The 144,179-nt window shown below is 40.7% G+C and overlaps 1 protein-coding gene across 10 annotated transcripts; it reads left to right on the top strand.

Annotated features, from left to right (window-relative positions):
• The first annotated feature begins 52,197 nt into the window (after positions 1 to 52,197).
• Positions 52,198 to 134,608, top strand: LOC148024718 (phosphopantetheine adenylyltransferase-like). Of its 10 annotated transcripts, XM_087694372.1 has the most exons (10): positions 52,204 to 52,423; positions 70,575 to 70,711; positions 70,823 to 70,912; positions 101,043 to 101,330; positions 101,449 to 101,520; positions 117,817 to 117,876; positions 117,954 to 118,048; positions 118,206 to 118,275; positions 118,718 to 118,805; positions 131,185 to 131,600. In XM_087694372.1, the coding sequence occupies exons 4-10, from the start codon at positions 101,151 to 101,153 to the stop codon at positions 131,307 to 131,309; spliced, it is 690 nt and encodes a 229-aa protein (XP_087550498.1). In that variant the 5' UTR covers positions 52,204 to 52,423; positions 70,575 to 70,711; positions 70,823 to 70,912; positions 101,043 to 101,150; the 3' UTR covers positions 131,310 to 131,600. The 10 variants fall into 10 exon arrangements, with proteins under 10 accessions (XP_087550507.1, XP_087550498.1, XP_087550500.1 ...); XM_087694374.1 differs by lacking the exon at positions 70,575 to 70,711; XM_087694381.1 differs by lacking the exons at positions 101,043 to 101,330; positions 101,449 to 101,520 and having other exon boundaries at positions 52,198 to 52,423; positions 131,185 to 131,603.
• Positions 134,609 to 144,179: the final 9,571 nt, after the last annotated feature.

Below are 144,179 nucleotides of genomic sequence, written 5' to 3'. Positions count from 1 at the left end.
TGCATGCGTATCCATACAATCCTTCATTGCCTTCACAAATGAACTTTACAAATGATGTAAGCCCTTCAAATTATGGTGGCCTTTGAGTGACTGGATCGGGTCGATAAATGCACCCATCAACCCAAAGGTCCACGTTTTTTTTCCCTACATTTCTTTCTTTTTTCATCCTATATCTTATTGCATCATTCCTTTCTATAGTTATTTTGAACATTAGTGCATATTCATCCTCCAATTGAAAGTGAATATCTCTCTTTCTCTTGGTACATCCTGCACCTACATCCTGTAAAGAAAAATATATGCCAATTTTAACATTACACAATTACACCCCTTTTTACACAATTGCACCCCTTTGATTAATAGTAAGCTAAGGAGTCGATGCCAATTTTCTGATCAATAGCAAGAACGTCTAAATATCTGGGAGCAACACGTCATCATCAATCCAGCAGCATGTAGCTAATTCTGGATTGGCTCAAATCACACAATTATAACCCTTTGATTCACTATATCTGTGCTCTTTTTTACCCAATTGGATCTTGTCTCTTTCTCTTGATTTCAGTCATGATAGACCCTAATCAACCCCTAATCTGCATGTAATCTTAGCTTTTAATCTACCTCTAATCAGTATTCAATCTTATCTTCTGTTCTATCCAAAATATTCTCTCTCTCTCTCTCTCTCTCTCTCTCTCTCTCTCTCTCTCTCTCTCTCTCTCTCTCTCTCTCTCTCTCTCTCTCTCTCTGTGTGTGTGTGTGTGTGTGTGTGTGTGTGTGTGTGTGTGTGTGTGTGTGTGTGTGGAATTGACAATTAAGGATTAAACAACAACTATGAATATCTAAAAAATAAAGATACCTCCATAATCACTTGATTGCTTGTAGTATAGAATGTTGAAGAGAATAGGAAGATATCTTATAGCACAGTACTAAAGAGGGAGATTGCTTGTAGTAGGGTAGAGAGTGTTGTAGATAGAGATTATTTGATTTCAACAAATGCTATCAAAACCATTCCTAAGATTTCTTGTACCAAGGTAGAGAGTGTTGTAGATAGTACTAAGTATTGCTTCAGAAGAATTCGTATGCAAGAAACCATATTATGGAGGGAAGGAGAAGAGTATACAAAATTTCAAACAAAACTAGAGCTTTGAGAGGGAATGAAGAAATGCCCAGAAATGGGCACATACTTGTCCAAAAACAATAGAAATTTACAAGGAAACTCTTGAGTCAAAAAGGTGCCTCTGGGTAAAAAATAATCTCAAAATATGATGTGTATGTCATTTTATATCGTTTTTTAACTTCTGCCCTTTTAAGAAGTAAGAATGATAATGATTCTAATATATTTTCATGTTGAAAAGTCATGAGGGCATTAAAGAGTTGTATATTAATGATTGGCTCCGTTTTTACAAAAAATAAAGTTGTATTTTTTTAGTTATGAGGATTTTGAGAAAAAGTGACCTTATCCTACAGTTTGAGAATAAAATAATAGGTAAAATCTATTGAAAATACAAATACGAGATTTGCTTGATTGTAGAAGATCTCTTATTCTAGTATTATTTTGGAATCACTTTTTAGAGAGAAAGAGGTGAGAGAAACCCCTTAAGGGGCAAAAAAGAGAGTCCATATTTCTCCTAATGGTCGCTGCACCTTAGTGAGTAGAGTGTTTTGTTAAACTACTCCCAATTGTCATAGTCGCTACACCACTGGCCTTGCTCCATCTTTTAGATTAATGTGATGTTGTATTTTCGTCACACCTATGATGTGTTCATAGTCAAAAATAAAAAGTGCATATTATATTATCACCACTTCCATATAGATTGCCTTCTGCTCAGCTAATAGATCCTTAGCCAACATTTTTTCTAGCCCCTCCTTCTCGACCTTTGAAAGCTGCTGTGGAATTTCACTACTACAAGGCCCTTTCAATGTAATCCCCATCACTTCTAGAGAGCTTTCTTCCTCCTCATTAGAATACTCACCCTCTGTCGTAGATAGCCAACCCTCACTAGAACTCCATTCATCAGCAGTGGTCACTAACACAAGATCCTCCTGTCAACCCTCCTTTATGTTGTAGATAGTGCTCTTCCATTTTTTCTACAACCCCTTCTATGGCCTTAGCTCTAAAGCCCATGTCTCCCAATCTTGTATGGCTTTCATTCCCATTAGCCATGGTCACCCAAGAATGAGTGGATAATCGTCCCCCTTCACTGGCATCACATACATGTCAAGCTTCAATTGCACTCCATACACCTTACCTTGACTTTATTTATCATTTGTCTCACAATTTTATAAGCATTCATTCATATGCTTGGTACTCCCCTAGTAAGGTTTGGCAAAGATCTAGGAGTTGTCTCCATAGATCTTTAGGAGGCTCCATATCTTGGTACTCATGCAAGAATATGGTCTTGAGATCCTCCCAGTTACCCCTTGTAGCCTCCGAGAGAGCTTGATACCACAGTCGAGCATCACCTTTCAGAACTAAAGAGAAGGCATGTACTTTGGTTCCTTCATCATCCCGGCCTGTGACTAGGAATGCCATTTCTAAGTTGTCTAAAAAGTCTAGATCTTTCTCCCCTTTGTGCTCAAAAAAGCTTGGAAAAGCCATGATAGGAAGATGTTGATCTAGCACAATACAAAACAAAGATGAACACGTCTAGGCCCAAGTCATATCTTATTAAGGGTAGAATAAATGGATTCACAGATGCATTAATCTCAGCAAGACGACGAGGGCCCAATAATTCCCTTATGATATTTTAGAACCTGAGCTTTGTGGTAACTATTATATGCATGGTTTGCCTAGCAAGAGGACAGATAGGTCTGTACAAATCCCTATGGTTCATGGGATACACTTAGAGTAGAATGAATATGTGTACATTAAAGGAAATGCTATAATCCAAAATAGGGAATATTATGGGGTCAGTGGACAACAAGATCTCTCTCAACTCCAAAATAGAAAACCAACCTTTGTTGAAAATGTATCTTCCTATTAATGCACACATCCACCCTAATGTTTTGAACCAATTGAAAGTTGTAGAAAATAAGATTATTCATTTATGCATTAACTACAAACTTTCATAAAGCGTGTTGTTGAAGCTCTAGCCTCTTAGATCCCACCATTCGAGAGATACGAAGGATTTGCTCACTAGTGATTAGCCTAGCTTTGGTGTGACTATTATCAACCTTGTAAAGTTCATAGGCTTCGATAGCTACGTTCTCAATTACTTTGAGCATTATTGCTAGTAGTACTTGAAGAGCATCACCATATGTAGCCTCTCACCAATAGTGCACACTATTGACATGTAACTCCCCCTCCAAAAACTTGTTAATCCCCGAATTTGAAAGTGCCTTCACCACTTGAAGACAAGGCTCTTTAGGGAGTATCTTTACACTAGACTCAAAGCACTAATCACAATGCCTTGACCTAGAGACTTGATGAGAGCAAGATTTCTCTTGAAGTAAAGAAGGGTGTGTGTAATTAACTTACTTTTTCCGCATACATGCCGTTTGCCGATAAAGTTTCTTCTTCTCTTGAGCTTCTTTGAAAGACCATAGTGGTACTCTTGAGGAATGAATCCCTTGAATAGGGTTTGATGAATATTCCTCCTTAATGATCCCTTGACAAATACTCGTTGAAGAAGAGGATAACTCCTTAGATGTTTCTTCCTTCATAGAAATTGTAGAGTGTAGCTTGAGAAGTTCCTCAGCAGGGGCACCAAAATGAGAGCTGAAAAGATGAGTGGGTTTCCTCTTACCCACCCAACCTCCAATCCTCACTAAGAGAGCTAAAGAAAGGCACCACCTAGCCAAAAGGGAGGATGGGCTAGGACATCCCTTTCCTAAGTGAATGGAAAGAACTAAAACACAAGTTCACAAGAGAGAATTTGTAGCCCATCTTAAGGGAAATGAAGATGATGGAAGGTTAAGAGAGGTGATAGCTCCTAATTTCTCCCATAAACATATATTTAATATGAGGAAATAAGGATTCCCCACCAATAGAGTATATGAAAAGTCTTATTTAATAAGTTTAAGTATGAATGTAAAGCAAGAATTAGAAGAGAGTACATATGATCTAGACACCATATGATCTAAATGTCATATTAGAATATGAGAGGGAGGGAGAGAAATGAGAAGAGAAGGAGACAAGAAGAGGTAGAGGAAGCTTGCCATTATGTATTCATGGAATGTTATATAATAAAAAAAGAGACTCACTCGTAGCTTACCTCAAAGAGATGGACTAGCATGAGGGTGTTGCATAATGTGATATTAGTGGCTTCCCTTTGGGCTTGGTGATCTAGAGTGCTCTCATGTGCTTGTGATTGTGTCTCTCTTTACATCTCCATGGGCACCTTATATAACCTCCATGAGAGATTAGATTAAGATAAACTTTTTAATTAACATAATCCTAGATTATGTATGGCATCTTTGATAATATGGAGAATAGTGAATGGGACAAGTCCCCACCTTGGTCATCATGCAAGAAGCCAAGGGTGGTGGTAGGCAAGCTAGAGAAAGGGAGCTAGATTACAAGAGGTGGGTGTCCAAATCACATTATAATATATTTACAATAAGGATAACATGGGAAGTTGATGTGATAAGGGTGAAAGAGAGAAGAAAATTGCCTACAACCAGTAGTCTACGCCTTTGTAACTTCAAATCGGTGAAGAATCTAAAAAAAGTTTCTTCTGCAACTTTGTAGATCAGGTCCAAATCAGTTGGGTATAGTGAAAGTTTTCTTGAAATTCGATTTTCCTTAGGATTTATTAAAATTATTAAAATAAACTTCCAAAAGTTGCTTTGACTTTAATTCCTTATATACACATAAGCATGTGACAGAGGGGATCCATGCTTGTAAGCTTTTGTGTAAGATCCAAATGACACCATGATGTGGACATTGACTTGTGTACAAGGGTGAGGTGTCCTCTAACAATGGTGATAGATCCCAAATCTTGGTGATATAGGTGGGACTCAAGTGTAGTTGGAGGCTAGTCCTTTGAAAAAATCTATGCACTCACTCAACCCCTAAGTGTAATACATTTCCGTCTTCACTAAGATAACCCATCCCTTTTACCCTTTACATTGACATCCCTCCTAAGAACTTGTTTTCTAACTTGCTAGAGTTATCATAATCAAGAAGAAATGTAGCATACTTAGTGCTTGAAGAGTAAACCCAAAGTGATAAAATGTAGGGTTTAAGCTATGGGTAAGGCTCTTGATAGGGATTTCGGCCAAATTTTGTGGTAGAAATCCAGTTTGTAAAAAATGTGGATCAACATTTTCATGCATGTCCTTGCTAAACACACATATTTTAAAATTAAAATCAACCCGTCATTCAATTAGTATACGCTTCATATGCTACACAGACACATCTAAGTTTATTTAAAAATGAATTAGTCGTTACAAGTGCACGCACTAAATAAAAAGTGCTAAATACACACTTAATTTTTTATAAATAAATTTGCATTTAGAGACCGCAATCAAGGTCCGAATTTCAAGTTAAGATAAAAAGCATCGCTTCACACTTAATAATTTTTAACTAAAGGATAAGAAAGAACTGCGATTTTTTTTTAAAGATTTATAACCTAATCAAATTTCACCCATTATTAATAACTTTATTAAAATGAATCCTTCATTATATTTAATTTTCCTACACTGCACATTCCCTTTTTAATAAACATGATTCGTGTGGGAATGGGTCACAGTAGTGGAGTCTTGTCTAGTGTCTTTTGTTGTTGGTGGTGGTTAACAGTTTCAATGTCATGTCAACATGATTAGTTCCTTTGCAATTTTCTATTTTTTTCTTGGTCACATGGGCGAGTCGAGGATTAGCTATGTCTTTTTATTTTTCTTTTTTGCTTGATATGGGGATTCAGGGTGTTTGATTATATATTGCATTACATGAAGCTTTCAGTTGCACATGTGTAGAGGTCATGCCGGATTTTTTTTTCTAGGATGTGAACTGCTTGGGGTGGTTCCTTAGTCAATCGAGTCTGTGTTAATTTATTCGAATTGATATCTTATTCCTATCCTATTGTTTTGTAGACATTCACTGTGATTGTCATGTATGTGTGGTGTGTGTGTAATCTATCTAAATGGCGCCTCATACAACTCCTCCCCCAATTCAGTACGTTCCGTTGGTGTCTCATGACTACTCTTTATTACTGGATTCACATCTTATCAGCAAGGCGAGCTTAGCCAAGGTCATAACACTTTCATTGCAACTTATTCCAGAGGATACGGATATCTGTGATCACTTTCTAGCCTCTTATAGTAAGACATTTGGCCCTATAAGAGGAATAGTTATCCAATTGACGCCTAAAATCTTGGGCAAGGCTTTGTCTTTACCCTATTAAGGAGACTCTTTCCCTATTGCTCGACAATTGTTCTAAGTTGAAGCTAAAAGAATTACACATGTTTCTGTTTGATGCAAATGAGGCAAGAATGATTGCTGGATATCTTGGCAAAGGTGAAAGCCATAGGAGGCATAGTTGAGCTATGCTTGAAGCTCATTGTTTCAGTTTGCATATCAATATGAATGCTCATTAGTAAGCTTGTGGAAAACAGTAAGTACTCACCTCCTAGAAGTTTGCGTGGATGCTGAAAAACTGCGCCTGTTTCAGGTAACAAGAAATGGGCAATACTAAGCAGCACAACAAGCATTGATTTCTTCATGACAAATATCAAATTTGTAGCATTAGTACCCTGGTTGAGTAGCCCTACCAAGGCTTGGCATTTGGCAAGTGTTTTGATCATTGCAAGAGTTTTTTCAACACCGATTGTGCTCAGTTATAGTAGTAGATAACCAACAGCATTAAATCTGGAGCAGATCACTATGAGGTGGTACTTGTGTGGGTAACATCATTGCTAACAATTCAAGCTTCTTTTTGTTCTACATTGGGTAGATGGTTCACTTGTTGGCTTGGCATTGTGTATGCCTTCAGCCTCATGTATTTGGGCATGAACATGAGCCTAAATTTTTGGTATTAAAGTGCATTTATAGATTTGAAATGCTTTGCAAGCTGTCCTAAATATTGACAGACCATAGTTGATTGATGGCCTATATGGACATCATGGCAATAGATTTTGGCATCTTGGTTATACGTTTTGGAAAGGTTGGAAGCTATTGAGCTCCAGTGGTGGGTCTAGATACTATGTGACCTTTGTGGATGATTATACTAGGTAAACATGTATATACATCCTAAAGCATAAGGATGAGGTTTTGGATAACTTTATAGACTTTAAAGCTCATGCTGAAAAAGATCTTAACCGTTATATCTCATGCTTATAGTCTTATGGTAGTGGCAAATACATGTCAAAGGAGTATAATAGATGCTTAGCAAAGCATGGGACTAAGAGGCAGTTAGCTTGCAGCTACACTCCTCGGCAGAATGGAGTGGCCAAAAGGAAGAATAGGGTGATTATGGAGGCAACTAGGGCCATGTTGAATGAGAAGGACATACCTTTGTCTTATTGGGTTGATGTAGCACTCATGGATGTCTATGTTATGAATAGAACACCTACAATAGGAATACATGAAAAGACACCTTATGAGCAGTTGTACGGCTACAAGCCTAACATCCAACATCTAAAAGTATTTGGTAGTATTGCCTACATTCATGTTCCAAATGAAAAACCTAAGAAACTTGACCCTAAAGTAGTTAGGTGTGTTTTCCTTGGATACTCATAGGAAAGAAAGGCATACAAGTGCATTGTTTTGACTACTCAAGAGATATTGCTCAGCTATGATGTCGTGTTTGATGAGTTAGCTTGGTATGGTGCTAAGTAAGCTGCAATATATGATGACACTTCACAAGACACGTATGTTGAAAATGAACAGCAAGAACACTATGCCTACTAGTGGACCTACTCAGGATGCATCTCGTTGTGTAAGTCCTTAGACAGGTAGGCTACAGAGCCATGGGTCTCTATCCACACTAACATGGATATGTTAGTGAGGGGGAGAGATAAAGGAAAAGAGAAGGTTTTTAATGATGTTATAGGTCCATTGACTTCATGATAAGACTCTTCTGAGAGTCTGGATAGCGAGTTTGGCATACCTGCAATGGTTACACGTAGAGTTAAGTAGAGATACATATCGCATCATGAGAGAGTGGAATCCAGTTCCTCCATTGTGGAGATCGCATAGAGAAAAGAAGCCTATGGAGATAGTCTTACCTATAGTGATTACTGAGTGAAAAATTATGCATATACGACAAAAGTGTAAAAATACAAAGAGCCTATATCTTTTGCAGAAGTAGTTAAGGAAGAAAACTAGTGCAAGACTATGGATGCTCAATATGAGGTTTTACTGAAAAATAGAAAATGGGATTTGGTTGAGTTGCTTGAGAGCAAAATGCCTATTGGATTCAAGTGGCTCTACTGATGGCTCACTAGAGAGGTATAAAGCTAGATTGGTCTCATGAAAGGATATGCCCAACAGTATGGGTTGGATTATGAGAAAAACTTTAGTTCGGTTGCTAAGATGTCAACTATACGGACTGCTATTGCATTGGTTGCATCCAAAGGCTAGAATCTTTATCAAATGGATGTTAAAAATGCTTTCCTAAATGGCAATTTGGTAGAAGAGGTTTATATGGATCAGCCACAGGTCTATGTGCATCCTGAATATCCATCCTGTGTATTTAGATTGAAGAAAGTATTATATGGCTTAAAGTAAGCTCCACATGCATGGAATGCTAGGATTACTTCCTACTTTCAAACACTTGGATTTTAGCTAGGCAAAGTTTATCATCACATCCTATTTACTAGGAAAATAGAGATAGGATATGTGATTTTGGTGCTCTATGTAGATGATTTGGTGATCATAGGTGATGACATATAGGGCATCGATGACATAAAAGCCATGTCGCAAAAAGAATTTCAGATTACAAACTTGGAAGAGCTGAATTTTTTCTTAGAGATTGAAGCTATGCGTACACCTCATGGAATTTGAATGCTTCAAAAATAATATGCACATAATATGTTGGAGAAGTATGGCATGTTGGGGTGCAAACCCATGGACACACAATTGGAGCAGAATGTAAAGCTAATTGTTGATACAAGAAATGTGATAGAGAGTGTGACTATGTATAGACAGATTATTGGCAGTCTAATCTATTTGACTATCACTAGTAGACCAAACTTGAGTTATGGAGTTGGTTTGATCAACTAGTTTGTGTAGCAGCCAAGGAAACCTCACCTAGGTGTTGTGAGATGGATCTTGAGATATGTGAAGCGTACATTGTCTTAGGGGCTATTCTATGAGCATGGTAAGCCTATTGAGCTTACAGGTTATAGTGACGCAGATTAGGTTGGTTGTATGTATGATAGAAGATCAACTAGTGGATATGCATTTGGTCTTGGAAGTAGCATGGTCAGCTATAGTAAAAAAAAACCTATTCTGGCTCTCTCAAGTACACAAGCATAATATAGGGGTGCAACGTTGGCTACATGTGAGGCTGGTTGGCTAGTTAAGTTAATGAATGACTTGGGGATTCATGTGGATAAGCTAGTCAAGTTGTATTGTGATAACATGAGTAGTGTGCTCCTAGCAAGCAATCCAATCTATCATGCTAGGTCAAAGCACATAGAGGTCCATTACCATTTCGTCAAGGAAATGGTGCTTGGAGGTAGGATAGACCTCATACATGTGAAGATTGAAGGACAAATGGCAGACATATTTATCAAATCACTTGGTAAAGATAAGTTCACTCATTTTAGATCATTACTTGGGATACAAGAAGTGACTTGAGCTTGAGGGGAAGTGTTGAGATATGCAAGCTTAGTCTACCTACTACCTACCAACATGATAGCTATGTGTGTATAGCTATCAATCATATGTGTATCTTTAATAAGTTGATAGGTGACTTAACTAGAGTTGGACAATGGTTAGTCACTAATCACTTAGACCTAAGTTAGATGTACCTTGGTTTCTTGGCATGTGATAAATAATAATGATGAATCTCATAGAGAGTTGTCTGCTCTCTGTTGCCCATATTCTCTCTCATCTTTCTACACTAATAGTCAAAAAAGCCACTCAAAAGGAGGTCTCCACTATATTCATTAACATGATAAAGGAAAGCAATTCAAGTTTACAAAGAGACACACTAGCTAGGGTTTTTGAAGAAGCAATTAGTGTCGCCAACCTACTAAAGGAGAGAAACATCAAAACTATACATCATGTTGTCAGCCTAACGATCCATAGTGAGAGAGCCACAATTTGCAATAAGCAACCTCTCATAGACATCCAAGATAAAGGAAAGAGTATAGATATCTCACTGAAGTGGTAGGACTTAAGTTGGAGCTATCAAAGCTTCAGAATGCATTGTGATGATCCATAAGTTGGCATATCCAATGTGTCCACAATGGCTACAATTGTCTTTTATTAGAATATTTGGATCCTCAACCACATAACTATACAAATTGCAGGAGAATGGGCCATGAGGCCATGTATCGCTGACTACTAAGAAGGCTTCCATGTCCTTAGTCTTACCCATAGCCTTACTATCCAATGAATAGGTAGTTTAATTATGGAAGAGAACCTTGCTTTCTCTCTCTGCACATCTAATAACCAATGACCCATAGCTCTTAGGGATGACATCAACTCGATAAGAACCCCTAGATAATTGGACCTATAGTCACACATCCACCAAGTGATCCTCCGATACACTTCGCGGAAGAACCGATCGAAGAGAAACTGTATGTAAATCAATATGTCACTTATAACAAAGAAGGACATCAAATCCTAATGGATTTTTGGCGATGTTAACCCCAACACGAAGAAAGCAAAAAGAAGTGGAAAAGATGCAGGGCAAAGGCGAAAAAAAGGTAGCCCGACTGAAGAAAGAAAGGGAGAAAAGGCCAAAAGCGCAAGGGCAACCTTAAAAGTCCAAGGCAAAGGCAAAAGGGGAAAGGCGCATTTTAAAATAAAAAGACGCACCCTTAAATCTTGTAAAAGAGCGCCGGGCTCTCACCCGTGCAAATTGTAAATGTAGACAGGCGGTGGAAAGGAAGCTAGGAAGATAGAAGGACAATGGGAAAAAGGGCCTAGGCTATGGCCGGCCATGTAAAAAGGGGAAAAAGGGGATGACCGCCCAAAAGGGATTTAGGGTTTTGTATATAAAGTTGAAAAGTGAATGAGAAGCTCATTCTTGTGTGTGGCCAAAAGTAGCTCTCTTCTTCTTCTTCTTCTTCTTCTTCTTCTTGCTTGCTTGAGCTTGTGCTTGAGAGAGGGAGTGTGAGAGTGTGAGGGAGTGAGTCTGTGAGGGTGAGGGACCGAGGAGGAGAAGCTCTCCATCTTCTCCTCTCTTCTTCTCTTCTCTTCTCTTCTCTTCTCTTGCTCGCGGCGATGGAGCTTGGAGCGTGGAGCTTGAGGATGGAGCTTGCTTGAAGCTTGCACTTGGATCGTGGAGCTACCGGAGTGTGCGGGAGAGGAGGTAACTCGAACGGCATCAAGGTAAGCTCACTACACCCGTAGATATGGATGGCGCATCGGCTATGTGAGAGGTAGCCATTAGTGCTCGGCTTGGAACACTTGAATCAATAAGCGGTCCGTGGGTCTTGGCGGTTGAGCGAAAGCCCCCACATTTTGGTTCCGTTGCCGGGACCAACGGATTCAAGCCTTGAGCGCTGGCGCGCTTCGAATCGAGCATTGGAGTAGGGTTTTCCCCGAACCGGTGCTTGAGGTAGATAGGTAGGAAGCGAGGGGGTTGAAGATTGTATTCGATCTCCTTGGCAAGTAGGTGTTTTGCTTTTTTGAGATTTATGTTATGAGATGGAGTAGTGTAGGTATTTACTTTGTGATTTGGATGTATTTAGAATAGGAAAAAACAAAGAAAAAGAAACAAACAGTAGGGTTCTCTGTTGCTGTATAACAGGCTACAACAGGGAAATAGGGGCACAGATCCTTGGAGTGCCATTCGATTCGAGCACCATAGTGGTTCCAGGCATGTCTGGCATCCCCTTGTAGTGTCTTGCACCTATCTGGAAGGCGCTGGACGATTCGGTGTAGTAGACGTCAGTCTAGAGGCATCGCGTGCAGCTCGCGGGCCATCGTCCGCGTAGTCGGCAGACCAAGTTGTCCAAGTCCCAAAATCGGACGGGTCCATAGTCGAACCCTCGGACTCAAACCACTCGGACCAACGCGTCCGATTTTGGAAATCGGACCACTCGGACTCGGACCAACCTGTCCGATCGGACACCTCGTCCGATCGAGGAAATCGGACTCATCCAGAATCGGACCAGTCAGAATTGGACGTCCGATTTTGATAATCGGACTCCTGAAAATCGGACATCTGAGAATCGGACAAAAAAGTGTCAAAATCGGACAGGCATCTAGAACACATATTTTGACACATCTAAACCCCGCGATTGACCCCTAAGGCTACGTAGAGCTGAAGGCACATCACAGATCCATAAATGGGCTAAAATTTAGAGCACGTAGTTCAAAATTTGGCTATAAAAGGTCCTCCAAATTGCATATGGCGTATACCGTAATGGCCCTGCGGGCCGGGGGGACTGCCCCCCCCCCGGACCCCCGCAGAGGGGGCTCTGCCCCCTCCGCACCTCCCCCGAGTAGGGTGGAGAGAAAACGCGCACCGTGACAGGCCTTCCAAATTGGACCCGAGTGAAGTAATGGCTCTATACCAGCATGGATGCTCACTTGCAAAAGAGCAGCCAAAAGCCCATACCCGAACAGAGACAAACAGAGACCCTAGAACATCAACGGGCCAATCTAGCCATCAAGGGCAAAAAGGCCACACGATGAGAACACAAAGACATTGTGTTCACACCGTGTCTAGACAGAGCGGAATGCAACATCAGCAAACTACAAAGGCCAAGATGACTAGACAGGACACTCTTGACGAGAGATGTACCTTGGATAGCACTGCACTGACGATCCAAGACAGCAGTGGAGAATCCACATCTGGTCGTGCAGTCGAGAACTCAAGGGCATCTGTCAGAAGGCTTAAATTTACAAGCCAGGACCCGGAAGATGAAGACATAGTACCACCTGCTTATCTTAGGGTCAAACTCACCGCGAAAAGAGAGCATACTATCGATGCTCTGATTGATGAAGGAGCAGATTTTAACATCTTGACCTATGAATCATGGACCCTACTAGGCCAACCAGAGCTCACACCGACTAGTGCAACTCTTAGCCCTTATGGGGGACACCCACAAGCACTTATGGGGAAGTGCAAAATCCTTGCGACAATTGAAACGGAAAGCTTTCCTATCCTATTTTATGTTCCCCCAAAAAGTGCTAGCTACAGGAAAGAAACCCTCCTAGGAAGACCCTTCAAAAGGGCGACCAAGTGTGAGGCTGACTATGTAGCACAGAGGATACACCTGACACTACCGGGTGTGAGGATAGTCACAACCTTTAGCAAGGGTGACCTCATCAAACCTCGAGGGAAAGGCAAGGAAGGTGCTGACGTAACAGTCAAGCCTACTAACGAGGGCAAGGACTTGTTGGAAGAGTTGATACAAGCACAGGTCGAACAACGAGAACCAGTCAGTGAGGCCATGCCGGAAACAAGAAGGTCAAGAGACAAGGCCAAGGACAGGGTTTGGACTCACAAGTATCGTAGAAGACCACGAAAGAAGCCCAAGCCTTATAGACGGAGGCGTCGATGGAGAGTCTGGACAACACCGCGATGGATATCCAAAGCGTTGCTACGTGCTCAAGGATACTACGCAGGTAACCAATGGATTTGGGTGCCCAAACTCCCTGCTAGGCCACCTCTATCAGAAGCCCAAACTATGTCCAAAGCAAAGAGGCGTAGGAGGAAAACTAAACGAACGGCCAAGTTTCAAACCAAAAATATTGGAGTGATTGAGCCCATCACTACTGAAATCAAGAAACCAAACATGGCCTATCAAAAAGTAGATCCTCAGCCTAGTGTGCTTGACAAGCGAATATCAGACGCAGCCACTGAGCGTGCACAAAAATCATTAGTGCCCAAGGAGCCTTTGATTTCCCAAGGGGAGAACAAACATCATAGGCACAACATTGCTCATGGCAAGGCTATTCGCTCAACAAAGCAAAAGGCACAATCATCTAATAGCCTTGAGAAAATCATTTAGCTAGTGCCACATCCACCTAGGAGTCCTAGATCTCCTAGGCCCTCTTCTCCCAAACAGACACAGGAAGCACTACAGCAGTTGTCAAGGGCGACTACTCAATTCCAATCTCTATCTCCATCTAAGCTTCCAAACTTCAAAGAGACGGGGCATGATGCCACCTGTAGCTCTCGACTCAAGGATATGCATGAGCAACCTAATGTGACTAAATCAACTCATGTTCGATCTACACAAATGAGTGCTCAAAGGCCAACGAAAGACACAGCCACTTCTCATCGCCCTAGGGACTTGACACCGCAATCCACCAAGGGTAGCCAGCCCACTGAACTAGTTGCTACTACTTCCAATCAGGGATCACAGCAGTCACAGCCCTTGGCCGTGACAATGCCCCTTGTGGAACGTGTCCTTAGTAGTTTACCTATGGAGGAGGTGTCGCAACCAAATCCCTTGATAGCTCCAGCACTTTCAAAGTGCCTAAAGCCTAGGACGGAGAAGTTAAACACAAGGGAGTTGGTTGAAAAGCTAGACTCTCCGAAAAGAGCGACAGTTGTGCCCTCACAACCGGGCAAGGCTATTCAGCAAACCACGGCTATGTCCCGTAAGGACACACTAGAGAAGGGAAATGCTGAGGCCCGACCAAGCACATCAACGGTCGATATAGCCCAGGGTCCTGAGTCATTGAGAGAGGCACCTTCATTGACCAAGAAAAAGAGGAGAAAGCAGAGAAAACAGCAACAGATGCAGGTGGTTGTGAACCCCAAGAACATTGAGACGAAGGGCGCTGGAGAGCAGATGAATAAAGCATCGAGTCCACCCACCAATGAACCCATTGATGCCTCTCCTAATAGCGGCGAAACCTCAGACACACCTGTGCCCCTTGTGGAACGTGTCCTTAGTAGTTTACCTATGGAGGAGGTGTCGCAACCAAATCCCTTGATAGCTCCAGCACTTTCAAAGTGCCTAAAGCCTAGGACGGAGAAGTTAAACACAAGGGAGTTGGTTGAAAAGCTAGACTCTCCGAAAAGAGCGACAGTTGTGCCCTCACAACCGGGCAAGGCTATTCAGCAAACCACGGCTATGTCCCGTAAGGACACACTAGAGAAGGGAAATGCTGAGGCCCGACCAAGCACATCAACGGTCGATATAGCCCAGGGTCCTGAGTCATTGAGAGAGGCACCTTCATTGACCAAGAAAAAGAGGAGAAAGCAGAGAAAACAGCAACAGATGCAGGTGGTTGTGAACCCCAAGAACATTGAGACGAAGGGCGCTGGAGAGCAGATGAATAAAGCATCGAGTCCACCCACCAATGAACCCATTGATGCCTCTCCTAATAGCGGTGAAACCTCAGACACACCTGTGTGCTCTGACAAACCAAAGCAACAGTTGCCATCAACAGTTGCTTGCAACACTCTATCCACTGACAATAGAACTCACATTGATCAATCAACAGTGGATAGAACGCTGTCACAACAGGGTGACAAATCTATACCAGTCACATCCGAGAAAAACCATGACAAAATGGTAGCAAAACCTCAGGAGAAACGTGAGAACCCCAAGAGCATAAGAAATCCTAGCGTTGACCAATCTTGCTCATCTAGGCCTGAGCCCCCAGCCATGCTAAAGCCTAAGGAAACTCTTAGAACTTTGCATGAGATAGCAACCGAGCAAGCCCTCGTTGAACATAGAAATGTCGCAGAATGCTTAACTAAGTTGGAGGCTAAGCTCAAAGTGGTCGTACGTGTCTACGTCCTTGCGGACGTGGGCACGATCCCCAAGGAGCAGCTTGGAGAGTACTTGAGCTTTCCTCTATCATGGGAAGAACAAGAACATCTTAACGGGCACTACGACAGGCTCCTGCATGAACAGATGCGACTCATCCCTGACGAGGAGGCTGATGAACTATGCTTAACCGTCACGTTCAATGAAGTGCTCTGTCGACCGAATCTCGTAGACATAGAGCTACTAAAGCGACTGTCAGCAGGCCAGAGTCAATTTGAGCGGCGTTGGTGCGAAAGCCGCATCGTAATGGCCAAACTAGGGGCTCAGATCATGACGATCTCAGAAGAGCGATTGGCCAAATGGCGGTCCTTCGAGTGCTCACTGACATTCGGCGTGCGGACTTGGCTGGGACTAGGCTACAGGGCCCTTTGATTGATAAGGTTCTCACCAAAGGGGAGTTACATATTGCCAGTAGACTCGGTCAAGGTTCTATGCTACTCGACGTGGCAAAATATCTATCAGTATTAAGTCACCTGCCACGAATACTAGATGTGTGTGCCATGCTCCGGTACAACCCCGAGTTCTACACTTGGTTCTTATCCTCGTGAAGTGACATGGATTCATAGATATGTATATAAATAAACACTGATTTTTGTGTCACCTTGTATAAACAATATCAACACACACAAGTAATGATAGTCAAGCGCAGGGAGAAGAGTTGGTTCTAACAGGCTAACCTCCTCAAGCTCTCTTCTCATCACACACTTAAAAGCCGTGTGACTGCCCCCACCTCCAAGTGAAGGGCATGCATCCCATGTTACCGCCATAGGAAGCCTTGACCAACAACACTGATGGTGTAGACAGGGTGCAGCCCCTCTCTATACACCTTCTTCCCTTTTTGGTCTATCCTTCCAAGGATGTGCCCTATCCCACTCCATGACAACCAGTCCACACAACTTAGCATAAGCCAATATTGGCTAATGGCTGGAGGCAAAACGAACATCATCATGGGGGCCATTCCGTTACGACAAAACACTGCATGCCTCACCCCTCCCCTTCTTGTCACATGTGCTTGATAAACCACATTAAAATCCCTTCCATGCAAACAGTTGTATCCTATATCCAGGTCTGACCCTTGGATGGCATCTGGCAGGCTTCCCTCTTTTGGCGGAACGCATGGAGAGTCATGTAGAGTTGGCTTGCAAAGACGCTCTTCGCAGAAGGCGGGAGCATGTGGCATGCACCCCTCCACCAGAGCGCTATGTGCCCACCATCAAGAGGTATGCCAAGAAGCGGGGCCCTAAGCGACATTGCCCAGGGCGAAGGCCGAAGAACCCTCGAGTCAAGAAAGACGAGACTCGAAACCCGCAACATGCCGCAGCACTAGTCGTACGCACTCCCAACTCTTGCTCGGGCCCCAGACGCTCAAAGGCAGAAAGGGCAGCTCGGGAAAAAGAAGAATTTAATGAATTATTTAAAGAAATTCTGGAGACGGTAGCGAGCCGGGATTACACCATTCATATCCCGGCCGACATGTTTCCTGCTCACCCCCATGGGAGTCCCACACCAGCACATCCCCAATCACCCGGCCATCCAGACTCGCCCCGCCTCGTACAAATCGAGTAGCCCATAATGCATAAGAAGCTTATCAAATGATAACTGGCCAGGACTTTTTGTTTTAAATGGTTGAGTGTTCCCGACTTGTTAAGTGTTGACATGTTCCTAACTTGTATGAACTTAGCATATCTGCGTTTAATATATGCTATGCCTTGAGCAAAAGAAAAAGCTTATCAAGCGCAGGTGAGAAATGTCTAGTCAACACCATAGAATTCAAATAAGTGTTGTCTCCTTGCATTGCACTGGTTTATTATAGTTGCGGCATACACAATGCATATGCTCTCATGAAGCGACAAGTGGATGCAGGATAATACAGGTCCTTGTGCGAAAATGTTCAATGCCCAATCACCGCAACACCCACAACCCCACAACGAGCCGCGGCAAAGTTACGCTGCCGAAAGCACCCTTGCCAATCACCCACAGTGCATGGCCCACAAAACATCCCTGGGCCACGCCTCCTTTCTGGGTCAAGCTCTATAGTTGGCTCACGGCAATCGTCACCTCAATTGTACCCACATCGCATGCGCCACAAGGAGGGTTGCAATATCTCAAGTGTATCTCCCCCTTTCGCCAACTGCTTCTCTAACAACGAGGCTAGGGCACAATGATCATTGTACTATCCATTTTCTGAGCCTTCGAAGCTTGACATTTTCCAACCCATTGAAAGGCTGATAGCCTCAACATATTGTAATGGTTGTACTCAGGCAAATCAAAAAAAAAAAAAAACGAAAAGAAAGGAAAAGAAATGAATGGAAAAAAATAATAAGCACCCACGATCACAGCACAGCACCTAGGGGTCCTCAAATTAGGTACGTCTGGTGACCTTGGTCGACCGACTTCGTCCCTAGTCCCCTAGCCCCCTACAATCACCCACAATTGTTCAGGGCACATCAAGGGCAAGACATACCTGGGGAGCTTGTCTCGCCTAGGGTTAGACCTGTCACCCTGACCCACTTGCACAATTTTCTTTTGCACTCTGCCTTAGTACCATTGCAATCAGTGGTGATAAGCACCGCACGATTGGCCATGAAAAGTACACCGTACTCACCAACCACGTCCAATAGTTTCCAGCTACTGAAAGTGCGGTGTCCATTTATTCAATTATGCTCAGTCATGCAGTCACAATGCAAAGGATGTCTCATATACCTTCACGTGTACTTCTTCTCAACACGGACAACTTTGCCTCATCCACGCATTGTTATGAGAAACTAGCCTGCGGTCTTCTAACTATGTAATATCTAAGTATGTACGAGCACTCACATAATATTTGCACCGAAGTATATCCACCGTTTGGGTCCTCAAGTGCAGGACAATACTCTCAGCTTGCTTAGAGTTCAACCTGTCTCCCAAACTAATCAAATATATCTTGTGCACGATAAGAAGACTAGCACTACCCCTTAGGGAGAGACCACACGAGAGGTTTTCAAATTGCACGTGTTGAAGACTCCACAGAACGTGTCATTCGATCTTCATCAACACCCAACTCTAAATGCTTATCTCTTACCATCCGACAAGCCCACAAAGAATCGAGATGTGCAGAATCCCCAACAAACCAACACTTGTGCTGACCATCAATGCAATCCCCAACACACCATGGCCCTACCACCAACTCCAACAACCTTCCACCAGCCACCTTGGCCACCAACAGGCCCCCAGGACCTTCTGCCACACCACCATCAACACTCCTCCATGGAAACAACAGGCGTCCTTGTCACCCACGTCTTCGGTGCATGCTACAGCCTGCTACCTACGACGGTGAGTGCCATGGGACTGGCACTCGTCTAGGAGGGGGTAATGTTAACCCCAACACGAAGAAAGCAAAAAGAAGTGGAAAAGACGCAAAGCAAAGGCGGAAAAAAGGTAGCCCAACTGAAGAAAGAAAGGGAGAAAAGGCCAAAAGCGCAAGGGCAACCTTAAAAGTCCAAGGCAAAGGCAAAAGGGGAAAGGCTCATTTTAAAATAAAAAGACGCACCCTGAAATCTTGTAAAAGAGCGCCGGGCTCTCACCCGTGCAAATTGTAAATGTAGACAGGCGGTGGAAAGGAAGCTAGGAAGATAGAAGGACAATGGGAAAAAGGGCCTAGGCTATGGCCGGCCATGTAAAAAGGGGAAAAAGGGAATGACCGCCCAAAAGGGATTTAGGGTTTTGTATATAAAGTTGAAAAGTGAATGAGAAGCTCATTCTTGTGTGTGGCCAAAAGTAGCTCTCCTCTTCTTCTTCTTCTTCTTCTTCTTCTTCTTCTTCTTCTTGCTTGCTTGAGCTTGTGCTTGAGAGAGGGAGTGTGAGAGTGTGAGGGAGTGAGTCTGTGAGGGTGAGGGACCGAGGAGGAGAAGCTCTCCATCTTCTCCTCTCTTCTTCTCTTCTCTTCTCTTCTCTTCTCTTGCTCGCGGCGATGGAGCTTGGAGCGTGGAGCTTGAGGATGGAGCTTGCTTGAAGCTTGCACTTGGATCGTGGAGCTACCGGAGTGTGCGGGAGAGGAGGTAACTCGAACGGCATCAAGGTAAGCTCACTACACCCGTAGATATGGATGGCACGTCGGCTATGTGAGAGGTAGCCATTAGTGCTCGGCTTGGAACGCTTGAATCAATAAGCAGTCCGTGGGTCTTGGCGGTTGAGCGGAAGCCCCCACATTTTGGTTCCGTTGCCGGGACCAACGGATTCAAGCCTTGAGCACTTGCGCGCTTCGAATCGAGCATTGGAGTAGGGTTTTCCCCGAACCGGTGCTTGAGGTAGATAGATAGGAAGCGAGGGGGTTGAAGATTGTATTCGATCTCCTTGGCAAGTAGGTGTTTTGCTTTTTTGAGATTTATGTTATGAGATGGAGTAGTGTAGGTATTTACTTTGTGATTTGGATGTATTTAGAATAGGAAAAAACAAAGAAAAAGAAACAAACAGTAGGGTTCTCTGTTGCTGTATAACAGGCTACAACAGGGAAATAGGGGCACAGATCCTTAGAGTGCCATTCGATTCGAGCACCATAGTGGTTCCAGGCATGTCTGGCATCCCCTTGTAGTGTCTTGCACCTATCTGGAAGGCGTTGGACGATTCGGTGTAGTAGACGTCAGTCTAGAGGCATCGCGTGCAACTCGCGGGCCTTCATCCGCGTAGTCGGCGGACCAGGCTGTCCGAGTCCCAAAATCGGACGGGTCCATAGTCGAACACTCGGACTCGGACCACTCAGACCAACGCATCCGATTTTGGAAATCGGACCACTCGGACTCGGACCAACCTGTCCGATCGGACACCTCGTCCGATTGAGGAAATCGGACCCATCCAGAATCGGACCAGTCAGAATTGGACGTCCGATTTTGATAATCGGACTCCTGAAAATCGGACATCTGAGAATCGGACAAAAAAGTGTCAAAATCGGACAGGCATCTAGAACACAAATTTTGACACGTCTAAACCCCGCGATTGACCCCTAAGGCTACGTAGAGCTGAAGGCACATCACAGATCCATAAATGGGCTAAAATTTAGAGCACGTAGTTCAAAATTTGGCTATAAAAGGTCCTCCAAATTGCATATGGCGTCTACCGTAATGGCTCTGCGGGCCGGGGGGACTACCCCCCCCCCCCCCCGGACCCCCGCAGAGGGGGCTCTGGCCCCTCCGCACCTCCCCCAAGTAGGGTGGAGAGAAAACGCACGCCGTGACAGGCCTTCCAAATTGGACCCGAGTGAAGTAATGGCTCTACACCAGCATGGATGCTCACTTGCAAAAGAGCAGCCAAAAGCCCATACCCGAACAGAGACAAACAGAGACCCTAGAACCTCAACGGGCCAATCTAGCCATCAAGGGCAAAAAGGCCACACGACGAGAACACAAAGACATTGTGTTCACACCGTGTCTAGTCAGAGCGAAATGCAACATCAGCAAACTACAAAGGCCAAGATGACTAGACAGGACACTCTTGACGAGAGATGTACCTTGGATAGCACTGCACTGACGATCCAAGACAGCAGTGGAGAATCCACATCTGGTCGTGCAGTCGAGAACTCAAGGGCATCTGTCAGAAGGCTTAAATTTACAAGCCAGGACCCGGAAGATGAAGACATAGTACCACCTGCTTATCTTAGGGTCAAACTCACCGCGAAAAGAGAGCATACTATCGATGCTCTGATTGATGAAGGAGCAGATTTTAACATCTTGACCTATGAATCATGGACCCTACTAGGCCAACCAGAGCTCACACCGACTAGTGCAACTCTTAGCCCTTATGGGGGACACCCACAAGCACTTATGGGGAAGTGCAAAATCCTTGCGACAATTGAAACGGAAAGCTTTCCTATCCTATTTTATGTTCCCCCAAAAAGTGCTAGCTACAGGAAAGAAACCCTCCTAGGAAGACCCTTCAAAAGGGCGACCAAGTGTGAGGCTGACTATGTAGCACAGAGGATACACCTGACACTACCGGGTGTGAGGATAGTCACAACCTTTAGCAAGGGTGACCTCATCAAACCTCGAGGGAAAGGCAAGGAAGGTGCTGACGTAACAGTCAAGCCTACTAACGAGGGCAAGGACTTGTTGGAAGAGTTGATACAAGCACAGGTCGAACAACGAGAACCAGTCAGTGAGGCCATGCCGGAAACAAGAAGGTCAAGAGACAAGGCCAAGGACAGGGTTTGGACTCACAAGTATCGTAGAAGACCACGAAAGAAGCCCAAGCCTTATAGACGGAGGCGTCGATGGAGAGTCAGGACAACACCGCGATGGATATCCAAAGCGTTGCTACGTGCTCAAGGATACTACGCAGGTAACCAATGGATTTGGGTGCCCAAACTCCCTGCTAGGCCACCTCTATCAGAAGCCCAAACTATGTCCAAAGCAAAGAGGCGTAGGAGGAAAACTAAACGAACGGCCAAGTTTCAAACCAAAAATATTGGAGTGATTGAGCCCATCACTACTGAAATCAAGAAACCAAACATGGCCTATCAAAAAGTAGATCCTCAACCTAGTGTGCTTGACAAGCGAACATCAGACGCAGCCACTGAGCGTGCACAAAAATCATTAGTGCCCAAGGAGCCTTTGATTTCCCAAGGGGAGAACAAACATCATAGGCACAACATTGCTCATGGCAAGGCTATTCGCTCAACAAAGCAAAAGGCACAATCATCTAATAGCCTTGAGAAAATCATTTAGCTAGTGCCACATCCACCTAGGAGTCCTAGATCTCCTACGCCCTCTTCTCCCAAACAGACACAGGAAGCACTACAGCAGTTGTCAAGGGTGACTACTCAATTCCAATCTCTATCTCCATCTAAGCTTCCAAACTTCAAAGAGACGGGGCATGATGCCACCTGTAGCTCTCGACTCAAGGATATGCATGAGCAACCTAATGTGACTAAATCAACTCATGTTCGATCTACACAAATGAGTGCTCAAAGGCCAACGAAAGACACAGCCACTTCTCATCGCCCTAGGGACTAGACACCGCAATCCACCAAGGGTAGCCAACCCACTGAACTAGTTGCTACTACTTCCAATCAGGGATCACAGCAGTCACAGCCCTTGGCCGTGACAATGCCCCTTGTGGAACGTGTCCTTAGTAGTTTACCTATGGAGGAGGTGTCGCAACCAAATCCCTTGATAGCTCCAGCACTTTCAAAGTGCCTAAAGCCTAGGACGGAGAAGTTAAACACAAGGGAGTTGGTTGAAAAGCTAGACTCTCCGAAAAGAGCGACAGTTGTGCCCTCACAACCGGGCAAGGCTATTCAGCAAACCACGGCTATGTCCCGTAAGGACACACTAGAGAAGGGAAATGCTGAGGCCCGACCAAGCACATCAACGGTCGATATAGCCCAGGGTCCTGAGTCATTGAGAGAGGCACCTTCATTGACCAAGAAAAAGAGGAGAAAGCAGAGAAAACAGCAACAGATGCAGGTGGTTGTGAACCCCAAGAACATTGAGACGAAGGGCGCTGGAGAGCAGATGAATAAAGCATCGAGTCCACCCACCAATGAACCCATTGATGCCTCTCCTAATAGCGGTGAAACCTCAGACACACCTGTGTGCTCTGACAAACCAAAGCAACAGTTGCCATCAACAGTTGCTTGCAACACTCTATCCACTGACAATAGAACTCACATTGATCAATCAACAGTGGATAGAACGCTGTCACAACAGGGTGACAAATCTATACCAGTCACATCCGAGAAAAACCATGACAAAATGGTAGCAAAACCTCAGGAGAAACGTGAGAACCCCAAGAGCATAAGAAATCCTAGCGTTGACCAATCTTGCTCATCTAGGCCTGAGCCCCCAGCCATGCTAAAGCCTAAGGAAACTCTTAGAACTTTGCATGAGATAGCAACCGAGCAAGCCCTCGTTGAACATAGAAATGTCGCAGAATGCTTAATTGAGTTGGAGGCTAAGCTCAAATTGGTCGCACGTGTCTACGTCCTTGCGGACGTGGGCACGATCCCCAAGGAGCAGCTTGGAGAGTACTTGAGCTTTCCTCTATCATGGGAAGAACAAGAACATCTTAACGGGCACTACGACAGGCTCCTGCATGAACAGATGCGACTCATCCCTGACGAGGAGGCTGACGAACTATGCTTAACCGTCACGTTCAATGAAGTGCTCTGTCGACCGAATCTCGTAGACATAGAGCTACTAAAGCGACTGTCAGCAGGCCAGAGTCAATTTGAGCAACGTTGGTGTGAAAGCCGCGTCGTAATGGCCGAACTAGGGGCTCAGATCATGACGATCTCAGAAGAGCGATTGGCCAAATGGCGGTCCTTCGAGTGCTCACTGACATTCGGCGTGCGGACTTGGCTGGGACTAGGCTACAGGGCCCTTTGATTGATAAGGTTCTCACCAAAGGGGAGTTACATATTGCCAGTAGACTCGGTCAAGGTTCTATGCTACTCGACGTGGCAAAATATCTATCAGTATTAAGTCACCTGCCACGAATACTAGATGTGTGTGCCATGCTCCGGTACAACCCCGAGTTCTACACTTGGTTCTTATCCTCGTGAAGTGACATGGATTCATAGATATGTATATAAATAAACACTGATTTTTGTGTCACCTTGTATAAACAATATCAACACACACAAGTAATGATAGTCAAGCGCAGGGAGAAGAGTTGGTTCTAACAGGCTAACCTCCTCAAGTCCTCTTCTCATCACACATTTAAAAGCCGTGTGACCGCCCCCACCTCCAAGTGAAGGGCATGCATCCCATGTTACCGCCATAGGAAGCCTTGACCAACAACACTGATGGTGTAGACAGGGTGCAGCCCCTCTCTATACACCTTCTTCCCTTTTTGGTCTATCCTTCCAAGGATGTGCCCTATCCCACTCCATGACAACCAGTCCACACAACTTAGCATAAGCCAATATTGGCTAATGGCTGGAGGCAAAACGAACATCATCATGGAGGCCATTCCATTACGACAAAACACTGCATGCCTCACCCCTCCCCTTCTTGTCACATGTGCTTGATAAACCACATTAAAATCCCTTCCATGCAAACAGTTGTATCCTATATCCAGGTCTGACCCTTGGATGGCATCTGGCAGGCTTCCCTCTTTTGGCGGAACGCATGGAGAGTCATGGAGAGTTGGCTTGCAAAGACGCTCTTCGCAAAAGGCGGGAGCATGTGGCATGCGCCCCTCCACCAGAGCGCTATGTGCCCACCATCAAGAGGTATGCCAAGAAGCGAGGCCCTAAGCGACATTGCCCAGGGCGAAGGCCGAAGAACCCTCGAGTCAAGAAAGTCGAGACTCGAAACCCGCAACAGGCCGCAACACTAGTCGTACGCACTCCCAGCTCCTGCTCGGGCCCCAGACGCTCAAAGGCAGAAAGGGCAGCTCGGGAAAAAGAAGAATTTAATGAATTATTTAAAGAAATTCTGGAGACGGTAGCGAGCCGGGATTACACCATTCATATCCCGGTCGACATGTTTCCTGCTCACCCCCATGGGAGTCCCACACCAGCAGAGCCCCAATCACCCGGCCATCCAGACTCGCCCCGCCTCGTACAAATCGAGTAGCCCATAATGCATAAGAAGCTTATCAAATGATAACTTGCCAGGACTTTTTGTTTTAAATGGTTGAGTGTTCCCGACTTGTTAAGTGTTGACATGTTCCTGACTTGTATGAACTTAGCATATCTGCGATTAATATATGCTATGCCTTGAGCAAAAGAAAAAGCTAATCAAGTGCAGGTGAGAAATGTCTAGTCAACACCATAGAATTCAAATAAGTGTTGTCTCCTTGCATTGCACTGGTTTATTATAGTTGCGGCATACACGATGCATATGCTCTCATGAAGCGACAAGTGGATGCAGGATAATATAGGTCCTTGTGCGAAAATGTTCAATGCCCAATCACCACAACACCCACAACCCCACAACGAGCCGCGGCAAAGTTACGCTGCCGAAAGCACCCTTGCCAATCACCCACAGTGCATGGCCCACAAAACATCCCTGGGCCACGCCTCCTTTCTGGGTCAAGCTCTATAGTTGGCTCACGGCAATCGTCACCTCAATTGTACCCACATCGCATGCGCCGCAAGGAGGATTGCAATATCTCAAGTGTATCTCCCCCTTTCGCCAACTGCTTCTCTAACAACGAGGCTAGGGCACAATGATCATTGTACTATCCATTTTCTGAGCCTTCGAAGCTTGACATTTTCCAACCCATTGAAAGGCTGATAGCCTCAACATATTGTAATGGTTGTACTCAGGTAACTCAAAAAAAAAAAAACGAAAAGAAAGGAAAAAGAAAAGGAAAAGAAATGAATGGAAAAAAATAATAAGCACCCACGATCATAGCACAGCACCTAGGGGTCCTCAAATTAGGTACGTCTGGTGACCTTGGTCGACCGGCTTCGTCCCTAGTCCCCTAGCCCCCTACAATCACCCACAATTGTTCAGGGCACATCAAGGGCAAGACATACCTGGGGAGCTTGTCTCACCTAGGGTTAGACCTGTCACCCTGACCCACTTGCACAATTTTCTTTTGCACTCTGCCTTATTACCATTGCAATCAGTGGTGATAAGCACCGCACGATTGGCCATGAAAAGTACACCGTACTCACCAACCACGTCCAATAGTTTCCAGCTACTGAAAGTGCGGTGTCCCTGTATTCAATTATGCTCAGTCATGCAGTCACAATGCAAAGGATGTCTCATATACCTTCACGTGTACTTCTTCTCAACACGGACAACTTTGCCTCATCCACGCATTGTTATGAGAAACTAGCCCGCGGTCTTCTAACTATGTAATATCTAAGTATGCACGAGCACTCACATAATATTTGCACCGAAGTATATCCACCGTTTGGGTCCTCAAGTGCAGGACAATACTCTCAGCTTGCTTAGAGTTCGACCTGTCTCCCAAACTAATCAAATATGTCTTGTGCACGATAAGAAGACTAGCACTACCCCTTAGGGAGAGACCACACGAGAGGTTTTCAAATTGCAGGTGTTGAAGACTCCACAGAACGTGTCATTCGATCTTCATCAACACCCAACTCTAAATGCTTATCTCTTACCATCCGACAAGCCCACAAAGAATCGAGATGTGCAGAATCCCCAACAAACCAACACTTGTGCTGACCATCAATGCAATCCCCAACACACCATGGCCCTACCACCAACTCCAACAACCTTCCACCAGCCACCTTGGCCACCAACAGGCCCCCAGGACCTTCTGCCACACCACCATCAACACTCCTCCATGGAAACCACATGCGTCCTTGTCACCCACATCTTCGGTGCATGCTACAGCCTGCTACCTACGACGGTGAGTGCCATGGGACTGGCACTCGTCTAGGAGGGGGTAATGTTAACCCCAACACGAAGAAAGCAAAAAGAAGTGGAAAAGACGCAGGGCAATGGCGGAAAAAAGGTAGCCCGATTGAAGAAAGAAAGGGAGAAAAGGCCAAAAGCGCAAGGGCAACCTTAAAAGTCCAAGGCAAAGGCAAAAGGGGAAAGGCGCATTTTAAAATAAAAAGACGCACCCTTAAATCTTGTAAAAGAGCGCCGGGCTCTCACCCGTGCAAATTGTAAATGTAGACGAGCGGTGGAAAGGAAGCTAGGAAGATAGAAGGACAATGGAAAAAAGGGCCTAGGCTATGGCCGGCCATGTAAAAAGGGGAAAAAGGGAATGACCGCCCAAAAGGGATTTAGGGTTTTGTATATAAAGTTGAAAAGTGAATGAGAAGCTCATTCTTGTGTGTGGCCAAAAGTAGCTCTCCTCTTCTTCTTCTTCTTCTTCTTCTTCTTGCTTGCTTGAGCTTGTGCTTGAGAGAGGGAGTGTGAGAGTGTGAGGGAGTGAGTGTGTGAGGGTGAGGGACCGAGGAGGAGAAGCTCTCCATCTTCTCCTCTCTTCTTCTCTTCTCTTCTCTTCTCTTCTCTTGCTCGCGGCGATGGAGCTTGGAGCGTGGAGCTTGAGGATGGAGCTTGCTTGGAGCTTGCACTTGGATCGTGGAGCTACCGGAGTGTGCGGGAGAGGAGGTAACTCGAACGGCATCAAGGTAAGCTCACTACACCCGTAGATATGGATGGTGCGTCGGCTATGTGAGAGGTAGCCATTAGTGCTCGGCTTGGAACGCTTGAATCAATAAGCGGTCCGTGGGTCTTGGCGGTTGAGCGAAAGCCCCCACAGGCGAGTTCTTGTCATGGCTTTAGATAGGGGATAGAGTCAAGGTATGGGAGGAAATCCACCACTAGCACCACAGACATGTTGGACATGTGACCACCATGCACATATATCATCTAAATATCCGAAAAGGGAGCAAGTGAATAAAGACAAGGCAAATTTGAGGTGTTTAGAATGTGGTGTCACACACATGTACATTGATTGCCCTAGGAAAAAACCATCCACTACCTCAGTAATTGTACCATCAGTGCCACTTAGACTCTTTAGTGTCAAAACACTTGATGAGAATGCCACACCTATCCCTTTAAATGTCATGACTAGAGCTCAAACAAAACACATTGGCATTGTGGTGCCCAAACCCAAGAACTTGGATGCCTCATCCATAGGCAAAAATAATCTAAAGAAATGAAAAAGAGAACCAAAGCAAAACTAATACTTAAAATCGACAATGCAACAACCTTGATGAAAGGGATACAAGTAGAGACTTCTACTCCCAAAACAAGCAAGAGAGGGAGTGCCAAAGTTGGAGAATACCCAACAATTGGATATTATTGATAGTGAAAAACTGGGTGAAAGAGACTTAGACACACCTCCAAGATGTTGAGCCCATAGTGGACAAATAACTGCATGACTTGTCAACAATGAATCCATTTTCTTCTCCTATCTATATGGGGCTAGAGGAAACCTACATGTTAAGTGTATCCATAATTTTTATATAATAGTATAGTAGGAGAAGGAGGGGCTGCTCTTTCATCTTGTATAGTTGCAAAATGCTAAAGGTAATCCATCAAGTTTGAAGAGTTTCCCATGCTTCTTTCCTTTGGCCACTACTTATAGTGATCCTTTATGTCTTGAATGAGGTGTTATTGGCCTTCAAATCTTCATTTTGAAGCCTTTTTTAGTCATGGCTCCAACTAACACTAGGTTCTTAATCAATGAGACTACCAAGGGAACATCTCCAAGTGTCTTCTTTGGCCCTATCTTCAACTAGAGAAGTATATCTCCTTTACTTGCAATAAAAATAGAAATACTATCTATAGTATAGATATTACCATTGTGAGTAGAATCCAACTTAGTGAAATATTTCACATGAGAAATGTGAAATCGTATTCCTTCCTTCGAACTATGAATGATGATTGTAGATAGCTCATGGTTTGAATAGTTAATCTAGATCCGTGACTCTTTTGATGACCTCTGTGGCAATCTCTCCTTCATTTCTCTTTGTGTTAGTTAGCTCAACTCTCAAAGCTATTTGTCTTGTTGTATATTTTGATTCGCATATATTTTTGAAGTCCACCCAAGCTTTCTTGGGAGTCTTCACATCCATTAGATGGCCGAGAAGATCATCCTTGATACTTAGCTTCATCATCTATATAGTAAACATGATCTTCTTATGCTATTTGGCCAACTTTCTCCACTAGCCTTAGTTGATCTTGGTCTATCCATTGAAACCTACTCCTAGCAATCTTGGAAGAAGAGGAGTGACTCCATCTTCGCTTTCCAAGTGGCATAATTAGTAGCTCTCTCCAAATGCAATTTGTGTAGACTAGGTGCCATGTCTAGCTTGAAGCAAATAATGCAATGAATGGGGATTTTCACACAAACAAGGCTCGCCCTAGGCAAGATCTATGATACTTGCGATAATACCATGTGAAAAGGGGACATGTAATAGGAGAAGATATATGGCTCAATGAAATAGCACAATAATGATAACATTACTCTCAAAAATGTAATTTTTACACAAACAAAAGTGCTTGTACACATAGATAGACAAACAGCTTTTACAAAGACAAAAGTGCTCCTCCAAACACAAAAGCACTTTTATAAATATATGAAAGCACTTTTGGTATAGTCAATTGTTTAGTAAAGAATGGTAATAAAATGTATGAGAAATAACGAGTGGTATTTCTCACAATGAATAGAGAACTTGTTTGATGTATGACTAAATGTCAATTGGCTTTGATACAATGATAGCTAGAATGTTGAGAGTGTGAGCTACACTTGATATCACTCCTTCTCTCCAATAGTATATGTCTATGGTGTTTATTTTCTACTATCACTCTCATAGTCTTGGACATAGTTGGACTGTGTTGGTGGGCTATGTGTTCAATGATAATCTAGCTACTCATAATAGATAATATAACTTTCTATTGTGAGGGAATCTCAAGAAACCCATTGGTACATGGATGCTCCATTAAGTGGGAAGCAATTCTTCTTCCCAATCCTACCATGAGATCATAGTGGTGGCTCCAAATAGTGAGCTTCTTAGGTGTGTAAATAGGTGTAGTCCTTTTTTGTAATAAAGCAACCAACAAAATTTTTGGATGTACAAAAAGATCTAGAAATCAGATGTGAAAAATCCTAATAGTCAAGTGCATAAAAAGGTGAATATTTCATATTCTTACTTCTCCAAAGTTAATGGTTGGATTTGGAGGTATTAGCTTTACAAAATTGCTTCATATAAAAGTGGTAATTGAAATTTCATCCTTGATTAAAGGAGACTTTTCAAATGTCCATGCCCACATGTTGTGTACTATCAAAAGTGCACTCGTAGGTTAAATGTATGACCTTAGGCGATACATTTTTACATCATGGTACCATTGTAACATTATCCTTGACCTTTGCTAAACCAAAAGCATTCTTCACACCTTAACGAAGAGATGGTGTGAGCTCCAAGTTGGCTTGCCTTGATTATTCAAGTCCTTGGGTGATAGCCTCAAGAGGCGTGCATGTGTATGGAGGGTCAAGAGCATTGATATTAGACTGAGAAGAAACATCACATGTGCCAAAGGCTATAGCCAAAGGTCAAGGCCACGAGGGTGGCCAAAGAGCTTAGGGTGGCATAACTATATGCCATGGGTGGGCCTACATGGTTGACTATGGCTTGAGATGACGAATGCAAGGATGGCCACAAGGTGGACTGAGGGGTTGTCATACTAGGCATGGCAGTCATGGGAGTGAAAATGCCACACAACCAAGCTAATAATGGAGAGTTGAGTGCATATGATGGTGGGAAGCACATGGCTTGTCCTTCTCATGGGTCGAGGCTCATTATAGTGGCCAAGGGGCTTGTCCTTCTCATGGGTCAAGGCTCATTATAGTGGCCAAGGGGCATGCAATAGGAGTGGGCCATATGACATGGTTTAGTGGTTCAAAGTAGCGGGGCAAGGTTGGCACACTTGGCCTTTGTGGATGACAATGGTCAAGTGTAGGGGTGGTGGCCATCCGAATAGTGTGAATAGTCCCAACCACCATAGATGTTTGAGTTGACTAATTAGGTAGGCTATTAAGCTGAGTGGTTGATGTCATGGCCATGGGCTACAAACAAAGGGAGCCAAGCCCCGGAGGAAGCACACACGTCCAAGTAGTTGGATCTCTAAGTAGGATAATTGGGTGTTGTGGCTAAGGAACCTTATGCACATCCACAAGGGATACTAATCATGAAGCTGGCCAAGAGGTGGGGGCCATGATAGGGGGTTGAGCTCTAGTGCATGAGTAGTTGTCCATTTCACCATGTCTTCCTACTCCGAGTTTGAGAGGTCAATAATACTTGTGATGATAGGCATGCCATTCAAATGTCAGGCTGAGACTGATGTAGATAGCCTTTGGATGATGGCTGAGATGTAGGCTAAGGAGGAAACTATAGTGCTTGTGCCCAAGTGCTAACAATGGGTGCTAGAAACTCTAATAGCAAGAGGAAGATAAATAGCTGTATCTTTTCCCACAAATACTAGAGATAGAAGGAGCCTATACTCTAGATACTTGGCATCATTAGAGACTATGATGCCATGACTGGAGCTTAGCTATTGGAAGCAAGTAGTCCTTGTTCTCCTCCTTTTTTTTTTCCTCCTCTACTACATTGATTTTCCCCGAAACTTAAAACAAAAACACTCAGAAAGGGTCCACTTCCCTCTTTTCTTATAAACACAACATCATAGAAGGCTTTGCTTACATTTTTCCCCTAATACAATAGATAGTAATATCTTTGAGTTTGTCTTTGGAGATTTCTCTACCTTAAACTTTAGCTTTTGAAATATTCTATCCCAAATACTATTTGATGCTAATCTATGAAAGAGAAAAATGAACAAACCCAAAAGTAAATCGGTTCCCTCTTGATCCACTCTTCCTAATCTAATTGGGGTATTGTTTTAGAGTGCAAGTTCATATTATGTGTCACAATAAAAAGAATGTATGTCTCAATTATCAATATCATCATGTCCTAACAATGATCGATTCCATTGTGTCCTAGTAATAAAAAGAATGTATGTCTTAATTATTGATTCCACCGTGTCCTAGCAATGGAACCAAAATATCGCTACCTTCACAAGCTCAATACTAGACTTGATGGACTACGACTATCTCTCACCTAACTATTACATGCTCTTTCTCATCAACATCCTCTCCCATATCTTTTCCTCAAAATCATGAAATATTCAGCAATGATGAGTATAGTGAACTCATTGACTCACCTTCTCGTTGTAGTTAAGGATGGAAGATGCATTCATGACTCCAAGATTTGAATGCAACTCCTCAAGTACGCTCTCTTTCCATTGCCTCAAATCGATCAATGCAAGCTCTGCAACAAAGAAATGGGAGAAGAAGATGATGATGAACAAGATAGGAGAGGAGAAGAGCTCATCTAAACCAGTCCCTTGCTCTCCCTCACACTCCCACTCTCTCCACACAAGCAAGTGCAAGAAGCTAGAAGTAAGAGATGAGACTCTCTCACATTTATACAAAATATAATGATATTATCCATTCACTTTTTACTTTTATACATTGGGTTTTCAAAATGAGGGCTCCCTTGCAAAATTGGGCACCTCTCCTCTTTTTGGCCCAAAATTGGTCTTTTTTTAATTTTATGCATACAACTTAGATTAGTTGGATCGTCTCAAACTCTCAGTGAATGGAGGCGTTGTGTTTGCAACCTTCTAACTATTACGTGTCATTGTTTCAACTCAAAAATGAGTTTACAAATTGCACGTGAGTGAATCCAACTATCATTAGCACATTTTTAAGAATGTCAAAAAATTACAAGTGCTAAAATTATTGTTGCACTTGTATCCACTTTTGCCTTCTTAATCATTGGGGCTTTTTGAAACTTTTAACTTGAAGGGGACACAAACGGTGGTTAATAGGGATCCTTGGATTTATTGGAAGCAAGTGTTTATGTAGAGGTCTCAGATGTGGATTTGATAATGCTCTCATATGGCAGTTGTTGGACCTCTCGTATTTCCTTGCCTTCCTTTAAGATCCGATTTCTTGTCATGCTTTGTGTTTCCACCTTGGCAAAATTGGGTTCTTTAAATCTAGACTCTTTTGGATATTTGGATGGCCTTGAAATTGCCTTAGGTCAGCATTAGATGGTTCTATTTTTTTTTCCTTTTTCATCTACCCTTTTGGTTTGAGCAACAACATTGGGTTGCAATTGTTGCATTTTCTACTTCTAAGTTGAGGGTTAGCATTTGCCCTTTCATCATAAAAGTGATTGAATATTCAATTTTAAACTTTTTGACTTTTGATTTTAGCTCCCTCCATTTTCATTGCCTTATTCCTTTCTCCTCCATCTTACTAGTGTCTTCTTGCTTGCTCTTCTTTTTTGAATTCACATAGTTTTTTCAAAGTGATCTTCTAAACACATCCTTACTATGGATCAATCATTCAACAATCTTTGCATTACTACCAAAATAGCTCTTTATCATCTTCATATTGAGCTAGAAAGTGAGTATGGATCAATTAGAAAAAGAACAAAGCCCAACATTGTTTTAGAGCTTGTTAAGCATGTGTTGAGATTTCAAGGAAAGAAATAACTTGATATTTGGTTGGATGGAAGATTATATCCTAAAGATCCTATAAAAAATAGTATACCTTTATAATGTTTTTCCATGGTGTACACTTAATCTCTTTGCGTGTGTGTACGCACACACACACACACACACGGATGTTCTAAGGTTAAATAATAATTTATTTTAAAAAAAGAAAATGCAAAAAATACATGATTATCAATAGAAGATCCATCCATTGGAGAAACTAGTTAAAGTATATCAATATAAACAAACTATTTTAGATCATCAAATTTGATTTAAAAACTCTTAAAAATATTAAAAACTTAAACGAGGAGGTGGTGGTTGTAGTAAAAGACTTTGAGGAGCAAGGTATTACACGAGAAATGTTCAATATAGTATTGTTTAGAATGTCAATTGCTTTGTAATATTGATCTTGTTTAGGTTTATTCTTCAACCAATATTTGTGATAGGGATGGTTCAAAAGCATCTTAATTTTGTTATAACCATTTCCCTTCAATAGTTCCAATGGAGATTCTTGAGAGAAAGAAATTCACAAAAGCAAAGAGACAATGCTTGACTTTTTTCTTTAAGCATTATTATTTGTATAATGAGGAAGTATAGAAGAATCTAGATATACTTGGTATCGATTGAGATAAATATACACAAATTTTTCAAATAATGCAATATAAAACGAAACAAGTGTTGAATTGTTCTCTTCCAAGTCCATCATTAGTGAAGACTTTTTTACAAAGAATCAATGGTAAAGTGATGGGGTTTTTAGGTGATCCTTCTCATATCAAAGTCAATTTAAAGGGTAATAAAAAATAGGTTCATTATAATGAATTCAATAATATTTATATTGACTTTCCGACTCTATAATGTTTGATGATCAGATTTTATACTTGGCTCTAAAAGAGGCGCAGGGAGTAGCCAAATTTGTAATTAGGGTAGAGATTTTTACAATTGTTTGCAAAGAGAAGGCAAAAGATGGGTTTGGAGGAAACCCTTAACTTCTTGATGGCTCCTCTAAAACTATTGAAAAAAGGGTCATTGGTTTCATTCCACTCAATAAGGCCTTTGCATTTCAAAAACTCATACATTTTGTCTTCAGTAGTAGCGAATGGAAGGAGATAGGTATCGACAGAAGAGAGTACTATCTCAACAAATTCGACATTAAGACTATTGATTCAAGGAAGGTAGCATGGACAAATTTTAAACCTTTGGTCATTTATGTTTAACTTGTAAGTTAATTTGAAGGCCCTCATATGAAAGAGCAAGACCTCACTCTTGTTGTTGCCGAACTTACGAAGATGTAACCAATGGTTGATATTCTTTTTGTTTGGTTTTTGTTGTTTTTCTGTTTTTTGTTTTTCCTTTATATCTTTTCTAGCATGGTACTAGTCTTGTTCAACTTGGCAGGAAGCCTTTCAAAGTTGAAATGGAAGGAGAAGAGATCGAAAGGTCAATGGGGAATGGTAAACCTGGCTCACAAGAGATCTAGTGCACCAAGGTGGTTGAGCCTAAACATTGGAAACACATTGATGTGTTGTTGATGAAGTGATGGTTTACGATGAACTGAGTTGTTGATGAAGAATTATGTGCTGGTTGATGAATCAATTTACTGAAAGGTGAGAAGGATCGAAGCTTGCTTGGAAGTAAGCTATGGCGGAGAGCAAGAGCAAGAAGAGAGAGAGACACAAATGGGAACTCCAATAGTCACAATGTGTGACTGGGATTTCCTTTATTCAAACTGTCACTAAAAGAATAAAGAATAAAGTGCAGGTGACGGGAACCCGCCACCTGCAGTGTGCAGTGGCGGGTATTGTCAGTGTAGTAATACACAAGTGGCTAGACAGAGGTGCCTTTACCCCCAACAGCCTTCCACTTAAAGGTGAATCTGCCCTAGTGAGGAGTGAAAAGAAAAAAGAAAAGACAGTACAATGTACACATGTACAACAGGATGAGGAAAAACATCATCCAAGCCAACGCCCATCAATCTACTGAGGAAGGCAAAGCGCTCAATAGTGAGGCTTTTCGTGAGAAGATCTGTAGGATTTTCGTCAGTGGAGATCTTGACAAGGTCAACAGACTTGTCCTCCACGACCCCACGTATGAAGTGATACCTCACCTCAATGTGTTTTGTCTTCGCATGGAAGACCGGATTCTTGGCTAGTTGAATAGAACTCATAGAATCTGAATACAGTGTAGGTGTAGCATCAATCCCAAGGTCATGAATCAAACAGCCCAACCATATGGCCTCCCTACAAGCCTCAGTGGCCGCAACATACTTGGCCTCAATGGTAGAGAGAGTCATACACTTCTAAACCCTGGACATCCAAGAAACAACACCTCTAGCATAGGTGAAGACATAGCCAGAAGTGGACTTCCTACTATCTGCTTGTCCTACATAACCGGAGTCTGTGTACCACAACTCTTGTATCCTAGCTGCCATAGCAAATACACATATCTATTGTGCCCTTCAGGTATCTCATGATACCCTTCACGGCATCCCAATGCTTCTTGCCAGATGTAGCCATATAACATGCCACAACACGAACAACAAAGGCAATATCTGGACGAGTGGCTATCATGGCATGCATCAAACTGCCCACGGCTGATGCATAAGGGATCTTGGCCATCTCGGCCCTCTGCTTATCTGTCTATGGACAATCGGCCTGTGAAACCTTCACATAAGAAGGTAATGGATAGCCAATAGGCTTCACGTCATGCATGCGGAAATTCTCAAGGACTTTATGAATATACTCCCTCTGTGAGAGGTAGAGTAGTCCTTGATGCTTGTCGCACTTAATGCGCATACCAAGAATGTGAAAATCATGTCCCAAATCCTTCATCTCAAAGCTCTTCTTCAACTAAGATTTAAGAACATCCAACTCATCATGAGCTTTCCCTGCTATTAACATATCATCCACATAAAGTACCAAAATAAGCAATGAGCCATCATGGGCCTTCTTCGTGTAAAGACACAGATCCATAGCACTCCTACTGTAGCCCTATGATTGCATAAAGGCATCAAACTTATGATACCACTCCCTAGGTGCTTGCTTCAAGCCATAAATACTTTTCTTCAACTTGCACACTAGGTGCTTCCTGCCAGGTTTTGCAAAGCCCTTAGGCTTCTCCATGTATATCTCATCATGAAAATCCCCATGCAATAATGCAGACTTGACATCCATCTAACACATGTCTAAGTCAAGCTGTGCGACTAAGGCCAAAACCAAGCGTAGGGTGGTCATCTTGACCACAAGGGAAAATACTTCATCAAAGTAAACTCCATGCTCCTATTTAAAACCCTTAGCGACAAGTCTTGCCTTATAAGTCGACTTGGGGTTTCTAGGGGTACTTTTCAGCTTGTACACCCATTTGCATGGCAAAGCCTTCTTGCCTTGAGGCAATGCAACCAAATCCCAAGTAATATTCTTATGCAAGGAGTCCATCTCAGACTGCATAGCCCTCTCCCAGGAGTGACTGTCACCCCTGTGCATAGCTTCATCATAGGTGAGAGGCTCTCCTGCATATGTAACCAAGACATAATGCATCGAGGGCTCAAATCTATCAAGTGAACGTCTATCTCACTACAGGCTCTGCTACCTATCCAACACCCTGGCCATGTGTACTAACTGCTGCTGCAAGCTGTCCAATTGGCTGTGCAGGAGCACGTGGCTCCTCCTAGAATATAACCATGTGTATCTCTACCACCTTCTCATGATGCCTATGCATCTTGTCTTCATGGAAGACTACATCTGGCTGCGGATGACTTTTCGCCCTTGCGGATCCCAGAGGCATTAACCCATCTTGCCTGCATCTCCATAGCCAAGGAAAATGCATTTGACACTCTTAAGATCCAACTTAGTACACATGTCTTTGGGCACATGGCTGAATGCCTCACATCCAAAGGCACGTAGATGCGCATAAGACGAAGGTTTCCCAGTCCATACCTCCTCTACAACCTGGAAATCCAAACCACTAGAAGGTGATCTATTTATGACATGCATAGCTGTACTAATTGCCTCAATCCAAAAGCTCTGTGGTAAGCATTCATAGCTAAGCATACTGTGTACACGCTCCTAGATGGCTCTATTCATTCGCTTAGCCAAACCATTCTAGGGTGGGGTAAAGGGGGCGATCAATTGACACTTAATACCCCTCTCTTCACATAGCTACTCAAAAGCACATGACACATATTCTCCCCCATTGTCAGTCCTAAGGCATTTTAGCCTATCCCTAGTTTGGTTCTCAACCAATGCAAGCCATCTCTAAAATACAACCAAGACATTTGACTTAAGCTTAATGGGATAAGCTCAGACTTTACGCAAAAAATCATCAATTAATGTCACAAAATACTTTGCACCACCCATAGACTGACACGGCATGGGCCCACAGACATCCGAATGTACCAATGCTAGGGGCTCACTCATGTGTGTCCTACCAGACTTCTTATACGTATCCCTAGTCAGTCTACCATAAAGACAATGCTCACATGGATCAAAACATGCGTAGTCAAGGGGCGATAAGTATTGCAAAACGGAAAGCATTTTAATTCCCTTCAAGGACATATGGCCCAAATGAGCATGCCAAAGACATACATGTGGGATGGAACCCACTAACAAAACATGGTCAACAAAGGATCCATCAACTACAAGAGGATAGAGGTTGCCAGGTTTGGCACCTCTAGCAAGCACAAGTCTACCACACGTGATCTTCCAAGCAAAATCCCCAAATGAAACATAAAACCCAGCATCATTAAGCTACCCTGCAGACATAAGATTGCATGTAAGCGTAGGTACATGACATACATCTTGTAACAAAAAAATACTGTCAATAGAGAACTGCAATCATACATCCCCAATGCCAACAATAGCAAGTGACCTGTCATCACCCAAGCGAGCTGAACCAGAGACAGTGCGGTAGGAGTGGAACCACTCACGGCATGGTATAACATAAAATGAAGCACCAGAATCCAAAAGCTAGCACTATGCATACATAGAGTGAACACCAGTCAACGACGTAGCATCACAAGAACTAGTTGCAAGTATGTACTCTCCATCGGAGTCATCAATCTGCATGACATTTATCTCCTCGATTTTCACATTGGATTTTGCAGGCATAATGCTACGATTAGAGGACTTTTCCTATACTTTGTCTTTCCCCTTCTCTTTGCACTTTTCATTGTGCAACTGATGACATTGTGGGCATATATAACCCTTCTTGCTGCAAAGATGACATGTCACATTAGCATTTCTCCCACAAGACTTACTGCACGACTTACCACACGACTTAGACCTAGACTTCTACGAGTCTCTGCCATGGTCATTCTTGCCATTACCATCTCTGCCTCTAACAGTCAAAGCATGCGACACATGAGAGACATCCAAGTCCTTACGGTTGATCTCTTCTTGTAGAAGAGCACTCTCTACATCAGGCAAGTTCAAAATAGTAGCATGAGCACATAAGGCAATGCGGAATACATCCCATGACTCACTTAGAGTCCTAAGCAAAAACAATGGAGTGACATCATCATTCAAGGTAATACCCTGCGAAGTCAAGTTCTTGAGAATAGCATGGAACCGGCTCAAACGAGCAGACATTGTCATATTCTCCTTCATGTGTAGGTCCATAAGTTGCTTCAACCAATACATCTGACTTGCTGGACTTTTCTTGTCATAGAGATTCTTGATTTTATCCCAAAGCTGCCAAGCACTCTGTGCTTCCTCAACCACATTGTAATGCATCTATTCAACGAGAGACAAGATAAGGGTGGACTTGCATAACTCATCAAGCTCATCCCATTCGTCTCATTAATCATAGTTTCAGGCTACTCGCCATGCACCCTTAGTGGCTTTATTTGCGATTTCTGCACCAATACCTGCCAAACTTGACTCTTCTAATAGGCATAATTCATACCATCAAGCTTAACGATGTTAAAGATAGCACTCTCAGTGGAAGAAGATGCCAACTATAGTCCAAAATGGTGCAGACAATTCAAAACTGCTTGCTATTTTCTGCTGTGAACAGTCAAAATACCACCAAAACCAAGGCAAAATGATCACAAATTAATAGCCATTGATGCTACCCACCAAGTACCATTAAAAGTACATAAAATCAAGATGATTTAGCATGAAAATTCCACGCCAGTCCATGCATAACTGCTTATTGTAATAAATTACAGCTAGGTACAACACGAGAGTAAACTGTAGGCAAAATAAATGCATCAAGGCAACCACTAACTGTCAAAGCATAACCAGCATCAAGCGGGCATAAATAAGCATGTGATAGTCATACGGATATCGAGCAAACACCCAAGCATGTCAAATGAATCCATCAGTAAGACGGCACACCCCTTGTGTAATATGGCAAAGTGTACACAACATTGGCAAGACCTGACCTAAGGAGGTGTATGCTCAGGGAGTGCAAAGCCCAAATTAGCCCAAGTACATATATGCGGACCACGGCATATCAACCATGCAACATCCAAGTGAAGAAGATCCTAGTCTTAGAAGACTCAAAGCTCAATAGCATAAACCACCCACTCAATGTCTGTCAAGCATCCAATGATGCTCCCACTGGTACAAAATCCATGTGGAACAAGCCAAGAAGCTCAAGAAAGGCATATGATAGCACCAGTAATGAAAGATCCAAGACCAAGTATCAATAAGACATCATGAGCATATAGGCTATGTAGCCTCCAATGATAGCATCCATAGACATCAACTGTATCCCAAATACAACTCTGGCAAGTCAAGAAATATCCCAAGTAAGTTCTAGGAATCCAAACGCAAGCCAAGACAAGGCTCTAGTAGCAATCGGCTCCAAACAATGTAACTAGCATGCAGTAGTGGCATAGGCCAGCATGTCAAGACCGGTCAGACATAGGTAACATACATGCCATATGTACATCGAAGATGGTGCATCAAATTCATTCCAAAACCAAGCTCAAGCTCAAATGAAGATCTGAAACCAAAGACAAGCTCGATGTCGTACCCCGAAGGTCAATACTTCATTGCATATCCCAAAGACATAGCCCGAAACCAAGAGGCATAACCAAAGGCATGTAAGATAGCTTCATCCCACTCTATTACATTAAAGATTTGTTGTTAAAATTGAGTATTTTCAGCAAGGAAATTAGGCTGCCATTGAGTGCCAAGGGAGGGATGAAGTAAAAAATGAAAATTTTGCAGTCCCTTCCTACTATACCCTACAAACTGAAATAAACACTCGAAAGAATGCTTCAATACCTTTGAAGGAATGCCCTGAGGGTGCCCAAATGGACCGACTAGGTGCTCAAAAAACCAGGGAGTGATGGGAGCTCGAGAGAGTCGTCTATGGCTGCCGAAAAGGAGACCCAATGAGTAAAGGTAATCAATACTAGGAAGCTGATGCCAAGAGGCATATTTCACGATGGATTCCGTGCCACGGTGGATTCTGTGAGGTTTTATGGTGGATTCCGTAAACTTTGATGACTGGGGCTCATACACAAAGTGGATTCTTTGTGTGAGAAGTTGATGGGGACGCATGTCCTTTTCGGGCGTTTCATTAATTTAGTGTGTACATGGGTGATTCCATAGCGGGTGATTCCGCAAAATGCATATTAAATTCATAAACGTTTATGAGTTTAGAGTGCACACTCGTAATAAATTAAGGTTAGGATTTATTTCTAACCAGTTGATTTATTTATGTAGCTGAAGACTGCTAGGTATTCACTTTTGTCGGTTTAATTATATTATTTTACTAACGATTGTGAATGCTTCAGTTGATGTGTAGAGATATCAGCAGTGGCGGAGGAAAGCATTGGAGGATAGCGAGTATTCGATTTATGGATTATATTTTGATAGGCGCCACGCCTATATTTTATCACGTCTATTTATTGAGGCGTCGGATATTTATTATTATTTTGTATACGCATGGGTGCACGATTATGTTATTTCGATTTGGACATTGTATTGGGTGTGCCAGACTCTTTGGGCACCGTCCATTAGCTTTATTCCTATTTTTGTGTAAAAGCAAACTCAAAAGCTAAAAGCTTGCTATTTTGTAATTCAGGCTATTATTTGAGCATGAAGATGAATAATACATAAAATACATGCTTTGTGGAGCGCTCACACAAGGCATGGGGGGAGATTGCACCCAATTGGTCTCTTGCTCTTGTCGTTCATGCTTTTTACCTTGTAATTTGTGCAAAAAGTAGAGTTCTATTGTTCTTGGGGACCTTCCGGGATTCACTACGTGAGCATACAACATCCGATCTGCGCACCAGTGGTATCAGAGCGAAGCTGAGATCAAGAGCTTCTAATCGTTACCCATCTCGTGCAAAGGCGGAGCTCCTGGAATGATCGGGCTCTACGGTCAATCTCGTCGCGAATCGTCGATACAGGCAGACTTCTAGCGATCAAGAACCCCTGTTTCCATCATTGGATCATGAAGGACCGGTCTGCAGAGGCGGAGGACCACTCCCAACTCTCCTACATCAAGTCGTGGTTACACAGAGATAAGTCACCATTTTCATACCTTCCAAGCTTTAAACTTTAAAGCTTAGAAAGCTTAAGAGAAGCTTTAAGCTTCAAATCGTCAACACGAGGTATCCAGACATCTCTGAAATTTGCGTCGTTGGCTGAAAAAATGGCCCCCCCTCCCCCCACAAATTTCGTCGTTGCCTGTCTATTAAGCTCCAAGCTTAATTACTTAAGCTTCTTAATCAATCAAGTCATTACAAACTTCAGGTCACACCTAACCAATCAAGTTCAGCAAGTTTTTTCAAGTCAAGTTCTGCAAGTTCTGTAAAGCGACTAAGTTCTGCAAGTTTGCAACTCTGCAAGTCACATAGGTCTGCAACTCTGCAAGTCAGGCTAGTCAACTGGAGTCAGAACTGACTTGTGCTTAAAACTCCTAGAAGGGCTGTTCCTGCGCAGAAACTCCGAATTGCAAAGTTGTTCATTGGAAGGTACTCTACCCATACATAGGTTTGCTGAAACATTTTCAGCATACGAAGAAGGATAAAACGTAGATTTTTCGAAGATTGTAAAAGCTACACCCAAAAATACATAAGCCTTGTATTCCCGAACTTGAGCTACGCTCATCCCGCTAACTTGATTTTGAGTGAGAAAGGTCTTTTGAGTTTTGCAGGATGATGGAACCACATATGGATGATCTAATGGGTTGAAGGCGACCTACCTGAGCCTACGATGGAGCAAAAGCTGGACTTAATCATGATGCAATTGGAAGAAGAACGAAGGGCTAGCCAAGCATTGCAAGTTCAACTGGCAAATTTACAAAGAGCGTCTACCGACAAAGAAGAACCTCAAGCTGAAGATCTTATTCAACTTACCATCGACGCAACTCTCGAAGCTCAAACCATCCACAAGGAATCAAAGATAAGTAAAAGAAGTTTCAAATTCCGTACTTTCAATGGCATACGAGAAGGAAAAACTGTCCTAGCATTTATTAGTCAGTTTGACGACTACTTTCATGAGGAAACCTATGCAGAAAAAGATAAAATCAAGTGTGTCACTAATCATTTAGTGGACAGAGCATCTCTTTGGTGGACTGTAGTATGCAAGAGTATCGATTGTCCTGCTACTTGGGAGAATTTCAAGAAGAAGTTCATGCAGAATTTCCTTCCTCCACAATTTCATGAGAAAGCTATAAAGCAATGGGATATTCTTTAGCAACGGGATCGTGAGCCTATTCCTCAGTATACAGAGCGTTTTTTGAATACACTACTCCAGCTACGCATGCTTGAAGACGTACCTGAAGCGACACACAAGCGCAAGTATATGTCTGGACTCCTTGGGCATTACTACGCTGAAGTTAACATGTTCAAGCCTGCTACTCTTGAAGACGCCATTTCACTAACTCACGACACTGAAGACAAGCTACGAGGTAGAGACAGACGTCCACAGCAATTCCAAGCCAATGGTAACTATGGATCTAAACAATTCAATTCCAATTTTAGAAGATTTAATCCAAGTCGTTTCTCTTCATCATCTTTCCGTAAAAATTGGGCAAAACCACCTGCATTACCATCCAATGTCAATCAAAACCCTAAGCCTATTCCAAAACCAAATCCTAATGTCCCTAGACTTCCTGTCATTGCAAACAATGTAACCAAAGCCAAACCTATAGTATGCTATAAATGCCACCAGCCTTGACATTTAGCAGCAAATTGCCATTCAAAGAAGCCACCTACCCATATCAACTACCTTGGAGTAATGGACGAAGACGAACATGAAGATATGCCTAATTTCATAGAAGATGAGGACGACACTACTACTACTTCGGATACTTTACCAAGTATGCCAACTCCAAATTCTTTATTGACTATGAAATGTTTGGTGCATGGAAAGGAAAAGATTATCTTGCATGATGACGGTAGCACTCATGATTTTATTTCAGCAAAATTAGTAAAGGAATTGAAGTTACAGACTGTACCTACGTATTACCACATCAAAGCAGCATTCTTAGGCACTAGGTATAATGGTACACAGGAAGTGCATGACTTAGAGATTCAAATTGGACAATACACTGAAAGAAGAAATTTTCTAGTTGTTCCATTACAGTCGAGTGGCATTATTTTAGGTATGCCTTGGCGTCACCAGCATAACCTAGATATAGACTATTCCACACATTCAATGAATATTAATTTTCAAGGAAAATCTATTACATTATATGGTATGCATGCATCTAATGTTTTTCCACTGCTTTCGCATACTCAAGCTAAGCGTGCATAACGCAAGAGTAGTAAATCTTATCTCATCTGGGTGAATGAACTGCAAGTCAAAGAAAATCATATGCACCCTAGGCATAAAGAATTTCTTGCACATTTTAAAGACTGTTTTGCAGAAGACCTACCACCTGGTTTACCTCCTTCACGTCCAGAAGACTATAAAATAGATTTGATTCCTGGTACACAACCACCTTGCAAAGCACCATATAGGCATAACCAGATAGAGCAAAAAGAAATTCAGAGTCAAGTTGAGGAATTACTAAATAGAGGATTGATTAGACCTAGCAGTTCTCCATTCGGTGCACCTGTTCTGTTAGTCAAGAAAAAGAATAATACCTATCGTGTGTGCATTGACTATCGAGCTTTAAATAATATCACTATAAAGAATAGGTATCCCATTCCTAGAGTTGATGACCTTATGGACAAACTGCAAGGATCTGCTATATTTAGTAAAATAGACCTTAAGTCTAGTTATCATCAGGTGAGACTAGATACGTTAGACATATTCAAGACTGCATTTAGGACACAGTTTGGTCATTACGAATTTTTAGTGATGCCATTTGGATTGACTAATGCACCTGCTACGTTTAGTAGAATGATGAACCGTATATTTTTGAAATATCAGTATTGTGTAATTGTCTTCTTTGATGATATTTTGGTGTTTAGTCAAAATGAGAAAGAACATTATGAGCATTTGTCATTGGTTTTTCAGTTATTAAAAGATAATCAACTGTATGCAAATCCTGAAAAGAGTGAATTCTTTAAAACAGAAATTGAGTATTTAGGTCATATTGTATCATCTGATGGAATTAAAGTTGACCCTAAGAAAATAGATGCAATATTGAATTGGCCTGTACCTAAAAACGTGCATGAGTTATGCTCATTCCTCGGTTTTGCTAGTTTCTATAGTAAGTTTGTACGTAATTTTTCATTACTTGCATTACCATTAACCAAACTTCTCAAGAAAGGTATTGTCTATCATTGGTCCGAAAATCAACATAAATTCTTTGACTTATTGAAACATGCATTAACCCATGCCCCTGTCCTACAGTTGCCTGATTTTAATAGACCATTCTTTCTAGTAGTGACTGATGCTAGTGGATCAGGAATAGGAGTCGTACTTATGCAAGACAATCATCCCATAGCCTTTTCTAGTTGTAAGCTGAAACCCTCTGAACTAAAATATTCCACATATGACAAAGAACTATTAGCCGTTGTACAAGCATTAAGACAGTGGAAACACTACATAATGGGTTCAGAATTTATGATTAAGACCGATCAGCAAAGTATTAGGCATTTACTTAGTCAATCCCAAATCTCTGACCGACATATCAAATGGGCATCCTTTATTCAAAGTTTTCATCCTATCATTCAATACCAACCTGGAAAAGAAAATGTAGTGGCTGATGCATTAAGTAGAAGACCTGCCATTCATAATATTTCTGTTATATCTTTTGATTCTTTGATTGCTATGAAAGATACTTATCATCAGGATATTACTTTTCATGCTAATTGGAATAAATTAGTTCAAAATAACTTGATTCCTATTGATTCATTGTCATATAATGATGGATTTATGTTTTATGAAAAGAGATTGTGTGTTACAATTCCATTCTAATCTTTTGTTTTGAATGAAATTCATTGTCCTCCATATCAAGGTCATAAAGGTATCATATCTACTTTACGCATATTAACTGAAGATTTTTATTGGCCGCATATGGACACTGATGTATCTAACTTTGTTTCTGAATGTTTGATTTGTCAAAGAGTTAAGAGACATCATGGTAAACAGTATGGATTACGTATGCCTTTGTCTATTCCATCTAAACCTTGGGAACAAATTTCTATGGATTTTATTACTGCTTTACCTAATACTAAATCTAACCATGATATGATTTGGACAGTAGTAGATAGATTTAGTAAACAAGCATATTTCATTCCATGTAAGAAAACTTTAACAGCATCACAAGCAGCACAATTGTTTTTGAAAACTGTTTTCACTAACCATGGATTGCCAAAAGTTATTATTTCAGATCATGATTCTAGATTTTGTAACAACTTTTGGATTACTCTGTTTGCTAACCTAGGTACAAAGATTGATTTCTCATCTACATTTCATCCTAAAACTAATGGACAAATAGAAGCCACTAATAGCACTATTCTAGATCTCTTACGTGCATATACTATTTCTAAACCTCAGAGATGGGACACACATTTGCATTTATTACAGTTTGCATATAACAATACACCACACACATCTACAAAGAAAGCACCGTTTGAAGTGATTTATGGTTATAGATTATCTACACCTGTTGCATCTTTGTCAAATAGAATTCAAAGTGCTGATGATATTGCTAGTATGCATAATACTATTTTTGATGAGGTTAAAGACATGATTGCTAAAGCCCAGCAATCATATACCAAACAAGCCAATAAGAAAAGACAAGTAATGAATTTCAAAGTTGATGACTATGTTTGGTTGAGAATAGAAAAACGTAGACTACAAAGTGTAGATAGACACCCTGTTGTGAAATTAGCCCCTAGATTCTATGGACCATTTAGGATCATTCATAAAATTAACGGCAATGCATTTAAGTTAGAATTACCACATCACTGGAAAATACACAACACATTTCACATTAGTTTATTAAGACCATTTAGAGGCCAATTACCTGTACACTCTGTTTATGAAAATCCACCTTTGTTAGAGGAAGAGATTGAAATACTTGAACCCGAAGCTATCATAGATACTGATTTTATGACCACTAGAACTCGCCGAAGATATTCTAGATATCTAGTTAAATTTAAGAACCATCCTATAGAGGAAGCACAATGGATGCACGCTAGAGACTTAAATGATTTCCCCACTTTGTTAGCTCCACATTGAGCTAATAACAATTGAGGTCAATTGCTATCCCACCCCGGGGGTATGATGCCAGGAGGCATATTTCACGGTGGATTCCGTGCCACGGTGGATTCCGTAAACTTTGATGACCAGGGCTCATACACAAAGTGGATTCTTTGTGCGAGAAGTTAATGGGGACGCCTGTCCTTTTCGGGCGTTTCATTAATTTAGTGTGTACATGGGTGATTCCATAGCGGGTGATTCCGCAAAATGCATATTAAATTAATAAACGTTTATGAGTTTAGAGTGCGCACTCGTAATAAATTAAGGTTAGGATTTATTTCTAACCAGTTAATTTAATTATGTAGTTGAAGAGTGCTAGGTATTCACTTTTGTCGGTTTAATTGTATTATTTTACTAACGATTGTGAATGCTTCAGTTGATGTGTAGAGAGAGCAACAGTGGCGGAGGAAAGCATTGGAGGATAGCGAGTATTCGATTTATGGATTATATTTTGATAGGCGCCACGTCTATATTTTATCACGCCTATTTATTGAGGCGTCGAATATTTATTATTATTTTGTATGCGCATGGGCACACGATTATGTTATTTCTATTTGGACATTGTATTGGGCGTGCCAGACTCTTTGGGCACCGTCCATTAGCTTTATTCCTATTTTTGTGTAAAAGCAAACTCAAAAGCTAAAAGCTTGCTATTTTGTAATTTGGGCTATTATTTGAGCATGAAGATGAATAATACATAAAATACATGCTTCGTGGAGCACTCACACAAGGCATGGGGGGAGATTGCACCTAATTGGTCTCTTGCTCTTGTCGTTCATGCTTTTTACCTTGTAATTTGTGCAAAAAGTAGAGTTCTATTGTTCTTGGGGACCTTCCGGCATTCACTACGCGAGCATACAACATCCGATCTGCGCACCAGAAGCTAAAGGAGTCATGGACCAAGCAGCTCGAATGCTCAAGCAACCACACTCTGATACAGGTTGAAAGGTGAGAAGGATCGAAGCTTGCTTGGAAGTGAGCTATGGCGAAGAGCGAGAGCAAGAAGAAAGAGAGATATACATGGGAACTCCAACAGTTACAATGTATGACCGGGACTTCTTTATTCAAACTGTCACTAAAGAAACAAAGAATAAAGTGACAGTGACGAGCGCCCACCACCTACAGTGTGCAATGGCAGGTATTATCAATGTAATAATACATGGGCGGCTAGGCAAAGGCACCGTTACCCCCAACATTTACAACTCCACCCATAGAAGTAGATGATTGGTGGATGTTTGTAGGGAAAGTATGCAGTGGATGAAGAAACTCGAATGTTAGTATCAATGGCTCTTTGATGTCATTGTCTTTTGTTAGAGTCTCTCAGATAATTTTTCTGTCATGATGAAACATGTTTGGACTAATAAGATAGACTATGCATACGAGATGATATGTAAGAGATGCATGGTAGAGAAAGAGACCACTTTACATTTGTTTATTACTTGCATTAGTAACATGAGAACCCTAGCTAAACTCTATAAGTTTTTTTCTCAATGGCATGATCTTAATCTCCCCCAAGGGCGGCCTTTCTCTGGCACACTATATATGGGATGTTCCATAGCATGTTGTGAAGTGTTGATGACAAAAGATTTATTTGAAGAGTCAAAGAAAACTATATTACAGTGCAAGCAAAACATCATCGTTTACACAATCTTCATATAGAAAAGCCATAAAAATTTTAGATTCTCTTTTATTGGCTTAGTTATGTACAACTTTTTCTGGAAAACAACAACTCTATCTTGTCCAAGCTAGACGAAATTTGGGTTATGGATTTTGCTTCGAGTGCAAATCGTTTGGCGATTTTAGTGAAATCCTTGGGACAACTAGGAGACAGTGTTCAGGAAAAACATTTTTCCCATCCAATGGAAAGAAGAAAGAGGTTGAAAAAAGAAAGAGGTTGAAATATCACTAAATTGAAGAAAAAATAGTTTGTTTGATCTATATAACATATAATCCATGAATCCTACGTAGAGATGGTGGAGTGCTTCCGAACCAAGGTTGACAAAAAAACTGACAAACATTTACTGATACACTGCGCAAATGGTGGCTCACCGCTCCTGGGGCGCTACTAGTTGGCATCCCTCTTCCCTCCCTTCCACGTGCTCTTTCACTCCTGCATGTCCCATGATCTCTCTCTCGCTTCCCCCCTGGCCCCCCCTCCGCCCAGCAACAAAGAGCTCTCTCTTTCCCTCTTCTGTTTTCTTGGCAAGAGCTCTTTCTTCCTCTCTTCTGAGCTACTCACGAGAGCTCACAGCAGCCACAGTCTCTTCCTCGCTTCAGCTTTCCTACTGTAAGGCGCTACTGGGGAAAGCTCACAGCACCCGCAAAAGACCACCACTTGTAGCAGCACAGAAGTCACGTGAGACCACCACCTGCAGTCCGATGAGACCACCATCAGCCACAATTGTTGGGTGAGACCAGCAACCATGGCGGTCATGGCAGTCCACTGCAGTAGTCACAGACGTTGTCGCAGCGTACCACCAAAGGAAGCTCTACGATTCAACCTTCCCCTTGCTCTCCAAATCGTGCCGATTCATCGTCTTCAATTCGAGCTGCTGGTGTTGAAGATGGCATTTCTTGACCTCCAATCTCTTGCTTGAGTAGCGCTTGACCTCCATTAAGATCGCCCCATAGCAATACAGATCTTAGGCCATTATCCATTTACTATATTGGGAAACATGTGCCGAGAAACTGAAGAATGTGGCTATATCGTAGTTGTTGGATGCATCACTATGAAACTTTCCTAACAAGGATACCCATGTACCAATCATGATTACATGTGACTATGATGCTTTAGAAGTGCTTGATGGAGCTTACTCAACATGTTTTCAAAAAGAATCTATCTACTTGAATCGTCTGTCTTTCGAATGCAAATGTGTATTTAGATTCCTACCATAAACAATTGTTGAAGATACAAGTTCGTGTGCTATGCCATCAAGTGCATATACAAAAAAATAACTACCAATTCATAAAGAGTTGATAAGTAGCTCAAGTTTATTGACAAACTATGTATAAAGATGGTGTAAGACATTGGCTTCTCTTTAGTTATCTAGCTATAACTTGGTGTTTCCCCCATGTTCTCTTGAAATATTCAACTATGAAATATGCTACCATGCCATCACATGGATGTAAGATAATGATTCATGTAGATAAGTTGCTCAAATCTATTAACAATTGATTAATAAAGATGATGTAAAGCATTAGGCTTTTGTTTCATTACAAGTCGGTGTTTTCCCCATGTTTTCTTGAAATTTTCCATTGTCAAATACTATCACCAACTAAGATCTACTATTGTTGAAGAGAGGACCTTAATGATAGATGTGCAATGTGTATTCTCCAAAATAGAGGCAAAAATTTAAATGCTATGCATGTGCAAGTCATGTTATGTCTATGCTGGTAAAACTTTGATGTTTTATGGATGTTACATTCATGTCCTTGGAAATGTTATGTATGGATGCTTTGACTAAGGGTGTTATGTGCATGTGAAGTAGGTTATTGTTCAAGGATTTATAAAATGTTTGGTTGATAGTTTTGGACCAAGGGTATGTATTTAGTTTTTTAAAGAGTGTTGCTTTGATATTTGAAAAATATTTTTTTAAAAATAGTAGTGACTTTTACCAAGGCAACGTCAAAGGCACAAACATCATTTGAAGCTACAACAATATTTTAAGGTGTAACTTTGAATATACAAAACTAAAGTATCTCATATATTTTGGTTTGGAAACAAAAGGTAAATGTAAGTATGAACCACCCTTCCTATCTATTAGGTGTTAATAGCTATAAAATTATGAAAAAGCAGTGTATTTTTAGTAGGTATTATGCATAACTTGTGTGCTTTGTTGGACTTTTGAGGCCATAAAAAACTAGACAAATATGCACATCATGCATATATATAAAGGACATGTGTGAAATTAAGACATGGGGCATTTTCCTCAATCCTCTTCTCATCCTCACAAAGCTTAACATATGCTTTACATTCAAGTCTTATATTTATAATGAGTTGTGACTTGCCCTTTATTATATACACATAAATGCTTGCCCAAACAATGCCAAAGATGAAGTTTCTTCATGGACAAACACGGTTTGTGCTTGACCTCTACATATATCACACACACACAAAAATTACTATTCACACATATCTTTTCACACGTTAGGTGCGAAACCCCTCGTTTTTTGTGTGTGAAGCACACGATTTCTTCTTTTGTGAGCAAAGGGACCACATGGCCACTTCACTTTGCTCACAAAGGCAAGTAAAGGAGGTGAAGCCTCATAAGCTTTGCAAGTTCACAATGTTGTCGGCGGCCAGACCTCGTAAGTATGCACTTCGTGCTTAGATTGAATTTCGATGCATTGGTGTCAATAATAGTTAGGATAGTTCGCACCCTAAGTGAATGAGAATCTCATTCTTTGGTGTGTGGTAAAAGCTCTTCTTCTTCTTCTTGCCTTCTTACTTGTGCTACTTATTATGTGGAGAGAGAGAGAGAGAGAGTCTACAATGTTTTAAGCATGCCAACTACTAATAGAAAGAAGAAGCCTTAGAGTCGGGTCATGCAAAGGATACCTGGCTTTGCATTTTTGGAAATATTAAATCTTGAAATTCATGTTTTTGTGCACATAGCCCACGTTAAAAAAATAATTATGACAGGAAAAAAATTACGAGCTTAGCAATGATTCACACTGCGCGCTGCCAGCGCACCAGCTACTAACCAAAATGTCCAACAGTCAGTTTTCGTGGAAACTTTCTGGCTTCTTTACTGGGGGGCCATGGGATTTGAGGATTGGGCACACGTGACACGTGGCGTCAGCAGAGGGAAAAGAGGAGGCGCCACGCGCGCGAGACAGGAGCCCAGGCCGTTCTGCCTTCCTGTTGTTGGCGTCCATTGCTTTTCTTGATGTTTCCATTCGGGCAAGCGAGGTCCTGGTCGCAGACGCAAAGAGGGACAGGCCATCGCCGTCGCCGCTGGGCTCCTGCAGATCGTCCTGGTAACTCCATTCTTCCGCTTCCTTGCTCCTTTTGTTTACTAAGGCCATGTTTAAGGTGCAGACTCAGAAAGAGAGTGCATGAAAGCTGGGCCAAGATATGGGCCCTTGTTTTTGCAAAGATAAGAACATCGAGGCAAGTGTCTACGATGAGCTACACCTGCCATATTTGCAATCAGCGGTTGAAGCTGCATCCTGTTGGAATCTACCTAGACACCGAGGCTACATCAGGCTGGCATCGACCTATTCTTCATGCCTGAATAGTGCCAATATAAAGTCTACACGAAGCTAATCGTGTTGAGATTAGAGGGAACGGTGCCGCCCTGCACGCATCAACAGAACCAATGGAAAAATGAACATAGATATCGCATGTACATGTTAGAAAGAGAGAATTAGAGAGAGAGAGACAGAGATACAAGTCAGTGGGCTCTATTAGTTGGGTGCGCTTCTGTATACATGTATGATGTATGTAAAGAGAGATGTATTTACATCTCTAGAAAGCCAGGATGGCCTATGAGACAAAAGAAGTAAGTACATCTGACCATGTTATCTTGACTTGAGAATGACAATGAAAATCAAATGAAAACAAATAACTATACCAATAAAATGATCAATAGACCTCTTTAAAAATGATGTACTCTCCCTTGGGCGAGAATATTTGGCATGGGGTGATCCAAGGTATCGAGTCCAGTAAAGAAGAGATACTTGTCTTCAATGGCGAGTGATGATGGCTCGGATTTTCTGAAGATAAGGATGTCGAGCACGGCAATGGGGTGGTGGGCACCATGTTTTGCAAAGTGTGATTGCCCAAGTAGCTGGGACTCCTTTGACTTGTGGATGGTGTGTTTATGCTGTTGTAGTGGTAGCATTTTTTGGCAATCTAGCTTTGGAGCTAGTACTGAAGAAATCTGTGAGAACTCATTGGCTCATTGGCATTGCTTTTGTCTGTGTCATGCCTCTCAAAAGTTTCTCTCTACACCTCCAGAGCTCCATTAAAAACAATTCGAGGCATCTTCGATCCTCCTACTCCATCACTCTACAAAGAGGCCCAAACCCATTTTGAAAAGGCAATGAAATCTTCTACTAATCTTATAATAAATGGTACATTTGCCAATAAATTGCTCCTCAGATTTATCCTTTTGGTGGCATAGTTGGCAAATGCGTGCATCCTTAGTTGTGTGTGTATACTGTCCTATCTCAATCCTTTTGATGATGTCTGTATTTCTCCAATAGCATTACATACCCTATGAGAGAGGGGTCTTGTCTCAATCCTCAGTTCATTTGATGATGTTTGTATTTGTCCAATAACACTATATATCCTAGCGAAGAGGTGTACATCTATATATGTTGGCTTCACAATGAACCCCTTTGCTAAAAATATGGCCCCATGTGCAAAAGCTCCTAGCACACGTAAGAAACGACATTGATATTGTGCCATTTTTGTACCAAGAGGTTTGAGGGGATATATATGATCTATATCTATCTTGATAATATCCAACCTAATCACTGAATTCCGTTTTGTATGAGTGAGATCTAGATATGGGCAAACCACATTGTAGTGTAGTGGCGGGAGTGCACTCCCATCTATAAGTCACCTGCCCTAAACCATGACCAAATCTTTGCATACCAGCAATGTCTCTCCACTGTTTGCTATTCGGAGGAAATCAACGCCAAGCATGGATATTTATACTTAGAAAGCTTCCATATCCTCTGTAAGCAAGACATTGATTGAAGTAGGGCCTCCATAACCACATGTACCGCTCCTATCTGCACTCTAACAATCTCATGGGGTATTGATAGTTTGCTTCATATCATATGAATGGTCATAATCACTAGCAGCTGTTGAGCTAAGAAATGCATTTCATGCTGATTAGCCACTTAAACAGTCCCAAAACAAGCTTAATTTAATGAAAACCCTAAAACGGAGAGTGGTTTCAGAGAGTTTAAAGAATCCCTAATTTGGGAGGGTCCATCCTTATCTATAAATAGGCAGGCTGTCCCCATTCAGCCTTAATTCCGTTTGTGCAAGTTTCTCAACCTTGAGTATAAATTTCAGCTATCAGTCCATACACACGTGGTTGTCTAGCCTTTGCGATTGCTGCCATCACTTCATTCTATTGTTGTGTTTTATTGCGGTATTCTATTGCAATGTTTTTCTACGGTGTTCTACTATTGTGTTCTACTATGGCATTTTATTGCGGCGTCTTACTGCTATATTTTGCTGCTTCGCCCACATCATCAGGCAACATCCTTTGCAGTCGCCTTAGTTTCCTTACACTCTGGTGATCAGTGTTTGGTGTTTCTCTCACTTCGTCACTCTAACTGGTGGTCATAGCACTTGGATCCGTCACTGGTGGATATCACTTTTCGACACATTGCTTTGCCCTTGGGCACACTGTATACTCTTACATTCATTTACAAAATTCATTCACTTCAGAGTTGCGTTGTTTCTATTCCTTCTTTTGTTTGTGTTTGAGTTTCTGTGTATGAGTTTTGAGTTTTGCTTTCTGTGTCTGTGTTTGTCTCATTGTGCTTCTGTCGTGGTCATACACATGTTTCCTCAGTGCAAACCTTAGTAGTACCTCCATACTCTTCTTCACATGGTATCAAAGTTGGTGCTTTTATAAAGAGTATCTTGTGGATATTGTGGAGTGCTAGTCTTTGCACAAGGCACACAATACTACTCGTAATTGAATCATAATATCACAGACACCTTCTTCTCGCGACCCCGTGATGTTTTATCAGGCTTCTCCATCACCGGAGGCCTTGAGGAGGTATTATGGACTTGGCGAGGAAGATGACACTCCATATTCACTCTCACCATCACCCTCTATGTTTACACCCATGCCAAATATTCTAGATTTCACTAACCTCATAGAGGAGGAGTTTGAGGAGTACCTATGCAACAAGTATGGACCAAAAGACATCCCTTCTTCTAGTTTTGCTACTCCTTCCGGAGTGGTTGGTGAGAGTGGCCACCTTTCTAATCATGGAGGCAATACAACACTTGGGACAATTGGCATCCATCTTCATCATCTTGGCCAATCCCTGTGTCAGGTTTGTACAATTCTTTTGAGTCGTTTGAATCAAAACTCTCTCTTATTTTGCCTTTTGGTGTGCAGGATCCGCATTGTCAAATGTATGTAAATCTTAATAGAGGGGGCTCAAGAAGCAAACATTCATAATCAAGTATACCTATATCTTCTGTTTTATTTGAGCAAGTTAATTACTCTTCTTCTCTCCCTCCCATCCCACCCTCTTCTCTTGAAGCCGTATCACACTCATTTCAAAACCTCGGCTTACATTCTACATCTGCCTCTACCACATTGGGAGTTGGACCTTCTATCTCCGCTCGTAGCACATTTTGATTCTCTATTCCATTTTCACATCATGGTACCTCATTAAGGGCCATTTCATCTCTTAACACTATCACCTATCCTTTTCCACAAGTCATTCTGTATTTTGGGTCTTCGTTACAGGGAATGTCATCCTCTAACACAGTTCCCTCTACCTTTTCTCATGTAGGCACATCTTTTCCACCTGGGATGGCTATGATGGGGATCCCCCTCACTATCCCCAACTAGCCACACACCATGACTTCTCAGATGTAGGGATTTCCATCCTTTGCTTAAGGTGTGTTGTAACACTTTCCATGGGTCCAAGTGGGACCTGCTGCATGAGCATTTCACAGTATGTAGCATACTCATAATGCAGAGCACCACTAGGTGGACCCTAAGCTGTTTCCACTGGCGGTTTGTACACCACCTTCCCATTACTTCATCACCATTCCATTGTATTTATCGACATCCAGGCATACAATGCTTTGGCTATCACATCTAAGTAAAGGTGTTTTGGTGGGCAGCCCAAAATCCTTGACCAAACGACCAAGCCAAACTGCTTTTTTTGAAGCTTCAATGGCTGAGATATATTCACCCTCAGTGGTAGAGAGTGCTACTATTTTTTGCAATCTAGAGCACCAATAAACCACCCCACCCGTCAAGGTAAAGATATATCCGCTAGTAGACTTGCAAGTATCCAAGTCACCTGCCATGTCTGCATCACAATACCCCTGCAGATCCAACGTACCCTTGCATAGCAAATATATTTTCTGTGTGCGCCCTTAAGGTACCGTAAGATACATTTCAGTGCTTCCCAATGTATGTTGCCAGGATTTGACATGAACCTGCTTACAACTCCCATTGCATAAGCAATGTCAGGTCTAGTAGCAACCATAGGATACATGAGTGAACCACAAGCTGAAGCACAAGCTTAAGATAGGGTGGAAAAGGTACACCAAGAGGCTTAGCATTAGCCATAGAAAAACGATCAAGTACTTTGCTGATGTACTTTTCTTGTGAGAGAAATAAGAGTTGTTGCTCTCTATCTCGTGTTACACGCATGCTCAAAATATGTTCAGCTGGACCCAAATCCTTCATAGAAAAGGCTGAATTCAGCTGCCTTTTCAATGCATTAATTTGGCTTTTATGCTTACCAGCAATAAGCATATCATCCACATAAAGCACAAGTATAATAAGGCTTCCATCATCAGCCTTCTTAATATATAAGCAATGATCTATACTACTCCTTTTAAAACCATGTGAGAGCATGAAGGCATCAAACTTTTTATACCATTGTCTAGGAAGTTGTTTCAAACCATACAAGCTTCTCTTGAGCTTACATATCAAATGCTTCTTTCCATGTATAACAAAACCTTCGGGCTGTTTCATGTACAGCTCTTCTTCTAGATCACCATGCAGAAATGCAGTTCTAACATCCATTTGATCAAGTTCAAGATCCATAGATGCTACAATGGCAAATAACACTCGAAGAGTGGTCATTTTGACAACAAGAGAGAACACCTCCTGAAAATCAATGCCCTCCTTTTGTGTATAGCCCTTAGCCACAAGTCTGGCTTTGTATTTGGGTTTGCTATCCACACATTTGATTTTATAGACCCATTTGTTAGGAGTGGATTTTCTATCCTTTGGCAATGTAACCAAAGCCCAAGTATCATTTTGGTACAATGACTTCATTTCTTCTTGCATAGCTAGCTTCCACTTTTTCTTTAACTCACATGATAAGGCCTCTTTATACGTAAGAGGCTCACCTTCATCTGTGAGCAAAATGTAGTCCAAAGAAGGATCGAATATTTCTATAGGTCTTCTGACATGTGTAGACCTTCTTACCCAATGATTTGTGTTATCAAGTAATGGATCCACATCCAAGGGAATGTCAATGACCTCATTGTTTGGCTGCTGAATTGCACGTTCAGGTTGCTGTAATACAAATTCCGGCTGCTGTAATTCATTTTCAGCATGCTGATTTTTGTGCTCAAGCTGATGTTCAGCATCCCCTTGTTGTCCATTTTCATCAGGCTCAATAATGATATGCTGATTGTCATAATCAGCATCAAAAGGAGCTGAATTTTCAGTGGGCTGATGGTTGTTTAATTAACTGATCATGCTGAAATTTAACTTTCTTTTTGTCCGAGTCATTAGATGTGACATTTTTTAGCAGCTTTGACTCATTGAATACCACATCCCGGTTATGTAGCACCTTTTTCATGCTTGAAACCCAAACTCGATAGTCCATTTTACCTTCATCTCCATAACCCATGAAGATGTCTCTATGAGATTTCATGTCAAGTTTGGTTCTGCTATCAACAGGTACATGTACATAGCATTCGTAGCCAAAGACTCTTAAGTGGCCATATGAAGCAGGTTTGCCAGACCAAACCTCTTCAGGGATGGCACTTTCAAGTGCACGATGTGGAGATCGGTTGCAAATGTGCACCACGGTTTTAAGTGCCTCTCCCCAAAATGATTGCGAGAGATTAGCTGTGGACAGGATGCATCGAATCTTCTCACATAACGTACAATTCATTCGCTCAACCACTACATTTGATGATGGATTGTAAGGAACTGTAAGCTCTCGTTTAATCCCATTATCATCACAAAACTTATTGAATTCTTTAGGTACATACTCTCCCCCATTATTTGTTCTTATGTATTTTAACTTTAAGCCTTTTTGAGTATTAACCAATGCATAAAACCTTTTAAAAGTATCCAATGCCTCACTTTTTTGCTTAAGCAAGTAGACCCATAGTTTCCTAGAATGGTCATCAATAAAAGACACAAAATAACAGAAACCACTATGAGTTTTTATTGGCATGGTGCAAACATCAGAATGGACTAAATTCAAGATACATGCCTTTTGAGAGACTCCATGAGAGTATGAACTCTTTACATGTTTACCAAAAATACAATTATCACAAAAGTCAAGCTTTGAGCTTTTCACATCAACTCTTCCAAGTGAAGAGAGTGCCTGCAAACCCTTTTGGCTCATATGTACAAGACGCTTGTGCCATAACTCCATGTGTGACAGTACTTCAGCAATTGCAACAAACTTTCCAGGAAGTGCCTTGCAGTAGAGATAATACATAGTCCCCTTTTTACCACCTCTAGTGACTAGCATAGATCATTTCTGGATTTTCCACATACCACCACCAAAAGTAGTGAAGTAATCTTTGCTGTCTAGCTGCCCAACATGAAGCAAGCTCTTCTTGATGCCAGGAACATATCTAACATCATGAATAATCAATTCCTGACCATTTTCTAGAGCCAGGTGTATGGTGCCCAATCCTTCAATATCACATGCATGATTGTTGCCAAGGTAGAATTTTCCAAGATTACCTTCTGTATAAGTAGAAAAACACTCCAGAAATGGAGTTACATGAAAAGAAGTACCATTGTCAACAATCCAGGATTGTGACAAACCATCATGAGCTGACAGCAAAGCATCTATCACATTTGTTTTAGTGATATACATGTCCTCCACTATCATAATAAGCGGATTTGAAAATGCAACCAGCAAATCAGCATTTTTATCATCTTCTATCTTCTCAATAACAACACTAGATACCACATTTGCTTTTTCTATCTCGTTAGGGGTAGAGCTGCCATCCTTGTCATTCTTTTTGCCTTTTGCATTAGCTTGCTTCTTACGTTCTTGTTCCTTTTTAAAGTACCTGCAATCGGGCTTTTTATGCCCTTTGCGACTACATTGATAACAAGTTACATCTTGCTGTTTTTCCTTGCTTTTGCTGCGATTTTTATTTTTATTTGCAGCATTATACCTTTTTTCAGTTCTTCCTCTTACATTGTAGGCTGATCCACTGTTTTTCCCACTTGCCTTGCGTCTAATCTCTTCATTTTGAATAGAACCACACACACCATCAAATGTTAAGTTGGGGTTATTGCTCAATGACACAACCAATGCTTCCCATGAATCGGACAAGGCTATGAGCAAGAAGATAGCCCTCAATTTAGGATCAAAAGATGGCAAACCTACATCGCGTAACTGACTCAAAATACTAGTGAAGGCATTCAAATGCTCTGAGGCAGGCTTGGACTCATCAAGCTTCAAGCTGATCAACTTCCGCATGAGATGCACTTGATTGACAGGAGTTGTATTCTCCTAAGTAGCCTTGAGTTTCTCCCAAACTACATAGGCAATATCAAGCCCCTTTATATCAACCAAGATAACATCTGTGACGGCCATTTTAATGTAAGTAATGGCCTTTTTATTCATTTTAGCCCAATCCTCATCTAACAAAGCAACAGGTTTATGGTTTTCTAAAGCATCATCACAATCCTTTAGAAAGAGTATACCCTACATACGATCTTTCCAAAGATCAAAACCATTGCCGTCGAATTTATGAATCTCAAAGAGATTCTTTGTATCGGATGTAGATGCACTGCCAGCCCCCATAATCGACTAGGTCCAATTGCATCATCAAGAGATATAATAGAGTTAGGACTATAGTTAAAAAAAAGGTCTTCTTCATAAGCATAATTCGCTAATGAATTGGCAAACTAGTTCCAATGTCATGGAACTAGCTGAAGAGACACTGTTTCAAACTTGGTGGTCAGGTCTATAGTAGTGTGATAATACATGTAAAGGATGGGATTGCGTATTGTGTACACCCCATTTAGTTGATTCAATATCAATTGGGAATCCCCCTTTACTAATAATTGGCGAATACTGCCTCTCTTAGCAATGTTCGGTCCTATTATTAGGGCTTTATATTCTACCATATTGTTAGTGCCATCCTCAGCAATACACAACTGCAATAAAGGGCTGAATGCTTTCAGCCAATAGCAAGGTTGCTGAATTGTAACAGCAAGTACACACTCTTGTACTTCCAAGATGTCCAAGAAGCAGATATTTAGTTGCAAATTCTAGTCTCAAGTACTGATTACAGCATATGCACAAATGAAATCTGATACATTTGCATTAAGGATAGCTCCCACTTCAGTAATACATCACCAAAATTCCCAAATGCAATGACCCAAATGCTGTATTTACGACTATTTCACTGCATAATGAGTATTCAGCAATACATGTACCAAGAGAAGCTGCCCTTTTTCAACATTTGAAGCGTCCAGTACTAAAAAGACTCCCACTCAGCAGTGAATCTACTGCAAATTTTACTATCCAGTCTCAAAACGACTCAAAAAATACATCACCAATGTGAAAAGCCCCAAATTTCTGTAGTGAATCTGCTCCAATTGCATATATACATCTTCCCGGGCATCAAGTATGGGCTAATGTTGCAGAAATTTCACGATTTTTGCAAAAGTTCCAAATTTTAGGGTCCAAGAGTGCACAATTTTGAAGAAATTGGCTCAACCAAGCAAAAATTTCACTTGCATTTGAGAATCCCCAAAATTTCTAAGGCTTGTGTACTCAATATTTGCAATTTATGGTTCAGAAGTCATTGGAATATGTGTTAGGCACCAAATTTTGGGAAAGCCCCAAATTTTAAGGGGGAAACTTGCACAGATTTGGGCTCTATGCTTGCTCACGTGAACACCTGAAAGAGGGGGGAATAAATCAAACCGGGAAAATTTCTGATTTCAATTAAAAAAAACAGGGTGTTGACCTATCCATCGTCCGTGCAGCCCAACACCTTGTCCCCGTCCTGCGTGAGCCTTTCGCCGTGTCGCACGCCTCCAATCCTGTCGCGCAGCAGCAGTCGCCTCCAGTCCCATTAGGGTCGTCAATCCGTTATGCTTGCACCCGACCAGTCGCCTGGCCCATTACGCCTGCACCGTTCGACTATTGATGCCTGTCCCGTTAGCTGCACCTGACCAGTCAATCACCTGATACTTGCTTGTCTACTCCTCAACGGCCTAATAGACTGATTTCTTGCTTGCATGACCCATTGGCTCTGATACCAGTTTGCAGAGTCGAAGCGGAAGTAGATAGTGAAAGAGAGCTGAGAGCAAGTATATTAATCGAGGAGTTCAATGACACAAAGCTGAACAGTGTTTGACAGTGATAGAGTGAGAGTGAGTTGTTGGATAGGTGTGTACCAGTGTGGTATACACAAAGAATAAAAGAAATTATTTATACTTAGGGGTGCGGCACACTTACACCCGTCAGGGTGGGTTCACATGTGTGAAGTAATATATACATGGGAGAGTGCGTAAAGGGCCTTTACACCCAACAGGGTAGCTATCATTTGAAAGACCAGAAGATCATGGTATAGATCTCATCCTAAAAAGCCCTGCTAATAAGCTGCCATACAAAGTGAGTGCAGCAGATTATGAGCCAAGTGATTAGTTATTAGAAAAAGGATTGATTCAACCTAGCTCATCTCCTAACTATTCATTAGTGCTTTTGGTCAAAAAGAAGGATGGCTCATGGCATATATGCATAGACTACGGTGCATTGAACAAGATCATGATCAATAATCGATTGCTAATTCCTAGTACCAATGATGGATAGATTGTTGTGTAGGGGTCAGCTATTTTCAGCCATATTGATTTTAAAAGTGGGTATCATCAGATTTCCATAAGGTCATCAGGTGTACCAAAGATTGCATTCAAGACATCTTTTCGGCTTTATGATTTTCCTTTCAAAATGCTCTTGCCACATTCAATTAGATGATGATAGAATCTTTAGACTGTATACAACATTTGTGGATACATTCTTTGATGACATGATAGTGCATTCAAAGAATGAGGAGGAGTACATGAAGTACTTAGACATAGTATTTAGTGAGCTGTGTGAACATTGGCTAGTGATCAATGACAAGAAAAGTGAGTTCTTTTTGCATGAAATGGAAATTTTGGAGTGTATTATTTCAGCTGATGGGGTACATATTGATCTAGCAAAGGTTCGAGGCAATATGGTCATAGCCACACTTGTGAAATGTGCATGAAGTTCGTAGCTTTTTTGGGCATACGTTCTTACTATAGAAAATATGTTTAGCACTTTGTTGAAATTGCTTCTCCATTGCATGCTTTGCATAAGTAAGGTATTTCGTTTAGATGGACAACGGTGGAGATTTCACCATTTGAAGAGTTGGAGGAAAAGATGATGTCAAATCCAACACTTATATTGCCAAATCTTGGGAAGTCTTTTGTAGTACAGTCTGATGCATGTGGTAACAACATTGGGATTGTTTTAATGCAAGATGGTTATGCAGTAGCCTATGAGAGTTATGTTCTCTATGGTGCAAAGAAGAGTTTGCAAGTTTATGAGAAGGATCCGTTGGTTGTAATTCATACATCGTCGATATGAAAACAATATCTTTTAGTGTGTGATTTTATTATGCAGACGGATCATCAAACATTGCGTTACTTGTTGGCCCAAACAAAGTTATTTGAGAAGCATATGAGATGGACGAATTTTGAAGAACTAAGTCTACAACATGATAAAAGACTATTATGAAAGTACCACAGTGTATATACATGCGATCACTAACTAGGAAAGAAGAGGTGGCATACGGAATGTACCATAACCAAGGATCTGTAGAGGTAAAAATGCATTAGCTTCACTTAAACAATCCCAAAACATGCTTAATTAAGGAAGAAACCTTGTTTATTTAAAAAGAAATGCGTTCCTAGAGTGCTTGTATCCCATAAGTACAAATCCACTTGGGAAGGCCCAAACTTTCCATAAATAGGTATGTTGCCCTCCATTCAACCTTAATCTCGTTTTTGTAGATTTCAAGTATTTCAGCTTGCTGCCCACACCTCGGATGCGGAGGACATCGCGGTCTAAGTTGGCCATTGCTGTCTACAATAGTCTAGTGCCTGTTTTTAGCTTGCCACACACTATTCAGAGTTGATTTCAGAATGTTGACTGCTGCTATTGGTTTTTCCGGCGTTTTTAGTCTTTCTCTCTCCTGTACTATCGTCTGCATTAGATTCAACTTTCCTTGGTACCCTGTCTTAGAGAACCTCTTAATGAAGAGACTCTTTAGATTATTGAAATCATTGCATTCAAATCTTTCCTCTTGGATCCCTCTTCTTGTCACGGTAAGATTAAGTCTGAATAGGTGGGTTATTCTACTAGTAGAGGTAGATGTCATGGCCAAGGCCAAGGCCAAGGTGGTGATTGTGGTCCAAGTTATGGTGTATAATAGAATAGGGGAGAATAGTACTAAGAAAGGGGGAGCCAAACAAGGCAAGTTGTAGGTCTTAACTGACAAAAGTAGAATTTTGGTGATAATATGAAATGTTGGCATTGTGGTGAGAAAGGTCATATTTTTAGTAATTTTTTCAAAAAGAAAATTGAAATTAAAAAAGGAAAAAAGGCAACAAAATTATGCTTCCACTAGCAAAAATAATAATAGTAAAGGGTTGGAGCCCCAACCCGATCATGCACTTGTTCCATATGAGGTTGTTCGCTCATGGAAGGCTAGGAATGCCTATGCTATTGTCGAGCTGATGCAGGGCTTATTGCTTGAGTTTCATTCTCAGCTTCAGGATTTTGACTTAGCGTCAAAGCGATGGGCACACTTGACTGATCGCTATGCAGCTCAGGATAGAACCATGGAATAAATCTTGACCATGAGCTTCAAAACTTCAAAATCTCTGACCGAGATGACTTGAAAGTCAAGTTGACTGAGTATTGGTATCTCCTTGCCGAATTTTCCACTACAGGGACTCCTAAGTCCTCTGACGATCAGGTCATCTTGTTTCTTAACAAGCTGCTGTTAAATACTTCATTTTGGTGCAACAAGTGGTTTCTTCGCCCAATTTACCCACATTCTATGAATTTGAATGTCAGCTATTGTGTTATGCACGACTGTTCGATCAATTTCATATGAATAATCCCTCAGAGGGGGCTCTTATTGTTGATTCTTAGAAGTGGCAGCAAGGGAAGGGTAAACAACATCAAACTTAAAATCGAAATCAAAATTAAAATAAAAAACAAAATTAAGCAAGGGAATCACAAGGAAGCTCCCATTCTAAACTCAAACCGAGGTGGCAAAATATACCTAAGAGGAATAGGTATTGTCAAGATTTTTAAAAGGCTAGCTATTTTGACGATGGGTGTCCATCAAAGGCAAGAGGCATAGCACCAAAACCCTAGTCACAGACCCTTGCCTCTCAGTCGGGCAACCCCCATCAGGGGAGGCAGGGTGATGGCAAGGGGCAGTGGAAAGGTCAGACTCACATTGCCACTAGTTAGCCATCTCAGTCAACAACGTTCTCAACTCCAGAGGGCTTGTCTGACTGGTTTGGTGAGGCCCACATCGTCTCCGTAGAGACATCCGATGATGTGAGTCTCATCCACATATGTGAGTTGCCTCCCGACGAGATTACTTGTCATGAGGACATGTATTTTTGAAACCTCACTTATCATGTGGATTAATTTATAATCACATGATTAAGTAAATGTTGCACACGTGAGGTGTATCTTGGATTAGAGTAAATTCACAAGTCCGAGACCCAAAGAAATCACGGGATGTCAAAGGCAAAAGTTGCTATAAGTTATACCGCACAGGTACTTGGTGGTATGTGGTGTGCCAGTTGTTGGCCTAGGTCATCCATTTGGCCATAAGTGTCAGTTGGTGGCACTAGAGAAGTGGCGTTTAACGGTACCTTATACCAATCTGATGGTCAAAGATGGTGCAGAGACACTCGGGAATGGAAGTTGCCTAGCCAATTTAATTATTGGCCAATCAGATTATTTTTCAAGGCACTGAAATAATCATTAGATTAATTTTCAGTATTTAAAGACTAAAAATTAATATTTAATTATGAAAAATGCTGGAAAAACCATTTGGGAAGGTTGCCACTTGTCAAAAATGCCCATGCAAGACTGAAAAACGTCTTTAGAGGCTAGAGAGAAGCATTTTTATAAATTCAGCCTGCAAGAGAGAGAGAGGAGAGGCTACTGGTCTGATTTGCAGCCATTGGAGGACCTTCTGAGGCAGCCAGGGGCAAAAGAAGACCAATCAACAGCAGGAGACAGCATCTACAGGTTGTTGAGGTATAGCAACAGCAGTAAATGATTGATTTTCTTCTGTTCTTTGCATCTACATGCTGTTGTGGCAGGGCAGCAGCTGCATTTGACTGATTTTTAGTCATTCTTCGCGACAAAACTCTGAATTTTCTCTCTCTACAGCTTTCCCTCTCATCTCCTAGCCATTTCATAGCCTTGCTCCGAAGATCTCAGCATTTGGACCCTTGGAGGTTGAGAAATTTCAGATTTCTTTGCTGTAAACCTTAATATGCAGTAGAAACTAGGGTTTAGCAGCAGTCTTGAGAATCGTGCTAGAAATTGGAAGCTCCAAGACTTGGATTGAACAGGGCTGAAGCTATTTTTAGCCTATTCAAGTGGAGGGACCAGCAAATAATTGAATTTGGGAATTTTCCATCTACAGCAAAGCGGGTGAAGGCCAATTGAGTGCCCGAATCAAGGGGCAAAATAGATTGAAGGCTTGCGGGTCACTTTGGACAGCAAGGGAGTTGAAATACCGAAAGGTACTGGAAGAATCCTATTGTAAATCAACTTTTTCTTCAATAAATCTAAAGAAATACCGGAAGGGGCACCAATTTTGGGGCCAATCGGGTGTGCATTGTCCAAGATCAGTAGGCTATCTGAGGAGGAAGGCTGGTTACATTACCACAAAGACCCACTCGTCACATTTGAGCACATTAGCATATGTTTGGATTGTAGACAGTGGGGCTACGCATCACATGACTCCTATAGAGGATATCTTTTGTACCCAAGCCCTTGTAGTTGGGTAGGTCTGCGTAGGAAACAAGTCCTCGGTCAAGATCCAGGCTCAAGGTTGTGTTAGTTTTGCCACTGATAAGGGTCCGGATTTGGCTTCTCTGGATAATGTATACCATGTCTCTTAGCTTGGGGTGAACGAGGTGACTCTCAGACTGGTTTAGTGATTGCTCGCGGTGAGGCACAACCTAATGGGCTATACTACATGACCCATTTCCTTATCGAGCCAATAGCGGAAGGCCCGGTGTTCCATAGCTTTTAGGCATTTGCTACATTTCGGGAGCCTAAGAACAATGAGTGTCTTTGGCATTTCTGCCTACAGCATCTTGGCTATGACTCTCTTTATGAGTTGTCTCGCCGTGAGATGGTTGAGGGCTTTCCTCGCCTGAAGCTAGCTCGAGATGCTTGTAGAGAATGTCATCTTAGGAAGCAATACTGTATCCCATTTTCTCAGCAGTCTATACATAGAGTTGAGGTGCCTCTTAGATTGATTCACGTTGATCTTTGTGGGTCCACATCCACTGCTGCCTTGAACGACACGTTGTACTTCCTTTTGATAGTGGATGATCATTCGAGATACATGTGGATGTACTTTCTCAAGCATAAGTCTGATACTTTCACATGTTTCTCTACTTGGGTGCTGTTGGTTCATAACCAGATGGGTCGTTGTCTTGGTTGCATAAGGAGTGATAGCGGTGGTGAGTTTATCTTCCACAAGTTTTCTGAGTTTCTTCAGTAGCATGGCATCTCTCGCCAGCTCACATCTACCAACTCCACCTCTCAGAATGGGGTCATAGAGTGTCGGAACTAGACAATTATGGAAATGGCACACTCTTTGTTGTTTCCAGCAGAGCTCCCTAAGCGCCTTTGGGTTTAGGCTGCTAACACTGTGGTGCACATCCTCAACTGGTACTTGACTGTGGCTCTTAGAAGACCTCGTACGAGGCATTCTTTGGCTCTCGGCCTATTATATCCCACTTTAGAGTCTTTGGGTGTCGTGCGTACATACACACGCTTGATGCTAAAATAGGAAAGCTCACTCCTTGAGCCGATCTCCTTATCTTGTCGGATATTTCTCCGAAGCAAAAGCCTACCATTTGTTTGATCCTCGAACGAACAAGGTGATCGTTAGGAGGGACATCATCTTTGATGAGAGGGATATCATGCAGTCTTGTGCACTGGATTTCGATCCGATTCCTCCTACATCATTGGAGATCGTGCCTATTGAGCTTGATCTACTACTCGCTCTTGACGTACTTACAGTTTCTTTATCTCCCAGGCCCCCTCCACGAGACTCGTTACCTTGGTGGTACTAACAAATCATGTGGGATTCGGAGATCTTACCACCGGATTCCACTCCGGAGGGACCTAGAAGATTTTCCCGGCTTGCACCTCAGGCATCATTTGCGTCGTTGTTTACAGCTGATTACATAGCCCATTTTGAGCTGGCTGTATGGCACGAGGCTCTTCAGTACCCTCAAGGGTGAGATGCCATGGAGAAAGAGCTAGAGAGTATTGAGCGAAATGAGACTTGGACATTGGTGGATCGTTCGGGCCACAAGAAAGTCATCGGGACAAAGTGGATTTTAAGGACCAAGCTAAAGGTTTGCCTTGTCATGCAAGGGTTTCGACAGAAGCATGGTATTGATTATGAAGAGATCTTTGCACCTACTATGCGGTTGATATCTTTTCGGTTATTACTCGCATGCTAGCCACTCACGACAGTTGGCCGATATATTAGATGAATGTCAAGAGTGCCTTCCTAAATGGTTATCTGGAGGAGGAAGTCTATGTGGGGCAGCCTCTAGTCCTTCTGCGAATATGAGGGATAAGGTATTTCACTTGCAAAATCTATTTATGGGTTGAAGCAAGCACTACGGTCTTGGTTCCATAGGATGGCCGAGTTCTTTCAGACTCACAGATACCATTCTACCCCTTATGACCTGAACTTATATATTCAATATCTACTACAGAGGGGGTTAGCTATATCCTGCGGTATATTGATGACTTTACTCATCACAGGCTTAGATTCTACTACCATAGCGGAAATCAAGGCAAAGCTCAGTACTACATTTGAGATAATAAACCTAGATTTACTGTCTTACTTCTTGGGGATGGAGATAGTTGGACTTGCGGGTTGTATTTTTGTGTCACAGCAAAAGTACGTACTTTAGCTCGTAGAATAGTTCACTATGGATCAGACACGGCCATCGGCCATGCCTCTCGATCCTATTGTCCACTTGTCGAAGGATACCCTAGGTCAGCCCTTTGATGCACATACCTATAGATTTGTTGTAGGAAAACTTCTTTGGTTAATTCATACTAGGCCAGACTTAGCTTACTTAGTCAACATTCTCAGTTAGTAATTCATAAGACCTAGGATGTCACATTGGATTGCATTTCTTCGTGTGTTGCACTATTTATTGTGTATTTATTCTTATGGCCTCAATTATAGTTCTGTTTATGTTTGCAGGGCTATACTGATTCTAATTAGGTAGGAGATCCTGACACCCGGAATTCCCATGGCGTCTACCTCTTCACTTGGGTACGGCTCCCATTTCTTGGTCCAACTGTAAGTAAGAGACAAGTGGCGACTTCCACGACCGAGACCGAGTATAAGGCTCTTTTCAATGGCACCACCGAGGCCATCTACTTGAGGAGCTTATTGGCGGCCTTTTACTTTCCTTGTGCCTCATCCACCGTTGTCTAGTACAACAACCAAAGTGCTATTGCCCTTGCGGGCAGTTTGATTATCACACCACAGACGTGACATGTGGGAGTTCACTTTTACTTTTTCAGAGAGCAAGTTGAGCTAGGCACTATCCGCCTTGTAGATATTTTGACTAAAGCGGTCAACTGGCCAGTTCTTTAGTACCTTTTACCCAGGATTGGCTTGGGTACACCTACCCTACTTCTTCATATTGATGGGGAAAGGGTGCTTCCCTCTTGCTTTCCCTTTTAGTTTGAGAGAGGACGACTACTTCTCTTGATAGTGACAGTGATGATGCTTACATTTTTTTTCATTCATTTATTCTTTTGTATTGTACTTATGGACATTTGTAACTTCATCAGCACTATCAAGATGACATGATTGTAAAAGGACACTTGGGTAAGTGAATAATTTCTCTGCGAGGGCATTGTCCAAGTGGCACCGTTGCATTGCATTTTGCGTGAGCATGACATCTTGTATCTCCCTTTGTATTATCCCATGCATTGGCATTCTGCTCATGTAAACATGCATCTGTGCGCATTTATCCCTTTTCAATCTTTTGGAGTGGTCGACTTTGGATCCACCATATTCATGGCATTGCACATGGCAATCTCCAAGGTAGTTCTTTCTAGCTTGCTTGCTTGCTTGTTTTGCTTGTCTTGTTTGCTTCACATCTTTGCTATATTTGTGTTACCCACACCTTAGCTATTTTTCTTTTTCACAAACACCCAATAATGGTAGGGATAGTATGCTTGTTTTATGACGGTCTTGGGTTTGATTATACCTTATTACTCTCCCTTTTGGGACATGAATACTCAATAGGAAGAAAACTGGTTTGAAACCCTCACTTAATATTAAATCTTTCAAAATTACAAAGCCCTAAATAAAGAAGAAAAAAAAAGGAAAAAAGTCCATAAGTGAGTCCATCTGCCTTTGTAGGACTTGGTAGCCGCCGGGTAGCTGTTGTGCATTCTTTGTCCGATGCCTTGCCCTCTCTGGGGTAATCACTTGGGCTCCCTTAGTAAGATAATCATCACCTCTGTAGTCTTAGTTGGCCATTGGGCAGTTGACACACACCCTTTGTCCAATACCCTTTGTTTGATGCTTTGGCTCGTTTGGAGTGGGACGCCTTGGGGTAAAAGATAAATACAAAAAAAAAAGGGCTTGGCTGGCCTACTTTTCGTGGCATCGTTGGTGGGCCTGAGAGGAGGTGTTGAGCTAAAAATGCATTAGCTTCACTTAAACAACTCCAAAACATGCTTAATTAAGGAAGAAAACCTTGTTTATTTTAAAAAAAGTGTTCCTAGAGAGTGCCTGTATCCTATAAGCAAAAATCCACTTGGGAGGACCCAAAATTTTTATAAATAGGTATGCCCTCCATTCAACCTTATTTTGTTTTTGCAGATTTCAAGTATTTCAGCTTGCCTCCACACCCCGAACACAGAGGACATCGTGGTCCAAGCTGGCCATTGCTGTCTATAATAGTCTAGTGCTCGTTTCTAGCCTACCACACACTGTTCGAAGTTGACTTCAGCATGCTGGTTGTTGCTTGCTAGTTTTTCCTACGTTTTTAGTCTTTCTCTCTTGTGCACTATTGTCTGCATTAGATTTAATCTTCCTTGGTTGCGTTTGTTGGTGTTTCATATCCGGAGACTGCCTTGCTGCGATTCGGGAACTTTAGAGTACGACATACTCTCCAGCTCATTACCCTTGCTTTGATCCTTGAGATACAAGAGTTTGAGGTACAGTATTCATTCATTGCAGAGTGTGTTTATTGCATGAGCATTGTATATTCAATAGTCATATTATTTCATTCATTCTCTGTGTTCATTGTCTCTGAGTTACCCTAACCCTAATTGTGTTTTTTAATCAGTTTGTGCTTTGTCGTACAATGTTATTTGTGTTTCTATGTTAGGGAATTTCTTCACAGGATGAACGGCTTGGGTGTAGTCTAGTTGTAGAATCACTAGTGTATCCTCATGTCGATCACCTAACACACCAATGAATAATATCATGCCACATCACCAAGGCACGTATTAATGGATGCTAGCTTATGGAGAGCTCGACATCTCAACATATACAAGACTTCTTAGAGCATTTCAAGAGATTATGAACTTGCAAGATATGCAAGAAAGGATGTTTGAATGATTGATTCACCTTATCGTGAAAGGCAGCCAGATTAGAGGCTACATGAGAATTCACTTGGGTTCATTTTGGTACTTCAGTGATATATCTTGGATTTTGCACCCTTACTATTGAGCATAAGGTAGAAGCTACTATATTGGAGTACAACAGGATTATCACTAGCAAGAAGGGGTGAGCAGAGAAATTTTAGGGCTTTTGATCGTGGGAGTCAAATTTGTGCCCGTGGATGCATTTGGAGCAGAAATCGCAGCTAAAATTTGGGGCTTTCTCATGAAATTGATATATTAGCCCATGATACGGCTGTTATTGCTTATGTTGTGCTATAGCACAGATACCTCTGAAAATTGATTTACAGATCTGAAACTTCCGCAAGTACTTGAATTTTCATCGCTGTTTGATACTTGCTTTGTACCTTGGTCATTTGTGTGACAGTTGGGCTCACATTTGTTGACTTTTGAGTCACTTTTGAGTTGTAAATCATGTTTGGTAGCAGTGGTAGTAGCAATCTTTTGTATGTTTTGCATGTTAAGAAGCTTGAGGGTGCACACAACTTTGCTATATGGTAGAAGAAAATGCTGTAATGTCTTGGTGTAGAAGAAACAAGTGAAGCCTTTAAAAACAAAAGGGGTAAAACAAGCAACTGTGGATTCGGATGAGTGGGATGAGTTAGATGAGCTTGCATGCTCTGCCATAGAGCTTTAGTGTTAGACACTTTGCTCTTCAACGTAGAGAAATTCAAATTTGCTTATGATATGTGGCAACTACTTGGAGTTATATGCTTAAAAAATTGCAGCTAGCAAGGTTTATTGGTTGAAAAAATTAATGGATCTTCGTATGAAGGAAGGTATATCCATGCCTGTACATTTGAATGAGTTTAGCTCTATTTTCAGTTAGCTGATTGCTTTGGAATTTCACATTAATAAGGAGTTCAAGCAACCTTTTTGCTATGCACTTTGTGTGAAAGTTGGGGCACTTTTAGGTCAACAATGAGTAATTCTAATGCTATGCTACTATATTTAGATGTGGAGAGCTCTTTACTCATGGAGGATGAAGGGTGTGAGAGTGCGCAATGGCGTGCAAGGTCAAGCATTAGCTAAAGAGCAAAGATGAGCTGAGAGTTAGAGGAAGAGTGAACGCAGAGATAGGTGTACGGATGTGATGGTACACAAAGAATAAAAAAATGTATTTATATGTTAGGGTACATTAAGGGTGTGTTCACACCCGTAAGTCTATTTACACGGAGACGAAGGGAGTTTACTCCCAACAACCTCCCACTTAAAGGCCCGAAGTGGTACCTTTAAGCTAACCAACTCCCACTAAACGAATGCAATGCTCATGTTGAGCCTTTGCAAGAGACTTAGTGAGAACATCTGCAGGGTTATCTTGGGTTTTGACCTTAGTCAGTGTAACAAGACCATCATCCAAGACCTGTCAAATAAAGTGATACTGAACATCTATGTGCTTGGTACGTGCATGGAACATGGCATTCTTAGCTAGATATACTACACTCTGGCTATCACAACCAAGCACTAGTGTACGTGAAGAAAGACCAAAATCCTTGACCAGACGGCTAAGCCAAATAGCTTCCTTAGAAGCTTCTGTGGCTGAAATATATTCAGCCTCTGTAGTACTCAGTGCCACAATTTTCTACAATCTTGAACACCAAGAGATAGCCCCACCATCCAAAGTAAAAACATACCCATTGGTAGATTTCCTAGTGTCAAGATCTCTTGCCAGGTCTAAATCACAAAATCCCTGCAAATCTAGTGTACCTTTCCATAGCATGTACACTTTTCTTGTGTACCTCTCAAGTATCTGAAGATACATTTCACTGCTTCCCAATGTGGCTTGCCAAGGGTTAGACATAAATGTGCTAACAACTCCCACGGCATGAGCAATGTCAGGGCAAGTTGCAACCATGGCATACATCAAAGATCCACAAGCTAATGCATAAGGTATACCCTTAATGGCACTAGCAGTTGCATCATCCTTAGGGCAATCAGCTTTGGTAAGCTTTGTATGTGGCGGTAAAGGCACACCAAGAGGCTTAGCATCAGCCATATTAAACCTGTCAAGTACTTTGCTAATGTACTTGTCTTGTGAGAGAAACAACAAATGCTGCCCTTTGTCTCTTTTAATGCGTATGCCCAAAATGTATTCAGCTACCCCCAAATCTTTCATAGAGAAGGCTGAACTTAGCTGCCTTTTAAGAGCATTCAAAGTACTCTTATGTTGTCTTGCAATCAGCATGTCATCCACATATAAAACCAGCACAATAAGGCTACCATCATCAGCCTTTTTAGTGTATAAGCAGTGATCTGCATGACTGCGTTTAAATCCATGGCTGAGCATAAAGGTATCAAATTTTTTGTACCATTGTCTAGGGGCTTGTTTCAGCCCATATAAGCTGCGTTTCAGCTTACAAACCAAATGCTCTTTTCCTGGAATAGCAAATCCTTCTAGTTGTTTCATGTACAGCTCTTCATCCAAGTCACCATGAAGAAAAGTAGTCTTCACATCCATCTAATCCAACTCTAAATCCAAGGATGCAGTGAGAGCAAACAAAACACGGAGTGTAGTCATTTTCACCCCTGGTGAAAAAACCTCCTGGAAGTCTATGCCTTCCTTTTGTGTATAGTCCTTAGCAACCAGCCGTGCCTTATACTTGAGCTTCGAAGCCATCAATACATTTCACTTTGTAAACCCATTTATTAGGAATAGCTTTCCTATCCTTGGGTAAAGGTACAAGCTCCCATGTGTTATTTGCACATAGAGACTTCATCTCTTCTTGCATAGCAAGCTCCCACTTTCTCTTGCTTTCACATGACTGTGCCTCTTTAAATGTCAGAGGCTCACCCTCATCAGTCAACAAAATGCAATCCAAAGATGGCTGAAACCTTTGTGGCTGCCTTCTGACACATGTAGACCGTCTTACCCAATGATTTGTATTATCAGGCAATGGACCTACATCCTGAGGAATGTGCACACCATCACGAGGTGGCTGATTTTCAGCATTTTCTTGCTGCTGTAATCTGTTTTCAGCATGTTCTTCTTGCTGTCCTATTTCATCCTGTGCATCTATTTGCTGTCCATGATCTTCTGGCTGTAGCACAATAGGTCGTTGCTCATTTTCAGCATCAAAAGGGACAAAATTTTCAGCTAATGGCTGCTGAATGGCTGGCTGTTCATGCTGAAATTTGACCTTCTTTTTGTCAAGATCACCATGTGTAGCATTTTTCAGCAACTTTGCCTCATTAAATACTACACCTCGACTGTGTATTATCTTCCTGTCCTGAGGAAGCCAAACTCTATAACCCATCTCTCCCTCATCTCCATATCCCATGAAGATGCCCTTGATGGATTTCATGTCTAGTTTGGTCCTCTGTTCTACAGGTACATGCACAAAGGCTTCACAGCCAAAGACACGCAAATGGTCATATGAAGCAAGTTTGCCAGACCAAACCTCTTTAGGAATGCCATTTTCCAATGCACGATTGGGAGAGCGATTGCATACATGAATTGCAGTTTTAAGAGCCTCTCCCCAAAATTGCTGCGGGAGATTAGCTGTGGACAGTGTGCATTTGACTCTCTCACAAATTGTGCGGTTAAATCTTTCAGCCACGCCATTTGATGCAGGATTATAAGGGGTTGTCAACTCCCTCTTAATGCCATGCATCTCACAAAATTTGTTAAATTCTTTTGAGACATACTCACCCCCATTATCTGTTCTTATGGCTTTCAACTTAAGCCCTTTTTGTGTAGTAACAAAAGCATGAAATTTTAAAAAAGAATCCAACACTTCTTTTTTGCTCTTAAGTGTATACACCCATGACTTCTACTGAAATTATCAATGAAAGTAACAAAGTACCGTGCACCCCCATACAAATTAATAGGCATAGTGCACACATCAGAGTGTACTAGATCAAGAGCATTAGACTTCTTAACGACACCAGAGTAATAAGGAGACTTCACTTGTTTTCCATATAAGCAATCATTATAAAATTCGAGACCAGAGCCTTTTACATCAAATCTCCCTAAAGAGGAGAGAACTTGAAGGCCTTTCTGGTTCATATAACCAAGTCTTTTGTGCCAAAGCTCCATCTATGAATGGACTTCAGCCACGGCCAAGAACTTGCCAGGTAATGCTTTACAATGCAAGTAATATAAAGTCCCCCTTTTGCTGCCTTTAACAATCAGCATAGAGCCCTTATGGACCTTCCAAGATCCACCACCAAAAGTAGTAAAGTACCCTTTAGCATCAAGCTGCCCAACTGATAGTAGACTCTTCTTTATGCCAGGTACAAATTTGACATCCTGCAAAATCAGCTCTTGGCCATTTTCAAGAGCTAAGTGAATGGTGTCAACACCCTCTATCTCACATGCATAGTTATTACCCAAGTAAACCTTGCCTAGGCAACCTGCAGTATATTCAGAAAATGACTCCAAAGAGGGGGTAACATGAAAAGAAGCACCGCTATCCACTATCCATGATTGTGACAGCCCATCATGAGCTGAAAGTAAGGCATCAATTACCTTCTTTTTGGTGATGTGCATATCACCTGTTGCTGCCATAATATCTGCATCATTACATGAGGCTACGACAAGTATCTCTTCAGTGTTAGGAAGCTCTTCAATGACCACATTGGATGCAACATTTGCCTTTGCAACTTCTTTTGAGGAAGAGCTATCATCATCTTTCTTATCATCTTTCTTTTTCTTACCTTGCTGTTTCTTTCTTTCTTGCTCTTTCTTGAAGTACCGACAATCATGCTTTTTATGCCCTTTACGCCCACACTGATAGCATGTGACATCCTGCTGTTTGCCCTTGCTTTTGCTTCTTCTTTTCCCTTTACTGGCTGCATTACCCTTCTTTTCAGACATGCCTCTTACATGGTAAGCTGAGCCACTGCTTTCACCACTAGACTTTCTTCTGATTTCTTCATTGAGGATTGAACCTCTAACACCATCAAAAGTCAAAGCAGGGTTGTTGCTAAGTGACAACCAAGGATTCCCAACTGTCAGGCAAAGTCATCAATAAGAAAATAGCTTTCAATTTATCATCGAAAGTAGTCAAACCAGAGTCCTGCAAAACTGACTCAAAACCCCTGTGAAAGCACTCTCAGATACTGGCTTAGACTCATCCAATTCCATGTTCACAAGTTTATGCATAAGATGCACTTAATTAACAGGAGTTGTATTTTCATAAGTATCCTTAAGCTTTTTCCATATAGCATAACCTGTATCAAGATTCTTGATGTCTGTAAGTATATCATCAGGCACTGCCATCTTAATGTATGCAATGGCCTTCTTATTAAGTCTAGCCCAATCCACATGTGTCATAGCTATAGGCTTAGTCTCCAAGAGAGCATCTTCACAGTCCTTAAGAAACAAAATGCCTTGCATCCTATCCTTTCACAAGTCAAAGCCATTGCCATCAAACCTCTTGATTTAAAAGAGGGATTTTGTGTCACTGCTGCTAGAAGCATTTGCAGCCATTTTTCAGCAATACACCAGAAATTCAATGCTGCAATTTATGTCAGCAAAAATGAGCTGAATATTCAGCTGATTTCAGCCCAATTTTTCAGCAAATAATAGCAAGATTCAGTCCAAGTACATGTACAGCAGTAGAATGAATGACTTTCAGTAGTATGACTTCAATTTCAGCATACAATAAATGCATACATCACTGCCAGATAACTCCCACTTCAGCAATATCACCATAAATACATCTGCACCAATCCCAGATCTGCAAATGATCACTAAGATTGCTGCAACATGAATAATCAGCAATACATCAACTCAATGGGAGCTGCCTAACATGTGTACTGCATACATATGTGCTCGTATCAACTTATGATACCCCAAAACACCAAGAATTCTTTGCAATTTCTCCAAAATCGCATAAGTGGGAGACAAAAATGCTCAAATCACTTTGCTTATGGCAACAAGATTGCTTCAGAAATATTCCCAAAGTGCATTTCACGCATTAACTTTGCCAAAATCCACAGATTTCAGTAAAATAAAAAAACCAAAATTTCACTGACCAATCTGCCCTGATTGCATTAATACATGTTCCCGAAAGCATAAAACGGGAAAATCTAGCAAAATTTCACAAAATTTTGCAAAAGCCCCAAATTTCTCGAGTGCAATTGTGCACCAATGTCAGCCAATCTGACTCAGCTAATCAAAATATCGCCAATACAGCAAAAGCCCTAAATTTTATGGATCCAACATTGAGAAATTTCACTCGGCTAAGCAAAATTTCAGTAAATTTGGTGAAATCCCCAATTCAAATGCGCATAATGTGTGCAATTTTTGACATAGATGCCTCAATCTTGCATGAGCAGCACTCAATCTGAAAAAGCCCCAAATTTCTGTGCCTAAATCTGCACAAACTTGCAAACTGTGCTTGAGCACGGGAACCCCGGTCAGTGAGCAAGGGGCCTCCTTGCAAAATTAATAAAAAATTGACGTGAATTGCTGATATTGTGACGAAAACGTCAGCTGTTGACCAGCTGCTTGTCCCGCGTGCCCGTTGCCTAACAAATCTGCCTGCGCTTGTCCTCGTGAGCTGTCGCCTACCTGTCGTCTGCTGTCGCCTGCCAGGGAGCTGTTGTTTGCAATCGTCTGCTGTCGCCTGACTATCGTCTGCCTAGGAACTGTTGTCTGCAGTTGTCTGACTTGTGCAGGCTGTCACCTGCCTATTGCCTGTTAACGCAGACCAGAAAACTGACGACCTGACCTGTGGGAGGTGACAGCTTGCTGAAATGTGTCACCTCGATGCGTGCGCAGCCTTTTGCTGAAAAACGACCTGCTGTTTTCTTCACATGCATGAGCTGAAATTGACTCGCCTTGACTTCGGGAAGTGCGCACACCTTCACCGAAGCTCTGATACCAGTTTGAAGGGTGTGAGAGTGCGCAATGGCGTGCAAGGTCAAGCGTTAGCTAAAGAGCAAAGATGAGCTGAGAGTTAGAGGAAGAGTGAACGCAGAGATAGGTGTACTGATGTGATGGTACACAAAGAATAAAAGAATGTATTTATATGTTAGGGTACATTAAGGGTGTGTTCACACCCGTAAGTCTATTGACAAAGGGACTTTACACCCAACAAAGGAGCTCAATAGGCAAAATATTTCAGCAAACAAGTCTTCCAATGTACTGTATATTAGAGGCAAATCCCAACAGAAGGGCAACTCTCACAATAAAGCATGCAGTAAGTCTCGTGGTAAAAATGTGGAGTGACATCATCGTGGCAAGAAAGGGCACTTCAAGTAGGATTGCTTTAAGTGGAAGAAAGAAAATGACAAAGGCAAAAACATTGATGATAACAAAGATGAGAAAAAGAATAGCCAACATGCAAAGAAGAGTAGTGTGAAGATAGAGGAAGTTGATATAGTCAGTCCTGAGAGTGACAGTGGCAATGACATACTCTTTGCTTCTTCTTTTAGTGCACAATCATTGATTGTAAATTTTGATGATGACATGCACACTTGGATTCTTGATTCAAGTGCTTCGTTCCATGTAATACCACGCTGTAAGTGACTTTGACTACAGTGGTGGTAGACGTGGTGTTATCCACTTGGGGGACAATTATGCATGTGACATTGCAAGGATTGGTAGCACACAATTGGCATTTTAGCATGGTTCAATGTTCACTTTGCATAATGTGAGGCATGTATCCTAGCTCAAGAAGAGCTTGATAAGCACAAGGCAGCTAGATGATGAAGGCTGTCATACTACTTTTGGGGATAGCAAATGGAAGATAGGTAAGGGCTATAGGTTTGTTGCTAAAGGCTCTAAAAGTTATACTTTGTATATCATGAGGATATGTATTTTTGAAACCTCACTTAATATGTGGATTAATTTTTAATCACATGGTTAAGTAAATGTCGCACATGTGATGTGTAACTAGGATTAGAGTAAATTTATGAGCCCGGGACCCGAGAAATCATGGGATGTTAAAGGCAAAAGTTACTATAAGTTATGCCGCACAAGTACTTGGTGGTACCTGGTGCCAATTGTTGGCCTAGGTCGTCCATTTGGCCATAAGTGTCGGTTGGTGACAAGTGGCATTTAATAGTACCTAACGCCAATCTGATGTTTAAAGATGGCATAGAAACACTCGAGAATGGAAGTTGCCTAGCCAATTTAATTATGGGCTAGTCAGATTATTTTTCAAGGCATTGAAATAATTATTAGATTCATTTTCAGTATTTAAAGGCTGAAAATTAATATTTAATTATGAAAAATACTGGAAAAACCATTTGGGAATGTTGTCACTTGTCAAAAATGCCCATGCAAGACTAAAAACGTCTTTAGAGGTTGGAGAGAGGCATTTTTATAAATTCAACCTGCAAGAGAGAGAGAGAAAGGGGAGGCTACTGGTCTGATTTGCAGCCATTGGAGGATGTTTTGAGACAGCCAAGGACAAGAGAAGACCAATCAACAGCAGGTGACAACATCTACAGGCTGTTGAGATGGGGTAGCAGCAGTAAATGACTTATTTTCTTCAGTTCTTTGCATCTACATGTTGTTGTGGCAGGGCAGCAGTTGCAGTTGACTGATGTTTAGTCATTATTCATGACAAAACTCTTAATTTTCTCTCTCTACATCTTTCTCTCTCATCTCCTAGCCATTTCGCAGCCTTGCTCCAAAGATCTCAACATTTGGATCCTTGGAGGTTGAGAAATTGCAAATTTCTTTGTTGTAATTCCTAATTTGCAGCAGAAATTAGGGTTTAGTAGCAGCCTTGGGAAGCATGCCAGAAATTGGAAGCTCCAAGGCTTGGATTTAATAGGGCTGAAGGTGAATTTAAGCTAAATTCAGGTGGAGGACTAGCCAACCATTGAATTTGGGGCATTTCCATCGTCCATGAAGTGGGTGAAGGCCAATTAAGTGCCCGAATCAAGGGGCAAAATAGATTGAAGACTTGTTGGTTACTTTGGACAGCAAGGGGAGTTGAAATACCGAAAGGGATTGGGAGAATCCCATTGTAAATCAACTTCTTCTTTAATAAAGCTAAAGAAATACCGAAAGGGGCGCCAATTTTGGGGCCAATCGGGTGTGCATTGTCCAAGATCAGCAGGTAAATTTGTATTTTTGGATTTGCATTAATTGTTTGCTGTTGTAATTAAGTTGTAATCAGGGTTTTACCACCCATCCACGGAAGGAAGGCTGGTTTCATGGTTCCATTGCCGGGATACCATCAGATCCTTTGAATTGGTGGGCCCATGGCACATTGCAACTTGGGACTATTGCATTATTGTTGAAATTATTCTCAGCAGTGAATTACAGCAAGCATGTCTTCACATGGTGATACGGCATTAAGTGGAGAGGATACATCACTCCTTGGTCAATCACATGGTGGAAGGGTAAATGCAATGATTGATGTTGGGCATGGTTCTGAGCATAGACAGCATGTTGAAAATGTGGGAAATGACCCAAATGTTCGCAGTTCAATGCATTAAGAGGGTGATGACCAGCAAGGGTTGAAGAATTTGATGATAGCTTTAAGGATCAAATGCGTACAGCAACAAATCTTTTTGTTGAATTGGCAAAGGATCCCCAGTTTACTCGATTCTTGAATGCCCCAAAGAAGGACAGCAAAGGCAAAGAGAAGAAGACACCTTCTACAGCATCGGGACAACGACAAGAACCGAAGGAAATGCTTAAGCCTTCTTTAGAAGAGCCCAAAATGCCTGATGAGCACAAACAATTGGTAGCCGTGGGGCAGCAAGTGCAAATGCATGGCCAACTTGGTAGTGCCAATACATAGGAACATGGGCAGCAATGCAATTATGCATATGCAAGCATGGGACAGCAAGGATACTTTGGTGGTGGTACCATTTTTCATGCTATGGTTGGACATGCATTGCATATGGGAATGTATGGCACAAATCCCTATAGTATGCAGCAGCCAATGCATGGCTCACAATACCCAATGTATCTGGGTAATGCAAGTGGAATGCCTAATCCCATGTATGGCAACATAAGTATGATGCTTGGGGCACAAAGCGGGCCATATGGATATGTATCAGCACCCCTAGGGATTGTTGGAGCATAAGGATTTGGTGCTGGTCATGCAGGTGCTTCACATAGTGCTGGTTTTCATGCAAATACAGCAAATGTACCCTTTTTGCAGCAGCCCATTTATGATAACTTGACTCCCATAGGTCCATTGAAGGACTATGATAAAGGAGGAAAAAGTGTGAAGTTTAAGCCTTTTACTGGTGCACAAGATAGGTTGAAAGCACTTGTTTTTATTTAGTAGTTTGATACAGCCTATTTTGGAGGCAACTTCACAGAGGCATCTAAGATACGCAAGGCAGCCACATTTTTTATGGGAAATGCATTGTAGTGGTAGTCTACACTCCTTATTCAAGGGAAGTCACCCACCACTTGGGTCCAATTCAAGCAAATGTTTGCTTCAAATTGGTTGACAAGTACCTTTGAAGTAGACATTATGACAGCTTGGAATTAGTTGATTCCAAAGATTGCAAGATCTTGGATCAGTACAATAAGAAGTTTTGGGATGCATTGTTGCCAGTTACTTCTTATCGCATAGAACCCCTCCATGAGCAGGTGGAGAAGTATGTTTGTGGTTTGGCAAAGGAATCAAGGATTTTTTGCGTAAGTCCACTGTTTCCAACATGTCTCAGCTTATAAAAACTGCTACTACAGCTGACACATTGTTGCGTCTTAGGATGTAGGATTCCACGACGATGATGCCAAGTCACATGTCAAGGAGGCAAAGGTTGAGAAAAAGGAAAAATCTGAAAATAAACCTGAAAATCGAGGCAGATCTGAAAAATAGGGCTGGAAAGAGGAACAGATCACAAAGAAAGAGTGAAAAAAGTGATGCACTGTCACGTAAACCTCAGTTGTCGGCTATCAGTATGGTTTATCACACTGAGTTGGATGCTATGAAAGAGTAATATGTTACTGTTTCGAACTTTGCTAATGTTTATGATCAGCTTTGCAATGGCCAAAGGCATGGACACTTTGTGTAAGAGATGGATTTCTGATGATGCATGGACGAGTGTGTGTCACAAAGCAGTTAAGGCCTAGAGTTATCACTGAAAGTCATGCTCCTTTGTAAGCAGGACATAGAGGTATTGATGCCATAGTCAAGGCAGTGGAGCATTTATTTTATTGGCTAGCTCTGAGGTATGATGTAGAACAATTTGTTAAGACATGCATCGTATGCCAGAAGGTAAAGCATGATAGGCAAAAGATGCTGGGTTTGTTGCAGCCCTTGCCTATTCCAGATAGGCCTTGGTAGAGCATTGCAATGGACTTTATTTTTTAGCTTTCTAAGATACCTACAGGGAATGATGGGATATGGACTATCATTTGTAGGTTTAGCAAACAAGCGCATTTCATTCCGGTGAGACAAAAATAAAAACTGATCATATGGCACGATTATTTTTGCAACATATCTTTAAGTATCATGGTATGCCAAAGTTGATCATTAGTGATTGAGACCCTCGGATGACCAGTTTATTTTGGAAGGGCTTGTTTAAGAATATGGGTACCATGATGAAATTCTTATCATCCTTCCATCCACAAACAAATGGTCAGTCTGAGGAAGCAAATTCCACAGTGTTAGATCTTTTGAGATGCTATGTTTTAGACCACAAGACACAGTGGGAGCAGTATTGGCCCTTGGTTGAGTTTACTTACAACAACACAGTGCATAGTTCTATGGGCAAAGCTCCATTTGAGGTGGTAGAGGATGGTAAGAAAGTACCCTCTATTTTGCATATAAAAGATATGATCTTTGAGTTTGATCGCTATGTGGAAAGCATGGATGTAGCTTATTAGAAGGTTAAGTATGCACTTCAAAGATCACAGGATAAGCAAAAGAGGGCAGTTGATCGCCACAGATATACTTTGCAGTTTGCAGAGGGTGATTATGTATTGTTGTGTTTTGAAAGGGGAAGGCTGAAAAAGATAAAAGGAAGAGAAAGATTGTATCCAAAGTTGAGTATGATATGGGTCCTTCCAGGGGTTGGAGAAGATCAACGATGTGGCATATCGATTGAAATTACCTCCACATTGGCGGATACACAATGCCTTTCATGTCAGTTTGTTGAGGCCTTTTCATGATGATGTGCCGGAGGATATGTTTGCTGAAATTTAGCTTGAGGTTGAGGAGCTAGATGAGATTTTGGTACTTGAGCAAATTTTGGCACATAAGGAAAGAAAGGTCAAAGGTAAAGTTTTCAAGAGATACTTGGTGAAATTTGAGAATTGTTCACCAATGGATGCCAAATGGATGGAAGAGGACGAGTTGGCAAACCATCCTCAGTTGTTGCAGCTTTACCTAGATACCTTTCAATTAGAGCCGACTTTAGTTCGGGCTCCGTTAGGTTCAGCAGAGCAAAGGTCCAGAGTATTGTCTAATTGCTCAAGGGGGAGGTAGCACTTCCACTCCTCCAGTTATAGACAACTCTCGTATGTAGTGGATCTTAGATGTATTCAGCATACATTTAGGGTACTGTAGCTGAACAGTATGTTTGCTAGGAGATTACTATTTAGTGTATGTCCGATGACTCAGAAGAAGACTCAAGCCAGAAGAAAACAGTCAGGATGGGTGGGCAAGAGTCCCCCGTTTCACCTCCCAGCCTTGCCTAGTTCATTGCTGGCCAGACTCATCGTGATCCGATTGCTAGCCGTTACCTTGGTGAGTCCTACTATTCTTGGACTCTCTTAAATGCTAGGCTCCCCTAAACCCCGTTCGGGCGCCCAAGACCCTGGACGGTCATTCTCGTACATGTTTCCCTTAATTTACCTTATAATGTAACATTTCCTTCCCCTTAAGAATCGGTTTCATCCTCGAAAACAATACTTGGAAGGTCGAACTGTAAATTGGGAAACCTTTTCTTTAAAGTACTTACTCGCTCCCATGTTGAGCTTTCTTTTGAACAATCTTTCCACTTAACCAAACATTCTTGATAAATAGTATTCCTTGTTCGTCTATTACGAACATTTAATATTCTTTCTGGTTCATGTGGATTAGATTGGTCATTTAATAGCTTCTCAATGTTATCATTTAAGATTAGATTATTCAAATCACCCAGCTTCTTCCTTAGCTTACTAACATGAAAAACTGGATGTATTTTACTACCAACAGGTAGTTGGAGCTTGTAAGCCAGTTCTCCCACTTTTTTAAGTATTATGACAGGACCACAATACCTTGGTGAAAGCTTTGGACATTGTCCCTTTTTCATAGTTTTAGTTTGTTTAGGCACCTTAAGATAGACCAATTCTCCTTCTTTAAAGGAGATGTCTCTTCGGTGAGGATCTGCATATGCTCTAGCTCGATTTTGAGCCTTTTTAATATTTTCTTGAGCAAATTTTAACCTACTATTCATATCCTCCAAAAAGTCTTTAGCTGCCTGAACCTTTTCCTTATGCAGTCCTACTGCAAAAGGAGCTCTGGGCTGAAACCCATACATTAACATAAATGGACTATATCCAGTGGAAGAGTGCTTGGCACTGTTATATGCAAACTCTGCTATCGGTAAATACTCTTCCCAATTAGTTTGCCTTTTACTTACATATGCCCTAAGCATATCTTCAAGAATTTGGTTAACCCTTTCAGTTTGCCCATCTGTTTGTGGATGATCCGCCGTACTCATGCTAAGTTTAGTATCCAATTTCCTAAATACCGCACGCCAAAATTGGCTATTAAATTTTCTATCCCGATCAGAAACTATATTTGTTGGAAGGCCATACAATCGGTATATGTTCTCTACGAACAATCTAGCCAATTCTGGTGTTTTAACATCAGTTGAAGATGGAATGAACCTAGCCATTTTGGTTAACCTATCCACAATCACCCACACAGAGTCGTGCCCCCTCAGTGTTCTAGGTAAAGCAACAATAAAGTCCATGGAGATACTCTCCCATTTTCTCGAAGGAATCTCTAGTGGATGGAGAAGTCCTCCCATTTTCAATCTTTCAGCTTTATTAACCTGGCATTTATTACATTGACCACATAGTCAAGGACGTCCTTATTCATTCCAGGCCAATAGAACTGCCTTTTAATAAGACTATAAGTCTTATTAACTTGTGGATGTCCCGCGCTAGGGGTATCATGACACTCAAAGAGTATCTGGCGCCTTATTTCTGTATCTTTCGGGACACATACCCTACCCTTGTAGAGTAAATAACCATTATCAATGGTAAAATTCTTCCACTTGAATCCGGTTTGAGCAACCCCTAATGCTCTATTTCCTTGTTGAACATCCTCAAATATTCATTCCTCAGTAGAAGCACTTTCATTTGGATCCCCATTTTTTATTGCTTCCCATATGTTGGAATATGCCGGATCAACCTGGCATTTCCCTTTTAAAGATTCAAGCAAGTTGGAAGTGAACTGAGTAAAACTCAATTCATTAATGATGGGCATTCTGCTGAGTGCATCAGCTACTATATTATACTTTCCTTTTCTATATCTTATCTCATAGTCGAACTCTTGAAGGAGTTCGGTTCATCTGGCTTTACGCCCGTGTAAATCCGGTTGATCATTAAGCCACTTAATGCTTTCATGATCCGATAAAATCAAAAGTTTGGCACCGTACAAATAGTGCCTCCATTTCTTCATTGCATGTACTATTGCATATAGCTCCCTCTCATAAACAGAATAATTCTGTTTTGCACGGTCTAATTTCTTGCTTTCAAAAGCAACTGGTCGACCTTCTTGTAATAAGACCACGCCTATCGCCTTATCACTGGCATCAACTTCAACCACAAATGGTTTATTGGGATCCACAATTAATAGTACTGGAGCTGTAGCAATAGCTACCTTAAGTTTTCGAAAACTTTCATTTTGGTCTGTTCCCTAATTAAAACTCTTTCCTTTCCCTTTAAGTTGGTCTGTCATTGGAACAGCTATTTTGGCATAATCTCGAATGAATCTACGATAAAATCCAGATAAACCTAGGAAGATCTGCAGCTCTTCCAGGTTCCTTGGAGGTGGCCATTCAATAATTGCCCTTACTTTTTCTGGATCCATGTTGATTTCCTCTTTCGAGATAATATGCCCCAGATATTTGACCTCTTGTGCAAAGAATTCACATTTAGTTTTCTTCGCATAAAGGGAATATGTTCTTAACAATTGGAATAATAATTGTAAGTGTTCCAAATGTTCTTCTCTTGATTTACTAAAGATCAAGATATCATCCAAGAAGACCACTACAAAATGTCCTAGATAGGGCTGTAAAACACTATTCATCAGCTTCATAAAGGTAGCTGGTGCATTAGTGAGGCCAAAAGGCATCACCAAAAAATCATAATGCCCGTATCTAGTACGAAATGCTGTCTTGGGAACATCTTGTGCCTTAATTCTTACTTGGTGATAACCTGATCCTAAATCTATCTTTGTGAAGAATTTTGCCCCTTGCAATTGATCAAAAAGATCTTCTATTCTGGGCATAGGAAATTTATTCTTCACCGTTATTTTATTAAGTGCTCTATAGTCAACACAAAGTTGCATAGAACCATCTTTTTTCTTTACTAATAAAATTGGTGAAGCCCAAGGTGAATTACTGGGTTGTATAAACCCTTTATCAATGTAATCCTTAATTTGTCTTTCAACTTCTTGGTGCTGTGTTTCACTTAACTTATATGGTGGTTTAGAAATAGGGTGTGTATCCTTATTTGTGTCAATTGGGTGATTTATATCACCCCTATATGGTGGAAGGCCACTAGGTAAATCAGAAGGAAACACATCTTTAAATTCATCTAACAAACTACTTAATTCATTATTTACATTCAACTCACAAACATAAGAAAATTGTTGCTTTATATTACAGAAAGTGAAAGTGTTTTGTACAGGAAAAGACCATAACATATATACCTCACAAACTTCCTTCTTTATCAGCTTCTGAACCTCAGTGGAACACAACAAAGAAGGATGGTTCCAATCCCCATAGCCACTCCCTCCCTAGATCAATATCAGCTCTTTCCATATTCATAATTTGGAAATCAAGTTTATCTTTATATCCTTGAATCTCAATTTCCAAATTGGATACCATTTTATCCCATATTTTATTATCTTGGCCTTGCATCATACGAACAACATATTGATGCCCACTCTTTTGTTGGGGAAGTTTCAATTTTTTGACAAGTGCATAATTTATAAAATTATGTGTGGCAGAGTCATCAATCATGACTCTAACTCTCTTTCCAGCTATCAATCCATGCACTCTAACTAAATCATGTGGCCCAAAGGTAGGCTGCCACATAGAAGTTGACATACAACACTTGTGTTGTACATCCATGTGCAAGATCTCTAAAGATTTATACCTTTCATGCCCCTTTAATTCTAAGGTTTGCACTACATGGATTTGTTTTTCTTTTCCCTTGCCCTTGTCCTTATCCTTTCCTTTGTCTTCCCCCTTTTTCTTTTGAGGGCAATTCTAAGCAGCATGGTTAGGGGATAGGCAGTTGAAACACAACTTTTCTTTTTTGGCCTTATCAAAGTCATCAGGACTTAACTTTGGCCTCACATATTGTTTCTTTTCAAAAGGTTGTTTTTTACCCTTAAAAAATGGCATTTTTCTTTTAAATTTACCCACAAATTTTAAGGTTTCCAATTCCTTAGACTTGGGCTCCGTATCAGTGAGACTAGTGAGTGTACCTGGACGCATACTATCTTCATGAATTAATGCAAATTTAATTGCCTCTTCCAGCGTCTTAGGTGAACTCCTTTTTACTTCCTTTTTACAGGCTTTATCTAGTCCCCTAATGAATCCTCTTGTTTTTTGGAATTCATCTATTTCTTCCAATTTGAGGATTATCTCACGATATTCCTCCAGATATGTCAGCAGGGGTCTTCCCTTTTGTCTGACATAATCCCAATCTTCCCAATTTCTTTCCATTTCATTTTCAGAAAGGAATTCTTTTAAAAAGACGGATTGAAATTGAGCCCAAGTTTCAGGTATTTTATTTGCCTTCTTTAAAGTTCGCCACCATTTATATGCTTTGGGCCCTAAAGTTAAACTAGCCTCCAGTGCTTGGAGATGTGGTGAAGTATTTTTAAGTTTATGTAAATCTTCCCATTTTTGGAGGAAATTAAAGATTGTATCTTTATTTCTATCTTTTTCCTCCCCGTGAAACTGAGGGGGTTTCATATCCTTTAGAACTGGATTAACCCTCAACTTGTGGTGGGGTTCCTTAGGATCTCGCATAGTCACATCTAAATCTTTCGATGAAGATGGGACATCTGAGGTTTCTATCTTATTTTTATCTCTTTCTAACAATAAAGTTAATTGAGATTTTATTTCAGTGAGTGTTTGAGTTAAAAATTCCATTTGAACCCCCTGAGCTTGCACACGAGCAGTAAGATCATCAAATTGTTCTCGTGTAGCAAAAAATTCTTCCCACTGTTCTTCTTGCATTTCTGGTTCATGGGGATCTACCATAGGGTGGTCCCCAGAACTAGAACCTTCCATTACTCTCTCTTTCCCTTTTTCTGCCATTAATACACTGGAATTGGAAAGCAAAGATAAGAAATTTGCATACAAAGTAAAGTACTTCCCTGATTTTAATGGTAGGCAGTCGTTGCTGGTTTGTGAATAAACCCGAAGAGTAAGGGACAAATTTTATCGCCTGAACAAAGTCGGTCACGCAGGAAATGGAGCTTTTTTGCAGAAACAATTAATATTCAGCCCCCTTCTTTAATAATCACGCAGGCCATCAATGCTCCTTTCCTGAACTTGCTCTCTGCTGAGTTTGTCCTTGTGATGCAAGTGCAGTCGATTCAAACGCGCAGTCGACTGATTAGACACACATCAGAAAATAGCTTCAGCTTTAGCCTGCGAAAAGGGAAAAGAACGTGTGTGATTTGTTGGTGCGTTCACGAATAGGCGTGAGTCAAGATTCGGCGGCACATGATCTAGCATACGACGTTGCACGATCCAGCATACGACGTTTTTTGTAAAAGATATCTGCTCCGCCTTTAATTCATGACGAAAATAATTGTCACGTCAAGTTTTACGTGACGTGTCACCAAACGTTTGGCCAGCGGCTTCAAGGATCCATGACGGGTTGATGAGGGAAAACTCGTCGATTGAAATGATTAGCGTGACGTATGAAACCTGTCGACTGACCCGTCGGCTGAATGGATAGCGGGACTATTGAAAATCCGTCACTGCCTTTTCGTAGAATAACTCCACGAATCCACACGGCTAAACCTGTCAGCTCTGATACCAATGTCCGATGACTTAGAAGAAGACTCAAGCCAGAAGAAAATAGTCGGGATGGGTGAGCACGAGTCCCCCGTTTCACCTCCCAGCCTTGCCTAGTTCATTGCTGGCCAGACTCATCGTGATCTGATTGCCAGCCGTCAAACCTTGGTGAGTCCTACTATTCTTGGGCTCTCTTAAATGCTAGGCTCCCCTAAACCCCTTTCGGGCGCCCAAGACCCCGGACGGTCATTCTCGTGCATGTTTCCCTTAATTTACCTTATAATGTAACAGTGTACTAGTCACTATGTTTGGTATGTAGATCGGTATGGTTTTCACCGTAGATGTGAAACTGTACATTTGCATCCGTTATGCTCGGTGTGTAATCAGTTATGCTTGGTATGGCATTGATTATGCTTGGTGTAGCATCAGTTAATGATCATCAGGGGCTGATTATCGAATGTTGGTTTTCAGTATATGATCATTAATATTCAATGGTATTCAGCTCAGTTTTTTATCAGCTTGAGAACCGTTTATGGTCACTTTTTGGATCAGTTTTGCATCAATTTTTACATTGATTGCTGGTCAGTTTTTGCAATGAGTTTGTGATCAATTTGGGGTCACATTTGCAACAGTTTGTGATTAGTTTTCAAATCAGTAAAGTGATTAGTTTATGATCAGATTATGCTTAGTTTTCAATGGTTTACATCTACTTCCATGGACAACAGCATATGTTATGATGCCATTGATGTTTTAGCCATTATATTGGCTAGTAATTTTCAGCATACGTTGGGCATATGGAATGGTTGAATAGCAGTGCACAATGTTGTATTGACTATGATGGAAAATTCCAATGTAGTGCTTTGCTTTTGATTTGGCAGTGCAATCGAGGACGATTGCAAGGATTTCAAGGGGGAGGGCTGTCATGAGGACATGCGTTTTTGAAACCTCACTTAACATGTGGATTAATTTTTAATCACATGGTTAAGTAAATGTTGCACATGTGAGGTGTAACTGGGGTTAGAGTAGATTTATGAGCTCGGGACCCGAGAAATCACTGGATATCAAAGGCAAAAGCTGCTATAAGTTATGCCGCACAAGTACTTGGTGGTACCTGGTGCCAATTGTTGGCCCACGTCGTCCATTTGGTCATAAGTGTCAGTTGGTGACACTAGAGAAGTGGCATTTAATAGTACCTAACGTCAATCTGATGTTCAAAGATGGCATAGAAACACTCGAGAATGGAAGTTGCCTAGCCAATTTAATTGTGGGCTAGTCAAATTATTTTTTAGGGTATCGAAATAATTATTAGATTAATTTTCAGTATTTAAAGACTTAAAATTAATATTTAATTATGAAAAATGTTGGAAAAACCATTTGGGAAGGTTGTCACTTATTAAAAATGCCCATGCAAGACTAAAAAACATCTTTAGAGGTTGGAGAGAGGCATTTTTATAAATTCAACCTGCAAGAGAGAGAGAGGGGAGGTTGCTGGTCTGATTTGCAACCATTGAAGGATCTTTTGAGGCAGCCGAGGGCAAGAGAAGACCAATCAACAGTAGGTGACAACATCTATAGGCTGTTGAGATGGGGTAGCAACAATAAATGACTTATTTTCTTCAGTTCTTTGCATCTACATGTTGTTGTGGCAGGGCAGCAGCTGCAGTTGACTGATTTTCAGTCATTATTCGCGACAAAACTCTCAATTTTCTCTCTCTACAGCTTTCTCTCTCATCTCCTAGCCATTTCGCAGCCTTGTTCCAAAGATCTCAGCATTTGGACCCTTGGAGGTTGAGAAATTGCAAATTTCTTTGTTGTAATCCCTAATTTACAGCAGAAATTAGGCTTTAGTAGTAGCCTCGGGAAGCGTGCCAGAAATTGGAAGCTCCAAGGCTTGGATTCAATAGGGCTGAAGGTGAATTTCAGCTAAATTTAGGTGGAGGACTAGCTAGCCATTGAATTTGGGGCATTTCCATCGTCCATGAAGTGGGTGAAGGCCAATTAAGTGCCCGAATCAGGGGGCAAAATAGATTAAAGACTTGCTGGTCACTTTGGACAACAAGGGGAGTTGAAATATCGAAAGGGATTGGGAGAATTCCATTGTAAATCAACTTATTCTTCAATAAAGCTAAAGAAATACCGAAAGGGGCGCCAATTTTGGGGCCAATCGGGTGTGCATTGTCCAAGATCAGTAGGTAAATTTGTATTTTCAGATTTGGATTAATTGTTTGCTATTGTAATTAAGTTGTAATTAGGTTTTTACCACCCATCCACGGAAGGAAGGCTGGTTTCACTGTATCCATTATATGTATCTAGCATGCGTGATCATGTTGTTGCCATAACCCAACAGCCAAGTAAGTCTTTGTGGCATAGCCGGTTGGGGCACATGAGTCAAACTGGAATGGAAGTGCTTTTTCCTTTGGGTTATTTGCCATGTTTGAGATATGCTGATTTTGACCGTTGTGATCATTGTATTTTTGGCAAGCATGCTCAAACATCACATTAAAAGTCTCTTTCATTAAAATCTTCACTCTTAGAGTTGGTACATTCAGATGTATGTGAGATACTAGGGTTGTCTCTAGGGAGAAAGAAATATTTTATCACTTTTGTTGATGATGCCACACACAAAATATGGGTTTATCTGATCCGTCCTAAAGACGAGGCTTTGGATAAGTTTGAAAAATTCTTGGCACTTACTAAAAATATGACCAGCAAGACATTAAAGTGTCTTTACTCTGACAATGGTGGGGAATATGTGTCCAAAGCCTTTTAGGCCTTTTGTGACAGCAAAGGGATAAAAAGGGAGCTCACTGTCCCTTATAATTTTCCCCAAAATGGTGTCATAGAGTGTATGAATAGGACTATTCAAGCGATAGTCCGTACCATGCTGTCTTATGTTGCATTACCTCATGGATTTTGGATAGAGGCTGTTATGACAGCTGTACACTTGATAAATCGGTGACCAAATAGGTCTTTGGGGGGGAGAGTCCCTCAAGAAGTGTGGTTAGGCAAGCCACCTTCGTATATACACTAGAGAGTGTTTGGTTGTGAGGCATTTGTGCATATATGCAAGGAACAACGCAGCAAATTGGAGTCAAAGTCTTGTAAATGCATTTTCCTAGGATATAGTGACGAGGGAGAAAAGGGGTATAAGTTATGGGCTCTTGAAAAAAGCAAAATTATATGTAGCAATGATGTAATCTTCCGGGAAGATCGCATGTATAAACAGCCCGAAAAGAGAGAGGAAGTGAGAAGGGTTGTGTTCCAAGAAGAAATACATGTAGGACATCAAAGAGTGCTTGTTGTATATCAGCAAATACTTGCTGTAAATGACACTATAAATGTGGGAAATGATGCTGAAATTGATCAACAAGAAGTTTCCCATGATATACCATAGTTTTAGCGAGAAATTATGCCATTGGAACAACCGAAACAGGCAGGACAGCATGTTGAACCTTTTTGAAGAGTATGCTGTTAATGCAGATTTCTAGGCTGAATAGCTAGCAAACATTGAACATTGGGTCCATAGGTCGACTAGAAATACCAAACAGCCAAATAGGTTTGTTCTTGGTGCGAATTTTGTCATTGATTAAGTCATGTTGACAGATTGTGGTGAGCCGTCATGCTTCAAGGAAGCAATGGACATAGAGGACAGTAAGAAATGGCATAAAGCTATGCTGTCAGAGATGGAATCTCTAAGGAAAAATGGTACTTGGGATTTGGTGCATTTGCCTAAAAGACAAAAAATTATACTATGCAAATGGATTTATAAGATGAAGGTCACCTAGGGTTCCTCGCCAAAGTACAAAGCATAGCTTGTTGCCAAGGAGATTGACTTTGATGAGATTTTTTCTCTTGTAGTCAAAATGATTACTTTGCGAACCATAGTAGGCTTGGTTGCATATGAGGATATGGAACTCATACAGATGGTTACATGGTGATTTGCACGAGGATATATATATGCAATCGCGAGAAGGTTTTGTGGCTTAGGGGCAAGAAAAGATGGTATGTAAGTTCAACAAAAGCTTGTATGGGCTGAAATAGGCACCATGTGAATGGTATTATAAGTTTGATACATTCATGCAATCTCAAGGATTTAAGAGAAGTCAAATGGATCACCGCTTGTATACCAAAAAGGCGGCAGATTACAGTCTTATTATATTGATTTTGTATGTGGATGACATGCTGATTGGTGGTAGGGGTGTTTGGAAAACTCACGTAACTAATTTCGTTGAATCATTCCCCTTGAAGAATTGTCTCTTTTTTTTTTAAATGCGTTAGATAGATTGAAGCAAAGCCTACATAGCAGCTTTGATATGAAGGATCTTGGTGAAGCAAATCATATTCTTGGCATGCGTATACTCAAGGACAGATTGTAAGGTTTTCTTTATCTGTCATAGCAAGAATATGTATCCAATATTTTGTAGCATTTCAATATGGAGGGGGGAAAGCAATTGTTGTACCATTGCCTCCATGTGTGAAACTTAGTGTAGAGGACAACCCTACATCTAATGATGAAAAGGCTGAAATGGCCAAGATTCCATATGCTTTAGCTGTGGGTATCTTGTATCCAATATTTTGTAGCATTTCAATATGGAGGGGGGAAAGCAATTGGTGTACCATTGCCTCCATATATGAAACTTAGTGCAGAGGCTAGCCCTACATCTGATGATGAAAAGGTTGAAATGGCCAAGATTCCATATGCTTTAGTTGTGGGTAGCTTGATGTATGCTATGGTTGTTACACGTCTTGATATAGCATTTGCAGTGGGAGTGGTTAGTAGGTATATGGCACATCTTGGTAGAAAGCATTGGGAAGCAATGAAAGGTATCATGAGATGTCTTAAGGGCACTAAGTATGTGTGCATCTACTTTGGCATGCATAAGGCATTTGTTGTTGGCTTTATGGATGCAGACTATGCTGGTTGTATTGACTGCAAGAAGTCTACTTTAGGGTATGTATTCACCTTGATAGGGAGAGAAATGGATCTCTAGGTTACAGAAGTGTATTGCATTGTCTACTATAGAGGCATAGTATGTGGCTGGCACAGAGGGATGCAAGGAGGCTTTATGGTTTTCATGTTTGGTGGAAGAGCTTGGCATTAGTAAGACTCTTGTTCTCCATTGTGATAGTTAGAGTGCTATCATACTAGCACGGAATCTCATCTTTCATGCAAAGACAAAGCACATACAGGTGAAGTATGACTTTATCAGGGATGTACTTGACAGCAAAAGCATTGAGCTTGTCAAGGTACATATAGATGATAATCCTGCAGATCCTCTCACGAAGAGGTTTCCAGCAGAGCGGTTTGCTCATTGTTGACATATGATGGGAGTTTGATAGTATATGTATTTCAGCTTTGTATATACTTAGACTTAGCCGATTCCTTTCTCAATCTTTAGGCATGCTGCTTTTAGGTGGGAGATTGTTGGGAATAAAGGGCCACCATGCCTTTTATACGTGCTCAGGTGTGAACACACCCTTAGCACTTGTACTTTAGTACTTTACATATAACTATCACAAAAACCTAAAGGAGGTACAACTCTTTGTACCTACACATCATGCATCTCACTCTCTTTCTCTCTACTGTTGTTGTTGCTCTCTCTCTCTCTCTCTCTCTCTCTCTTCTCCATTGCCGTTGCTGAACATCAAACCTTTACCGTAATACAAGCTACTTTATAGAGTAGTAGATTAGGTATATGACATGTTGGGTATATATCTAACTTGAGTGCTTCGGCTTGCATCATCTAATTTCCGGTTTTGTCTATATATGGTGTTGACTCAAAGGGTAGATAGCTACAAATGTTAGAATATGCCAATTTTGGGCAATGCCCAATGTAATTTGTGTAGTGTGGACACTTATTAAAGTATCAAAGTATAGTGTATCTAAGACTTTAAAAGTTGTGACACTAGACTCAAGAGTTAAATTAACTCCAATTGAGTACGTATAGGTCTAACTTACTTAAGACCTATTGTACTTTCATCTTTCATTCTATTATTCTAGTACTTGCATCTTCAAAGTATGGAACTACTATCCACTCTTGATCATTTTCTTGTGCTCTCTCTCTCTCTCTCACACACACACACAGACACAGACAGAATAGCAACCCACGGTCTATGAGAAACATTATCATGATGATATGGAATTGTAATGGCTCACTATGGTCACACCTAGGGAGATTGGAGGAGGTTATGACAGATAGAGACATGATTCTACTTATTGAGATGCACCAAAGCCGGGAAAGAGGACTCCCTCAGATTAGGGGATACACTTGGGAGTCACCCTATTGAGAGGGCACTAAACAACAGAGCACGACACGTGGATCAGCTAGGGTGGCTGTGCTCTTTTGACATGAGTTACGAGGGAGTCTCCATCATGTCTCGGGATGTAGAGGCACAGTACATGTGGATTCAGGTGGAGCTATTACTAGGACAATACACATACATTGCACTATGCTACTTCCCACGGGTCCAAATTCATGGGGAGGAACATGGAGATGGCAGAGGAGGAGAGGAGGTCACAGTCACCATTCTGGGATGTCTTTGAGGAGATTAGACACTTTTTGAGCCTAGGGGAGGTCCTCTTGGTGGGGGATTTCAATGCTCGGACTTAGGATCGCCAATGCGAGGTATATGATTTTGAAGGTTCAGAGATACTTCACACACTGGACCAAGTGAAGAGTAGGGTGAGGAGGACAGTGGAGGATTTGGGCCTAGATAACACAGGGTATGGATAACATCTGTTGGAGTTGAGAGCATAACATCACCTTGTTATTTATAATGGGGTGGAGAGATGGCCTTCATTAGGAGCATTGATATGTTTTGAGCCCACAAGATCCAACATGGTGGACTACATATTAGGATCCATTTCTTTCATGGAGAGGGTCTCCTCATTTGACATACTTGCGAGGCCCATAGGAGCAGACCACACAGGGGAAGCATGTCCTTTATGCAACAGAGGTTTTTGCACCATTCATTGCTCATATGTTCAATAGGGCCTTGGTAGAAGGATTCCCAAACGAGTGGACTGTGCATACCATTGTGCCTATCCATAAGGTTGGGGATATCTTTGATCCAAGAAACTATCGGATTGTGATGATTGGTCATTTGTTGGCCAAGTTATCTGGAGCAGTGATGGGGGTGGAGTTGAGTGCCTATGTGAAGCGAAACTCTATGCATGCAACAAGACAGGCAGGTTTCAGATATGGCTTCTCCACAATGGAATATATTTAGCCAAGAGCACTTGGTTTGCAAGTTGCATAAGGCTCTTTATGGTTTAAAATAGGCTCCTTATGTATGTTACTAAAAAATTGATGCTTATTTGGCCAGCATTGGGTTCAAAAATAGTCAAACTACTTCCACTCTCTACATTAAGAATGAAGGGGGGGACTTGCTAGTTATCATTCTCTATGTAATGATATGTTGCTTACTATACCTAGAGAGGATAAAGTTGTAGATTTTAAGGCTAATTTGAAACATGCTTTTGCTATGTCAAATATGACCTGCCTAATACTGTTATTTGGAGTTTCAATTCTCCCAATATTAGCATGGTATCATTATGTCATAGTCACAGTATGTGGAGAAGCTCTCGCATAGGTTCAACATGCAAGATTGTAAGCCTATGAGCACTTTGATGGAGCCAGGGCTGAAAGTGTCTATACATGATGGTAGTGAGACGCCTAATGTTGCAATCTACATCCAAGCTGTTAGCCATTTTATTTATTTTTGCAACACATGCCCTGACAACAAATTGCAGTATCTTAAGTGAGCTAGTTTATGCATAGCCCATGGACAGTACATTGGCAAGTTGTTAAGCAGATCTTTCGCTATTTGCAAGGTACTTAGAGATATGCATTATTTTTTCTTGGGGGGAGACTTACCACTACAAGCTTACAACGATTCAAATTGGGCTAGAGACTCGGACATTCGGCAATCTACTAGCGGATATTGTTTCTTTTTTGGCCATTTGTGCATTTTAAGAAACAGTCTACAATGGCTACTTGTCTTGTGAGGCTGAGTATAGAGCAGCCTTCATAGGAACAATTGAATGTGTATTGCTGCGCAGATTACTAGCCAAATCTATAGGTTTTTTTTTAGGGTTCTACACCCACTCTCTCGGACAGTCAGAGTGCTATGAAATCCTATGTTTCATGCTTACACGAAACACATTGAGATTCACTACTACTATGCTAGGGAGAGATCTTATGCAGGAGTGATCAACTTGATTTTCTCCCACATAGGAAAACGTTGCAGACATTTTGACCAAGGCTTTCCGCGAAGTCCTTGAACTTATTACCCTTTGGTGATTGATGATCCTTGTACTTCATCACATTGGCACTGTAGAGGTGTTAAAATTTGCCAATTCTGAGCAGTGCCCAATGTAATTTGTGTGGTGTGGACACTATTAAAGTGTCAAAGTATAGTGTGTCTAGGACTTTAAAAGTAGTGACACTAGACTCTAAACTTAAATTAACTCCAATTGAGTTAGGAATAGGTCTTACTTACTTGAGACTTGGTGTACTTTCATTCTATTATTCTAGTACTTACATCTTTTGAGTGTGGAATTGGTGCCCAGTCTAACTCATTGTCTTGTGTTCACACACACACACATACACTCTCTCTCTCTCTCTCTCTCTCTCTCCATTTCCAACAACAAACCCAACTACTTACTTGATGAAGAGATGGAGACATTGGGTCTACCAAAGGAGGCCCCTATAGAGATTATCATGGGATTAGGAGAGTAGGTTTAGAGAGTGCTATTCCTTGATAGATCCTACAACATGTAGCCTTCTTTGGCTCTATCGAGTCAGGGAGGAGCGTAGTTGCCTGAAACACCATTTCTGGGACCCGCAACAGAGACACAAAAATGGATCGAAATGTGTCAGTCCTGAAATGCGTTTTTGGACAGCCATTTCGGGACAGGCAGGGTAAAGTCATGTTTTGGGCTACTTATTCATTTCCTAGGCTGCATGTGCTGTTTCCACCTGTTCTCCTCAGCTATTCGGCCTCTTTTACCTGTTGCTCACTCTCTTTAGCTGTTCTTCACTTCTCATACTGCAGATCTACTGCTGTCTACAGCCCCTAAATTCTAAATCCCTCATCCTTTAGCTCCCTAATCTATTCCTTTGCCTATCCACACAATTTGCAGTTGTTTTCCCTTGGATCTGCAGCTGTTTTTCACTGTTTCCAGCAAGGTATCTTGCTCCTCTCTTCGTCCTTCACTGTTCACACTCATTTTAACTAGTTTTGCCCACTTTTGCTGTTGGTTCTCTCTATTTGCAGCAAGCTACAGTCATGTTGAAGGACACATTTTGAAGCCACACATGCATCATCAACAACTATTTAGGTAGCAGTATGCATGCTCGTCAAATCTATTGTAATGTTACGTATAATATGTACACTCTATACTGTTGAAGATTTTAAATGTTTTTGGTATGGCAGTTCAAGTTACAAATTGTATTACCCCTCTATATATGTCTAGTATTAGCATATTTCTAGAAATACATATAAAATCTGCTTCCCCATTTTGTTGTTTTGGCCTTGGGCCAAAACTCTGTTTTGTGACTCTGAAACGCATTTCCGTTTTCCCATTTAGCTTCAAACTTAGAAATCTCTCTCTCTTGCTATGGTTTGTAGTTGATAGGGGTTTGGTAGCTAGGGCAAGACTTTCATAGCATGTGCAAGATGTGGAAAGATAGTGGACTTTCAGATGAGCACTTATTTTCTTATTGTTTGTTAGTAGTTGAGCAAGATTCTCACTCTAGATTCCTCACAAACACACCGGATTTGGGGGCATTGCCACAAATGGGAGTTCTAGCATCATTGCTTGGTTCATTGGGATTGTGAGGTATAGTTATGCCATTGACCTTCTATTGTAGAGATTCTCTAGGATGTGGACAAAGAGCGTATGTGTGTTTGTATATGGCAACTAAATGCCTTCTCCTTCAAAAACTGTCTCATTCCAATGTTCCCCTTTTCCTTATCATAGCCCTATATTTAGCAATCGTTCATTTGGCTAGAGTAAACTTGACATGGACATAACTATGGCCAGTCCCTTACACTTGTTTCCCACCCCCTCTCCCCACCCCTAAAAAACAACCCTAATACCCCCTTCAACACCGCCCCCCCCAAAATTGCAAATCATGTGGGTCATGTTCACAGTTTCCACATGTTCTTCTTTTCTTCTTCTTCACTTGAGTTTGCACGTTGCATGCAAGTGTTGATTGAATGCTTAGAGCATAAAAAGGCAATGTGAGGATTGTGAGACCTCTCTATTTCAAGAAAAGACTACAAAAAAGTAATGAGATTTTAAATGATGTTTGTCTATTAAAATCTCAGAGTCATTTCTTTGGTTTTGCTTAGTTATGGTCCTATCAAGCTTAGTTGAACTCACTAAAATATGCAACATAGATTATTGAGTTCTCATAGTTTCTACACATTTGACTAAAACATGAAATATGGATTGCTCAATACTCTCAGGAGATGGGAGAGATTGTAGGGTGAGTCTGAGCCAATGAGGAGGGGAGATGATTTTATGTAGATATGGGGCATTGGCACCTTCTTTCACCCATTGCCATAGATGGTTTAGTGCTAAAGCCACTAGATTGGTTGTTCACCCAACCATTGTATTTGTGATGAACTTAGCAGTCCCTCACACGATGTTTTGTACTTCATATTTTACCTTAGAGATAATTCTGAGGTTTTATTGATAGAATTTTCTTTTCTTGGAAAAAAATAATGCTTCTAAACCTTGACTAATGATGTTTGGAAGGGTACCGAATTATAATTGAAAACGTGAATGCAACTAGACACAAGCACTATCTGTTTTTATGTATACCCTTAACATAACATGTTTGCCCTAGTGTAATTTAGAGCTAATTAATAGCCTTGGAACCAGTAAGATTCGTGAACGATTTGCAACCTGATTGTGCTAAAGTTTGCAGTTTTACAACATAAGTATTAATGAATAGTACCACACCTTAGTTAGAATCAAGATTGAACTTTTTAACACCCAAAACTTATACATAATACCTTTACATCAAGAACATATGAACACTTGGTCTTCTACAACCTCATAGCATTGCAGGTAGCCAATTGCACTGCATATGTGCAAGGACATTGTACCATTGTACAATTTATAATTTTGGAGAATTCATGGCTTAGAGCTTCTCATATGACATACATATGTATGTCACCTATAGAGGATGAAAAGGCGGTGGTGTTAAGTTGCATATACTACATATGAGATCTCAAAATTGGAAGAAGGGGCACTAGAAAATCAATTAACCATTGAACTTACCCATGAGCTATTTAGACCTAACAACAAGGGTCAAGGTGCACTTTGCTTACATGGTGTCAAGCATTTAATGTTCTTACATGTGGAAGTTTTATTTTTCTTATTGACCTTATTTTTCATCCAATGCTTTTTACTAAATGCTGATCTTTTACTTTTACTTTTAGATATTACATTTTATGACACATTTTAACAAATCTGTACACATGATATTCATAACTCTATATTTTCCCTCTCTAGATTTCGCAGGAACATAGCCATTATTTGGCTCTTGTTTTGTTTGGGTGTGCAATTGCCAAGGAGCTTGGTTTCCAATTTTGTGATAAGGGTAAATGATACTGAGAAGCCATGGCTACAGCGAGTGTAACTTGTGAGGAGGTGGTAGTAGATAGCTGTATGACTCACGAAGAGGAGGTAGGAGATGGCCCTGTGCAGTTCAATCCATCAATTCCAACTGATTTATATGGTGCTGTTGTGCTTGGAGGTACATTTGACCATCTCCACGATGGACACCGAAGGCTTCTCAAGGCAAGCTTGCTTTTGTCTTTATTTGATCTCAGATATTGAAGGGAATGCAGAGATAGGCATGAGAAATGCTGAGAATTAGAAACCATATTGAACCAAGGATTGTGTGTTAGTGGAGTAGGCTGCTGCTGACGTGGCAAAGGAGCGTGTAGTGGTGGGAGTGAGCACAGGACCAATGCTTGCAAAGAAAGAGGTATATTGGATTCTTTTACAACCAGTTCTTTGCTTGCAAATTAAGAATTATGTCCTTGGTCAGGGTCTGTTGTTGAACTTTATTCCAGATAGTTAAAATCATGTGGAAAATGTAGAAGTCAGTGTTCTCAGAATACCATCATTTAATGTTATTTTCATGGCTAAATTTCAAAATCTCTGGTTCAAAATTTCTCTTGTTTTGGTGAAATTGGCTAAAGATTTCTCATTTTAGTTCTTAAACCAGCAAAAAAACCAAGGAAGAACAGTCCAAAATCAGTCGGGGAAAATACATTTTTTCTGATTAGGAAACAATTTTTGTAGCACTAGGATTCCATGTCTTGTAAAACCCATAGATCTAAATGTAAAAATTACACGGTGCAGCGAACAGAATCTGAGAAAGAGATAAGAGTACACAACAGATAAGAGGATAATAAAAAAATTATTTAGCTCCAAACAATTGATACAAAGATGGCTCTGTCTAGCCGTGCGCTTCCATTGTGAAGCTTAGATGGCAATCTAGATAGAAGATAGGTGAAGAGCTTAAGGCTAGCTAGAACAACTGTAACTAGGTGAAAGATAGATGATTGATGGCTATGAAGGGGTTTAGCTTTTATAGCCTGTGAAGGGGGTCATGATAAATGACCTTCCTTATGAACCTGTGTCTGTTGACCTTCCATGTACACGTGTGCGTTGACCTTCCATATGCACATGTGTCTGTTGACCTTCCATGTATCCATGTATCTGTTGACCTTTCATGTGCACTTCCACTAGTTGGCTAGGGAATATTCCCTTTACCGTTGGCTAAGATCCCTAATAACTCCTTACTCCACAACTCAATGCAATGTGCCTCGAGTTGCTACCAGCTTAACTACTCTGTCTAACCCAAAGATTAGACCCACAATGGTCACCTTTTTGCCATCCGGTCACATAGACTCATCTGACATACAAGTCAGGACTCAACCAATATCCGGGCTCACATATGGCTTCTCCTCATAATGCGGGCCTTACAACTTCGAGCAACATGGATCATTGGTGGCACCTTATATGAGTGTGTGACATTGAGCATATCTAACACCCTCCCTCAATGTTCACCCGTAGGTGAACTATCTTCTTGGCCCAATGCCGAGTCGCTAAAAATAAACTTGAAGCAGATTCTTCGTAAGTGCTTTGCTAAAGATATTTGCTCCATTCTCCTGTGTTGGACATTTGACCAGTTCCAATATCCCATCCTCGATCAAATCACGCACATAGTGATACTGGATCTCTATATGTTTTGTACGCGCATGAAACACTAGAGTTTTGGCAATGGCGATGCAACTCTGATTGTCATATCTCAGCACAGTTGGTTCTTCATCCTGCACTCCCATATACCATAGGATCCTTCTCAACCATACTACTCTCAGCTTTCCAATGACTCTCTCTCATGAGGTTTATTTGAGAACCTGCTCAAAACACCAATGGCAAAACTAATATCTGGTCTGGTGTTACACAAGTAGATGAGACTACCGACCAACCTCCTGTACCTCCCAATGATTGCTAGTGCTGATGTATCCTCAATGGACAATTTTGCATTCACCTCCATAGGTGTAGCTATCTCCTTGCACTCGATTATGCCAAATGCCTTCAAGATCTCCCATGCATACTTCTTCTGAGAGATGAAGATCTTTTCTGACTCTTGTCAGACTTCAATTTCCAAACAATAGTGCAGTAAGCCCAAGTCTGTCATTTCAAACTCAGAACTCAAAGCCTTTTGAGTTTGGTTGATCGTATCTTCATAGTCACCTGTAATAAGAAGGTCGTTTACATATAGGAGAATCATTACAAACTTTTCACTATCCCTGTAAACATACAAGCTAGCATCTGAGGCACATCTTTTGCCGTAAAAGTTTAAAAAGAACTTATCTATCCGTTGGTACCATGCTCTGGGGGCTTGTTTCATCCCATACAATGCCTTCTTCAGCTTACACACTTTGTTCTCAAAATGGGGGGCCTCAAACCCTAGTGGTTGAGCCACGTATACCTCCTCCTTGAGGTCACCATTTAAGAACGCTGACTTAACATCCATTTGGTAAACTGGTCACTGCTTGTGGGTGACCACTACAAGTACTGTGCGAATAGTGGTCATTCTAGCAGTTGGGGCAAATGACTCTTGAAAATCAAACCCTTCAATCTGTGAAAATCCTTGTGCAACCAGTCTGGCTTTGTACTTTTCTAAGGTACCATCAGCCTTGTACTTTACCTTCCAGATCCACTTGGTGCCAATAACCTTTGGCTTTGCTAGCCGATCCACTAGCTCCTAAGTGTTATTTTTCATTATGCTGTCATACTCGGCTTACATAGCTGCCTTCCATGCTGGATCTGCAAGTGCTTCTTCTAAGTCAGTTGTCTCCCTTACTTCTCTCATAATCTCAGACATCAAGGCTATATTGACTATGTGAGAAAAAGCCCTCCTTTGCTCCTCTATTCTCTGAGATCTCCTTGGTTCGCCGTCTACCTCCTCCTCAACAAATGTAGACATAGGATTATTTTGGTCATAGAGTTGCTTCACCCAATGCGGCAATGGCTTTTCTGGTGGGATGATGTCAGGTTGGTGAAATTTTTCCTCACCATCTGAAGATGATGCTTTCTCCTCCTTAAGGATAGGAACAACTCTCGGAACAGGTTCATAGTGGACTACTTCTTTGCTTGATGATAAAGTGGAAGAACTTGCATTCTCCTCCTCCATTATATGCGGCTGCTCCTTGAACACCACATCACGACTCGTGATGATCTTCTTTGCCTCTTGGTTTTATAATTTGTAAGCCTTCTGCTCATCACTATAACCCAAGAAGATACATTTTTTGCTTTTTGGTTTTAACTTTTTTCTTTTCTCATGTGGAATATGTGCATAACATTCACATCCGAAAATTCTAAAATGTGAGATAGATGGTTTCTTACCAGTGTAAGTCTCATGAGGTGTTTTTCCCTTGAGAGCCTTTGTGTAGCTCCAATTTAAAATGCAGACTGCAGTATTAATAGATTTAGCCCAAAAATGGTTAGGCAATCCCTTGCCCTTTAGCATGCATCTTGCCATCTTCACAATGGTGTGATTCTTGCGTTTCACAACACCATTCTGCTAAGATGTGTGAGGCGTTGTTAATTGACGCTTAATCCCTTTGCTCTTGCAAAAGTCTTCAAAATCCTTTGAGTTAAACTCACAACACCATCTGTTCTAAATTATTCACACTTTTCTCTGTTTCATTCTCAACAAGTTTTAGCCATTCTTTAAACTTACCAAAAGCTTGAGCCTTATCACGAAGGAAGTACACCCACATCTTTCTACTGTAGTCGTCGACAATCAACATAAAATAAGATCCCTCCAAGGCCTGTATAGGCATCTTACCACACAAGTCAGCATGCACCAACTCTAGAGGAGTTTGTGCTCTATTCTTGCTTTCTTGTGGAAATGCCTTTCTTTGTTGCTTGCCCATCATACAAGCTTCACATGGTTCCTTCAATTCAGTCACTGCAGGTAGGTGAGCAACTATACCTTGCTTGTGCATCTCCTTTAACACTGCAAATCTGATGCGTCCAAACCTTTCGTGCCAAAGCTTACTTGTGCCTACTCTAGCGGTGGTTGTAAGAGCACTTAGCTCATACAGGTTAATCCTTCTTTCTCCTTTGTCAGCAATTTTGCCAGTACTGTCGAGAATTTTTACACGTGTCTTCTTGAACCTCACTTCATAACCAAGATCAGTTATGGCAGTAACTAATAATAGATTTCTCCTAATTTCGGAGACGTACAACACTTTTGAAAGCTTTTTTACTTCACCATTTGCAGCCACAAAAGAAATAGTACCTGTACTCGCAACAGGGCATTTTGCATCATTTCCAACCGTCACAGTGATGGATTCTTGTAGAGGCTGCATAGAACTATATAGACCTTTCTTGTTGGTCATGTGACGGGAGGTCCCACTATCCAATACCTATGAATCAGTGGTAGATTCTTCTTGTGCCAAGGAGCACACTTCCTCAATGGTCACCATGAATAACTCCAACTTTGCTTCAGCCGTATTGGCTGTCTCTTTCCCTTTACTTTTAAGGGTACCATTCTTTTCATTTGCCTTCTTGACACGACAATCTACGATTGCATATCATTTCTTCTTGCAATAGAAACACTCCTTGAAACTTCTTCTTACCGCCCTTCTTATTTTTGTCACCATCATTTTTGGTGGAGGAACCACCTTTGTCTTTTGCATTGGCAGAGAATGCAGCATCTCCATTGTTGCTTCCTTCTCGGGCTTTTAGCCTCAACTTCTCCTCCATCAATAATACACAAAACTCGTCAAAAGTCAAAGCTTGAGGTCTCACCTAAGTATTAAGGGCAGTTACTTGTCCATCAAACTTTTGTGGACAAATCCGAAGACACCTTCGAGCTAGCTCTGAGCTAGTCTTTTGTATCCAAGTGCCAACCATCTAGTCACGTAGATTTTTAATCTGAGTGATGAATGCTTCAACCGTCTCTCCTTCAGCAAACTTCTCCGCTGCTAGTTGATTCTCCAAGTTTTAAATCCTTGTTTGGTTTCGCATTTCATACTGATTCCTCAGTACATTCCAAGCCTTTGATACTTTGGTTGTATGCTGAATCAAAGTCAGAACAGCTTGTAACTAAGGCACACAATGCATTTGTATTCCTTCGTTTCCAAGCTCGTAGAAGATTTGCATTCGGAGGAATCATCATACTAGAATTTGATGGGTTTGGGGTAGGCTGTGGTTTTGCGTCAATTCCTAGTACAATCTCCAAAAGCTCATAAGAATCAAGGATAGTTGTAATTTTGAACTTCCACAAGGTGTAGTTTGTACCATCTAACTTGCCTTCATTGAAGGTTGGTGGATGAATCCTCAGTGTTTGAATAACCGCTACAACAGCACCACCTCCTGCACCGCTTTCTGATGTGCTAGAACCGCTTCTGAAAGATGACATCGTTTCTCTTTGTTGTTGAAGCCTTTGCCTCTTGCGTACTCTTCGATCCCTAGAACCCCTTGGGCTCTAATACCATGTAAAAATTACATGGCGCGGCGAATAGAATCTGATAAAGAGATAGAGAGTATACAATAGATAAGAAGATAATGAAAAAATTCTTTAGCTCCAAACAACTGATATAAAGATGGCTCTGTCCACCCGTGTGCTTCCACTATGAAGCTTAGATGGTGATCTAGACAGAAGATAGGTGAAGAGCTTAAGGCTAGCTAGAACAACTGTAACTAGGTGAAAGATAGATTATTGATGGCTGTGAAGGGGTTTAGCTTTTATAGCCTGTGAAGGGGGTCATGATGAATGACCTTCCATATGTACCTGTGTCTGTTGACCTTCCATGTACACGTGTATGTTGACCTTCCATATGCCCATGTGTCTGTTGACCTTTCATGTGCTCATGTGTCTATTGACCTTCCATGTGCACTTCCACTAGTTGGCTAGGGAATATTCCAAGGAATATTCCCTTTCATGTGCTCATGTGTCTATTGATCTTCCATGTGCACTTTCACTAGTTGGCTAGGGAATATTCCAAGGAATATTCCCTTTACCGTTGGCTAGGGCCCTTGATAGCTCCTTACCCCACAACTTGATGCAATGCGTCTCGAGTTGCTACCAACTTAACTACTCTGTCTAACCCAAAGATTAGACCCACAACGGTCACCTTTTTGCCATCCGATCACATAGACCTTATTTGAGATACAAGTCAGGACTCAACCAATATCTGGGCTCACATATGGCTTCTCCTCATAATGGGGTCCTTACAACTTTGAGCACCATGGATCATTGGTGGCACCTTATGAGGGTGGGGCATTGAGTATATCTAACACTAAAATGCAATTGCACTACTAGATCTTGTGATTCAATGCAAGCTCAAGTCATCTCTCTGTCAAGATTGTGGAAGAGAAGGAAGGAGTCTCACTTGTAGCTTTCTTGCTTGCACAATGGGGGAATACACACAAGGGTGGAGACTGAAAACAGTTTTCCTCTTCTTAGTTGTGTAAGCCAAAAGAACTCTCTTACAAAGAAATAGAAGAACCCTGTATATATGGGTCTCAAAACCAAACTCAACTAACTAAGGTGGCATACTAACTGAGCCACAAACTAGAGTAGATAAGGATAGCTATCATGTAGCTATTATTCAGGGGCGGTGTACCAACCGCGTCTGCAACTAACACGTCGGTGACATAAATGCACAACGGTCACCCTGGTGTATCACGAGTGGAGCTCGATATGTCAACACTCCCCCTCGAGCTCAATCCCAATTCCTGCACACCAAGCAGGTCTCTGAACTTGCGCAGCTTCTCTGCGCCCAATGCCTTCGTGAATATGTCAGCAACCTGATCCTCTGTGCTGACATAAACTAGATCAATAAGACCTAGTAAAACCCTCTCTCGCACATAGTGATAATGCACCTCAATGTGCTTCGTTCTAGCATGATAGACTGGGTTATTTGCCAAGTGTATACTACTCATGTTGTCACAATAAATGACAACTGGCCCATCTGTAGACTGATGCATATCATAAAGTAGCTTATGCAACCAAGCTACCTCACATGCAGCCATTGCTGCACCCCTGTACTCAGCCTCTGTGCTCGACAAGGCAACTGTAGGCTGTTTCTTGCTGCTCCAAGTGACTGCAGCACTCCCAAAAGAGAACACATATCCACTGGTAGATCGTCTATCAGAAATACTACCAGCCCAATCAGCATCAGTGTATCCATGCAACTGTATCTGAACCCCAGTCTCATAAAATAGTCCATACTGCAATGTGGACTTCACATACCTGAGTATGCGTCTAGCTGCATCCAAATGTGGTTTCCTTGGAGTCTGCATAAACTGACTTACCAATCCAACAGCATAGCTCAAATCTGGCCTGGTAATAGTCATATAAATCAAGCTTCTTACTATGCGTCTGTACATAGTAGGGTCTTCCAGAAGCTCACCTGCATCTGCGCTCAGCTTCACATTCTGCTCCAAGGGAACTGAAATAGGCTTACAGCCTGTCATCCCATATTTGGACAGCATGTCCAATCCATACTGCCTCTGCAAGAGCTGTATCCCACTTGGTGATCTAATCACCTCAATGCCCAAGAAATAACGCAGCTCTCCCAAATCCTTCATCTCAAACTTCTGCTTCAATAGCATTTTCACATGAAGGATATCTTCATCACTGTCACCTGTCATAATCAAATCATCAACATAAATGACAAGTAGCATAATACCTTTCTCTGTTTTTCTCACATAAAGTGAGAAATCTGCCTTAGAAATCTGAAAGCCAATAGTGACAAGATATTGTCCTATCTTGTCAGACCATGCTCTAGGTGCTTGCTTCAAGCCATACAAAGCTTTCTTCAACCTGCAAACAAACTCAGGATGAACAGCATGCATATAACCTGGTGGCTGCTCCATATAGACCTCTTCTTGCAAATCACCATGCAAGAAGGCATTCTTTACATCCATCTGATGTAAAGACCATCCCTTTGATGCAGCCATAGCGATGACTGCTCTTACGGTTGCCATCCTTGCAACCGGACTGAATGTTTCTTCATAGTCAATGCCATATGTTTGTACATACCCCTTGACTACTAATCTTGCCTTGTATCTGTTCACAGAACCATCAGCATTGTGCTTCACCTTATAAACCCACTTACAGCCAATTGCATTTTTACCTTTAGGCAAAGGTACCGATTCCCATGTAGCATTTGCTTCCAAGGCATCCATTTCTTCATCCATGGCTTTCTCTCCCATTTTTCTTTTCCCATGGCTTGCTCAAAAGAAGTGGGTTCTGGTTCCTGTATCACCTTGACCATATATGCATAGTGAATGGCTGTAAATCCATCATATTTCAGCCTATCCACAGGATACCTAACTCTGGTAGACCTGCGCAAAGTGGGTTCACTCCCAAGTGCTCTCAAAACATCCCTGGTCTTCCTTACTCCAGGTGTAACAATAGAGGGAATACCCAACTCATCATCAATGCTCTGTTCTGAGCCACTGGATTCACCATCCACATAAGAGTGACCTGCATTCACATCAAACATGGGCTGATCAACCTTCTCTTTTCCTTTTCGTGATACCTGCATGCCACTATCTGTATTACTTTGAGAAGATTCTCCTGATCTCAATCTGCCTGTCCATGGCGAAGAATGTGAACCATTGCTAGAGGACGCTCCAGGTCCACTAATATTTTGTGACTGCTGCTGTGAATTCTGTGCAGCATTACCATTTTGTGCATCTACATCATCAATCACATTTACTGGTTCATACCAGCTACTCATCTCATCAAAAACATCTCTGCTCACTGTAAACTTACGAGTAGAAGGGTTATAGCATCTATACCCTTTTTGCTGCAAAGAGTAACCAATAAAGATGCACTTCTCAGCTTTTGGATCCAACTTGGATCTCAACTCATCTGGCACATGTACATAGGCAATGCAACAAAAAATTTTCAAATGAGAAATATCTGGTTTCCTACCGGTATACCTCTCCTCTGGAGTCATTCCATGTATTGCTGCAGTGGGAGTCCTGTTCATTATGTAGACTGCTGTAGCAACTGCTTCAGCCCAATAAAAATCTGGCAAGTCTTTTTCATTGAGCATAGCACGAGATACCTCTCCAATATGCCTGTTTTTCCTTTCTGCAATTCCATTTTGTTGTGGGGTATGATTGCATGAATATTGCTGCTTTATGCCATGCTCCTGCAGGAACCTTGCAAACTCATTTGAGAGGTACTCTCCCCCTCCATCTGACCTTAGGCATTTTATCTGCAGACCTGTTTCTTTTTCAACCATAGCTTTAAGAGTTTTGAAATGCCCAAAAACTTCACTTTTCTTTTTCATAAAATACACCCAAACTTTTCTGCTATAGTCATCAATAAAACTGACAAAATAATGACAGCCTCCAAGAGATGCAGCTTTAGTAGTCCACACATCAGAGTGGATTAATTCCAATGGCTTCTTACTCTCTTGAACATGTCTAGGAAATGGTTTCCTTGCCTGTTTTTCAAACTGACAGGCTTCACATACCTTATGCATTTCTGCAACCTTGAACTTAGGCAATCCTGCAACAATATTTTGGGCCTGCATTGATTTAAGTCGCTGTACATTAACATGACCAATGCGTTTATGCCAGATATCAATATCTGCAACTACACCGGTCCCATGTGCAAACATTGCTGCACTCAATTCAGGCATGTCTGCATCCAACGTAAACATTCTGCCCTTCTTCTTTTCTTTTGCTATCAAGCGACCTTTATTTTTCATATCCTCAACAAAGCATCCATGAGGATTAAATCTGACCTGCAAGCCCTGCTCAACCATTTGACCAACAGAAACCAGATTCTTGGTGATATTCGGGACATGAAATACATCGGACAGGCATTTCTTTTTCCCATCCTGCATAGACAAAGAAATTTTTCCAATCTGCACAATAGGATGTGCAGTATCATCACCAGTCTCCACAAATCCTGGTTTTTCCATTTTCCTTGCATCTTCCATCCATTCTGCATGACCTGTCATGTGGTTTGATGCACCTGAGTCAACATATCATACATCATTGCTTTCTTCTGCACTTGTCATAGAATTGTTCATGTGCTGCACCATGAACAAATGCTCATTTCTGTCATCACCCTGTCTACTAGAAGATGCATAATTCCCTTGTTGCAGTTTTCCATTCATGATGTCATTCTGCTTTTTATAGCAGTCTTTAGCCATATGACCCATTTTACCACAGTAGTAGCATTCAACATTACTGTTTGCATTTTGGCCTCTTTGCCATCTACCACGACCTCTTTGGCTCCCCCTGCCTCTAGAGTTACCACGTCCTCCTCCGTAGGACTGGTTTTCTTGAGTTTGCTGCATATTTTGATTTCTACCACGGCCTCCAAATCGGCCTCCTCTACCTCTGTCTCTACCTCTTCCAGCATTTGAGTAGAAGATAGCTTCTTTTGAAGTTCCTCCTGAAGAAGATGCACCACCATTTCTCTGCTCCTCAGAAATTAGAAGAGCAATCAACTCTTCAAAATCAGGAAATCTTTCACGGACGGAAATGGATGTCCGAAACTGCGCATAATCCTTTCCTAGACCATTCAAGGTCACAGAAACTAAATCATCATCTTCCACTGGCGACCCAATGGAAGCAAGTGCATCTGCAATCTTCTTCACCTTCATGTGGTAGTCATTGATGCTCATATTTTCTCTTTGTACATTATGCAACTCTTGCTTGAGCTGCATTTTCCTCGCTTGCGTATTTGTGCTATACATTTTTGACAGAGTATCCCATGCCTCCTTTGGCGTACTTGCATCCTGAATATGCACAATCATAGAGTCTGAAATGCTGATAGACAGCCAGTACATAACTTTCCTGGCTCTCTCATGCCATGCTTTAAATGCCTGCATTTGCTGTTGATTGGGGACATCAGGAAGAACTGGTTCTTCTTCATTTCCTGCAACAAATTCCCAATATCCTTTTCCCATAAGGAAATTCGTCATTCTAAACTTCCATGCTTGGAAGTTGTTCTTGTCAAGCTTTTCAGTGACAATCTGTGAAAGAGAATCAGATGCCATTACAGAAGACTGCAAAAAATTCTGTCACTGCAAAAACCACAGCTTCACCCTCACAAGGGAAAATCTGCAAAACTGGCGAAAGTGGTATTTGACCACACAGTCACTTCCTAGTGACGATTTTGCATCAACAGGCAAAAGGGATGATTCTGTAGCTCCCAATGTCTCTACGCACAAGCATACAATGCAATTTTTACAGTAACTATTCACCGACCTGTAGAACAGTGGCTGCACAGCATAAAACTGGGCCTTTTCCTGAGTGCGTGCAGAAAACTTCCGCCTCCAAAACAGGCCCCGAAATGGCCTCAAATAAAAAAAACAAGGTCGCCAAGGGCTAAAGCCCTTTCCCCCAGCATATACTGCCCTCTTGCTTCACCGCGAAGGGCGTCTCAACCTGAGACAATGCACTCCTGCACTTTCCGGCTGTGCTACCTGCAGAGATCTGCTCCCAAAACAGAAAATGAAAGCAACACTGCTCCTCTTACCAGAACACCGCGAGCTTGGCTTGCTTTCTTGAGCTCCTTACCACGAACAAGGCTCTGATACCATGTCAAGATTGTGGGAGAGAAGGAATGAGTCTCACTTGTAGCTTTCTTGCTTGCACAATGGGGGAATACACACAAGGGTGGAGGCTGAAAACAGTTTTCCTCTTCTCAGTTGTGTAAGCCAAAAGAACTCTCTTACAAAGAAATAGAAGAACCCTGTATATATGGGTCTCAAAACCAAACTCAACTAACTAAGGTGGCATACTAACTGAGCCACAAACTAGAGTAGATAAGGATAGCTATCATGTAGCTATTATTCAGGGGCGGTGTACCAACCGCGTCTGCAACTAACACGTCGGTGACATAAATGCACAACGGTCACCCTGGCGTATCACGAGTGGAGCTCGATATGTCAACACTCTCTCCATTTATTTGTGCTAACATTTCTTTTCTACCTTTCAACACTTTCCCACCTCCCCATGCATATGAGCGATGTATTTTGGGAAAAATGCATAGGTTTTCTTTCAAGAAGGATGGTGCAGTGCATATTGTCTGGAAAATGCAACTTATTCATTCCAATGTCTGTGGTCATATGAGGACACATGCACTTGGGGGGTCATCTTTAATTTGTCATCTTTATTAATGACTACTCTCGGTATACATGGGTGTATGGGTTGAAAGCAAAATCTGATGTGTTTATGCAAACATCTTCTTGCAAAGCTTGAGGCTGAAACTGGCTTAAAAGTATAGACACTTTGAATGGATAGGGGGGGGAGCACATGTCTCGTACTTTTGAGACATATTTGCTTGAAAATGACATTATACATCAAGCCATGGTACGAATGACACCTTAGTAGAATGGTGGTGTTGAAAGGAAAAATCAAACACTTACGAAGATGACTCGTTGTATGCTGAAAAACAAGGGGCTGTTGCATAAATTTCAGCTAGAAGGCCTTCAGTATGTGAATCATGTATTAAATTTTGCACCCACCAAAGCACTGAAGACAATTACATCGTTTGAAGCTTAGCATGGCAAGAATCCCAAAGTTGACTACTTTCGGGTTTTTGGATGCATAGACTATGCACATGTTCTAAAAGAGCTTCATGAAAATCTCGATGACAAGGTTGTAAAATGTATATTTATTAGCAATAGTTCGGAGAGCAAGGGCTATCCCTCGTATGATCCACGCACGAAGAAAGTTTTTGTCAATCAAGATGTCATATTTGTTAAAAATGTTATAGTTTCACAGGATCAGTTTGAAATGTCAATCACCCATGACATCAGTGATGTCTTCGAGGGTCTTTTGCAACTTTCTTTGGAGTCCGTGCATGCTGTAAATGACCGGACATATATAATACAACAAATTGTTGCTGCACCACATGCTCCCAAAGAGCAAGGTTATGATGATGGTTTACCTCATGCAGTGGAAGATGCGATACAACATGAAAGAGCTTTTGTAAATGCCACTAAAATAGTCTCTAGATGGCTGTTAGGCAGTCTCTAGGAGAGTAGAATGGATGCTCCCTTTCCTCAGCGCACTAGAAGGGCTGCTAGGCATGTAGCACATGATACAAGGGGGGGCCCATTTGGCTAATTTTATGGAAGTAGATGATTGCGATGAACATGTGTTTATGAGCTCACTACTAGATGATGATGAGCCTACTTCCTTGGACAAAGCTCAGCAAGATGTACATTGGATGGAGGTCATTCAGGAAGATTTAGACTCAATTGCCACTAACTCTACATGGGATCTTGTGGATTTACCACTTGGTAAGAAGGCTATAGGTATAAAATGGGTTTTCAAACTCAAACGCAATGTTGATGGCACTATTGACTGGTAAAGCACAGTCAGTAGTAAAAGGCTATGCACAAAAGAAGGGCATAGATTATGAGAAAACCTTTGCTCCTATATCCCTATGAGTACAATGAGATGTGCAATTGCTATGGTTGCAAATTATGGCTTGAAAGTACATCACTTCGACATTAAGATTGCATTTTTGAATGGGGATCTACGTGAGAATGTTTATGTGTCACAACCTCCAAGGTTTGTGATAAAGAGAAAAGAACGCATGGTTTGCAAGTTGCATAAGGCTCTTTATGGTCTTAAACAGGCTCCTCGTACATGGTACTTTTAAATTGATGCTTATTTGGCCAACAGCAAAGGGTTCAACAATAGTCCAACTGTTTCCACTCTATACAGTAAGAATGAAGGGGGGGACTTGTTGATTATCATTCTTTATGTGGATGACATACTACTCACTCGATGTAAAAGAGAATAAAATTGCAGATTTCAAGGCTGAATTAAAACATGCATTTGCTATGTCAAATATGGGTTGCTGACACTACTATTTGGGATTTAGTTCACCCAAAATCAACATGGCATCATCATGTCGCACTCACAGTATGTAGACAAGCTTTTACATAGGTTTAACATGCAAGATTGCAAACCTATGTGCACTCCCATGGAACCAGGCTTAAAGCTATCTATTCATGATGGTTAAGATATGTCTGATGTTGCAATTTACAGCCTAGTGTACCATAGGATTAGGGCTTTTATTTTTCCATAGTTTATATTCATTTTCAATTCCATATGCTAGCTACCCACAAGTACGTGCCACTTTGCAGCTTGATACATTGTTTTCAAGAATGATGTTGAGCTAAATTATCATTAGCTTTCATTAAATAGCCCCAAAACTTAAGTTAATTAATGAATTTTAACCATTTCTTTTGAACCAAGAGCGGTTCAAGAGAGTTTTAGTGTCCCACTTGTAAACCCTAATCTGTGAGGTCCCAAACTTTCTATAAATAGATAGCCTACCCTCTCACTCTCTCCAATCTCGTTTTTGCAGGTTTCAGGTGCTAGAGCTTCATTGCCCACTCCCCGTTCCCGAAGGACATCTCAGCCAAAGTTGCTTGACATTGTCTACACCCATTGGTGTTTGTTCCCAACCTCCACCTCACAACCCACACCTCCTACTGCTGTTTCTTGCCATCACCAGTCATACAAAGGCTGTATTTGCAGCTGGCAACAGCTTTTGGGCTATGCTTACGGCATCAGTACGTGCCCCAACTGCTAGTGACTCCCCATCAAGCTATGTTTACCCTAGAAGGCTGCATTTTGATCTTCTCAGCTGTCACCATCATCTTTTTCTGCAGTTTGCTCTTCCTAGTACTCTCTTGCCTATCATCCATCTCTTGGAGGCTGTGTTTACAGTTTTTCTCTTTCCTCACCACTTTGTTTGTCTCATTGATATGGCATCTACTACCGTGTTTGTTGCTGCGAGGGAGGTGGTCTTGCTGCATTTTGGGATTTGTCGGAGTACAACACTCTCTCCTGCTCTTTACCTTTGTCTTGGTCCTCGAGACACGAGAGTTCAAGGTACAATATTCATTCACTGCATAGTGTGTTTGCTACATGAGCATTGTATTATTCAGATTTATTCATTCTAGATTATTCATGGTGTTCATTGTCTCTAAGTTAACCTAACCCTAATCGTGATTTGTATTCAATCTGTGCTTTGTCATAAGATTGTATTTGTGTTTTTTGAATTTAGGGTGTTTCTTTACAAATGCTACATGTACACACTGTATCCTACACTTATCTACGACAAGTGAGCACACTTGTCTATCTCAAGATAGCTATCTTGGGCGTTTTCCTCACTCCCCATGGACATCTACCCATGGCCGCTCAAACCTAAGGATATCCATTCTTTGCTTAGGGTGAACCTTCACGCATTTCATGGGCCACTCAAACACGGGGACTCCCATGCTTTGCTTATTGTGTACATATCCATCCACCTTGGGTTACTCATACGATTACCATGTCTCTGTCTATGCCTAGTCAGTCCCCCACACACACATGGATCCACTGTGCACACATCTCCAATGCACACACACACACCTTCCCCCCCCCAAGTCTTCTCTAGTCACCCATCCATCCTACCCACCCTACTCACATTCCAATTGCTATGGCCAAGAACAATTTTAGCAACAAGACTTATTCTAATAGGTTGAACTTCACAACTTGGTCAAACCTCGTGCAATAAGTACTTGGGGCGTAGTAGTTGGTCTAGAGGCTATGTGAGATCCTCGACTAACTCACCCTCATCATCTCTGTCAATGGAAGGATTGCAATGCTACACCAAGAATGTGGAGCTAATGCAAGAGTTATTGCTCAAGTTTCACTCATAGTCACCACACTTACCCTAGCATTTGATTGTTGGAGTCATCTCATTGACAACTATGCAGTGAGAGATCGAACCGGCATATCAATCTCGATCACAAGCTGCAAGAGTTCTCCATTAAGGAAGATGATTTGAAAGTCAAGATACTTGAGTATACATGGTTACTTGCCGAGTTCACCACCTCTAGCTTGCCAAAGTCAAATGATGATCAAGTCACACTAGTTTTCAACAAGCCACCTCCAAAATGCTTCCATTTCATGTAGCAAGTCATTTCACTGCCCCAATTGCTCCTTTTTTACAGGAATGAATACCAGCTCTTGCATTATGCAAATCCACAAAAACTCCATACTTCAAAGGGGGCTTTGGTATCCTCTTCTTTGCAAGGGAAATCTGGAGATAGCAAGAGCTGTCAAGAGACGAAGGCAAGGCCCAACAAGGATGACACCCCTTCTTCCAACAGAACCAAAGGATCTAAACCTATCTGACAGCAACTCCCTGAAAAGAATAGGTTTTGTACTCACTGCAAGTGTTTGGGTCATGCAAGCAAGGAGTGACCCCTATGTTGAGCAAGACAGTGCTCAAACCCATTGACAGAGACAAGCCATCATTGCCTGCCAGAAGAGATGCTCAATGAGGTACCTCAGTTGCCTTATGCCAGAGCAGCTGCTGTAGCATCCTATAAGGGGAATCTTGGGATGAGCAAATACTACATCATCTTCAGTTTTCCAGATTTAGTTCGTTCTTCTAGTTTTGTTTCTTTTGGTACTCCATTTTACTGTAGAATATCGATCTTTACATTTGATTCACTTGTTTAGATATACTTTACTGTCCCGCAGCAGTTGAACTAAATGCTGAGGTCTCATGGGGCACTTTGGCCTTTTGCAGATGTTAATCTTTCTCCCACACCTTGGGGGGCCCATTTCCACCCCAAGAAAAGAAGTGTCTTAACCATGCATTGTATCCAGTAAAAGTCAATTCTTTTGTACTTTGTGACACCAATAAAAGATCATTTACCTGCACTTTACTCATTGTTTATGGTTTGGTCAGCAGTTCGTGCATCTAATTGAGCCATTTGAGGTGAGGAAGGGAGCCGTTGAAAACTATATCAAGGTATGCAATATTGTATTATCTGTAAGTAGTTAAGGTGTCTTTCTCTTCATCCCTGTAAAATCTCTGTATGCTGACAGTCCTTAAAACCACAATTGGAAGTGCAAATTCATCCTCTTGTTGATCCATATGGACCATCAATTGTGGATGAGACCTTGGAAGCTATCATTGTAAGGTATACCCAAGTCTTCCATCCCATCTGCATCTTCTTTCACGAAGAATTGTGAATACAATCAAAAGTTGAGCTTTTCGTCATACCAAAGTATTTTTTCTATTTTTAAAGACGGCACCATACAGCTTGTCGTACTGGTTCTTTATTTTACTTTTGACAGCAAAGAGACAGTTGATGGAGGTCATGCAGTAAACAAGAAAAGGCATGAAAGGGGTCTAAGCAAACTGAAGGTATGATTCTACAGTCGTGTAAGTTTGGACCAGATTGGTTGTGCACAATTGATATATGGAAGTAATGGCTATAACATCATAGTATCTGTGACAATTTTGTTGTCTGCTGAAGTACGGTTCAAACATCCTGCTGAAGAGTCACCAATCTATCACATTTTTTATTAAATGTAATCACGTAAGGCATTATGTTTTCTGATTAAGAAGGTCACTGGAAAGGTTAAGGCGAGGTCCAAGCTCATGGATTAGTTTTTACATTAAAGTGTTTGGCGGTCAGTACAGAAACCACCAACCTAAAAAACTTTAGGGTTTTATTAGAATGCATTAGGAGTGTAAGCATTGTGCTCTCAAATTTGCAGATTTTTTGGGGGGGTTTGATACAGTATGTTATTCACTTAACCCTGACAGCAACAATTGACTGATGGGTGTATCAATGGCGATGCAGATTCTTGTAGTTGATTTGGTGAAAGAACATGGAGGTGAGAAGATGAGCTCAACGCTTGTGAGACAACGCCTATCAGAAGCTTTGAAGGGTGAGTAGGTAAAAATGTTTTAAAACCTTAAACTTTACATAATTACTCATAATGTGACTCAAAAATCCCTCCAAAACTTTAAGATTTTTGTATCTACTACCAAACATGTTTTGCATAAATAATGCCCTCAAACAAAACTTTGCCATCAATATTTATCATTGTAAAGGTCTAACACAAGCAAGATAATGTCCAATTTATTTTTCCAAAAAAATCTATTAGGCATTTAGAAAATTTACAAAGAAAGACTTATTTTAGGTCAATAATATGACATCTTCCTTTCCAAGTTCAAGAGCCACTACAGCTTGATGTATCAGGAAAATTGGCTTGTTGAAGTATGAATAGAATCGGAAAAAGGTGGTTTAACATTGTAAGGAGACATGCATCCCCAATGAAGTGTACCACCTTGATATATATCAAGGGAAGCAAGCTTTCTCACCTTGTGTAATGTATCCGCCTTAATTTACATGACGAGTAACATTTTAGTAGTCACCCAAAGTTTACCTTCCAGCCGTCGCCATCCATACACTAACCAAAATGATTTGATTTTATTCGGCTAGTTAACCCTAGGTCTACCCCGCAGGGGAAGCATCCTGCCATTACTCACAGAGGACCGACATGAAGGTTCCTAATTGATCTAACAATCACTTATCAACAACTAGCTCGCATGCGAAGGTGTCCTTCGAGAGGCTTCTTGTCTGGAAGGAGTGACTGCCATTACCCTTGGTTCATGGAGTACAACGCTTTTTTCCAGTAGCACACTAAGGATTTATGAAATCCCTCGTAGTGCTCTGGCACAACTGTCGTATCTTTTCTCTACAGTTCGGGTTCTGAGACCAAACCTTAGGTAAGTCAGCGTATTGGCCCTTCCTAGAGTTTCTTCCTAGTGTTTGTTATTTGGGAAACCTCTCGGCTAACCGAGACCACCCTGGCATAGGATTGGATTCTTTGGAAATCTATTCATCCACTTCCCTCTATGAAAGTTCTTAGTTATCTAATTGCTTACCACATTACATGAAACATATAAAAACAACCTCATTAATTAAAATCCCTTTATGCACAATTCATTTACATAATTTACTCACGAACATACAATTAGAATAAAACAAATTCATTGATTATGTTCCATAATGTGTGTTATCCCGTCCATACAGGAGAAAAATTACAATTTTACGTGCTACCTCATACGGCGCATTTGCACATCACTAAGATCAAATTCACCTATATTTAACATTTATAGGTGTTCCAAGTAGAACTCCGGCCATACAAGGAACCAAGTAGTTCCTAGATACAAAAAGGATTTACTAGCTGGAGCCCCCTTGGCACCCTAACCACCTCCTACTTAATACAATCCTTGCTGGGAGACCTCTCACCATTGGAGCTAGTCCATACTTCCGCGGTGGTAAAAATATCCCCTCTTAGGATGGGGATTCAATACCTATCCTTGGTGAAGGTATAGGGCTCAATTTTTATCTGTTCTGATACTTAATTCAATCAGGATCTAATCTAGAAAATCACAAACAAGATTGATGTTTTCAAGCAGTTATAACTTTAATCAATCATGCAACTTTCAAGTGATGATTAATCTAGTAGCAATCGACACTTGAATTTCACATAATGAACTCTTTCCCTTGGAGTTTAACTAAGGATATCAAGATTTTTGGGGTCTTTAACTTTCCAGATCTTGTAACCAAGTTTCTTGGCCTTAAGTCTGTTTCTCCAACTTAGAGATATTTCCGATCTTTAAAATTTTCTATCAGAGCTTCTAGATTAAAACTATATCCTTGGCTAGTTTCTTCAAGTTTTCGTTCTTAGTAAATTCGTCTTGAATTCGCTAGTCTTCTTTTCTATGGGGTTAACCATAAAATCCCTCATGATTTCTCTTGAGTTCTAGGTTTTCATAGTTCTCATAACAGTTTCTAGCCTATAAGATGTTCTTATCTTGTTTCTATTGTTTTTTTTTTTTTTAAACTATGGTATCGCGATTGGTAATTATTGCTTCCACGTTAGTAGAGTCATTCGCAATTTTCGCTTTTGAATTCTTTTTCTTCGGGGCCATGACGGAAATATGATTCGTAGAAGAAGAACATGGCAGTAAAACTGGCTAGCAAAGGTGTAAGACTCACGATGATAATGATGGTTATTGCGGAATTTGATGATGTAGGTCTCGTGAATGGTTCTTCTTGCTTCATGAAGAGCAATACTTCTCTCTGTCTCACCTTAGCAAGCAAGGATAAGAACAAGAGTAGCTCTTTCTCTAGTATAGAGCAAGAGGGAGAGAATAGGTATGATCTCTCTCTATCTAGTAGACGGAATAGGAATGAGAGTAGAGATATGACTTCCAACCGGATTGATAGAATAGGATAAGGTTCTTCAGTGTCTTCTCTTCTCGGATTAGAGTAGAAAAGGATGAGAGATCTTCAGTGTATCCCCTTACTTAGGTTGAATGGAATGATGTCTCTTCGTCTCGCGGAACAGAGTCTTTTTCTTCAATGTCTTGTCCTCATCGAGATTGCTCTTGTCCCCCTCCCTTGGTATGGAGCCAGATGTTGCACGGAATTTGTGCTAGGGTTCATGAAGTCGCTCTCTGCAGGGACGGGAATTTATTGTTGATCTTGAAAAATAGGTAAGAAGCTTTAAGCTCAACTCAAGCCAATCTCCATAGCGACTCCCGATGTTGGAACTTTGATGTAGGCGAGGGGCTCAAAGCACGTCCTCAAACCTTCTCTCTGAAATTCGATGGCAGAATCAAAGAAGGCAAGGGATAAAATCTCAACCTTAAGTCTCACACACTAGTGATTTTTTTTAAATGGCCCTTTTTCTCTCCTTGTCCTCCCTTTTATAGTTTTTCTCCACTCCCTCTCACGTGTATTTTTTCTTTGCTTTTTCATAAAAGCTTAAGGCGTTTAGCTTTAGATCTTATGCTTTTTTCACTCTCTCTTTTTTGGCCCTTGTGTTTGTATGCAACTTGTTTGAATCATAACTTCGTCATATGAACTCTGAATATAGTCGTCTGAGTACTCAAGACGATCGAAACATATTTGATCGACAAGCCAATACGGATAGAATTGTGAAAAATCATAAAAAATAGACGAAAATGACGATTTTTGTAAATCGCATAATTTTTCTCCATCTTTTATCTTAGACGACTTATTCCCTTCAAAATAAGTCACAATATATATTTTGATCAATCTAAAGTGGAAATTAAGTCATCTAAATATGATATTAGAGATTTTATACTATTCTAGTAAACGAGTTCTTTTTTTTTGTCCAGAACCGACTTTCTGTGAATCCTGTAGAGATTCTGCAGTTTTTCCATGTATGGACATGCAACACCACGTATATGCACATTAAAATAAGCTAAGTAATGCGAACATTACATTATTCCTTTCTTAAAGAAATCGAGATGTCCTCATCTCAAGAGAAACTGAGGGTATTCTTTCATAAGGGTTATCTCATTGATCCAAGTGGCATCCTCTTCAAGATAATCCTTCCATTGGATGAGATATTCTCTAAGGGTCCTATTCCTAAGGATTCTTTCTTTTACATTCAAGATTCCATCAGGTTGAAGTTCAAGTAAACCTTGGCTCGACATTACAACTTGTTGATCATCAAGAATCTGATTAGGATTAGGTACATAGGGCTTCAAGAGACTTACGTGGAATATATCATGAACTTTTAGGTTTTCAGGAAGTTGCAGCTTATAAGCATTAGGTCCAAGAGCCTTTATGACTTTGTAAGGTCCACAGTATCTTGGGCCTAGTTTGTTGAATTTTCCCAAGGATAAAGAACTCCTTTTTGGGCATACACGGATAAAAACCTTGTTCCCTTCTTGGAAGATTCACTCTTTTCTCCCTAGGTCAACATAGGCTTTTTGTCAATCCTTGGCAGCTTGTATATCTTACTTGATGGTTTTGACTTGTTCGTCTATCTCTTCAAGCATCTTCTTAGAAGCTTCAACCTTCAAGGTAGGGTCAGAAGTTTAGCAGAGTTAGGTATTCTTACCCATATAGAGCTTGAAATGGGGTCATTTGAATGCTCTGATGATAGGACGCATTGTAAGCAAATTCCACCAAAGGTAGATATTGTATCCACCATCTAGGTTATTTGCAATAATATGCCCTAAGTATGTCTTCAATGACCTGATTTACACGCTCTGTTTGCCCATCAGTTTGAGGGTGATAAGTTGTATTAAAACAAAGCTATGTACCGAGAGCTTCAAATAATCCCTTTCAAAAATGCGAAGTGAATAGATAATCACAATCACTGATAATTCTTTTTGGCAATCCATGAAGTGTAAAGGTTTCTTTTATAAATAACCTAGCAATATCTGGGGCTTTGTAGCTAGTTTTGATCGAAATAAGATGGGTAACCTTAGTCAACATGTCCACAATTACCATGATCGAGTTGTATTCTCTTTGAATTGAGGATAATCCAACTACAAAATCCATACTAATGAATTCCCATTTCATCTAAGGAATATCAAGTGGTTGTAGCTTTCCTAGAAGCTTAACTCGTTCGGCTTTTATTCGTTGGCAACTCAAGCATTTGGTTATGTATTTAAGTATGTCACTTTTTAGCTTTTCCCAATGATAGCTTTTCTTAACTTCATTGAGAGTTTTGGCATAGCCAGGATGTCCTGAAAATAGAGAATCATGAGCTTCCCATAGTATCTTTTTCTTAAGTTCTTAACTTAAAGGAATACATAATCTTGTCCTGAAGTAGACAAGCCCTTCATCAACAGAGAAGTTAAGATACTTTTGTCTTAAGCTTGGGATTTTGCTCTTTATTCTGAATTTCCTTCAGCATTTGCTGATATTTGGGATCATTATTCGCCTTCTCCTTGGCTAGCTTGATGATGGGATTGTTAGGTATTGATATCATTGTAGTTAGTGTTTGAGCTCTAGGAGGTTCTTCTAAGATAAGTATATTGAGAAATGATTTGTGGCTTAAAGCATGCGCAACTACATTCTCTTTGCTTGGTTTATATTTGATCTCAAAATCATATACTTGCAAGACTTCGATCCACCGATGTTGCCTCATATTTAGATCTAATTGAGTGAAGATCCATTTAAGACTTTTATGGTCGGTTACTAGTGAGAGTGTCTTTCCAAGTAGACAATGTCTCCATAACTTAAGAGCGTGGATAATTACAAGCAATTCGAGGTCATGAGTAGCATAATTTCTCTCGTGAGTCTTTCATTTTCTGGAGGAATATGCTACTGGATGTCCTTCCTGCATGAGTACACAACCCAAAGCAAGAGAGCTCGCATTGTTCGCCACTTTGAATTCTTTGCTAAGATCGGGTAGTTTGGGGATTGGGGTCGTGACTAAGCTTAGCTTAAGCTGTCAAGGCTAGACTATTTAACTTGGGCCCATTTAATGGCAACCTGCTTCTTGAGTAGGTTGATGAGGGGTGAAGCAATCAAGGCATAATTCTTGATAAAGACTCGATACCATCTTGTTAAACCAAAAAAACTACGAACTTCACTTACAGTGATTGGAGGCAGCCAATCTTATACATCCTTGACCTTGGCCGGATCTACTGAAATTCTCTCTACGGAAACTATAAACCCCCTAAATACTCGATTTGCTTCTTGAAGAACACACGCTTCTTTTTCTTAGCATATAGCTTGTGAGTCCGCATCGTCTCAAGAATTGTCCGCAGTTGTGACTCATAACTTCCTTCATCCTTGGAATATGTTAAGATGTCGCCAAAGAATACAACGACGAAATTGCAAGATAAGGTTTAAATATAGCTTGCATTAATCTGTTGAAGGTAGCATGGGCGTTTGTTAATCCAAATGACATTACGATAAACTCATAATGACCGTACCTTGTACTAAAAGTAATTTTTGGGATATTTTCTTGCTTAATTATGATCTGGTAATATCCTGATCTGAGATGAATCTTGGAGAAAATCTTTCTCCTTGCAGTCGATCAAGTAGTTCATCGATCCTTGGAATCGGATATTTATTTTTTATCGTTACATGATTGCCCTCGATAATCAATGCAGAGACGAAGAGTCCCATCCTTCTTTTTCTGAAATAACACTGGAGCTCCCCAGAGTGAGTTACTAGGTCTAATGTATCCCTGATCTAAGAGCTGTTTGAGTTGTTCCTTTAGTTCTATGGCTTTCGGAATAGACATTCAATATGGTCGCTTTGCAACTGGTGCAACTCCTAGTACTAGCTTGATTTCATGGTCGACTTCTCTCTGTGGTGGAAGTTTAGTTAATTTTTCAGGAAATACGTTAGCATATTCCCTAAGCCACGACGGTTTATCTTCGGCATCTTTACCATGTTCAGTCTTATTTAATTTAATTATGTATACATGTGAGTTTTTTCTTAAACCTTTAGCGATTCGAGAAGCTTTCGCTAATTGAATCTTTGATTTTCTTGCTTCTCCTTGTGTGGTCACTTATTGTCCTACAAGATTCAAGAATGTGACTTGGCCCTTTTCACAATGAATATGAGCGTCATTAGAAATTAACCAGTCCATTCCTAACAGGCACTCATAGGTTACCAAGTTCATCTCTCTGAATTGCGTGTTGATTTGATTGCCACTCACATTAAACTCCACCTTACTTGTATGTTGTGTTGAGGAAACTTCTTTTCCATCAACTAACTCATCTATCAGTCCAGGTGCATGCATTGTGTCTATGCCTAGTTTTCTAGCATACCTTGGTGATATGAATGAATGTGTGATTCCATAATTAAGTTGATGGTGTTTGAATCTCTGAGAACTATCGATTTGGTCCCTTGTTGAGAGGCACGTGAATTCTCACTCTCTCCATGTCGGTTTCCAATGTGGGACCTTCATCATCTTCTACTTCCTTGAGGGTTATGCCGGCAACTCTTCCTCTAGTTGTGGTTGTCCGACTCTGGTCATTACGGAACTTGCTTTGGTGTTCATTCTGTTCGAGTTTTGGGCATTGCCTTTGGATGTAGCCATGTTCATTACAATAATAGCGCTTGAAAGTTTCTTTATTACTACTAGTAAAGTTCTCCACCACCGACGTCTTAGCCTTCTTACTATTAGCTGATTGGAATTGACCTTGGGCTCTTTTTGTATAGCCCCTAGTTATATTTCTGTTTTGGAACTTATTATTCCAAGGCTTATTATTTCTTAGTCTGGATTGGATTTCTTGTACAATCAGTCTTACTCTTATCAATGCGTCTTGGAGGTCAGATGGACACATTGCTTCAAGCCGTGTGTTTAGGGGATCGTCCAATCTGTGGCAAAACTTGGATACTTGCTGCGTAGTATCCATAGATAGTGCATACTTGAGAAGTGTTACATCATGATAGAGTTTTTCGAATTAACTTAAGGAATCTAACCATGGATTTCAGATATATCTACTAACTCGTAATTCTTAATTGCTAGAATGGTAACCAATTTCATATTCAATGTATAGACAAAATAATTTCTTTTGTTGAAGGGGAAAAATACATGGTTTATTTTGGGATGGCTGGTTATTTGGGAGAGAGAATTTCATTAATACAATCTAAGCATGGCATTTGGATATATCCATTGGATAATAATTAGGCTTTGAAGAATGGATATCTAAAAATCGGTACTTTAAAGAAAGATCAAGGAGTCCATCTTTGATGTAGTTGCGGCGTTTAGAGCGACCAACAACTATAAATTGGTTCGTTGGGATGACCTTGTCATTTTCTCATAAATATATCAATTTAGTTTAACCTCTCAGTCTCTAGTGAATAAAATTGAATTCACTCTAACTTCATTAAATAAATAAATCTTTACGACTTTGAATTTTTCCATCTATCTTATCCTCTTCAAATTGATTTGAAGGAAGCCAAGACGGCTTGCATCGATATAACAAATTCCATCGCTTATCATCCAGCGTCTATCTCAGTATAGTGGAAAAGGATTGTAGATGCGATCCAGAATCTGCATTGCTTGTATTCTCCATCCATAATCCGTAGAATGCATTGCCGATGTAAACATTGCTCAGAAGACTAGGAATCGCTTCAAATCTTTCTCTCTCTAAGTAAGATAAAAACACATGTCAGCAAGAGAAGGAAAAAACAACTCATATCTCAAGCTACAATTATCAAGTTTTTTATTTCTTTTGGCGCTGATTCCATTTGTAACATAGCTGCCTTAATTTACGTGGCGAGTTAACGTTTTAGTAGTCGCCCAAAGTTTACCTTCCAGCTCTATCGCCATCCGTACTCTAACCAGAACGATCGGATTTTGTCTGGCTAGTTAACCCTAGGTCTACTTTGCAGGAAAAGCATCCTACTGCTACCCACAAATGACTGGCCTGAAGATTCCTAATTGATCTAACAATCACCTATCAACAACTAGCTCACATTCGAAGCTGTCCTTTGAGAGGCTTCTTGTCCGGAAGGAGCGATTGCCATTAACCTTGGTTCATGGAGTACAATGCTTTTTTCCAGTAGCAAACTAAGGATTTATGAAATCCCTCGGAGTGTTTTGGCACAACCATCGTACCTTTTCCTTAAGATAATTTATAGTTCGGGTTCTGAGACCAACAAACCTTAGGTAAGTTAGCGAATCAGCCCTTCCTAGCGCTAGTTTTTTGGGAAACTTCTCGGCTAATCGAGACTACCTTGCCATATGATTGGATTCGTTGGAAATCCATCCATCCGCTTTCCTCTATGGAAGTTTAGTTATCTAATTACCTACCATATTACACGAAACATATAAAAGCTTCATTAATTAAAATCCCTTTATACACAATTGTTCAACACCTATCCTTGGGGAAGGTATAGGGCTTCTCAATTTTTATCTAACTTCCTAGTTCTTGTAACCAAGTTTCTTGGTCTTAAGTCCATTTCTTGAACCTAGATATTTCCGGTCTTTAAAATTTTCTATCAAAGCTTCTAGATTAAAACTATATCCTTGGCTAGTTTCTTTAGGGTTTTGTTCTTAGTAAATTCGTCTTAAATTTACTAGTCTTCTTTTCTATGGGGTTAACCATAAAATTGCTCATGATTTTTCTTAAGTTCTAGGTTTTCATAGTTTCCCTAATAGTTTCTAGCCTATAAGGTATTCTTATCTTATTCCTATTTTATTTTTTATTTTTTTTGGAAAAACTCGTGCTATCATGATTGGTAAAGGGTTGTTATCCACGCCCGTGACTCCGTTGTGACTCCCGTGCTCGCAGCTCCAATTGTTGCTTCCATGTTAGTAGGGTTATTCACGATTTTTGCTTTTGAATTCTTTTTCTTTGGGGCCATGACAGAAATATGATTTGTAGAAGAAGAAGAATAATACTGGCTAGCAAAGGTGTAAGACTCATGATAATGATTATGGTTATTGCGGAATTTGATGTAGGCCTCGTGGATAGTTCTTCTTGCTTCGTGAAGAGCAATACTTCTCTCTATCTCACCTTAGCAAGCAAGGGTAAGAACAAGAGTAGCTCTTTCTTTAGTATAGAGCAAGAGGGAGAGAATAGGTATGATCTCTCTCTCTAGTAGACGAAATAGGGACGAGAGTAGAGGTATGACTTCCAACTGGATTGATAGAATAGGATAAGGTTCTTCAGTGTCTTCTCTTCTCGAATTAGAGTAGAAAAGGATGAGAGATCTTCAGTGTATCCCCTTCCTTGGGTTGAATGGAAGAATGTCTCTTCGTCTCGCGGAACAGAGTCTTCTTCTTCAACGTCTTGTCCTCGTCGAGATTGCTCTTGTCCCCCTCCCTTGGTATGGAGCCAGATGTTGCACAGAATTTGTGCTAGGGTTCGTGAAGTCACTCTTCGCAGGGACGGGAAATTTGTTGTCGATCTTGATAATTAGGTAAGAAGCTTTAAGCTCAACTCAAGCCAATCTCCATAGCGACCCGAGATGTTGGAACTTCGATGCAGGCAAGGGGCTTAAAGCATGTGCTCAAACCTTCTTTCTGAATTTCGATGGTAGAATCAAAGAATGCGAGGGATAAAATCTCAACCTCAAGTCTTACACACACTTGTGATTTTTTTTTAATGGTCCTCCCCTCCTTGTCCTCCCTTTTAGAGTTTTTCTCCACTCCCTCACGTGTGTTTTTTCTTTGCTTTTTCATAAAAGCTTAAGACATTTACCTTTAAAGCTTATGTTTTTTTTCACTATTTTCGTTTTTTTTTTTGCCTTGTGTCTGTCTGCAACTTGTTTGGATCATAACTTCGTCATATGGACTCCGAATATAGTCATTCGGGTACTCAAAACGATCGAAACTCATTTGGTCGATAAGCCATCGCAAATAGAATTGCGAAAATCTATAAAAAAATATGTGGAAATGATTATTCTCGTAAATTGTGTCATTTTTCTTCATCTTTTGTCTTAGACTACTTATTCCCTTCAAAATAAGTCACAGTATATGTTGGGATCCATCTAAAGTGGGAATTAAGTTATCTAAACATGATATTAGAGATTTCAGACTATTCTAGTAAAAACCAGTCCTACTTCTTGTAAATATTGTAGAGATTCTGTAGTTTTTCCATGTGTGGATATGCAATACCACGTATATGCACATTAAAATAAACTAAGTAATGGGGACATTACACCTTGTACTTTCAAATGCTTTGCTTTACAAGCTTTGTTTACTACCCCAATTTCTAGAAGAGTTGACATTGATTATCACATATTATCTAAGCTAGAATACATGAGATTCAATTCAACGATTGTTTCATTACTTTTTGAGAGGTTTGTATGGTGACAATTTATGAGATTGACATGAATTGTTGGTTGGATAGATGAAGTGCTGCTATTCAAGTTGTTATACGAGTTTTAGTAAAAAGGTGTTGCTTGACCCATGAAAGGATAAGAGCAGAGGGGCCAATTTTGAGAGCCATAACATGCCTTTCTTGGGTCTAGTTGTGATGAAAAGGAATGAATATGTTGAAAATGTTTTGTAAGTGTTGACTAGTGATTTGCTAAGAGTGCTATATTATTGGATCACAAGTGTAATACTATCTTGAGGAGCTTAAAATTGTAAATATGTATTTCTGCATGACATTTGACGATAGAATTTCAATACTAGATTCATTCATTTTGTCTTCATATAACATATCCACTTCGATTTAGAAAAGAGTTCAAAATGTAAAACTCCCTTTAAAAACATATTTTTTCCTAGCTACATGTTGGGGTTCACAATCAATGGAGCCTAGCTATAGAGATTTAGATAGCCTTGATCCTTCCACTAAGGACCCCTTGGTTGGCAAATGTCAATTCAAGCTAGTTACTAGAGATAGTTGTAATAGTGGTCATAGCACCCATATTTAGATTAGGGGATCCTCTTATACACCGATCACTTGATTTACATATAATGGTAGATATGGGGTGATTTTTTTCAACAATTTCTTTTCTTGAAGTTATTTTATGCTTGTTTATTAGTGAAAAGTATGAGCCAAATACAAGATCACACATATTTCAATAGGTCTTCTAGGCCTTTTAACCATTAAGAAGAGCTTAACATGACAATCATTTTTTCTCGATCTCTTTCTCTAGAGACTCGCTCTTTAGGCATTTAATTCGTTACACCACGGTGGATCTTCACCAAACAAGAAATCTCTCTCTCTCTCTCTCTCTCTCTCTCTCTCTCTCTCTCTCTCTCTCTCTCTCTCTCTCTCTCTCTCTCTCTCTCTCTCTCTCTCTCTCTCTCTCTCTCATAATTTGCCATAGAAGTGGCTTGTGAGTCCTTTCTTACTATATTCAAAACAATATGTGCATATTAGTGAACTTGGATTTTCAAACACGTATAAGAATGAAACAAAACAATACATTGAAAAAGTTAATTTGTAAAAGTTGTATCTTACTTTCAAGAAAATTTGATACTTTTAATGAAGAACACTAATAATTTTATAATTCATCACAAAAATGGTTTCAAGTAAAAATATACCTTTCTACCTTGTATTAATGACCACATGATAATTCTCTTATTGATAATACATTGTGTGTATATCAAAGTAATTTTCATAAAAGTTGCATCTTAATTTAAAGAAAGTTTGATAGATTTTTTGTTAATGCCAAGAACAACTTTATAATTCATCATAGAAGATGTTCAAGAAAAGATACATTTCTATATTGTATTAATCCCTTGTGGTGTTTTCAACCTTTTCTTGTGTTTCAATTTTTGGTAACGACTATGCATGTGGTCATCATACACAAAGTGGGTGGGTCTTTATAATCAATCCCTTACTTCTAAGCATTTCCCATTTCAACTAATCGAGCCTTGTGGTGATCTATGTTTCCACTGCTATTTTATGGTTATCTAGCTCATATTTCATTGTAGCAAACCAATTTTCATCCTCCAATGTGTCCTCAACACAATGACTCTTCATCACATGTTGTAGCCAACAATGCAAAGTTTACCAAATTCCATGGTGCATGACAAGTTGCTGCTCTTGTTCTTCCAGGAAGTGGAGCAAGATGTCTATTTTCTCACGAAGTATCTAACAACCATCTAGGCCTATTCTTGCTTCCAGCATACCAGCATTGTCTTTGGTCTCTACATCATAGTAATTGTCCCAATCAATGGTGAAAAATCATCTGAATTGACTAATTTTTGGCATAAAATTGAGAGCTGAACAAACAACAATTGGTTGTTCCTTGCATTCCAACAAAGGCGTTTTAGCATTTTCAGCAAAGGTAGTATCGCTATTGACAATAACCTTGCATGTGGTAAGCTAGCATGACCCATAGGGAGTTTGAATTGCCATAAAAGTGGCTTTTGTTTTTACATGACCAATCTTAAAATCACTAGGTTGCAATATACCCCCCACCCCCCAAAAAAATAAACAAACAAAAAAAGAGGAATATATCTTTGTCTCTAGAGTTCTAGCAATTATTGATGATATTTTATCAAGCAAGCTCCTTGTGTGTGTGTGTGTGTGTGTGTGTGTGTGTGTGTGTGTGCGCGCGCGCACCTTTTATCACTTATGATAGTGTTTTTAGCATTTTGCTGTTGGCTTTTAGCTTTTATGTGCAATTTCTTTTTCAAATGTTTAAGTCATGCTCTTAGAGGTTATTTTGTTCTTTTGGAGACACGAATGGATTGACTTATTTTGTTTTATTTCTTGATTGATGATATCAAAAAAATTATATGGATAAGGTGTGCAACTAAAGTTTCATTGCGTAAATTCAAATTCTTTTTGAGTTTTAAGAAGAGTCCTAATATGGATTTTGAGGAGCAGATGTTTTGTCTTTTCACATCATTATGAGATTAGTGTGTCATATTACTCAACTAATATTTAAGCAATTTGCACATCCATTTGTCAATAACGATAAAGATAATTAGAATTTAACATATATGGCAAAAGACCATTTAGTGAAAAGTGGAAACAAGATATCTAGCTTAAGGATGTCATAATGGCCATCTGTATGTGCAAAATGAAATCCCACATCTAAACAAGTAGCAGGGACTCAAAATGATGGAAACTTGTGTTAGGATGTCATGTAGATGTTGCTTGGTTTGGGCCCAATAGTGGATCAATTGAAAACATTGTGTGTGTGTGTGTGTGTGTGTGTGTGTGTGTGTGTGTGTGGCTCAAGTGATGGGTTGGCAAAAAAATCTAGGGTATTTTAGAAGGTCAAGTTTGCATGTGATGTCTTGTCCTTTATTGAAGGCATCATGTAGAGAGTGTTCATGCATACTTTAAAGAGACTCCACATGCTTAATGTATATCATATGTGCTTGAACCTATGTATCATGTATTCAAACTAGATAATGTCTCTCATTTGTGGAGGCAATGCCTAATTTGATTATAAATGAAATATGAGTACTAGGTAATTTGTGGTAAATTCTTGTTACAAGATATTTAAATTTGTGGTTTAAAAAATATATCTTTCAAGTGTTAATTTGTGTTGAAGTTTGCATGTAGTTGCTAGGTTGATCCTCTGTTTGAAAATTTTAAGTCAATAAGGAGGCAAAACACTATGTTTGATGTTCAGATTTAGCTTAAAACATTCAAACACATTGACATGCCTACATATATGGTATTTTGAATAAGGCATTTAAAAGGGAGAAAGTATAAATATTAATGCTTTGGTAGGAGGTAATGTGGCAAGCTCTCATGATGACTACTTATGAAATGGATGGAGCATATGGTTAGATTTGACATGTGAGAGGTGACTCCAAAAGATTGCCCAATGTGATTTTATTCCTTTGCATTGGATTAGATAGAAAGATAGCCTATCCAACTAAAGAAAATTAGGCTTTCACTATGTATCAATTCAAGCAAAAAGAACTTGGTTGGAAGTGGAAGATGAGAAGAAATTGCTTGAGAGAAGGCGGATTGCAAATCAACATGACATATTGGTCGTTCCCCCTTCTCTTAATGGCAATATGGCCTATTACCCTCTAGGTTGTCTCTAGGGTATAGGATTGAAGTCCCCCCTCAATATCCACTTGGGCCCATGGTATTCACAAGAGTAGACCTTACAAAATTCTAAGAAAGATAATCATTGTACTTGCATGTTAGGTATTTAAAAAGGAAAGTTATAATGATCTTGATATTTATCTTTGCATTTTACTTGGACTTGAACATGATTCAGTGTGATGCATGCCTCCCCTTTCTCCACCTCATTTGCCTTTGTCACTTGTTTTGTAGCCTTGTAGGTTAAAGTAGTCACTCATAAATGGAGATTGTGCCACTAATAGCTCAAATCAGTATGTATTGATACACAAGTCATATAACAATTTACCTTATTGCTATTTAGTTACAAGTGACTACCTTATTCTTCTTGAGTTGTTGGTGGGTGCTCAAGTAAGCCTCCAATAGATGTTCTTTCAAGCTCATTGTTGATCCCAGAGGAGCTTCTCAAGGGCATGCATAACATGGCCTTAAGTAGCAACAAGTCCCACTTGTACAAAAGTGAGCCAAACTTGTAGAAAGGGAGCATGTAATTTGGCATCCTTTTTGTAGAATTGTAACATTTACTATGCATGTATTTCAAGCCACGGCTTGTCCATGTGTTTACATTTGAGTTCCCATAGCTTGGAGTGGACACATGAAGTTGCAACTCTGCTACTTATTGAAATGTGGACATCAATCACTAGCATAACACATAAATGACTAGTATAACCAATAGTAAAGAGTGTACTTTCAGACTCCTCATCAAGGTACCAAGTGTGCATGGTATGCTTAAATAGATTTTCTTATATTATATTATGGTAGTAGTGATATATTATATTGTGTTGAGAGTGCCAACCATACTACTTGTATAGTAACTCTTAAGTGCACAATTGTACTATAGAAAGGCCAAAACTAAGCTCTTTTTTGTGTGATAGGCATAACAATGAATTTATTATCTAATGTTTGCATGCCTTGTATGTAGGTACATTATTGCTACCCACAAAAGGAATGAAAAGATTCTACCTTTATGAGTCTTACCAAGGTGCTACCTAATGGATGTGTGGATCCAATCACAAAATGGTAAATTAGATGAAGGCATATGCATGCAAGGAATATTATTGATGTAGTCGATCTCCCTCTTTTGAGACATGATACAAAGATCAAATAATTCACATTGATTTCTCTAAACCCTTATTTTTGGACATATAACACTTGGGATTGCATTATATGAAATCATAGTAATGAAAAGTCCAACCCTTTTGTACATTAATAATATAATTCCTTCATTGACACTGGTTAGCACATTTGCTAGAGCCTTGCTTCCAATATCCCAAAAATGGCCAATTCATAGGATGTGACCAATCTCTAGTTTAGGTCAATAGGATGTAGCCAATCCTCCTTGCCTTGCTTCCAATATCCCAAAAATGGCCAAGGTATAGGATGTAACCAATCTCTAGTCTCGGTCAATCGAGGCACATATATGACCTCTTTTAATAAGCAAGCCTTAATTAAGGTGGATATGCTAAATGCCAACTTTAGAAAAATGCCCCGTAAAGGACATGCAACTCTAGAAAGTAGGTGAGGCCCCCTTGTCATGTCTCCTAATGGATTTTGTGCAATGTACCCATTAAGTAAGAAATGGGTCATGGCTCATTAACATGTGTCATATAAAGAGCTTGAAAGTAACATACATTCTCCACATTATATGTTTATGGGGCATACCATGTTTATGCACTAGCAATAGCTTTGAATATCAAGATACACAAACAATCACTTACAATGTACATTATTTATAGAACATATACATAGCATAAACCAAACCAACCATACAATGGGAGCATAGGCCAAATAGACCACCATTTCCAAATTGGTTATGATGCACTACTACTATGTTGTATACTCTCTCAATTTGAAATATCTACTCAAAGTGAATCAATTTTATCTCCTTCAAGTAGTCAAAGACAATGGAAACATTCTACAAAGCTATTTCAAAAACTAATAGATAAGGAAAAGTGTGTATTTTATTCATGATAAGCTAATAGATAGGGAGTTTTTAAATTATGCATTGAATGCACGTGACAATAAGGGTTCATATATAGTGAGCCTCTCAAAGTATCTACTAAGGAAAAAATTTGTTGCCCAAGGCACATATCTTCCTTTTCTAATATGCAATCATCCCACTACTTTAGGTAGCTACCATATGCTCATGAATATGTGCACACCACCATCTCTTTAAATCTTATACAAGCCTCCATCCATTAATACAATTCACAATAGTCACAATTTAGAGCTGGTCCGAAACAAGATGAGAATATATCTATGCATGCTCAATTATACACACGAATGAGGATGCTCTTTTCAATTTTTCCCTAATGTTGATCTTTATTGTGAGTCCAAGGTAAATACCTAGAATTATTTGTTTTTTGAGCATTGATATAATGTTCGATACTCACCATGCACACCACCCTCAACACCCTCATTTTAAGAGGACCCCCTTCACTACCTTTGTTGAATTGAAACTACTCCTTTTAGAATGTACTAACAAGAAAAGAAATCACCAAAATTATGAAGTTGTATGAAGTAATAATACCAAATCTAATGTAACTTGCAAAAAAGGGATGATTTGAGTGGTTGGAATATTTGACACGCAATAATTCATTAAACTCCGCCATCATGATCCCTACATCTAACCAAGAAGAAGAAAGTAAAGATGCATTGTCTTTCTCATTGAGTCCATAATGCCACCTCAAGGTCTCCAGTGATAAAAAGCCTAAAAAGACACTATTGGGATTTGAAGAGGAAGGAGTCTAAGACATTGTGAATTGGTTAGTGTGTCATTTGTGTGTCTTGCATAAACCAAGCTCTCCATGGATAACTACAAGATTGATACCATGTGAAGTGATGCTAGGATTTGCATTGAGAAAACACAAAATGTACAAACATGATGAAAACACAAGGGTTGAGATAAGAATGTAATAAACGGAAAAACACAAAACGCAAATAAAGAACAAAAAGAACTTTGAAGTAAATGCATCAATGTTGTAAATGAATGAGAAAATATACAAGATGCTCAAAGGCAAAGCAATGGGAGTAGTCAAAGAGTGACATCCACTAGAAACAGATCTCGAGGTCTATAACCACCAATCGAAGCTAAATGTGGAGGAAGGGATGCTATAAACAAAATGCAATAAATTGGAGGGCTAGGACTAGTAAACATAGCAATGTACCACTTAGATGATGACATCAATTGATCACTAACAATCGTAGGAAGCTAGGCAACAACTATTGCAAAGGACATGGATGATGCTAATATGGATGGTACTACAAAAAATGTAGATTGTAGCAACCTCTAGGAGTGGTTATGTCTTGCTCCAATTGAAACAAAAGTGTTAGGAGTGGTCACTAGTAGCTTGAATAGTACGTGGTAGCAGTAGACAAGTGTGAGGGACTATGGTAGTAGTCTTCTGAAGGCTAGGTAGCCACCATTGAGTGAGGAGCTAATGGGGCTAAAAACCTAGAAGAAGAGTGGTGACTTGCAAGAAAGGGGATTATATGAGTAGCTAGGCAACCTCCTATTATAGATGTGGATCCTCCCAAATTTGGGTTTTGGCTTATGGGACACACAAACTTTGGTAATTGCTTTGGGGCTATTTTAATGAGTTAACAATGATTTAATGTTGAATGTATCTTTTTTAGCTTCACACACTTATCCATAGTGATTAAGATAATAGTGATTCTTCTGAACCGCCTCATTATAAAGCTTCCAAGCCTCTTGGATCACAATTGCTCATATGACATTCCATAGTTTTCAGGTTTGCTCATCCTTTCCACCTCTATCCCCAAGAAGAAATAATTTAGTATTCATTGTTTCATCAAAGCCAACTCTCTTAACCAATGCTTGAATCTGCCTCCACACATTCTTGATCTCATGGCATTCACAATCTAGATGTTTGATAGTCTTTGAGCTTGTTTTACACGAGACATGAGTAAGGATGCTTGGAAACTTATGTAGGCATTCCCTTGTTAGAAACTTGTTCATTACCACCTTTCATAAAAGGAAATTAAGTGTCTTTGATCCTCTTATCTTTTTTAGAAAAATCATTTGACTACTTGTATCTTCAAAGGAGTTTCCCAATCAGAGCTGCCAAAAACCTATTTAGATTTCCTTCATAAACTAGTTTGGAAGTGGGTCACTTAGGCCTCACTCTATTCATGACTCTTGCCATAAAATTAGCTCCATTCCTCCCAAGATGGAAGGCTTCTTGAATCCTTTCTATAGACATGAAATCCAATTGGTTCTAGTTTTTTGATATAGAATGTTGAATTTGGGGTGTCTCCCATTAGGTATCAACTAACCTTTAGCTACACTTTTGTAGTCCCAATTCTTCATTGCTAGTAGTGAGAATGAAGTCTTTGCATATCTCTAGCTTGATTTTTGCCATGAGCTTTGGTAGCCTCAAACAAATAGCGCATCTTGTTCTTCACTAGATCAACATGTGGGCTACTAATGGCCTTCCACACATTCTTAAACTTCTAACAAAAGCCCTTTTTGTTAAGGAATGAGGTGTTGAATCTTAATTAGAGCATCTCCATACTCATGGAAGTCATCCTAATAGTACAAAGCAAAGGCAAGCGATCCAACATTGAAATTTCTAAGAGCATCATGAAGCAAACATCTAAAAGGATCCAACACACACCATGATTGAGGTAGATGTGATCAAACCATGTTGCTCTCCAAATAATTCCCATTTGCCCATTATGCCATGTGTAAGATGATGTCATGCTACTCTATATGCAACGACCACATCAACCAATTCATGCAACATCTCAAAGTTATGCCACCTTTCTCTCTCTGACGCCATCATGTTGCCACCTCTATGTGAGTGATTAGCCTTAGGTAAAGTCATATTCCAATCCCCTAGGTAGATGGCATTATCCGCTCCAACTATCTCCATCAAATCATTCCAAAGCACTATCCTCAGTTGCAACATTAGGGCCGCATACCATGATTGAGTCACTAACAATGGTGATTGCTACTAAAATTGCACTTCCATCTACCTTGGACTCACTTTTGAGTCCTCTTACATTCCATGTATATATCTAGTCAGTGTGTGTTCTCATCATAATTATCAATATCATAATTATGCAAATGTTACCACCACTCTTGCATTTATACTTACTTATTTGAGAATGACCATCAATCTTGTGGCTCTAATCCTATGTGTCTACCACCTATATCTATATGCAACATAGTCTCTCACACCATATTAACAACTTTACATTTTGGTACATCCTAGTCAAGTATCTCTTAGCAATCCTAAAGCCAAAGACCATCAAGCTATTCTACAATTGTGCTAGAAGACATATATAAGTTTTTGACAACATCCCACATCCTAAAATAAGATATTTCTTGCATATGCAAACCTATTAGAGGACACTTGGCTAGATATTAGCTAGCAAATGATCATTAAGAAGTATTCACCTGAATAGTCGTATAGAGCGGAACTACTACTACTACTACTACTAATTCTTATAAAAAAATAGATAGTCACAAAAAAACCATGGTTGCCAATGTATTGCAAACTTGGTATAACTCAAAGTAGAGTATCCTTCAACCATGGTAGCCCTAAAATTATGGCAAGAATGTATGCAATTTGAGTCCAGAATGAATAGATTAAGCATTATACAAGATTAGATATTTCTTTCCCCAACACTCTGAATTTCCAAAGTGAGAGCTATCATCATTGCTTGATCCCATCTCACTCTATGAAACCATTCTTGCCATAACACTCAACTGATTACAATTTTTTTGTGGGGCATTTTATAGAGTGGCACCATACCATCCACCACTAAAGATGGATTGTTGATCGCATTAGGGAGACTACTATGTAGGCAAGGCTTGACACATGAGGAGATTGGCAAAGGACATAAGAGCTACATGATGCATTTTGGTGATGCATTGGAGGCTATCATTAAGAGGTTGTCTACCTCGATGTTGCCACATTATCTAGAAGAGGGTATCTTGAGAGAGTCCCCTACAGCTACCATTTTCTTTTTTTTAAGAAGTAACATTGGTAATGGGCTTAGGTGTATGTTGCATTTTCTTTTATTAATTCTTATCTGTGGTAAGACCTTGCTTCCATCAACTCATGCCATGCTAGGTTTGGGTCATGTCACTTGGGGTAAGGGACCAATGAATGGATTCTCAAAATATATTAGACTTTGTTTGTAAACTAAAATGTATCTTATATTTAATGGCACTCTTTACATTACTTTTTCTCTTATCCATGTGCAATGGTAAGCATCTGATGTGTAGGTGGAGTGACACTTCTCAATTTTTGATAGTACATGTTTTTACAAAGATTTTCCCTCCTCAATCTACTCCAATTGTGCCTCTTATACTAGTGACCCAAGGAGCATGAGCCTCTACCCTTCCATAGTTGAAGGGAAAAGCCCAAGTGAAAGCACGAGTAAGTGGAAGCAAGAGAGGTGTGAACTATGGCGAATGGAGCAAGAGAGCAAGAGAGAGAGACTCAAGATGTGGGAACTCCAACAGTCACAATGTGTGATTGGCCTTCCCTTTATTCAAATGTCACTGAAAGAATAAAGAATAAAGTGACAGTGATGGATTCTCTTCACCTATAGTGTGCAGGTGTGAGGCCTGTAGTGTGCAGGTTCAAGTACTATCAGTGTAGTAGTACACAGACACCTTTACCTCCAATAACCTCACACTTAAAGATGAATGTGCCTCGAGTGAAGAGGGAACAAGAAAAAAAATGACAACATACAATGTGTATAGAGTTCAGCAAGATGAGAAATAGAGGTCATCTCATCCAATGCCCATCAACTTCCTAAGAAAGGAAAAACGCTATGCTGAGAGACTTTTTGTGAGTAGATATGCTAGATTTTGGTTAGTTGAGATCTTAACAAGGTCAACATACTTGTTCCCATATAAGAAAGTCGTCTTAACATCCATTTGATAAAGGTCCACATCTAATTGAATAACCAATGCTAGTACCAAGCATAGGGTAGTCATCTTGACTACATGAGAAAAGACTTTCTCGAAGTTAACACCTTGTTTAAAACCCTTATCAACCAATCTGGCCTTATAGGCAAAGGCTTGGGGTGTTTAGGGGTGCTCTTCAACTTGTACACCCACTTGTATGGCAATGCACGCTTTCTACTAGGCAAAGGAACCAACTCCCACGTATGATTTTTTTGTAAAGATTCAAACTCTGACTTCATGGCCCTATCCCAAGAGTGACTATCACCACAGCGCATGGCATCATCATAAGTGAGAGGCTCACCTGTATCTTTCACCATCACATAATCAACGGAGGGCTCAAATTGCTCAAGAGGACATCTAGTTCTAGCAAAGCATCTCAAGGCAATCTAAGGGGCCTGCACATTCTGTCTAACATCATGGTCATGGGCCACTGGAGCATTGGTTGGTGCTACAAGGTGTCTAGCTAGTTGTACAGGAGTAGGAGGCTCCTGTGAAATATAGCCCTACATATCTCGGCTATCCGCTCAAGCTACTTATGTATTTTTTCCTCATGGAAAACTACATCATGGTTATGAATGACTTTCTGAGTCTATGGATCCCATAGGCGATAGCCCATCTCATCTGCATCCCCATAACCAAGAAAGATGCATTTCATGGACTTAGGATCCAGCTTTGTACGCTTGTCCTTGGGTACATTGTAGAAAGCCTCACAACCAAAGACATGTAAATGAGCATATAAGGGAGGTTTTCCAGACCACACCTTCTCTGCAACCTGAAAGTTAATAGTACTGCAAGGAGATTGATTGATCAAGTGTACGGCAGTAGTCACTACCTTAGCCCAAAACTGATGTAGTAAGCCTTGTTGGCTAAGCATACTACATACCCTTTCTTGTATTGTCATGTTCATGCACTCAGCCATACCATTCTAGGGTGTGATGTACGAGGCGGTCAACTAATGCTTAATACCCCTCTCATCGCAAAACTACTCAAAGGCTTTAGAGACATACTCATCCCCATTATCTGACCATAGGCATTTCAACCTATACCCAAACTAGTTCTCAACCAATGCAAGCCAATGCTGAAAGATAGCCAAAACATCATACTTTAGCTTTATGGGATATGCCCAGACCTTATGTGAGTAATCATCAATGAATGTGACAAAGTACTTCACACCTCTCCTAACAACTGACAAGGCATAGTTCCACAGACATTTGAATGAACAAGAGTCAAAGGCTCACCCATACGCAGAGGGTCGGACTTCTTATGCATATTACTTGTTTGCCTGCCATACAAACAATGATCACATGACTCAAAACACTTATAATCAAGGGGCGGAAGATACTACAAATGAGTAAGCATTTTCATCTCCTTTAAGGGCATGTACTTAAAGCAACAATACCAGAGAGATGCACGTGGAACTGCAACCACAGACAAAACATGATCTACGAATCCAGATACAACCAAGTATATAAGTGTAAATCCAAGCTCATTTACATAGCATGAATCTAAATGTACGAACTTGACTAGAACACAATAACTTTGACAAAAACACACAAAGGTAGCTTTGGAGTCTAATACTCATGAGAAAGCCTTTGACTACTTGAAATGGTTTCATCTTGAATGAGCTTATGCAAGCCATGGGTTTCGGTCCACACGTCACAATTGATTTACACTATTAATAGTGATGCTTCTTCATGTGTCATGTTGAATGGTGGGGTTACTAAGCCCTTTACTCTTACATGGTTGGCTAGACAAGGTTTTCCTTTGAGTCCCTTATTTTTTCCCCTTGCTACCCATCCAATTCTCACCATGTTATTGTCACATCTAGTTGATACTAGGCAACTTGCTAGTTTATCTCTTCCATTCAATCAACATTTTCTTGGGCAAGCATTGGCTGATGATGCTTCCATGAAATGAAAGTAGATAGGTATAACCTCTATAAGGCATTGGGTGTTTGTCTGGGCATGCTTCAAGCCTCCATATTAGTGCTACTAAATCATCCCTCATTAGCTACACTATATCATATTTATAGGCCTTGTGGTGCCAAATGAAGTGTTTCCACATGGCCAATTTTTAGCCATCTAGGTTACCCTTTGTGTATTGACATTAAGCCTAAACAGTTGTTGCAATGGATCCCTCAGAAGCTAGAAGCTAAGCTTCTTTTTTGTTGGAAGTCCCAAGCTTAGCCATTTTATGTGCACCTCAAATTGAGAGACTTTTGTATTGTCCATGCTTACCTATTTTGTGTCACTTTTTCCTTGGGTTGGAGTAGTTTGAATTACCTAAGCAAGCATATCTATTTCTTGCTATGGAAAGGGTTTATGTGCATAATAGTATTTCTTAGATTTCCTAGGGCCATGTCTATCTACAATCATCACCTCATTCACTTCTCTTGCGGCCTTTCTCTTCTGTATCCTTTGTTGACCTTTACTTTATCTAGTGAAGAGACCATGCGCAACTAGATGCATAGCCCGATGGTTATTGCTCTTGCTCAAATTTGATTTCTCACTAATTGTGATGAAAGGGAAATAGTACTACATGGGTTGATCCTATATCACGGATACCTAACAGAGAACCAACATGGGTGGATCCTATGTCATGGAAATAGTACTACATGGGTTGATCCTATGTAATAGATAACTACCAGAGAACCAACATAACAAATGGCATTATGTTGGACAATATTCCTAGGGTACACTTATTTAAGATTTCTTGGGAGGAGGATTTATACAAGTTAGAACTTCCTCTGTATTGGGCTAAGGATATAGTAGTAGAAGTGCTTGAAAAAGGAATACCTAACCAACCAATCAAAAAGGCATGACTTCGCTACCTCATCCTTAAGGTGCAACCCTGTAAACTAATCTTACCATACAATTGTATCACCTAGGCAAAGACAACTTGCTAAGAAGGTGTGTTTGGAGCATGAGATACACAAAGTTTTAATAGAAGCATAAATGGGAGTACTAGGAGAACACTTTGATAGAGATACAACTGCGTGAAAATTTATTCAATCTCAACTATGGTGATCTACCCTCTTCCACAATGCAATGAAATTCATGATGCATTGTGATGAATACCAACACATGAAGGTACCTATTTATAAAGATAAAATAGGACTTGTGCCAAGTATAGCCTACTAGCCGTTCGAGAAGTAGCGTATTGATTTCATTGGACCAATAATTCTTGTTGCATAATACTCATAAGCAAAATATATCATTGTTGCAACAACAACTAATATTTGGCAAAGTGGGCTGATGGAAGGGCCACTTCAAAAAATGATGTTAGGATAAGTTCTTATGGGAGCAACTAATCTCTAAATTGGGCTACCTCGACTCCTTTTAAGGTGATGTATAGGACTGATGCAATTCTACTAGTTGAATTCTTTATCCCTAGCTTGTGAGTTGCTATGTATAATAACCATGTGACGATCTTTTTTTTTTTAAATGCCTCTCTCAAGAAATTTATCACAATTTGACAACAAGGTCCTCAAATTGAAATGTACCTTATCTATATACTTTTGCATGGATCTTTATGGATACCCATACTTTTCCTCTATAGCGATCAAAACTCAAATTTTATGCCAGAATTTTCAATCTTAGGCAATCATTATGATTTTTGGGGCTCAAAAATGACCCTACTTTTTGCCTAGCTTGTCTTGGGACCCATAGTTTTAGCCTAAAAAGTGAACATCTTCCTAAAGGAAAAACATCGATGATGATAGAGAAGCTTGGAGCAACTAGTTTGTTGGTGGAACTTGAATGTCTTTCAGAAATGAGACTTTAGCTACACATGCCCTAATATGCAAGAAGGCCAGACATAAAGCATGGTTTGGCAAACATGTCAAAGAGAGAGACTTTGAGAAGGGTGACCTAGTGTTGCTCTATTCGATTAAAGGCCACAAGCAAAAGATGAAGTATAAAGATCTCGATCCTTTCCATGTGTGCTAAATCATCAAAACAAGCAATGTGGAGCTCAAGACTCTCCAGCGTGAAGGCATTGGTTTTTTCAATGGAAGCCACATCAAAAAATATTATCCACCAATACACCCAAC

This window comes from Lygodium microphyllum, chromosome 15 (genome assembly GCF_053477565.2).
Source record: "Lygodium microphyllum isolate KBCC chromosome 15, Lygodium_microphyllum_v1.1.10, whole genome shotgun sequence".
Classification (NCBI taxonomy): domain Eukaryota; kingdom Viridiplantae; phylum Streptophyta; class Polypodiopsida; order Schizaeales; family Lygodiaceae; genus Lygodium; species Lygodium microphyllum.
This window is presented reverse-complemented; position numbering and strand designations above follow the sequence as displayed.

Excerpts from the sequence above, each read along its gene's own strand:
- LOC148024718 (XM_087694371.1), top strand. The coding sequence starts at position 115,677 with ATGTTTACCCTAGAAGGCTGCATTTTGATCTTCTCAGCTGTCACCATC. Across the intron at positions 118,276-118,717 it reads GGGGTCTAAGCAAACTGAAG|ATTCTTGTAGTTGATTTGGT; the intron begins GTATGATTCTAC and ends ATGGCGATGCAG. Across the intron at positions 118,806-131,184 it reads CCTATCAGAAGCTTTGAAGG|GAAGTGGAGCAAGATGTCTA; the intron begins GTGAGTAGGTAA and ends TTGTTCTTCCAG.